This window comes from Staurois parvus, unplaced genomic scaffold (genome assembly GCF_062004578.1).
Source record: "Staurois parvus isolate SC_StPar_1 unplaced genomic scaffold, SC_StPar_1.0 ptg000299l, whole genome shotgun sequence".
NCBI classification, from domain to species: Eukaryota; Metazoa; Chordata; class Amphibia; order Anura; family Ranidae; genus Staurois; species Staurois parvus.
This window is the reverse complement of record NW_028318095.1, coordinates 245,238-389,416: the sequence shown is the minus strand read 5'-3', so window position 1 is coordinate 389,416 and position 144,179 is coordinate 245,238. Positions and strand designations below refer to the sequence as shown.

General features: G+C 43.0%; 2 protein-coding genes across 3 annotated transcripts; both read left to right on the top strand.

Moving 5' to 3' along the window:
* The first annotated feature begins 19,439 nt into the window (after positions 1-19,439).
* RBM11 (RNA binding motif protein 11) lies at positions 19,440-35,632 on the top strand. The gene is made up of 5 exons (XM_089682894.1): positions 19,440-19,594; positions 27,138-27,300; positions 29,916-29,994; positions 33,313-33,388; positions 34,639-35,632. The coding sequence occupies exons 1-5, from the start codon at positions 19,499-19,501 to the stop codon at positions 34,981-34,983; spliced, it is 759 nt and encodes a 252-aa protein (XP_089539020.1). The 5' UTR covers positions 19,440-19,498; the 3' UTR covers positions 34,984-35,632.
* A 16,408-nt stretch (positions 35,633-52,040) lies between these two features.
* Positions 52,041-143,885, top strand: LOC149457866 (ATP-binding cassette sub-family C member 1-like). 2 transcript variants are annotated; one of them, XM_089682893.1, is made up of 28 exons: positions 52,041-52,122; positions 70,736-70,797; positions 74,072-74,207; positions 77,650-77,777; positions 82,120-82,297; positions 90,830-91,084; positions 94,456-94,521; positions 95,892-96,029; positions 98,099-98,245; positions 104,365-104,449; positions 106,729-106,795; positions 109,003-109,129; positions 109,724-109,900; positions 110,737-110,904; positions 113,844-114,021; positions 116,360-116,435; positions 117,832-117,892; positions 120,227-120,446; positions 120,954-121,108; positions 123,951-124,106; positions 124,901-125,100; positions 129,351-129,477; positions 131,749-131,850; positions 131,941-132,084; positions 135,234-135,392; positions 137,409-137,575; positions 139,090-139,284; positions 141,657-143,885. In XM_089682893.1, the coding sequence occupies exons 1-28, from the start codon at positions 52,075-52,077 to the stop codon at positions 141,778-141,780; spliced, it is 3,846 nt and encodes a 1,281-aa protein (XP_089539019.1). In that variant the 5' UTR covers positions 52,041-52,074; the 3' UTR covers positions 141,781-143,885. The 2 variants fall into 2 exon arrangements, with proteins under 2 accessions (XP_089539019.1, XP_089539017.1); XM_089682891.1 differs by lacking the exon at positions 52,041-52,122 and adding an exon at positions 52,572-52,752.
* Positions 143,886-144,179: the final 294 nt, after the last annotated feature.

The following is a 144,179-nucleotide window of genomic DNA, read 5'->3' as shown; positions in this document are numbered from 1 at the left end:
CTTCACGTCAGGCTCTCTACCAGTGTATACCTCTGGCGGATCCCTCTACCACAGGCAGGTGTACTCAGGGGCCGTGACCTGGTCACGGTCTGCTCCAAGTCCATCCCCACCATCAGGGGCCCTGGTGGACAAGCAGACTGGGACATAGACTCCACGCTCTGGGGAATCCTGTCCTGTGGATTGCTAGAGGTACTGCCAGGCAGTGTCTGACACCCGAGATGGAGGTGATAATTATAAATACTTATTATGATTGTTAGCTCCATCTAGCACCCATAATGTTGTATTTTCCTGATTCAGTCTGTATGAATAAATAACATTAATTCTTATGATAAAACAGGCCAATACTATTTGCACAAAACCAAGTGATTTTTTGGCAGAACAGCTTATACAGAATGCGTTGGAAAAAGTTCCAACTGCTTTATGGGAGCACGGTGTATTTATAGTATGGAGAATAAAACAGGAGGCACTGAAACACACTCAGATTGGCAGGAAAATTCTAAACTCCCAGGTGAATAGGAACAGTTAAGAAATATAGCAGGAAGATGTTAAATAAAGGAACTACTGTATTGCTACGAATACCTTGTCAGCATTGTAAGGCCGTAATCTACTTCCTTCCCCCCAAAGTTTTCTGTGATCGTGTAGCTCCCCTCTAGTTAGCCAGGGGGAGCTAGATTGATTTTTAATTAGAAACTGGATAGCAGCCTGGGATAAGTCAGCCAGTTAACATAGGTCAGGACCTGAAGGCTCTGTAGGTCATTTCCCTGATACCTCCCCCTGCTCTAGAAGCTTGAGAAGTTTCTAGAAGGCAGCGGGTGGGGGTGAGAAGGGGCTGGACTGCATGTGTGAGGAATCTTGACCAATCCCCAAGCAGGAGTGATGTAGTCAGTGTCGGGTGGAAGATGGAGTGAGAGGCTGGAGTGTGGAGCTTGGGAGGCGGCCTAGTGAAGGTGCCTACCTACAGGCAGGTGCTTGAAAAGGGGACCTTCACTGTACCACCGTCTAACAAGAGGGACAATCTGAGCAGTAAGGAGGGAGCTAGCCCAGCAGAAGGCCTGAAGGCAGCCACCAACCCATGAAGCTATCACGAAGGACAGCGTGAGTAACCTTACACCCCCTGGGCCAGATAAGGGGAGAGGGAAGTCAGGCGGAGAACCCAACTAGCTTCACAGCTGAGACTGTTTGGCAGCTTCTGGATGCCCTTGGCAGGAGATACCCTCAGTGCAGCTGGGTGAAGAGGAGGTTTCACCTGGGGTCCAAGGAGGAACACCAGAGAGCTGGAATGCTCCCAGAGAAGAGACAAATTTTTCTTTCTTGTCCATAGACTTTACATAGTTGTTAAAAAGATTGTCCTTGCAGTTCACAGTTCCTTGGGCATCCCATGCATACCTCAAGCTCATCCAAGTTCAATACCCCTTAATAAAACTACAAAAACAAGTCTAAGGACTGGTTACTGTATCCAGTGTGCACGTGTGGGGGAAAATGTGAGTTGCCTGGCTGTGCAGAACTATAGGAGGACCCAAAACTCAGCGACTCCTAAAGGGGTAGTGCTACAATTGCACTCATGAAACCTGATTGTTTATCTTTTTCATGTTCATGTTACATAAACATCCTTAGATTATGGTGGAGTACAGATATTCTTGGAATTCCTTTTTATACTGTAAAGACATCATGGAATTGCCTTGATGAAGCTTTCTTTTCCTGATTGTATATTTATATTTGTAAAATGAATAAAGATTTATTCTTTAAAAAAAGCATAATGGAAGACAAAGACTGACTCAGACCATCATGCTCTAGCTCAGGGGTCCTCAAACTACGGCCCGCGGGCCACATGCGGCCCGCCGAGCACATTCATCCGGCCCGCTGGCAGGGGACACCAAGTACAGGGGCGGGCAGGGGGCTGCTGTCTCTTACCTGGCTCCGGTCTTGTCCCAGGACGATCCAGTCCAGGATGCGCTGCTCCTTCACTCCGGCAGCTCCCTCACTCGATGTCCGCGCTGCCACTCTGCTCTGCCTCCTCACCGGTGATTGGGCGCCAGTACTGTAGCTCAGGAAAGGCACACAGGCGGCCAATCACCGGTGAGGAGGCAGAGCCGAGTGGCCCCGCGAAAATCAAGGGAGGGAGAGGCCGGAGTGAATGAAGGAGGACAGCTGACCGCCTGGTAAGTGTGCCGTGCAGATGGTACTGCTGCAACCAGGTATGCTGGCTGCAGCAGCACCATGCTGGAACAGGGTTCGGCTAGTTAGGTGTCATTGCTGTCAGTGGGAGGAATAGTGCCCCATCATTGGTGGGGCACTATTCCTCCCCCCACTGACACTAACGATGGGGCACTATTCCCCCCCCCCACTGACACCAACAATGGGGCACTATTCCTCCCCTCACTGACACCAACGATGGGGCTCTATTCCCCCCCCCCACTGACACCAATGATGGGGCACTATTCCTCCCCCCACTGACACCAACGATGGGACACTATTCCTCCCCCACTGACACCAACGATGGGGCACTATTCCCCCCCCCCACTGGCACCAATGACGTACTATTCCTCCCACTGACACCAATGATGGGGCACTATTCCTCCCACTGACACCAATGATGGGACAGTATTCCTCCCACTGACACCAATGATGGGGCACTATTCCTCCCACTGATACCAATGATGGGGCACTATTCCTCCCACTGACACCAATGATGGGGCACTATTTCTCCCACTGATACCAATGATGGGGCACTATTCCTCCCACTGACACCAACAATGGGGCACTATTCCTCCCACTGACACCAATGATGGGGCATTATTCCTCCCCCACTGACCTCAATGATGGGGCACTATTTCTCCCACTGACACCAACAATGGGGCACTATTCCTCCCACTGACACCAACAATGGGGCACTATTCCTCCCACTGACACCAACGATGGGGCACTATTCCTCCCACTGACATCAATGATGGGGCACTATTTCTCCCACTGATGCCAATGATGAGGCACTATTCCTCCCACTGACACCAATGATGGGGCACTATTCCTCCCACTGACACCAATGATGGGACACTATTTCGCTCCATAAGACACACTTGGGGGGAAATGTCTGTGCGTCCTATAGAGTGGCCGGCCCAGTATTCCCGCCGCCGTTGTATGTCAGTCTCTGAACAAATGCGGACATAGTACAGTAGATGACCATAGTTTTTTTTTTTTAAACTATAGTCCTGCCCTCCAACGATCGGAGGGACATTGAACTGGCCCCCTGTTTAAAAAGTTTGAGGACCCCTGCTCTAGCTATTATTTCTTGGGGGTCTATTTATAAAACATTAGTTAGATGAATGTCATATTCGTGAAGACTGGACATATTTTCTCCATATTTTCTGTGATAGTCATCTATTTATTATTAGTGGTGTACCTAGGTTACACCTTTTGTATATTTTGGGTGTTTTTTTACAGTTATCCACCATTTTGGATGTTTCCTGTGTATTCTATTCAATACTTTATTCTTTGTGATTTGGTTTTTATATGTTTATGTAAGATTTATTCTGAGGAATATTTCTTTTTGACATTTATATATATTTAGAATTAGCGCAGCACCAATTACTCCTCATCTAGCAATTTCCCATTTGGTATCTGGTAAGGTGTTAGCAGCTATACATATAGATTAGAAACCTAGCGTGGGAGGACTACATAGATATATTTATGTCCTTTTACCACTACCCTCCTGCTGCCAATATGGAGGTCTTTGGCTTTCTAGAAAATAGAAACATTAACCTGGAAGGTGTTTTTAACAAACCTGGGCCTACACAGGCCAGCGATTTAGACACTCTTTTTAGGAAACTAGGACACCTAATGGATAAAAAAGTTGTCACTTGGTGGGATATGGTAACCCATGAAAAATATCTCAAGGATAAATTAGTACCAAGGAGATTAAGATGGGATGTACCTATATGTGACGAATTGATAGATCTAGAGTCCACCCTAGAATGGTTTGAATTTTTCAATGAAAAAGGACTAGAGGTAATTACATTTCTGCTTAAAAGAAAACAAAGAAAAATTAGAAATCTAGAACAACAACAAATAATGGAACTAAAAGACTAATTAGAAATGTCTAAAGATTCCCCAGAGTTTAGTAACCTCACAAAAAGTTTAAATAAGGATTTGGAAAAAATCGACCAAGAAGTGAAATATAGAAAAAGTAAAAAATACCAAAGGGACCTGAATGACTTTAAAAACGATCAAGTATTTAAATGGCAAACCTCTCAGAGTGATGTAAATATAGCATCGGCCAATACTATTCCGATTAAGGAAGTCAAAATGCAGCCAACAATGGTATCTAATCCACCACGATAATTTAAAAGGGGTCCCAAAAAAGGTAATGATGATAGGGGATATAATCCTACCTATTATTTCAATCATCCACCTAGCCACCAGACTCCATACAAAGGATGGAAACCCAAAAATGGTGGCTTCTACCATAAAAAACCACAAGGCAAAGGAAACGAACAATGGAGGACAGAATTATCAACCACCTAGACGTAATTTTTGGGGGCAAAATTATCGACCCCCAAGACCAAATTATCCGAGGCCAGAAAATAGGTATGATGAAAGAGGTCCCAGACCCATGTATGGATCTGGTTATCAACTGAGAAATGAAGGGAGAAGTCCAATACCCGTATATAATAGATATGAGCCATTGAGGAGTGAATATGGCTCTTATCATGACTATCCAGCAAGGGGTTTTTTAGAGAGAGACAGAGTGGAGAGGAGTCCAGGAAGGGAGGAATGGAAAAGCCCCCAAAGAGGAGGGGATGTAGAGCAGGGTGGAGGGCACAAAAGAAAAAGAAAGTAATTGGTGAAGGAGTTTTCAATTTAAGTGGGGCCACCTTGACTAAAAAAGAAATAATGGCAGTTGACAAAAGTCTAAAATATGCCCCACCTAAACTGCCACCTAAACTGCCACCTAAACTGGCAAATAAGTTTGAGATTAAACATACCACCCTACGGAATAAATTGCTCTTTAATCCACAAATCAGTGGGATTAGCCAAGTTGAGACCTTTAGAAAAATGGTCACTCAGGACCTGTAAAAATTGAAAATTCCAAAAATAATTATGAATGAAGGAATAGAAATAGGAATAAAAAGATTAGCCAAGAGGAATGGCATAGTCATCCGACTTGCAGACAAGGGGGGAAGGATAGTCCTATCTAAGGAATACTATATGAAAGAGCTAGAGGGACAATTAGAAGACACGGAGACCTATCAGAAACTTCCAAAAGATCCTACACTCAAATATAAGAAATAACTTGAAAAATTACCAACAAAGGGTACTGAGAAGAAAATAATAAGAAGGAGGCCAGATACTTAGTACCAGATAATTGCAAAATCCCTGTAATTTATACAGTACCTAAAATACTCAAGAATAATTTACATCCGCCAGGAAGACCCATTGTTCATGGAATTCAATCAGTGAGTGCTCGTCTGGGACAGTATATTGACTCGTTTCAAAAAATGTAGAAATACCTTATCATATCTCAGAGACCCGAAGCATTTAATTCAATTATTAGATAAACTCGAGTTTAATTCAACATCTATATTTTTAGCTAGCGCCGATGTGTTTTCTCTGTATACAATTATAGGACACCAAGACGCTATAGAAACTACCAGTTGGGGCCTAAGGGAACATAGTGATCTACCTTGATCACAAAGAAAATACCTGACAGACTGTCTTCATTTTTGCTTGCAGCACAACTACTTTTGGCACAATCACCAATTTTTTTGCCAAATAACAGGGGTAGCTATGGGGGCACGTTTTGCCCCCAGTGTTGCAAACCTTTTCATGTCTTTCTGGGAAAAAGAGGCCATATATGAACACCCCCCAGGAGGGCTTGAAATTATACAAGAGGTTTATAGAAGATGTGATCATAGTTTCGTAAGGGAAGGAGGGTGACCTTCTTGCCTTCCTGAATCAGCTTAGCAATAAAATTAAAAATATCAAATTATCCTGGGAACATAGTAATGTACAAATTAAATTTTTGGATCTAGTATTGATACTCAAAGGGGAGGAAATAGTGACCAAAACCTTTTTCAAGGGGGTGGATAGGAATGGTTTTATACCTATAGATAGTTGCCGCTATCCTCCTTGGTTACTGAATATCCCCAAGAAAAGTAAGAGCCTTGCTGCTGATGCCTCAAGCATCAGGCATCAACAGCAATGCTCTTACTTTCCATTCATCATACATCAGCATCAGAGGTTGGTCATCAGCTCTGAGGAAAGGGATTTGTCGCCGAAACGCGTCAGCCACTTGACCGCACTGACAGTGAGAACACCTTGCCTGCCGTTGTGGCCATTGTCATTTTTCTATGCTTTTTAGATACATGCTTCGTCTGTGTGTATGTTTTTATTATTCTTTCACTCCTACAATAAACCTTGGATAATGCACTAGGTGTGTGCGCCACCTGTTTTCTCTCTATCTAGGAATTACAACAGTTTGCATATGTGCCTCCCACTTGTTAAGGGACCAAAAGTAATGGGACAGAATAATAATCATAAATCAAACTTTCATTTTTTAATACTTGGTTGCAAATCCTTTGCAGTCAATTACAGCCTGAAGTCTGGAACGCATAGACATCACCAGACGCTGGGTTTCATCCCTGGTGATGCTCTGCCAGGCCTCTACTGCAACTGTCTTCAGTTCCTGCTTGTTCTTGGGGCATTTTCCCTTCAGTTTTGTCTTCAGCAAGTGAAATGCATGCTCAATTGGATTCAGGTCAGGTGATTGACTTGGCCATTGCATAACATTATTTTCCCTTAAAAAACTCTTTGGTAGCTCTTGCAGTATGCTTTGGGTCATTGTCCAGCTGCACTGTGAAGCGGCGTCCAATGAGTTCTGAAGCATTTGCCTGAATATGAGCAGATAATATTGCCCAAAACACTTCAGAATTCATCCTGCTGCTTTTGTCAGCAGTCACATCATCAATAAATACAAGAGAACCAGTTCCATTGGCAGCCATACATGCCCACGCCATGACACTACCACCAACATGCTTCACTGATGAGGTGGTATGCTTATGATCATGAGCAGTTCCTTTCCTTCTCCATACTCTTCTCTTCCCATCACTCTGGTACAAGTTGATCTCGGTCTCATCTGTCCATAGGATGTTGTTCCAGAACTGTGAAGGCTTTTTTAGATGTCGTTTGGCAAACTCTAATCTGACCTTCCTGTTTTTGAGGCTCACCAATGGTTTCCATCTTGTGGTGAACACTCTGTATTCACTCTGGTGAAGTCTTCTCTTGATTGTTGACTTTGACACACATACACCTACCTCCTGGAGAGTGTTCTTGATCTGGCCAACTGTTGTGAAGGGTGTTTTCTTCACATGGGAAAGAATTCTTCGGTCATCCACCACAGTTGTTTTCCGTGGTCTTCCGGGTCTTTTGGTGTTGCTGAGCTCACCGGTGCGTTCCTTCTTTTTAAGAATGTTCCAAACAGTTGTTTTGGCCACGCCTAATGTTTTTGCTATCTCTCTGATGGGTTTGTTTTGTTTTTTCAGCCTAATGATGGCTTGCTTCACTGATAGTGACAGCTCTTTGGATCTCATCTTGAGAGTTGACAGCAACAGATTCCAAATGCAAAAAGCACACTTGAAATTAACTCTGGACCTTTTATCTGCTCATTGTAATTGGGATAATGAGGGAATAACACACACCTGGCCATGGAACAGCTGAGAAGCCAATTGTCTCATTACTTTTGGTCCCTTAACAAATGGGAGGCAGATATGCAAACTGTTGTAATTCCTACACAGTTCACCTGATTTGGATGTAAATACCCTCAAATTAAAGCTGACAGTCTGCAGTTAAAGCACATCTTGTTAATTTCATTTCAAATCCATTGTGGTGGTGTATTGTCAAGGTCCTACCTTTTCCCAGAGGTTATGTTACTCCATGTGCTGGCATCCATCTTGGATTTCTGCTGAGCATGGTGGGAATCTTTTATGCCTTCAGGTCTCTGAGGTCCATCCCCCAGAGGGGTGTGGCTGAGTACATTTAAGCCTGTGATCCGCACATGCTCTTTTCACTTGTGTCTTGTGTCTTGGTCTTGCTACAGCTCTGTGTATACGCTCGTGACTCTTCTGGTATCTGACTCGGCTTGCGACTAAGACCATTCTCTGTGTTTTCCTTCAATCTGACCTTCCGTTGCTGAACCCGGCCCGTGACCTGTGATTCTCTGTCTACTGTTCTGTACCGTTTTGTTCCATTGTTGTCGACTCGGCTTGCCTGACTACGCTATTGTCATTCTCACCAGCTACACGCCATTGGCGGCGGCCATTACCGCAGCCGGGGTGTCTCGGGGGCTGCGACCTGGTTCCTGGCTGTGTCAAGTCCATCCCCACCATCAGGGGCCCTGGTGAAGGGCAGCCTGGGACTTAGACTCCGCGCCCTGAGGGACTTCGGTCTGTTGGTGGTGGTTGTCATCAGCCAGTGCGTTACCCTGCCACTAGGCCTACCTGTCCGTTCCACAGCCCTGCCCTGACATGTATAGAGCCAAAAATGTCAGAATTGTGTCGATGTCCCAATATTTATGGACCTGACTGTGTATATATATATATATATAAAAAACGTTTTTATACATATTCTATATTTTATTTTATTTTTTAACAAATTTTTTTTAGACCCTTTTTAATAAAGGTTGTTTAATTAGATTATGTTTTTGGAAATTATTTATAACTTAACATTACAATAAATTAATATAGAATGAGCCTCTATGATATTTATAGATTCATCATTCAGATCTTATCTATATAAATATCCCGTTTTTTTATGTCCCAGGATTGAGGGCATGATATTTATTAAGTATATTTAGTTCCTCTATACGATCAGAGGAATGGTGCCCTACATGTCCTTCAATGTGTACTCCAGTAAAATGGCCATCGGGAGTCCACCTTTTCCCCCTTTTGAGTGATCCATCCCTGTACCTTACACCTTACAGTGGGTCCTGGTTCCTGGATGATGTGATATTGTTTGAGAAAGGCATTTTTCACCCTGTAGGGTCACACCATGGAGGTGAAGGGGCATTTTGCCTAGTGTCAGATCTCCTCCTTTTATGTATACACCTTTATAACACCAGCACAACTTAAGGACTATAGAACACCTTCACTGATTTAGATGTTTTGGACTTTATGGTTTTAGTTGGATTGCATGGATTTTATGTGATTCATTATATGTTGGGTCATGTTTATATGTTTTTTTGGGACTTACCGGTAGTTTGGTCCATATTTTTTGTGTCACTTATTTGTATGTCCTGTCTGATCATTTTTTCTAGCAACAGAGATGCGTTCTATAAGCCTTGTGGCTTATTTTTCACCATATACAGTTTTATACTGGTGTCACTTATTTAATTATTTATCCACTTTATCCCCTATTTAGGGGTCACTGTTATATGGTTCACTTCTGTTTATTTATCAATATTCTTATTTTATTTGTATGTCCTGTCTGATCATTCTCTCTAGTAACTGTGTTGTGTTATACAAGTCGTGTGGCTTATTATCACCATATACATTTTTATACTGGTTTTGCTCTTCATTTTATTGATTTACACAATGTGTATATATTCTTTTATTTTCTATAGTAATGGTTCAGTTGCAAAACAGTAGCTTTTGCAGCATCTTTTCACATCACAGCACTATTTAGTGGTTATTGTTGGGATCCTATTTACGGATCATATCACTGTTTATGTTGGCACCATTTATGGCTATGAAGTAGTATTCTTTTCACCCATAGTCACCTATTTATTATTAGTGGTGTACCTAGGTTACACCTTTTGTATATTTTGGGTGTGTTTTACTGTTATCCACCATTTTGGATGTTTCATGTGTATTCTATTCAATACTTTATTCTTTGTGATTTGGTTTTTATATGTTTATGTAAGATTTATTGTGAGGAATATTTCTTTTTGACATTTATATATATTTAGAATTAGCGCAGCACCATTTACTCAGACATGTGTCCATATAAATCTGCCCATCAGAGTACCCCTTAACATAAAATGTGCCCATCAGCATGCCCCTTATTTTATGTTAAGGGACACTCTGATGGGCACATTTTATGTTAAGGGACACTCTGATGGGCACATTTTATGTTAAGGGACACTCTGATGGGCACATTTTATGTTAAGGGACACTCTGATGGGCACATTTTATGTTAAGGGACACTTTGATGGGCACATTTTATGTTAAGGGGCACTCTGATGGGTATCTTTTATGTTAAAGGGGCACTCTGATGGGTATCTTTTATGTTAAGGGGCACTCTGATAGGCCCATTTTATGTTAAGGGGCTCTCTGATGGGCACGTTTTATGTTAAGGGGCACTCTGATGGGTATCTTTTATGTTAAAGGGGCACTCTGATGGGCACATGTTATGTTAAGGGGCACTCTGATGGATATCTTTTATGTTAAGGGGCACTCTGATGGGTATCTTTTATGTTAAGGGGCACTCTGATAGGCCCATTTTATGTTAAGGGGCACTCTGATGGGCACATGTTATGTTAAGGGGCACTCTGATGGGTATCTTTTATGTTAAGGGGCACTCTGATAGGCCCATTTTACGTTAAGGGGCACTCTAATGGGTATCTTTTATGTTAAGGGGCACTCTGATAGGCCCATTTTATGTTAAGGGGCACTCTGATGGGCATCTTTTATGTTAAGGGGGCACTCTAGTGGGCACATGTTATGTTAAGGGGCACTCTGATGGGCCCATGTTATGTTAAGGGACACTCTGATGGGCCCATGTTATGTTAAGGGACACTCTCATGGGCCCATGTTATGTTAAGGGACACTCTGATGGGCACATTTTATGTTAAGGGGCACTCTGATGGTTTCTTTTATGTTAAAGGGGCACTCTGATGGGCACATGGTATGTTAAGGGGCACTCTGACTGGTACATTTTATGTTAAGGGGCACTCAGATGGGCCCATGTTATGTTAAGGGACACTCTGATGGGCCCATGTTATGTTAAGGGACACTGTGATGGGCACATTTTATGATAAGGGGCATTCTGACGGGTACATTTTATGTTATGGGGCACTCTGATGGGCTCATTTTATGTTAAGGGGCACTCTGATGGGCTCATTTTATGTTAATGGGCACTCTGATGGGTATCTTTTATGTTAAAGGGGCACGCTGATGGGCACATGTTATGTTAAGGGGCACTCTGATGGGTATCTTTTATGTTAAGGGGCACTCTGATAGGCCCATTTTACGTTAAGGGGCACTCTAATGGGTATCTTTTATGTTAAGGGACACTCTGATGGGCCCATGTTATGTTAAGGGCACTGTGATGGGCACATTTTATGTTAAGGGGCATTCTGACGGGCCCATTTTATGTTAAGGGGCACTCTGATGGGCATCTTTTATGTTAAGGGGGCACTCTGGTGGGCATATGTTATGTTAAGGGGGCCCTCTGGTGGGCATATGTTATGTTAAATGGCACTCTGATGGGTATCTTTTATGTCAAGGAGGCACTCTGACGGGCACATTTTATGTTAAGGGGCACTCTGATGGGTATCTTTTATGTTAAGGGACACTCTGATTGGCACATGTTATGTTAAGGGGGCACAAATGGGCCCATACTGTGGAAAGGCGCATTCTTATGGGCACATGTGATGGAAAGGGGCACTCTGATGGAGAAATATGATGGAAATAGGTACTTTGGGTGTAAGGGGGCACTCTGACGGGAATACCTGATGTAAAGGGGCACTCTGATGGGGAAATATGATGGAAAGAGTTACTTTGAGTGTAAGAGGGGACTCTGACAGGATTACCTGATGTAAGGGGACACTCTGATGGGAATACCTGATGTAAAGGGGCGTTCTGATGGGGACAACTGATGTAAAAGAGCACTCTGATGGGCACACCTGATGTGATGGGAATACATTATGTAAAGTTGCACTCTGATGGCGACACCTAATGTAAGGGGGCATGCTGATGGGCACGCCCTATTCGGACCTCGGCCAGAAGAAAATTTTAGTGACCGGACCTCCTTGAATTTTAATTCAATGCCCCTGGTTTACTGTAATGGGTTACTGATTCCTGTTACAAGGCTTACAGGAGTAATGAATTTGACAAGTGAGTGACTGCTGGGCGTAGGATCCCCTAAACTTGCACATCATGAGCGGGGGTCACAGTTTGGCACCTTTGCACCAGACGCTGAATGACCTTGTCCCAGCACTGGAGATATCTAGCTGTTACTGCTCACCTCCACAATCACAGCAGTGAGCTCCAAAAAGCTGAGCTCACAGCTACTGCATTAGGGCTGAGAAAACACATGTGAGGGGGTTTGAATTAGAGAAAGAGCTCCCTCCTGTAGTGGTGAAGGGGAACAGTAACAGCTAGGCATCTCTTAGCAATGCACTTAGCAACATCCTAAGAGTTTTCCAGTCAGGCTTCATGAAGTATGTAAATGGCCTACACCTATAGCAAGGGCAATATTCAACTTTAGTCCGAGCTGAACAGCTTGTTTTTATGTACAGACATCTATCTGTATAGGCAGTTTTGGTAAAGGTGAACTAACCCTTTAAGAATTAATTTTTTTAAAGAGGCAAAAACAGTATTCCATATTAAAATGTAATCTAATAATACACATGTCACACAGTGTTTAACCAACTTGAACGAGAAGCACGGCAGGTCTATGATTACGGTGGGTGCCTTGGCAGCGGTCTAATTACAGTGCAATGCACAGGAGAGAAGAGGCACTGCTACACCCAGACCCCTGAGGATCACCCCCTGCATCATGCTTGTGGTAAACAGATGTGCACAGCACACAATCCAACAACAAAGGATTTCTTTTTAATGCTGAAAATGGAAGTAAAAATGTAACTGTAATTAACTGATAAGTAATGTGCAATACTACAGAACCAGCAGAACATTAGATAATTCAATCGGACAAGCCGAACATACCCTTCATTCCTCACAATGAGATGTCCTCTTTAAGAAGAGGGCAATCATCTGGTTGTTATGTGTGGAGAATTGAAGCACTAGAGGTGAGTCTACATGTTACTTGCTGTCTGCAGTACAGGAGATGCCCCGTCATCTGTGCACACACAAGGATTCCCAGCACACAGCTGACAACTGTTGGACCTCCAATCCTTCCATTCTTTCATCCACCGCTGTCTCACTAAAGTGTAATTAACCACTTGACCTCCAGAGGATTTGCCCCCCTTCCTGACCAGGCCATTTTTTGCTCTGTGTAACTTTAACTGACAATTGCGCGGTCATGCAATGCTGCACCCAAATTAAATTACGTACTTTTTTCCTATAAATAGAGCTTTCTTTCGGTGGTATTTGATCTCCTGTGTGTTTTTTATGTTTTGCGCTAAAAAAAAAAGACAATTTTCAAAAAAACCCTATATTTTTTACTTTTTGCTATTAAATCTGTCCAGTAAAAAAATTTAAAAAATCAAATTTCATTATAAATTTAGGCCAAAATAAAGTCTGCTACATGGCTTTGCTAAAAAAAAATCCCAATACGTGTAAATTAATTGGTTTACATGAAATTTATAGTGTTTACAAATGGCAGTACGTATATTGGAATTTTTTTTTTTACTAGTAATGGCGACTTATAGCAGGACCGTGGTGGGCATTCTGACACTGGGTGGAACTGACTTGGTGTCACTGACATCCCCAGTGACACTAATACAGTGATCAGTGCTAATAAAAAGCACTGACACTGTACTAATGGCACTGGGCAGGAAGGGGGTTAACATGTAAGGTGATCAAAGGGTTAACTGTGTGCTGTGTGCTATTTCACATTATGTGCTGTGTGTGTGCTTTACACTGTGAGCACACTGCTTTGTATGGCTCTGCTATGCAGAGTCATACAAAGTAGTGTGCAGGAGCTGACACGGGAGAGATCTGTGTTGTTCATACACAGGTCTCTCCCTTGTTGGTGATACTCAGCGATCGCCGGGTGCCGGCTGGGAATCACTGACCAGGACCCGGTGATTGACAGACGAGGCCACGAATGGCGGTGTGCATGCCCCCTACCCAGAACTGCAAAATCAGGAATATATACCTGATTTTGTGCACCCGTGCCGCCCTGTAGCAGTATTTCTGCTATAGGGTGGCGTGGAAGCGGTTAAGGCATTTTTTCTTTTTTTAGTTTTGGATAGAATGAAGGGGAATTGGAACCTCTGTCAGGTTTTTATTGTTTTATTTGTCTCCATTAGGGAGATTCACCTTCTCTATTTGCCTTGTTTACCATTATCATTGAAAGTAAAAGAAAATCCCAAGTTTTGGGTTGTCCCGAGAACAGTAATAGAGGGGAATTCTTCCAGTAGGGACACTAGGTCTGATGACATCCTGGGATTCCTTCAATTTGGAGAGATTTTCTCTCACTTCCTGTTTTGGCTGTGGGACAGGAAATTAAAGGAAATACTCCATCCAAAATAATAATAAAAAAAATAAAGTTTTGCCTTTAGCTCTACTGTAAGCCCCCATTTACACCTAAATGTTTGGTTTTGTGTTCTCCTACACTCACCATCAAGAATTGTATTGGTTTAAAAGAGAATTCCAGCTTTCCTGCCACTTGGCCACCTTGGACCGAACAAATTATTTGCATCATGCCAGAATGGACCGGTCACTGTGCAGGCTGTGATATACAGTGGCTGCTTGTGCTGCGTACAGTAAGCGACGCTTTGTTCCAGGATTGTGCCAGACGCTTCCCTTCTACTCCCAGATGGAGGAAGAGACATCTGTACAGTATCCAAAGAAGCCTAGGAGAAATCAATGGTGGCTAGCTTCGGCCTTGTCTCAATTTGTTTCAGTGTAATGTGCTGGGAGATTTCTTTATAACAGCGTTTCCCAAACTATGACCTGCGGGCCACATCCAACCCACTACAAGATATTAGCTGATCCACAGATTGGTCTCCACTTCTCCCAGCTAACTGCCCCCGAAGTCTCTGGCACAGGTTCCTCTCCTATGCTGCACTGTGTAGCTGGTTGCTAGGACTGCCAACGTTGTAGCAACCAATGGCATGCTTGACTCAGCATTCACAGGAAACCTGCTCTGCTTCCTGGTTCTCACCCCGCTGCACACAGCTACAGCCATGCTTTAAGCTGAGAGCGGAACTACACAGCATCTGAGCACCACAAACCACAATGTTATTTCATTCATTTTTAATGTTCGAAGCAAACTCCCCCATCCATCTATATCTCCATGCTTTATTTTGAGAAATCACTTTGGAAAACCACCTCGTAGCTTTTCTGGATGTGGCCATCTTGAAGAAAGGCAGATGATTCATGTAGCATTTACTTCTTGGATTCCATCTGCCCTTAGCTCAGTCATGCAGGCAGGAGGGTGTGCTTAGCTGAGAAAACCCCTCCTCCCCTCCTGAACACTCCTGGGATGTATGACATCATTTGTCTTGCCCTGGAAACCAGGAATAAACCGAAGAAATGTAATAAAAAAGTTTTAAACAACTAAATATGATATACTTTTCTATCTGTTTACTAATGCTAGCAGCAGAAGGATTACAAATAGTCAATGATGAGTGAGAGAGTGAAGTTCTACTTTAATTACAGTGGTGAGGGGTGACTCTGGTGGGGACCCTGACGTATGGGGGGCTTTGATGGGGACACTAATGTAAGAGGGACTCTGATGGGGACATGGATATCAGGGGGCCTCTGATAGGGACCCAAATGTAAAGGGGACTCAAAATGGGACACTAATGTAAGGGGGACTCTGATGGGGACACAGATATAAGGGGAACTCTGATAGGGACCCACATGTAAAGGGGGCCTCTGATAGGAACCCACATGTAAAGGGGGCCTCTAATAGGGATCCACATGTAAAGGGGACTCAAATGGGGAAACTATAATGTAAAGGGGACTCTGCTGGGGACACAGATATAAGGGGAACTCTGATAGGGACCCACATGTAAATGGGACTCAAATGGGGACACTATTATTATTATTATTATACAGTATTTATAAAGCGCCAATAGTTCGCTCAGCGCTGTACATTACAGAGGGGGACAGAACATGTGACAGAACAATACCAATACAATGCAAAACATGAGGGGATTGAGGGCCCTGCTCTTTCGAGCTTACAATCTAGGAGGGAGGGGATGGTGGCACAGGAGGAGATAGCTGTGGGGGATAGAGTGGTAGGAAGAGTGGAGGAGGTCGGCAAGTTAGCAGGGGGCGGGGTAGGCTTCCCTGAAGAGATGGGTTGTCAGGGTGCGCCTAAAGGAGAGGAGAGTAGGTGATAATCTGATGGGTTGGGGCAGGGAGTTCCAGAGGATGGGTGACACCCTGGAGAAGTCCTGGAGGCGGGCATGGGAGGAGGAGACCAGGGAACTAGAGAGAAGGAGGTCTTGTGAGGAGCGGAGTGTGCGTGCTGGGCGGTACTTGGATATTAGGTCAGTGATGTAGTTCGGGGCAGTATGGTGGACCGCTTTGTACGTCAGTGTTAGGATTTTGAATTTGATCCGTTGCGCAATTGGAAGCCAGTGGAGGGATTGGCAGAGGGGGGTGGCGGAAACGGAGCGGTTGGAAAGGTGAATGAGTCTGGCAGCCGTATTCAGGATGGACTGAAGCAGGGATAGCCAGCGGCGAGGCAGGCCAGTGAGGAGGGAGTTGCAGTAGTCGAGTCGTGATATGATGAGGGAGTGGATGAGCTGTTTAGTGGTTTCTGGGGTTAGGAACGTGCGGATTTTGGCGATGTTGCAGAGGTGGAGTCTGCACGAGTTTGTTAAAGATTGGACTTGGGGCTGGAAGGATAGGTTGGAGTCCAAAATGACACCAAGTACTCTGGCCTGCGGGGCGGGTTTGATGGTGGCGTTGTTGGACATGATGGAGAAGTCAATGGGGGGTGGTGTCCGGGCTGGAGGGAAGACAAGAAACTCGGTTTTGGAGAGGTTCAGTTTAAGGAAGTGGAGCGACATCCAGTCTGATATGTCGCTCAACAGGTGTGTGATTCGGGCGGAGACCGAGGGGGTGAGGTGGGGGGGTTGAGAGATAGATTTGTGTGTCGTCAGCATAGAGGTGGTAGTTGAAGCCGTGAGAGTGTATGAGTTGACCAAGGGAGGAGGTTTAGATGGAGAAGAGAAGGGGCCCGAGGACAGAGCCTTGAGGGACCGCAACAGAGAGGGGGAGTGAGGGGGAGGTGGTAGCATTATAGGTAACACTGAAAGAGCGTTGTGACAGGTAGGATGAGAGCCAGGAGAGAGCAGAATCTCTGAGACCGAGCGAGTGTAGTTTTTTGAGGAGGAGGGGGTGGTCGACTGTGTCGAAGGCCGCAGAGAGGTCAAGGCGTAGGAGCACTGAATAGTGGCCATTAGCTTTGGCGGTTAGCAGGTCGTTGGAGAGTTTGAGTAAGGCGGTTTTGGTGGAATGTAGGGGACGGAAGCCGGACTGTAGGGGATCGAGGAGGTTGTTGTCGTTGAGGTGAGAGCATAGGCGGGCGTAGACTAGGCGCTCGAGGAGTTTAGATGTAAATGGGAGCAGGGAGATGGGTCTGAGGTTGTTCGGGTCATTGGGGTCCAGGGAGGGCTTTTTAAGTATGGGGGTGATGTGTGCATGTTTCAGAGGGGAAGGGAAAGTGCCGGAGGAGAGGGAGAGATTGAAGATGTGGGTGAGGGAGCGTAGGATGGAGGGGGGGGGAGGTCGTAGGAGTTGTGAGGGGATAGGGTCGAGGAGGCAGGTGGTGAGGCGAGCATCAGAGAGGATCTTGGAGACTTCCTCGATGGTAGTAAGGTCAAAGGTGCGGAGTGTTGGGGGAGCTTCAGTATGAGGAATGTAGGGTGGTGTGGGAAAGGAGGTCACAGCAGTGGTGAGGCCGTGGGAGAGGGGTGAAGAGGGGGTAGCTAAGTGAGGGGGAAGGGGGTTGGAGGGAGTTTGAGCAGCGACGAAGTCCCTGTGGGTTATGTCGAGGGGGAGGGGGGATGAGGGGGTAGCTGTGTGAGAGGGAACGGGTTGAGAAGGCGTGTGAATTGCGGCAATGTCCTTGCGAATTGTGTCAATCTTGTTTTTGAAGTGATTGGCAATCTGAAGGGCAGTGAGTGAGGTACTGGGTGGAGGTGGGGGTGGCGAGAGTAGAGAGTTGAAGGTGGAGAAGAGTCGGCGAGGATTGGAGGAAAGGGCCTTGATGAGGGTAAGGAAGTAGGCTTGTTTGGCAGTATGGAGGGAGGAGGTGTAGGTGTGGAAGGCAGATTTGTAGCGGGTGAAGGCTTGTTGGGATTTGGTTTTGCGCCATAGTCGCTCCAGGGCACGACTGTGTCGTTTGAGGGTTTTGGTGTGATCAGTCTGCCAGGGTTGGAGCGGTCGGGGTCTGATGTTGCGTGTGGTTAAAGGCGCTAGTGAGTCAAGGGCTGTTGAGAGCGCGTTGTTGTAGGCAGTCATAGCCAAGTCGGGGCAGGACAGGGGGAGGATGCGGTCATGGAGTTGATCAGCTGCAGAGTGGAGGGGGGCAGGGTTAAGGTTGCGGAGGTTACGGCTGGTAGTAGTGTGACATTTGGAGGGGTAGGCGTTGGAGGACGAGGAGATAGAGAAGGTAATCAGGTTGTGGTCAGAGAGAGGGAAGGGGGTGTTAGTGAGGTTGTGGGGAGCGCAGCGGTTGGAGAAGACAAGATCAAGGATATTTCCGTCGGAGTGGGTGGTGGATTGTATGCACTGTGGAAGTGCAAAGGAGGAGGTTAAGTGGAGGAGACGGGCTGTGTCCGGGTTGTCGAGGTTGACAGGGATGTTGAAATCCCCAAGGATGATAGTGGGTAGCTCAGAGGAGAGGAAGAAGGGTAGCCAGGAGGAAAAGTCATCCAGGAAGCGGGGTATGGATCCAAGAGGCCGGTATATCACAGCAATCTTCAGGGGGGTTGGGGAGAATAGTCGGACGCAGTGGGCCTCGAAGGAGGAGAAGGATAGGGAGGGGGGGTTTGGGAGGACTCGGAAGGTGCTCAGCGGTGACAGGAGCAGGCCAACCCCACCACCTTTACGACCGTTGGGCCTGGGTGAGTGGGTCCAGGTGAGACCTCCGTAGGAGAGTGCAGCAGGGAAGGTAGAGACACTAATGTAAGGGGGACTCTGATAAAGATATGGATATAAGAGGGACTGTGATAGGGATATTGATATAGGGAGAACTCTGAGGGGAATACTGATCGACAATCCTATGGCAGACTCTGATTTAAGGGGGAGCTCTGTTGGGAACTCTGATTTACGTTCTTTCTCTTTCTGTTCTGAATCATATCATGCTGAATTAAAAAAAGATCCAAGTAAAACATATTCATTAATTTATTATTCATTGGTTTATTAAACTGATTCTTTTTTCCCTATGAATATTTGGCCCTCCTACTGGAAAGTTGAAGAGTCCCCGAATCTACAGTGTCAGTTGGTCTCCGCCAAAATGGTTGCTGAGTTCTGTATAAGTGATGCTTCCTGTTGGTCCTCTAGTGACACTTGCTGTGTCTAAGTATGTGAGTGTATCTGCAGCTGGAGAGACAAGCAATGACAGTGTGCAGTCACTGATCATGCCGAGCAGACAGGATGAGGCTGACCGGACCCTCTGGGTGGGAAACTTGGATTACAAAGTGAAGGAGGAGATCCTGTATGAGCTCTTTCTGCAGGTGATGGCTGGACAATTGCAGAGTAATCAGGCTGGGGGAGGAGGTGGGTTACAGTAGATTTTTTTTGGGTGGGGAAGTTGTTCTACTGTATTGCATTCATTGTGAATGGAAATGTTTAGACATCTCAGAACAACATTTTGTATCTTTTTTTTTTTTAAATAAGGTGTTTGTTATTTTGTAACATGTTTATGTCATCTGCCAAATTGATGTTTAAGTAGCAACTGTTTTTTTACTTTATTGAACTGTATCACTTTATTAATGCTGCTGATTACCAGGTACCCCTTCCCCAACCACCATCACCACAGTGGGTTTTTGTATTACAGGTTTTTATATAGCATTGTCCATTTACGTAGTGCTTTACATTTCAGTTAACCAGTTTTTGTGTATTGCCTGGACTCTTTTTACCAAAAAACAATCCCTTGTTTTTAACCACTTGCCCTCCAAAAGATTTGCCCCCACTCCTGACCAGACCATTTTTTGCGATTACGGTGCTGTTACTTTAGCTGACAATTGTGTTTATCATCCAACGCTGTACAGTAATGAAATTTTGTCCCCCTTTTTTCTTTTTTTTTTTCTTCTCCGCGTTCAGTGGTATTTCATCGTCTCTCCTTCCCCTTTTTTTTTTTTTTTTTTTTTTTTTTTTTTACTCTATAAACAAAAAAGGCCGATAATTTAAAAAAAATATGCATTTTTGACTTTTTGTTATAAAACATATCCAGTAAAGAAGATTTAAATCGAATTTCATAAATAAAGGCCTACATTTATTCTGCTACATGTGTTGTGTGTGTTGGGTTTTTTTTTTTTTAATGGTGGTGATCAGTGACTTATAGTGGGACTGTGGCAGGCATTCTGACACTGGAATGGGGATCTTACTAAATGCCACTGACACCCCAATAACACTAATACAGTGATCAGTGGTAATAAAAAGCACTGACACTGGGCAGGAAGGGGTTAACATCTGGAGCGATCAAACTGTGATTAACTGTGTGCTGTTTAACATCATGTGGTGTTTGTGTTTTACACCCCGGTCACATCAAAGCCAATTTTGAAATCGTGCGACTTAGTGAAGTTGCATGATTTCAAAGTTGGGGGACATGCCGATTTCATTGTGATTTGCAAGACATCTGACTCCGATGTCTATGCAAATCGCAATGAAAGTAGTGCATGTTCTACTGTAGAAATCGGTGCGACTCGGACCAAGTCAGAACCATACCAAAATGACCGCTCTAATAGTGGACAAAAGGGTGCGACTTGGCATACGATTGACAAATCACATGCCAAGTTGCACCCAATGTGACAGAGGTCTTACTTGGGAAACAGGCTGCTGCGTATTTCTCTGCTGTGCAGAATGAATGAATGATGCAGCTGTGTGAGTAAAGCCCTTCACAGCCACACTGATTTAAAATCTGACACCTGCTACAGGGGAAAAGAACCCCTGATTGCTAGATATTCACAGGCAGACGCCATCTTTCACCCCCGGTTCACATATGTGCGGGCTGCATTTTGCGTAGGCATGAGAGGCCATTCATTTGCATGGACTCCCGTGCCCCTTGACATGCAGGGAAGAAGTCCCTGCACTTTTTCTGAAACCGAGCCTGCTCGAGAACCTGGGTTCCCAGTACGGTTGTGTTTTCCAGTGCAGACGGCGTGCCATTAGAACTAAAGGCTCCTGCCCGCAGGTCCGCATTCCTCTGTGCGGGTGGTGTGACTGTACAGACTTTTGTGCGGATCCGTAGCCACACCACCTGCACATATGTGAACCTAGCCTAAGACCATATTCCACCCATATTTAGGGTGTAACATGGTCTTAGAGGTTGAGTTAGCCTTTAAATATCTAAAAACCTTTGGGAACCTGTTCACATCAGATGTGTAGGGTCTGTACTGGGCGTGGTACTATGCAATCTACTGCTCTGCATCAAGCTGTGGCCAATAAGACTTAATGAAATGCCACTTGTGACAATCCACTAAAGCTCTAATGCCATACATGGGTCGAGTTCAGAACAACTTTTCTTTAGAAAATCGAATGTTTATAATTCAATGGTGCCACTATTGATTTTGAAATTTGACCAACCAAGTCCTTCACCTAAAAGAATTTTTGTGGCCAAGAATTTTATTTTTCTTTCCAGGTCACAGCTCATGTTCATTTCTTTTTTTCAATTGCACTACTCTCCCATCGTTTATTAGAAATTTGTTCATTTTTTTAAAACAAATTCCAACAGGTCGCTCAAAAATCGGCCATTGATGTGGCCCACTAATGGGGCGAAATTTGAACAAAAATTGTTAGAAAAGATTTTCGAAAGAAAATTATTTCGGAATTCGACCCGTGTATGGCTTGCTTAAAGAAACCATGTGATGTCCTGAAAGATTTCTCCCAGTGCACACCAGCAGCTGCTGATGTGAATGAGCTCTTAGCCTTTTGCTGATTCTAAGTTAGTGCATTGTGTTATAACACATCACATGGTTTAAAAGGCAGTGCTGCTGGTGTGTGGTGGGTTTTTTTTTTTTTTTTCCCTTCAGCGCAACACAACTGTATGTGAGCAGGGTGCAGAGTGATGAAGCTCAATAGACATTTTTGTGAATGAGCCCTTAAAGTGATTTAAAACTCTTCCACTTAACCAGTGCAGTGACTGGCCTCAGGTGATACAGATTCCTTTTTACTGTAAGGCAGTACCCCCGCCCACCCAGCTGGGAGAACTCAATAGGTCCGTGGAAGTAATCCCCCCCCCCCTTCCCCCCCATCAACCCATGATTGCAGGAAAGAAAATCACATAATCTATGGCCTGACTAAGAGAAAAAAGGTGGCAGTGGAGGGATCCCCAGCACACAACCTGTGATTGACGGCCTCAGCTCTGTTCTTGTGTGAAGGGGGATGTTTTCCTTCCTTCCGGTCAGCTCTTCTTACTGAATGTAATTTCAGCTCCCGCCCCCTGCTTTCTGAAAACTCAGACAAGCTGCATAAATTCTGCACTATGAGCAGCTTTAGAAGAGAGAAGACATCAGATAAACGGGTACAACTTATGTAGGAGGACTTGTTTCATCTGCGTATCACCTGAGGCCAGTCATTTCACCTTGTATATGGAAGGGTTTACAACCACTTTAACTAGGGGCTCATAACAAAGGTCTGTCGAGTCACATTACTTGAATAGGCCAATGCAAGAGCACATGGAAAACAAATGTTTTCTGTGTACTCTATGCACACCATACAGGTGTGTTGTGCTGCGTAAAAAGCAGCATATCTGCCTTTTAAACCATGCGATGTGTTATAACCAGTGTGCATGCTGTGTAGCCTGTGGGCTGGTGTGAATTAGCCCTAAAACGAGCAGCCCAACAAGGCTGTTCATGCAAAACCATAATAAGTTTTGGTTTGTATTAAATTGTAATTATCAGCAATAATAAGTAATAATCATCAGTCAACCATCTATGGCTGGCTTTAGTATGAGAAACTTGTCAGAAGTGATTCATGCTGATAGGAGAGGAACGAGGAAGCAGACAGACATGACATAGTCCTCTGGATTGAAACACGTACACACTATATAGAAGGATATGTTTTGTTCATATTTCATGACTGAAAACCCTTTAAAGCCCAACTCTAGGCATAATGAGGGGAAAAAAAACACCTTGCTGTTGGTTGTGCCCCTTCCCTCTACACTGCAGGGGTTAAAAGCTTATTAAACTTGGCTATAGATGGTTTCAGGCTGTAGACTGAAAGATTCCCCCATCAACGCAATTTTGCTTTGACAGGAGTTTGTCAGCATTGGTCTTCGCCAAAAGTTGAATAAATGATCGTCTTTTGTTAAGCAGGGGCCACCACACTGATCAAAATTTGCCTTGTTCCTTTTGCGTTGGCGCAACTTCAGCTTTAAGCTGCCCATAGCTGGTCAGACTTTCCAATGAAAATTCTCAGGAAAAGCAGGTGCTAAGAAAGCTTGTTTGTGTGTGTTGTGTGTGTGTTTTTGTTTTGTTTTGTGGTTTTTCTTTTTTTTTTTTTTTTTTTTTTTTTGGGGGGGGGGGGGGGGTTGATTTAGTGGGATCAGATTGACATTTTTGTTTTGAACCGCAGTGAAGAGAAAACTTGAGGGGCTGGATGGAACTTATTTTCTCGAATGAATTTCAAACCGTGTATGTGGTTTTCTTTCGGTAAAATTAATTTATTCCAAAATCAGATGTTAAAAGCAAACAATCTTTTGGAGGACATTCAGATGTTCTGAGAATGTTCATAGAAATTTTCCTAAGGCTTTTTGTTTGAAATTCTTTAAATCTATGGCCACCTTAAGGCCCCTTTCACACAAGTGCACCCATCGGGTCTGCGTGTCCATTTTTCAGGCGGACCCAATTGGACCCCCCAGTCTTCACTATGGAGCAGCGGGTGTAAACACTCATGTGTCCGTTTACCCGCCTTTATATCAACTGATCCTGTCCGCTAAAAGCAGACGGCTGGGGATCCGCTCCTCATCTGTCTGACGGAACAGATCAGATGTGTAAGGCCTGGTTCACACCAATGCAGTTTGCTTTTGATCCATTTTACAATGCTTTTGCATTTCACTTTGCGTTTACATGTTTTTGCCAAGGTTTTTATGCAGTTTGCTTTTTTCAGCTGTTATTTATTGTTAAAAGGGAAATTTTTTTGGTTATTGGGCAGAAAAAAAATGCAAAATTCGACAATAAGACACTACATGTATTTCAGCAGCGTCTACATTGAACGCCATTAAATTTGCTACTCCATTGTAGCAAATGCGCCGCTTTTTGCATTTAAAAGTCCTTGGCCCTACCCATAAGAAATCATGTTAAATGGACTGTAGTGCGTTTTTTGTAAAAAGCATTGATGTGAACCAGAAAATGGACAGGCAGTCTGTTGTGATCCAACCACCCATAGAGGAGCACTAGCTGTATCTGTATTCGCTCCGCATAAGTGGAGAGGACATGGACTAGCCATTTGCCTTCTCAGCGGGCATCCGTGAACAGATCCCCCTGCTAATCAAACGGACTGCAACGGTGCCTACCCCATCTGGAAGGGGCCTCAAGGATAAGTTAAAGATAAATATACATTTTTTACCTGCAGAAAAATTTGCATTTATCTTATCTATGGTACCTGCAGAGCACTGCACCCTTGATCAGCTGATGGCCAAGATAGCTGTTTGGCCGTACCTCTGATACAGGCAGTTACTTGAGAGCAGGAAGATCAATGAACTGCAAGAGTGCTCACCAGCGGCCTCATAGTTCATTGAGAACTATAAGCCATCAACTGCAATGACGCATGTAGTCTATGCATTCACAGGAAATTGAGCCCCACACAGCTATGCTGTGTCAAATTGTGACAGTGGTTGAGAGGAGAATATCCCCTGCCTGCTGTCACAGGGTGGGGGGGTGCATGTTGAACATGTTGCACCCTAAATATGGTTGTAACATGTTCAGAAGGGTGATCTTGGCCTTTTAAGTCTATGCTGTATTGCTTAACTGACTCTCTGCTCCACCAGGTTCCCTTGTTCAATGCATCTGTAGGCTGCTCCCTGTAGTGGTTGCACTCCTGCCTCCATTGCACACAATACAGGCTTAAAAACCACACATTGTACATTATGTCAAGGCTATGCCCATAAACCAGAGCTTCGGTGTGCAGCGTGGAGTTGGGGAAGTAATGCAGCCTCTCATTCTTCCCCTTGGACATATAGCCAGGTCCATAAATATTGGGACATCAACACAATTCTAACATTTTTGCCTCTATACACCACCACAATGGATTTGAAATGAAACGAACAAGATGTGCTTTAACTGCAGACCGTCCGCTTTAATTTTAGGGTATTTACATCCAAATCAGGTGAACGGTGTAGGAATTACAACAGTTTGCATATGTGCCTCCCACTTGTTAAGGGACCAAAAGTAATGGGACAATTGGCTTCTCAGCTGTTCCATGGCTAGGTGTGTGTTATTCCTTCATTATCTCAATTACAATGAGCAGATAAAAGGTCTAGAGTTCATTTCAAGTGTGCTATTTGCATTTGGAATCTGTTGCTGTCAACTCTCAAGATGAGATTCAAAGAGCTGTCACTATCAGTAAAGCAAGCCATCATTTGGCTGAAAAAAACAAAAAAAACCATCAGAGAGATAGCAAAAACATTAGGCGTGGCCAAACAACTGTTTGGAACATGCTTAAAAAGAAGGAACGCACCGGTGAGTTCAGCAACACCAAAAGACCCGGAAGACCACAGAAAACTGTGGTGGATGACTGAAGAATTCTTTCCCTGGTGAAGAAAACACCCTTCACAACAGTTGGCCAGATCAAGAACACTCTCCAGGAGGTAGGTGTATGTGTGTCAAAGTCAACAATCAAGAGAAGACTTCACCAGAGTGAATACAGAGGGTTCACCACAAGATGTAAATCATTGGTGAGCCTCAAAAACCGGAAGGCCAGATTAGAGTTTGCCAAACGACATCTAAAAAAGCCTTCACAGTTCTGGAACAACATCCTATGGACAGATGAGACCAAGATCAACTTGTACCAGATTGATGGGAACAGAAGAGTATGGAGAAGGAAAGGAACTGCTCATGATCCTAGGCATACCACCTCATCAGTGAAGCGTGGTGGTGGTAGTGTCATGGCGTGGGCATGTATGGCTGCCAATGGAACTGCTTCTCTTTTATTTATTGATGATGTGACTGCTGACAAAAGCAGCAAGATGAATTCTGAAGTGTTTTGGGCAATATTATCTGCTCATATTCAGCCAAATGCTTCAGAACTCATTGGACGCCGCTTCACAGTGCAGATGGACAATGACCCAAAGCATACTGCAAAAGCAACCAAAGAGTTTTTTTAAGGGAAAGAAGTGGAATGTTATGCAATGGCCAAGTCAATCACCAGACCTGAATCCGATTTGACCATGCATTTCACTTGCTGAAGACAAAACTGAAGGGAAAATGCCCCAAAAACAAGCAGGAACTGAAGACAGTTGCAGTAGAGGCCTGGCAGAGCATCACCAGAGATGAAACCCAGCGTCTGGTGATGTCTATGCGTTCCAGACTTCAGGCTGTAATTGACTGAAAAGGATTTGCAACCAAGTATTAAAAAGTGAAAGTTTGATTTATGATTATTATTCTGTCCCATTACTTTTGGTCCTTTAACAAGTGGGAGGCACATATGCAAACTGTTGTAATTCCTACACCGTTCACCTGATTTGGATGTAAATACCCTCAAATTAAAGCTGACAGTCTGCAGTTAAAGCACATCTTGTTAATTTCATTTCAAATCCATTGTGGTGGTGTATAGAGCAAAAAATGTTATTGTGTCAATGTCCCAATATTTATGGACCTGACTGTAAAAAGCATTTTGCGCTTGCAATTAATTATTAGGGTTAATGTGACTCTGTGCTTTTATTTTCAAAGTAATTTGTTCCAGGAGCTAATACCACAAGATGTATGCGGCTTATGTTTAAGCATCCTCTGTACCCCCCCCCCCCCCCCCCCGATATAGTTTTACATTGTTTTATAGATACACATGCTGAGTGTTAGTAGATCTATGTGAGGTTTACCTATAGTGTATTCTGTTTTGCAGGCAGGACCATTGAGCAAAGTGACCATTGCTAGAGATAAAGACGGCAACACCAAGTCTTTTGGGTTTGTCTGCTTCCAGCATACAGAATCTGTGCCATATGCTGTAGCATTACTGAATGGCATTCGCCTGTATGGCCGGCCCATTAAACTTCAGTATCGAATAGGTGAGTTTACCGAATAGCCTGTCAGTCTATGGTAGGCTGCGGCTGAATGCCGTAGCAAGTGGTACCCGTGTTTAGGGCCCTGTGCATGCATGGAAAGGCTGGAAAACAGATGGCCAAGAATAAAATAAGACTTTGCATTTACATTGCTTTGAACATACCCATTTTTTGACATGTCATTGTAGGATGGGTATCCGCTTCTATATTGACCGTTTCTTTCATATATGCTGACCCCCAAAAAAACGTAGTTTATTATTCAGTGCAGCAAATACATATTTTTTTCTTCGCATTGGTGCCTACAGCTGCACCCCATACAAGTTGGCTGGTGCCTCCATGGTTGACCAGTTTTTCCTGAACGTATGTGGAGAAGCTATATAATGATTTTGTTAGGAATATAAAACCTTAGAGGGTCTACAGATGTAGAACTGGGTAAAATTTTTATACACTGTTCAGCAGGCTGGGCAAAAATGTCAACAGATTTCTCCATCCACACAAATGAGATGAATGGAGGAATGACATCTGCTGCTGTCAGAATACATATCCCTTGGACAGAAGACTATTAAAAGATCAACTTCTGTCGAACACCACAGGGAGTGAGAAGAAATCAATTACAAAATGAGGGAAAGTCCAGGCCATACAGCTGTCACCAAAATGTGTCCCTATTGGAAGATTTCCCCTCTATTCATATTCTCTGCCAAAAATATTGGATTTCCTATCACTTATCTAGTGACAATCAATATAGCGGGGGACACAGACAGCAGCTAAATCTGACGAGTTCTAATCCTTTCCAAAATGAAAAGAGTTGAGATAGATATATACACACTGTATTGCCGACTTGGGACGACTGCCTTTAGACACATCGCAGTCTTTGTAGAGTTCAATATTGAGTTGGCTCACCCTTTGTAGCTATAACAGCTTCAACTCTTTTGTAAAAGCTGTCCACAAGGTTTAGGAGCGTCTATGGGAATGTTTGACCATCCTTCCAAAAGCGCATTTGTGAGGTCAGGTACTGATGTCGACCGAGAAGGCCTGGCTCATCGCCTCTGCGCTAATTCATCCCAAAGGTGTTCTGTTGGGTTGAGGTCAGAACTATGTGCAAGCCAGTCAAGTTCTTCTACCCCAAACTCACTCATCCATGTCTTTATGGACCTTGCTTTGTGCACTGGTTCGCAGTCATGATGTAACAGGAAGGGGCCATCCCCAAACTGTTCCCAGAAAGTTGGGAGCATGAAATTGTCCAAAAAGTCTTGGTATGCTGACTCCTCAAGAGTTCCCTTCACTGGAACTAAGGCGCCAAGCCTAACCCCTGAAAAACAACCCCACACCATCCTCCCACCAAACCCAGACATGTCCATCGTATTGCCAGACAGAATCGTGATCTGTCATTCCAGAGAACACTTCTCCACTGCTCTAGAGTCCAGTGGCGGCATGCTTTACACCACTGCATCTGATGCTTTGTATTGTACTCGGTGATGTAAGGCTTGTGTACAGCTGCTCTGCCATGGAAACCCATTCCATGAAGCTCTCTATGCACTGTTGTGCCAATCTGAAGGACACAGAAAAATTGGAGGTCTTTAGCTGTTGACTCTGCAGACAGTTGGCAACCTCTGCTCACTGTGCACTTCAGCATGCCCGGACCCTGCTCTATCATTTTTACATGGCTGAGTTGTTCCCAGTTGCTTCCACTTTGTTATAATACCACTAGCAGTTGACCATGGAACTTTAGTAGTAAGGAAATTTCACGGATGGACTTATTGCACAGGTGGCAACCTATCACGGTACCACATGTGAATTCACTGAGCTCCTGAGAGTGACCCATTATTTTACAAATGTTTGTAGAAGCGGTCTGCATGCCTAGGTGCTTGATTGTATACACCTGTGGCCAAGGATATGATTGGAACACCTGAGTCCAATGCTTTGGAGAGGTATCCCAATACCTTTGGCAATATAGTGTGCGTCTTCCTCTCTCGCTTGCTCTCATCTTGCATTTAAATAGAAACCACTGTGCTTGACAAGGATGCCCCTCAACATGAGCCCTAAAATATGCCTGCGTTGACTTATAATGCTGTAATCCAGTGTTTCTCAACTCCAGTCCTCATGGACCCCCAACAGGTCTTGTTTTCAGGATTTCCATTATTTTGCACAGGTGATTTGATCAGTTTCACTGCCTTAGTAATTACCACAGCTGTTTCATCTGAGGGAAATCCTGAAAACATGACCTGTTGGAGGTCCATGAGGACTGGAGTTGAGAAACACTGCTGTAATCCAACATTTTTTTCACAAGAGAAAAGAGCACCACAAAGTGCTAGGACACTTGCCAACTTCAGCTGTTTGATGCCTTTGCAAAGCATTAGACTGTCATGTGTAGGGCTTGACATCTGCTAATTTTAAAGGGCTATCAGAAAGATAAAAAATTTGTACAGGCATTCTGGGGTACGCTAAATGAATGGACCAGTATAGTGAAACTAAAGGGATTCCCTGACACCTTATGGCACTTTCTATAATTGTTGGTTGATGCCATTTTTGTGTCAGGACAGGTTCACTTTAAGATGACCTTGTACATATACATCTCCATCCTATAAATGGTTATAAATTCCCTTTATTTTCTTTAAACACAGGGAGTTCCCACTCTTCAGAATCGGACAGCGTTTTCCAGGGACCTGAAAACAGCTTTGTCAGAAGCCCTGTAGACTATGGGTGAGAATCTGTGTGGTTTTGTAAACTGCTTGGAGAAATTTTGGTATATTGGTTATGCATTGTAGTCCCTTTTTTTTTTTTTTTTTTTTTTTCTTTTTTGTAATTATGGTTGCTTTAGTACATGAGAGAAAAAAAAAGTTCTCCCACTCTAATTGTCAGTTAATCCACAATGGGGAAACGCTGGTGCTCAGAATAAGTTCCCGTAACTTCAGGCATTAACCAAACCGTACTTAAAGTCCTGCACACAGTGATGAGTTCCTATATTTTGTAATACAAAAAAAGGCACCATAACGGGTTGCGAATGTGTTTCAGCTGGATATGGCCTTAATCATAGGTGACTCCTATAGACGAACATGCACTTATATAATACATTGCTCAAAAAAATTAAAGGAACACTTTTAAAATACATCAGATCTCAATGGGGAAAAATATCATGCTGGATATCTATACTGATATGGACAGGGTAATGTGTTAGGAATTGTAAGGATGCCCCATCGTTTGAATTCAGTCCTCTGTAGGTTGATTTTTATTTCCATCAAAGACACCCCCCCAAAAGTCAAAGTGAAAAAATGATGCAGCAGGCTAGTCGTTTTTGCTGAAATTTCATTGCAGCAACTCAATATGGTACTCAATAGTTTGTGTGGGCCGCATGAGCTTGTATGCATGCCTGACAGCATCGGGGCATGCTCCTAATGAGGCGATGGACGATGTCCTGGAGCATTTCCTCCCAGATCTGGACCAGGGCAACACTGAGCTCCTGGACAGTCTGAGGTGCAACCTGCTGGTGTCGGATGGACCAAAACATGATACCAGAGGTGTTCTATTGGATTTAGGTCAGGCAAGCGTGGGGGCCATTCAATGGTATCAATTCCTTCATCCTCCAGGAACTGCCTGCATACTCTCACCACATGAGGCCGGGCATTGTCGTGCAGCAGGAGGAACCCATAACCCACTGCACGGTGTGACAATGGGTACAAGGCTTTCATCCTGATACCTAATGGCAGTCAGGGTGCCATTGTCTAGCCTGTAGAGGTCTGTGCGTCCCTCCATGGATATGCCTCCCCAGACCATCTCTGACCCACCACCAAAATGGTCATGCTGAACAATGTTACAGGCAGCATAACGTTCTCCACAGCTTCTCTAGACCCTTTCACGTCTGTCACATGTGCTCAGGGTGAACCTGTTCTCATCTGTGAAAAGAGCAGGGCGCCAGTGGTGGACTTGCCAATTTTGGTGTTCAACGGCAAAGGCCAATTGAGCTCTATGGTGCTGGGCAGTGAGCACGGGGCCCACTGGGGGATGTTGGGCCTTCAGGCCATCCTCATGAAGTCTGTTTCTGATTGTTTGGTCAGACGTTAACAACAGTGTCCTGCTGGAGGTAATTTTGTAGGGCTCTGGCAGTGCTCATCCTGTCCCTCCTTGCAAAAACGAGCAGATACTGGTCCTGCTGATGGGTTACAGCCCTGTCCAGCTCTCCTAGAGAAACTACATGTCTCCTGGAATCTCCTCCATGCTCTTGAGACTGTGCTGGGTGACAGAGCAAACCTTCTGGCAATGACATGTATGGATGTGCCATCCTGGAGGAGTTGGACTGCCTGTGCAACCTCTGTAGGGTCCAGGTATCCCCTCATGCTACCAGTAGTGACACTGACCCTATCACTAATGCAAAACTAGTGAAAAACTGTCAAAGAAGATGAGTAGGGGAAAACAATGTCAGTGGCCTCCATCTGTAAAACCATTCCTGTTTTGGGGGTCGTCTCATTGTTGCCCATCTAGTTCACTTGTGAATTTCATTAACACCAAAGCAGCTGAAACTGATTAACAATCCCCTCTGTTACTTAACTGACCACATCAATATCCTAGGAGTTTAATTGACTTCATGCTATACTCTGATTAAAAAATGTTTCTTGAATTTTTTTTGAGCAGTATATATCTGTTTAATTACAACAAGATTTTTTTTTTTGTTATTTATGCCCCCTCTCAGGAGGGCGGGAAGTAAAAGATACATAAGTAAAGTTTGTATATAGGGGTCATCTATAATTAAGGCCATACCCAGCTGAAACACGTTAGCACCCCTTATGATGTAACCTCTTTTTTGTATTCAGTAAATATTGGAGATCCGTTATGTGTGGGAGTTCATGTACTGTTTAGGTAGATTTAAAAAAAAAAATTTCTGGTTAAATACACTCCTAAAAGCTTTTTTTGTTGCGTTTGACACATTCCGAAAAAAAAAACTGTGCTGATCCTGACTGAAATCCAGTGAATTTCCCATGCTTTGTGCCTCTGCTGACTCTTATTAGATAGCATTGTTCCCCACTATATCTATGGACAGAAGACACGCCCCCCCCCTTCATATTTTGTAAAGATGAGGAGAGGGTGTTTTGTAGTCCATCTACAGCCTATTCTTGGAGTGTTCATTGATGGAAGATGCAGTACAAATTCTGTGAACGAGAAGGAGGGCAAGCTTAGTTGGCACTCTTGACGACTTCATATGACATGTCACTTGGCTCCTATTCACCCCTATAGCACCAGAAGATTACGGCTGTGGGGGTGGGAGGGGGATTGGTACAGATGATGTCAACTAAAACTGCTGCCAGCTGCACAAGGATACTTCCCATTGACTGTAAGCTCTGTCTGTGCAATTGCCTTAAATTTTTTTCAATAAACTTGGGTTTCAATTTTCTAAAGACTCCAAAAACAAGACGTTTCTCAAAGCAGGCTTATTGTAGTTGGACTGTATTACATGTTCTGTTTTAGAAATTAGTGGTTATAAACCCTTACATATACCCAGTGCATTAACTGGCCGCAGGTGATAAACAGATTAAACAAATTCTCCTACAGGAGTTGCACTTGTTTATATGCAGTTGCCTGTCCCCTACATCCATTCAAAGTGCAGAATTTACAAAGGATCTCACAGCTCTGAAAATCAGGGGGCGGGGAGCACACAGGAACAGAGCTGAGGATGTCAATCACAGGTTGTGTGCTGGAGTTCCCTCCCCTGTCCCCCTTTTTTTTTTTTTTTTTTCTCCGAGTCAGGTAGGCCAGTCAAAAGTGACTCATGCAGATAGCAGAGGAAAAAAAGCAGCAGACAGGAATGACACTTAGTGCTCTGAATTGAGACATGTACACACTGTAGAGGGATGTGCTTTTTCATATTTAATGTCTGAAGTCTACAACCACTTTAGTATACATGAGTTATAAGGTATAGGTGGATCAGAAGAAACATGTCTTCTATATTCAATTTTTTTTTTTTGTAAATTCGCTTCCATGCAAATTAGTTTCCAATGCTATTACATTCTCACTGTTTTTCCTGTGCAGAATGCCTGTATCTTATCCTGCACCTCCTGCTAGCAGCAGCTTCTTCTCTCAGGCATATGCCTATTTTCAAGGAATGGTAAGCTACTAATTGCATTTTTACTAAATGTTTTAGCCTATGAAACACCTGAATGTACCACATGCTGAATTATCCATCATAAAAATGTATCTAAGGAGAAAAAAAACTCTCAAATCAAGAAAAAGCAGCCAAAAAATACAATTTTTTTATATATTTTTTTTTTTTTGGGGGGGTCCTTCTGCACTACTGGCCAATACTGTACCCCCAAGACCCAAGGGTTAAGTGGTGGCTTGAACAACATTTTTTTTTTTTATTTTCTTGTATTGTAGCAAATGCTTTGATGAAATCCAGATAAGCTATGTCTACAGCACTGCCCTGGTTGAAAAAAAGTTTGCTTTAGTAAAAAAAAATATAATGAAATCAGATTAGAATGACCTTTTATCTGCTTTTAGTAAAGCCATTATGCTTGCAATTAGTATAGACCCCCCCTTTTAGTACATATCTCCGTTTCAGATGCAATGGACGCTCAGTTAGGGAAACCCTCCACTTAGCTGTGTCACGTGACCAAAGCAGAGTATCGGTACTTGGTGTGGACCACACCCCTCTAATGCAGGCCATAGATTATGTGATTTTCTGCTGGCGGAGAGCTGTCCCTGCTGGGAGAGCACAGTGATTACCACTAGCGGCTGTAGCCACTGGCAGTGATCACTTACTAAAAATCCGACATGCTGGTTGTACATAAGTGGATCCAGTCAGCCTGTCCATTGATGGATCAACTCTTGGACAGTCCCTGCTGAATCGGCCGTGATTCAATTTTAATCTCTGGCCAGCTTAGATATGCATACTGCTATTAGCTACTCCTGACTCTTAACTTCATATACTGTACATGAGATGTATAGCCCATAGAGAAAGGAGCCTACCCTTCTGCTTTCTGCTAGGCATCTATACTCTTTATGGTAGGGCTGATATCCCAGTGGTTTGCTGTGTCCCCCAGTAAGCTATCAAGAGGAGTCTGTGTTGTGGGGGTTTGGTTTTTTTTGTGTAGTGTTTTTTGTTTTGTTTGTTTTTTTTCCCTCAATACTTGTTTACTTTCAGCTTTTAAAAGATGATAGGTGATCTAAAAGCAGTAGTATTCATTCCTTGAACACCTAAAACCAATGGACATTTTTTGGGAGATGGACCATGTATGTGTATCTTTTGTCATAGGGTAAAATTAAACTTTTTAGAGCATGGAGCCATCAAACAGTTAAGCCTAGCATAATCTGGTTAATTTATTTATTTATTTATTTTTTGTTTCCCACCTCCTATAGATGAACCAGTTCTTCACTGTACAGAATCCTGCATGTGGATGGACAGCTCCAGAGCAGCAAGGCTATGAACAGTTCTTCCCGTGGAACGAACAGACTTCAATGAATCCATATCCTGGACCTCAGCCAAGCTGCAGTTTTGGACCAAGTTCTTCCAGCTGGGATTCAGAGATGGCTTGGGACTGTAGAACTGGCCCATGTGAAACAGGCCCTCAGAATCCTAAGAGAACTGTGGAGAACAGAGACAGCGATAGCTCTGAAACAAGTCTTCGGGAACTCAACCCTAGTAAAAGACAAAGAAAGCTCAGAGCGAAGAAAAAAAAGAACTTGGTGTATTGCACTAAATAGTTCATGGGTCACTGGGCATTAGTTAACATGACCCTGGTGAATCTATTATGCTTTGAGGGCAACAAAGTTGTGTGTACTTATTGTACACATGAACTTTCTGAACACCCAGCCCATCAACTAGATCTTCATTTTCTGCTGCTGTATACAATGTGTAAAGATAGATGAGTCTATCACACGCATCAAGGCTTTGACTGGGTAATGTTGGGCCATCTGCCTGAATTAAACAAATTATGAATTGCTATCATAACAAAACCTAACATTTATCAGAGTGTATTGGCCAAATGCTATTGTTACCTGTATAAATAACTTTATAGCCAGGCAGTGCTGGGGCCCCAGGTGCTTCCGTCCCCCCAGAGTATGCATTGCCTGCTATAGGTATAGTTAGATCTTTCACATATGTGTTGCTACTCTGCAATAAATGTAATTCTTCCAGCACTAAGCACAATATTGTGAGTACTGACATCCCTGGACACCAGTGAGAGCACTTTATTTATTTATTTATTTTTTTCTGTAGCTGATGTTTGAATACAGATGCTGCTAGTGGGCCTTGGCAGAAACTTGTGTATATGTATAGGCCTTCCTTGGATAACTATTATTGTGTTTACATTTCCAAAGATTCACTTAAGTTAATAAATTTAAATATGCTTAACTTTGGTGTTTTGACTAAAAGCAAAACTGCTAACTAAACAGCTGAAATGGGTATACCTGACCTGTTCTGTGAAAGCATGTCCTGTTCAGTCACTGTTGTGTCTTCAACAGCGCACAGCCAGGAAGGTGACATCACTATGTCCTGTTCCAGCTTTAAAATATCCAGTGTTAGTGGTTTGCTCGTTGAATGACTATGCAGCAGATTCAGTGTCCATTGAGTAGGCAGGTGACTCTCGGACTCCACCTTGCCTCAGATTAGTAAGGTTTGTTCTCGTGTAAACCTGCACTCCCCGGCCACTTTATTAGGTACACCTGTTCAATTGCTCGGTACCACAAATTGCTAATAAGCCATTCACATGGCAGCAACTCAATGCATTTAGATATGGTGAAGCTGACTTGCTGAAGTTGAAACCAAACCTCAGAATGGGGAAGAAGGGGGATTTCATTGACTTTGAACGTGGCAAAACTGCTGATCTACTGAGATTCACGCATAACCATCTCCTAGGGTTTACGGTTTGAAAAAGAGAAAATATCTAGTGAGCGGCAGTTGTATGACAAAAATGCCTTGTTGGGATCAGAGGAAAATGGGCAGACTGGTTGCTGCAACATTCAGATGGTAAGGTCAGAATTTGGCATAATATGAAAGCATGGATCCATCCTGCCTTGTATCCATGGTTCAGGCAGATGGTGTCGGGGTTATTTTCTTTGCACTAGCAAGGTAAAACCTAATAAAGTGGGCGGTGAGTGTAATATTACAAAGAATAGGTGGCAATGAGGACTACTGGTGTTTAGCACTTTGATTCCAAAGCCCTCAGTCATCTTTTTTTTTTTTCTTCTCCCTGCTTTTCTTTCTCCATTCTTCTTTTTTATTTTCTTTAATGATTTCTAGTTCTTCCTCGGTTAAGTTTAAACCAAAAAGAGTTCCAAAAAATTTTGCAAACCTAAATCCTATTTGTGCCATACATATTGGCATGCAATGCAGGCTAGAATAAGAGCAGTAATTCCAGGGCCATCATTCACTGCTCACTCTATTGATGGTTCAGGGAGCATCTGCTATATATAGCATCTATTTACTCAACAAAACCTGATCTTTTATATTTTACCAAAAAACTGAATATATAAATGCGATCGTCATGTGACATGAGAAATTGCAACTGCCACCATCTATTTTTTTTTTTTTTTTTTCTCTCTACATGGTCTCTGATAGTGTTTAAGCAATAATCAGGCGTAAAATGTACATCTGGTCATAGATGAGGTGTGTTGTGGATATATTTTTTTTTTTCTTGTTCAACCAGCGGGTGAATTCACCCATCCACACATACTCCCCACTATGACATTGTATTCCGACAGTGAGGAGACTCCCCACTGTAGCCTGCAGTGCTGATTAAGAGGACATTTTTTCAGCAGGGCGGTTGTACAGGAATTGATCTAATTGCCTTCTGTACAACTACTGGGGTGGATTTATTAAAACTGGTGCAGCTGCGCATGTTATAACATCAGCTTCTAACTTCAGCTTGTTTAAGCTTTGGCAATATATTGGGTTCTATGCTCAGTCGTCCTTTAATGCAAAGTCTGCAACATTTCACCTGTTCTTCTCCCAGTTGTCAAGCTGTGCCTGAATGGTGAAGGTGTTTTATGTGGTCACACAGCCATGTTACGAAGTATGCATGTAATCAATCGGGGACTATTCATGAATATTTAAAACATATTTATTAATGAAAATATTTACTAGCCCATTTTTTAAGATACAATTTTTAAAACTGCTTTTGCTGTAATCCTGTTACCTACATTAATTTTTTTTTCTAATGCTAGATGTCCTCAGCCTGATGTCCAGCATCCTTAAACGCTTTCTCTGGGGCGTAGCTTGGCTATGGCGACGTGAGGAAGCTCCAAGGCTGATCTCTGTGTTGATGTTGGGGGTATTTCAACAATCTGCCTAATCTGCTAGCCTCATTCATCCATACTGACCGGGGTAAACCCAAGGACACACCCGGCACCCCCAATTGCCACTATCAGGGGAGACTCTAATACTGCCACAAGTTCCATCATGGCTTCGTCCTGCCACCCTCAGGCCGTGGCCTCACTAGAAGCACTGTCTGCTCAAATTTCAACAATTGAGGATTCACAATCTCCTATTCATACCCCTGTGATGCCGCTGATGGACGAATCCACCAGACCCGGTAGTCCCACGAAGCTCTCTCCTGTGGATGACCAGGATATCAGCCAGGTCCTACAAGTTCTGCCCACAAAAGGGAGACCTTCAGCAGATGCTCAAACAGCTCACAGGACCTTATGAGGTGAGATTGCAGACCTCAGCATCTAAACAGAGGCTGACGACTTTGGAGGCCCAACAGGAGAGCACTGTCTCCCGTATCTCTACTTTGAAAAACCTATTACACTGCCAACACCAGCGCCTGCTTGCCCTGCAGCTGCAGCAGGAAGATACAGAGAACAGGAGTAGACAGAATGTCAGGCTCAGGGGCATTCCAGAGGCCACTGCTGGAGCAGACTTGAGAACTACGGTAACGAGCATCTTTAATATTCTCTTATGCAACCCCACTGATACTCATATCGAGCTAGATCGAGTGCACAGAGTTCCAGCATCCGTTCACCCCTTGCAGATGGAGCCTAGAGATGTGCTATGCAGGGTGCACTACTATAAAATTAAAGAGGACATTTTACGAGCAGCGTGGCGCAGAGGTCCTATAGATTTTGATGGAGCCACTGCAACTCTATCCAGACTTGTGCCCCAAAGCACTCTACCGCCAATGCCAGATGCGACCTCTGCTTGACCATCTGCAAGCTCAAGGAGCAACTCACAGATGGGGCTTTCTTCTATCCCTCATGGTCAAAAAAGACAATTGTGACTCAGTTCCAATGCCCTACTGAGCAGCAGCTATTTCAATTCCTGAATTGTGAAGCAGTGCCAGTCTCCGACTGGCTGGACTTCTCGGAGCTTCGTGAGGCCTTCTCAGGATTTTGCCCGGGGCCACAAAGACAAACGCCCATGCTGTTCTTCAGTTAATCAGGATCCAGCAGGAAGACTGACCTCTGAGACTATACCTAACATGCACATCGGACTTTGGACAAGTGAATGGTTTCATCTACTCTCTTCTCCCCTGCACTCCTACCACTATACTGTTCATACCAACAAAGCCAACAAGGTAATGGTCTTCCCTGTTAGCTGTTAAAAACTCTGGCATATGTTACTGTGTACCCCATGAGCTTTACGACTGTCGGCTCAACCACCTTGGCTACTCACCAGTAGTGCCAGAGCTGCAGCAGGGGCAGATATTTGCATACGAACTTTTTAGCATTCATTATCTGTTCTAGTTTTTCACTCTGGAGTTTATATTTCACACGTTAATTGGAGTGTACCCCCCCCCTCCTTTAGCTCAGTTGAAATAGCTAGCTGTGTGCTGCTTTGCACCCTTTGTGTGTGATGTTCTGGGGGCGTCAGATGGGGTTATTTCAGGAATTTTACTGTGCTCCTTGATGATTTATCTGACTGTTTATGACTTATAAGATAGGCAACCATATGGCTATTAGGCCCACTACATTTGGGTACTCTGGATCTATTCTATTTTGAACACTGAGGTACTGGTTTGTTAATGTACTAGAGTCCAAGTGGTGCAGGGGATGGCTGCGCAGGTTGCCGCCTATACCCGGTTCTCATTCACCTTGACCCTCCTTTTATTCATGAGAGGGATACTGGTCTCTGACACAAAACATATTCGCTTGTGCGATCATAGTCTGGGGACGGCGTCTGCTTGTGGCCTGAGAGTCTCTCGTTCTCTGCCTCTTTCAATCTTTCAACCCACCCCCCCAATCATCCTCCCTATCCTCTTCTTCTCCCCACCCTTTTTCCCTTCACCTTCTTGTCCCTTTCCTTCCTAGGTACTTCCCTCTACATTTCAATAAGGGGTGTTTCTTAACCCCAGGTTCTACTTTGCAGGTAAGGCCTGTGCGTTGTCCCTGGCCTGCTTCCCTTCCTCTCATCTGTGCCTTCTTAACTCCCTCTTCTACCCCCTACACGGTTTGGCTCCTTACATTCTACTCCTCTAACCACAAAACATATACCAGGATTGACTATATATTTATTGCTTTCCTCTTCCACCATTAGGTTCTTTTACAATATTGGACCACGTCCCTACCCACTGTTCTCTGGAACTGGGTGAGCGAGTCTACCGGATCTGGCGCTGTAAGCTAAATAAAGCTCTCCTGCAGGACCCATCTTATAAGGGGTGGATTACGTAGGAACTGGACTTTTTCTTTACGACCAACACCATTGATGAAGTCTTCCTGTGCTGGCTCTGGGAGGCTCACAAATGTGTTCTTCAAGGAGTCCTCATTAGCTTAGTAACTCAGAAAGAAATCCCTCGCCTCTCAGATAGAATCTCTGCTCACTAAAATACGAGCATACATAAGAAATCTCAAGCTTAGCGGGTTGAGGAGAACCTCCGGACCATGAGGGATAGTTTGAATTCCCTTCTTACTGATCAGGTTAAAGTGAAACTTGCTGATGTGTGAAGGCCCTTTTTATAAATATGGGAACAAACACAGTAGATGCCTAGCTAATGCCCTTAGATCTGCCAGAGCAAAAGCGTATATTTCAAAGATAAAATCCACTGAAAACACTATGCTCTCCTCATCACAGATTGCTCAGCCATTTCAGGAATACTATACCTCCTTATATAATCTGATGGAGGGCTCTTTACCGTTCTCCCAACAGGATAGACAGGAGGCAGCTTGAGCATACCTACGAGCTTCGAGGATGCCCACCCGGTTGGAGGAAGCCATCTCGTGTTTGGAAAGCCCAATATCTATCTGAATTTTTAGGGGAGCTAGGATCCATGAATCCTGGTAAGGCCCCTGGTCCTGATTTATTCAAGCAATATGCAGAGAAATTGGCCCCTAAATTCACATCAGCATTTAACTCCCTCAGGGAAGGTCAAGAGATCCCAGAAACCTCTCTATAGGCCCATATTATGTCACTACATAACGACCTGAACAACCTCAGACCCATCTCACTGCTGCCATTCACTTCCAAGCTCCTTGAGCGCTTAGTTTACAATCGCCTAAGCGCCCACCTCACCGACAACAACCTCCTCGATCCCCTACAATCCGGCTTCCGCCCCCAACATTCCACCAAAACCGCCCTACTCAAAATCACTAATGACCTGCTATCTGCCAAAGCTAATGGACACTACTCTGTCCTCTTACTCCTCGACCTCTCCGCGGCCTTTGACACAGTTGACCACCCCCTCCTCCTTAACAAATTACACTCCCTTGGCATCAGAGACTCCGCTTTCTCCTGGCTCTCCTCCTATCTCCCCAACGCTCCTTCAGTGTTAACTATAACGCTGCCACCTCCCCCTCTCTCCCCCTGTCTGTTGGGGTCCCCCAAGGCTCTGTCCTCGGGCCCCTTCTCTTCTCCATCTACACCTCCTCCCTCGGCAAACTGATACACTCCCATTGCTTCAACTATCACCTCTACGCCGATCAAACGCAAATTTACCTCTCCACCCCTCACCTCACCCCTTCATTTTCCGCCCGTATCACCCACCTACTGAACGACATATCGGACTGGATGTCTCTCCACTTCCTCAAACTGAACCTTTCCAAAACCGAGCTCCTATTTTTTCCCCCCAGCCCGTGCCCCACCCACCCTCTCCATCACGACCAACAACGCTACCATCAGTCCCACCACGCAAGCCAAGGTCCTAGGTGTCATCCTAGACTCTAACCCAGGGGTGGGCTTGAGGGCCGCAATGGGTTCATATATCGGACCCGGGGGCCGGACCAAGAGTAGATGAATGATGTGTATGTGTCATCCATAGTAAGTATAGTAATATTCCCCATATAGTAATTCATCCCCCATATAGTAATTCATCCCCCATATTAAGTCCCCAAGTCCCCCCTGTGTCAATTCACTTACCTTTGCTCCGCGCGTTCCTCTCGCCGTGTTCCCGCGCCGTTCCGGCGTAGCATGAAAATCTGTCTCCTATGAGGATCTGTCCCCCTCGACGTATCTGCGCATGTGCCAGTTTCAGGCATTAGCAGCCGATCGGCGATCTCCGGCACATGCGCAGATACGTCGAGGGGGACAGATCCTCATAGGAGACAGATTTTCATGCTACACCGGTCTTCAGGGCGGACTGTGAGAAGAGCCTAGCTCCGCGGGCCGGATTAAAAGGTCCGCGGGCCGTAGTTTGCCCATTGCTGCTCTAACCTGTCCTTCCAACCCCATGTCCAATCGCTGACTACCGCATGCAGGTTCCATTTCCACAACATCTCCAAACTACGCTCGTTCCTAACCCCAGACACTACTAAACAACTCGTTCACTCCCTTATTATCTCACGCCTGGACTACTGCAACTCCCTTCACACCGGCCTACCCCAAAACAAGCTATCCCCGCTCCAGTCTATCCTGAACTCAGCGGCCAGACTCATCCACCTTACCAGCCGATCCACTTCTGCCATCCCCCTCTGTCATTCCCTCCACTGGCTCCCGATTGCCCAACGCATCAACTTCAAACTACTAACACTGACATACAAGGCCATTCATGGCGCTGCCCCAGGCTACCTCACCGACCTGATACCCTACCCGTAATCTTCGCTCCTTGCAAGACCTCCTACTCTCTAGCTCCCTGGTCTCCACCTCCCACGCCCAACTGCAGGACTTCTCCAGAGCTTCCCCATCCTCTGGAACTCACTTCCCCAATCCATCAGATTGTCCCCTACCCTCCTCACCTTTAGGCGCACCCTGAAAACCCATCTCTTCAGGGAAGCCTACCCCACCCTCACCTAACAGCCGATCCCCTCCACTCCTCACTCCATTCCATCCCCCACAGCCATCTCTTCCTGTACCACCATCCCTTCTCTCCTAGACTGTAAGCTCGAAAGGGCAGGGCCCTCTAACCCTTGTGTATTGTTTTGCTACTGTATTGTCTCATGTCTTGTCCCCCATTCTAATGTACTGAGCAAACCCTTTGGCGCTATATAAATACTCCTATAATAATAATGTTTCTTCCCCAGTGAGTCAAAAAAAAAAAAAGACTACCAAGCAAAGAGACTAACTCACTTTGGGCTCTCAGCGGCTGAGGGCTGAGTCTGAGGAAAAGAAAAGCTCTTCAATTTATTAGGCCAATGTCTCTTTAACTGCAGTGTCAGATCTTCAATGGGCCCTAGTTGGTGCACATAAGGATTCAAATCTCCCTTGAGGTAAAGGTAGAAATTCTTTAATACAGGGTAAACACAAAGGAAAGGAGCTGTCCCTTTAAAATGATGTTGAATTTGGATGGTGTCTCCTTTACTCCCCAGTCACATCGGGTGCGACTTGGCATGCAATTTGCATGTCATGCGACTTGTAAATCATATGCCAAGTCGCACTCTATTGTCTGCTATTAGAGCGGTCATAACGGTGCGGTTCCGACTTGGTCGGAGCCACACAGATTTCTAAAGTAGCGCATGCACTACTTTTGTTGGGATTTGCATAGACATCTGTGTCAGATGTCTTGCAAATCGCAACTGAAATCAGCAGGTCACCCAATTTTGAAATCGTGCCACTTCACTGTAAATCGCAGGATTTCAAAACCGGCTTTGAAGTGAGCGGGGACTTAACACACAAGGTGGAAAACTTGGCAGTAAGTAGAAATGGGCAAAACACACTTCTTTGGAGTTGGTTTCAGCCTTAGGCCACAGTGGCACACTGCAGTAGTGCAGGAGCTTCTTGGCAAATGGGCAGACTGTAATAGGAGCAATAATACAGCTGGGCCTGCAGATGGCTGATCGTGTAGTAGGCCCCTTTGATTGGATATGCTGGGACTGTAACAGCTAGTAGGCTGAACAACTTAAGCCTTAACACATGTAACTTGAGGAACGATAGTAATCAAGATGAGTAGCAAAGGACCTAACTTGGCAATGTCATATACGTCTGAGATGGCCTGAATATGGAGTTCTCTCTCTCTGATCCATGGCCTCGGTCAGGTGGTGGAAAGTCTCTCTAAAGGAATAACAAGGAAACGGGGGACCCCATCTACAGAGATCACTCAGGATAGCGGCACTCCAGCTCACCTGCTCTCAGGGCTGTCTGTCCGACTTGTCATCAGTGTCAGTGATCAGCAACTCTTCTTCTCTCATCCACTCTCTGCGGTCTTGCCCAGTTGGGACCTCTGGCATCCCACACACCTCCTCCTGTCTCCTCACACCTGCTCTCCAGCTCTCTCTCCGTCCATTTCCAGTAACCTGGTTCCTGGGCTACTGTATTTATCTTCCCCCGCCCTTTAGCTAGTTCTTCTGGGAAATGTTTATTAGCTCCCTGTCAAACAGTGAAATCCTGCAATTCAACCAACCTATCCCACAAAGCTTTTTAACAGAGTCTGTGCAACTAGCCTGCAGGTCACTGCCATCTTGTGTCCATTTAACATCCTGCAGTATTTCTGCAGGGTGTTACAAATGAAATTATTTTCAAAGTGAACAAGTCCCAACTAAGATAATTGTGCAGGGTCTTCATAACTCCAAATAACAGTTAATGACAAGCTTCTGCATAGAAGGTAGTGATACCACAACTCAGGAGCTGCACTTCAAAAACTTCATACAAAATGTGCTCCACTTCAGTGCAAAGCTGTGCCCTCACCTTAGATCAGGGGTCTCCAAACTTTTCAAACTATAGGCCAGTTTATTGTCCTTCAGACTTTAGGAGGGCCAGATTGTGGCCAGCTGGGGTAGAAAATGTCCAGCATCAGTGAGAATACAGATGGCCTCAGGGTTGGTGATCAGTAGGAGGAAGAGTAATGCCCCATCAATGGTGTCAGTGGGAGGAATAGTGTCCCATTATTAGTATCAGTGGGAGGTATAGTGCCCCATCATTGGTATCAGTGGGAGTTATAGTGCCCCATTGTTGGTGTCAGTGGGAGCAATAGTGTCACATAATTGGTTTCAGTGGGAGGAATAGTGCCCCATCATTGGCATCAGTGGGAGTTATAGTGCCCCATTGTTGGTGTCAGTGGAAGGAATAGTGACCCATCATTGGTTTCAGTGGGAGGAATGGTGCCCCATCATTGGTATCAGTGGGAGGAATAGTGCCCCTTCGTTGGTGTCAGTGGGAGGTATAGTACATCATCATTGGTCTCAGTGGGAGGAATAGTGCCCCATTGTTGTTAGTGAGTGGAATCATGCCTCAAATCATTGACAGTAATAGTGCCCCAAGGGCCAAATAAAGGCTATCAAGAGGCCACATCTGGCCCTCGGGCCGCAGTTTGGAGACCCCTGCCTTAGACCTCATAGACCTATAAGTAGATATACTGCAGGTCAAATGCTCCTTCCCTTGATCCCAGGGATTGAATAAGGGGCTCAAGATATCTTCCCTTTAAGGGATCTGTCTGCTCGCTCAGTCACTGGAGGAGCTCAAATTAGAAGAAGGCCACCATAGTATAGTCATTCCAAATAAAACTGATTTATTAAAAGGAATTGCAAACATGTATACAGGGCAAACGGGGACACCACAGATCACAAGACATCACCTGGCTGTGCCCAAGACGATGTCTTGTTCATCACATGACTTCATCAGGGAATAGGCTGGGTGACGTGTGCTGGGTCTAAATACTGCCAATATGTTTAAACATTGCCATATTTACCAAACGTGATCCTAAAAATTGCCACAAACATTTAAATCAAGTCAGTATTTGCACCAATCCACAATGCCTCCCACGATCACAGAGAGCTCACGTTACAAACACCAAAATATAAGATATGCAGGTTGCACTTGGATGCTCCCACATAAGGCTGGCAATATATCATACAATTTTCTTGAGAATTTTGCTTTACAATTACCAAAAACCATACAATATGAGATCAAAACTAAACAACACTTTCAATTGAATCCAATTAGTTGAAGGTAAATCTAAAGGTAATTGGGCAGAAATTGAACAGAAAATTGTATAGTGTATGGGCAGTCTAAGTCTGTGTCTAAGAAAACCACAGAGACCATACACTCCAAAATGTCAAATAACACAGAAATTAGACACATATACAGTATATGCAAAAGGTTAAAAGAGCAGCCACTAAAGATGATGCATACTCCATCTAGTGGTAAATGGTATAACTTCAGAGCCCGTTATACAGAATGAATAAAAGCAAAGGATCCATAAAAAGGAAAAACACAATAAAAGCCAAATACAATTGGGTTCTTTTTTTTTTGCATGACCCTAAATATAAGGATGGGATACCATCCATTATGTATATATATTTTATTTTGTTTCTCCTTTTTGCTTTTATTAATTTGGCATAATGGGTTCCGCAGTTATACTATTTAACACTAGATGGAGTAGGCAACACTTGTAGTGGGGTTTATACTTATTTGTTTACTTTTTTATTTATTTATTCTATTTACTTATTATATTTATAGCTGTACTTCACTGTCTCAATCAACATAGACTATTCAGAATGGCAACCCAATGTGGCTGGGAAAGCGCTTATTTGAGTGTGGGTCAAACTGTGAGGACTTGCCACTGGGACAAGCAATTCTTTTCATCTCTCATCAGAACTGGAGGAGGTGGTTTGCATTGCAAGGAAGGGAGTAGACAGAGCTCATTATTCTGCTTGCAATAAAACTGTGTAGAGGGCACAGGACATCTCTGCATTCCCGACAGGTTCAACAGGCTCAATGTTTTTTCTTCTTTTCTGATACTTATGTGGAGTACTGGAGGGGACATAAGGAGGAATTAGACCCCTGGAGGTGAGGAGGAATCCATCCATCCATAACCAATACAGGGATCAGAGCACTGGAGAGACACCAGGTGGAAATATAAGAATATTACAAGGCTATATCATCTGAGAAGGATTTCTGGCGCAGGAGCATTTCATCTGTCCATATAGGACAAAAAGCTATTTTACTAAAAATCAATTAGGCTAAAAGGAAGGTGAGCGCATAGAAAGATTATAACTGATCCATTCATTGAAGCAGGCCCTTTTGAACCAAAGTTCAAAGAGGACTCCATATATATATATATATATATATATATATATTTATGGACACATTTTTATGTGAATTTCCTATAATAATGATTTTTCACTTTTGATGATTATTCATATATGTTAATTAGTATTTGAACCTTATTTTGATTTATCATGCACATAAGGATATATTATATTTTTAATCATATATATATATATATATATATATATATTTAATTTAAAGATTCAGGAATATATGGGTAATATGTAAATATTAATCACAGGAGCGCAACACTATTTTTTATTATTTTTAAACATGTTGCTGCTTTCAATTTCAAAATAACTTTTTTTTCTTAAAATGTGTACATTGTTTATTTTATTTATTTGTTACATGTAATTATGTAGCATCATCAATGTATGCAACGCTTTACATAGATATTATACATTCAAATCCTTCCCTGCCCTCAAGGAGCTTACAATCTATGGTCCTAACTTACATTCATACATACAGATACTAGGCCCAATTTACCTACCAGCATGTCTTTAGAGTGTGGAAGGAAACCAAAGTACCCAGAGGAAACCAATATAGTCACATGGAGAACAAGCAAGCTACCATTGTGAATCAAATATGGGTTTATGAGATATGCAAATCATTGAATTCTATTTTTATGTAGATTTTACACAGCGTTGCAACTTTTTTGGAATTTGGCTTGTAGGAATGGCCTGCATAGGAATAGGAAATAGTGTACTGTGAACCAGATTATCATAATGAGCAGTGCTGTGATTTGACTATGATGCAGCCATCCGAGGCTCTAAATAAAAACTGACACATCTTTATCATTTTAATTTGATCGTTTATGTCACACCCTCCTAGTGTAGTATAGACTGGTAGGTAGATTTACCTAGTTCCTCTATAATCAGAGGCTCCAGGGGTTGATTATTTAGAGCTGCTCAGTGTCTCACAGAACGAGTAAAATCAAGGGCAGCAAAGAATCGCAAACAGTCCAGGTCCTCAATCCTGATGAGCGTGTGACTATAGTGACAGACTTCTACATTCTGGGTTCCCTCTGTGATATCTAAACAAATGTACCCTGTATCATTGTATGGACTGTGCTTTGTCCACTTACTGTACTGATTCACTGAGCAGTTACTGGATGCGGACTACGGAATCAAGTGGATTTTCACCTTGACTTATTAAAGGGCAAGAGTGGGATTCTTTTGTCCTGGGGTCCTGTTCCTAGCTGTCTTTTCCCATTGGGCCTGTGCTGGTTGTTGTGCAAACATGTTATCACTTCTGTTCCATCCCAAGGAAGAAGAATCAGTCTTCTTTGCAAAGCTGCACCAGATTTTGCATTCTCCAGTCTTAGTAAATCAACCACCATATCTCTATTCATTTCCTACAACGTCTGTAGTCTCTGACAGAGGCGGACTGACAACTCATGGGGCCCCCGGGCAATAGGGGATCTTACTCAGGCAGTGAAGACACTTTAAGAGGGGTACAGGCACCTGAAGGGGCGAATCCAGACTCTAACCACACCAGCAGCCACGCCATCTGCCACGGCAGGTGCACCTGTGCCCCAGGACCCCGCAGAATCCTCCGCCAGCAGTATTCACCATCCCTCCACCTGAACCTCGAGTACCTACGCCCAAGCGTTTTAATGGGGATCGGAAGAAATTCGGGGCTTTCCAGAACTCCTGCCTGCTTTACTTTGACCTCCAACCCCGAACCTTTGCCTCCGAATCAGTCAAGGTGGGGTTTGTTATATCGCTGTTGCAGGGGGAACCTCAAGGCTGGGCCCATCGGCTGATGGAGGATCGGCACTCACACTTAGATTCGGTGTCATCATTTTTTAAGGCAATGTCACAACTGTATGATGAGCTGCTTCGGCCGAGGCGACTCTACATACAAAGCAACAAGGCCACCGAGCGCTGGAAGATTATGCAGCTGAATTCAGGCACTGGAGTGGGGACACACAGTGGAACAACGCAGCTTTGCATCACCAATTTTGGCTGGGCTTGTCTGAACCACTTAAGGACGAATTGGCCGGAGTTGGTATACCCGACACGCTGGAGGATTTAAGTCGAGTGGCCATTCAAATTGACTGCAGGCCGCGGGAACGCCGGCAAGAAAGGGCCACTTCACATCCCAGGCCAACATGGGTGTTACCCTGGGTTCCGCTCCAACTTGCTTCCCCAAGCAGGAATCGAGGTCAGGAAATGGCTGAAGAAGCTGGACCAATGCAGATTCTGAGTAATGCGGCCCTCGCTTACATTTGAAGAGCGCCAGAGACTCCGGCTGAACAATTTATGTTTATATTGCGGAGCAGCTGGCCATATAGTCCGTTCTTGTCCCGAGAACATGCGTAAGTGTGCTTCAGTTGCTTCTACGGTGTCTTCTCCCTGCCTCAACAACGCCACTCACTTAGCTGTACCCATCTCTTTCCAGCTTCCCGGAAGGCTTGTACCGGTGATGGCTATTATCGATTCAGGAGCCTGTAGCTGCTTCGTCGACCTTGGCTTTGCAGCTCACCATCAGATTCCGTTGCAGACCAAAGACCAAAGAGCAGGGTCTGCACATTTTTCTGGCAGACGGGTACCAGATAAAGTCCGGAGTAGTAGATTGAGAGACCCCGCCACTCCACACTATGATAGCCGGACGCCATCAGGCGTTCCTCCGATTGGACGCCATCGCGTCCCCTCTGTTTCCAGTAATCCTGGGACTTCCTTGGCTACAAGCCCATGACCCTCACATTGACTGGAAAACGGGTACAATACAGTTTATGTCCCATTATTGCCAGGAACACTGTTGCCTCGAGACACCTAGAGCCACGCCGCCTCTGTGCTGTGTAACCACAGAGGAAGAATTAACCCAGGCTATTCCTTCGGCCTACCACTCCTATCTGGATGTGTTCAGCCCATGGGGAGCAGACATCCTTCCCCCACATCGGGCATATGATTGCCCCATCGACCTCTTACCGGGTTCTGAAATTCCTTTTGGCTGAATCTTCCCTCTCTTTGAATGGGAGTTAGGAGCCTTGAAGGAGTACATCGAGGAGAGCCTCAAAAAGGGATTTATCCATCTGTCCACATCTCCCGCGGGTGCAGGAATTTTCCTTGTTGAAAAGAAAGATCAGTCGCTGAGACCCTGTGTGGACTACCAGGAATTAAATAAAATCACAGTTAAAAACTGCTCCCCGCTCCCCGAATTATTCCAGAGACTGAAGGCGGCCTCCGTCTTTACGAAGCTAGATCTCAGGGGCGCCGACAACTTGGTCCGTATCCAGGAAGGGGACGAGTGGAAGACAGCTTTCCGCACCCGATTTGGGCACTATGAGTACCTAGTGATGCCATTTGGGTTGTGCAATGCCCCAGCCACCTTTCAACATTTTGTCAATGACATCTTCAAGGATTATCTGGACATCTTCGTGATCGTCTACCTTGACGACATCCTAATCTTTTCATCATCCCTGGAAGCACATCGTGGTCACGTTAAGAATGTATTGGAGCGACTTCGCCAGCACGGACTGTTTGCCAAAGCGGAGAAATGTTGTTTCGAGCAAGACAGTATTCAATTCTTGGGATTAATCATCTCCACCTCAGGAATTGCAATGGATCCCCAGAACGTCTCAGCAGATAAGCCAGTCCCAGCAGATAAGAAAGGTGTGCAGTGCTTTATCGGCTTTGCAAATTTTATAGAAAATTCATTAAGAATTTTTCAGGCCTGGTGGCACCTACACTTGCAAGAAAAAGTATGTGAACCCCTTGGGATTACGTGGAGTTTTGCATGAATTGGGCATAAAATGTGCTCTGAACATCATCTAAGTCACAACAATAAAAGAACACAGTCTGCTGAACATAATACTACACAAACATTAGATGTTGCCATGGTTTAATTGCACATAACATGTAAACATTCACAGTGCAGGGAGGAAAAAGTATGTGAACCTTTGGACTTAATAACTGGTTGACCCACCTTTGGCAGCAATAACCTCAACCAAACGTTTCCTGTAGTTGCAGATCAGACCTGCACAACGATCCGGAGTAATTTTGGACCACTCCTCTACACATAACGCAAACCACTCCGCCACCAAACAATCACCATTTTATGCCAACTATGGGTTCCACCCCACTTTCCTTCCAGATTTGATTCCAGAAAACCCAGTGCCAGCAGCTCAGGATGCCGTAAGTTTCTAATAACAAATTACTGCAAGAGGCAATAACAAATTCCTGTTTCTAAAGAGCGCTACTGTGTGTGTTTTTATCCCTCTGTATAACCTGCCTGTGGTGACAGTGGTATACAGACGATTATCCAACCATCATAGTGTTATTGCTGATATTGCCGAGTTTCCTCTTTCCCTGTACAAAAAGGAGGTGGTGGCAGTGTGAAGAGGGTTATTAGCTTAATTAACCTGACCCAGTAACAATCTCTACCAGGCTGCTGGCACATCGATTGTGGTCCAGTGAGCTGGAAAATTTTTGTGCAGGGTGCAGCTGGGCACGGCATTGTTACGCATGTGACAGCGCAGTTTTATATTGGCTAGTCCTTCGGTCACGAGTTTGGTGAGAAGGGCTGGGGTCTGACACTGTGATCGTCTCAGTCTGCAGTCTCTGATCATCTCCTACACCATGTCTGCAGTCTCTGATCATCTTCTACACCATCACTGCAGTCTTTGATGGTCTCCTACACCATGTCTGCAGTCTCTCCTACAGAATATCTGCAGTCTCTGATCACCTCCTACACCATGACTGCAGTCTCTGATCATCTTCTACCCAATGTCTGCAGTCTCTGATCATCTCCTACACCATGACTGCAGTCTTTGATCATCTTCTATACACCATGTCTGCAGTCTTTGATTATCTCCTACACTGTGTCTTCAGTCTCTGATCATCTCCCACATCAGGTCTGCAGTCTCTGATCATCTACACCATGACTGCAGTATCTGATCATCTCCCACATCTTGTCTACAGTCTCTGATCATGTTCCCCATCGTGTCTGCAGTCTCTGGTCATCTCCTACACCGTGTCTGCGGTCTCTGGTCATCTCCTACACCATGTCTGTGGTCTCTGGTCATCTCCTACACCATGTCTGCGGTCTCTGGTCATCTCCTACACCATGTCTGCGGTCTCTGAACATCTCCTACACGCCTGCGGTCTCTGGTCATCTCCTACACCATGTCTGCACTATCTGGTCATCTCCTACACCATGTCTGCGGTCTCTGGTCATCTCCTACACCATGTCTGCAGTCTCTGATCATCTCCTACACCATGTCTGCAGTATCTGACAGATTTCTGTTCACTGAACATTATGTGTGGCCCTTTGGTGATGTCAGGGACCACACATTAGGCTCCATACATCAGGAAAACTGACCCTCAGGTGTCCAAGTGCTGATTTTGAGAGAATCCGGCACAGTGAGGGGGGAGGGGGAACGGTGACATCACTGATCGGGGCTGGTTGGTGGGCACACAGCAGAGAGCTTAGTCACATCCATGGTTTGCTCTGATGCCCGGCTTCTCCTGGACCCACCAGCCGACAAGGTGAGTACTGCCATATGATGGGTGAATGCCTGCAAGCAGACTAACACCCAGGGCCCTGGGCAGGGTAGGGGCCCCACATGTTCCTGAAGAATGTCCCCAATAGACTACACTGCACATCATCCAAGGACATAGTAGAGCAGCTGGGAGGGAGTCAAAGAGTTAATCCTGTGCAGCCTGCAATCACCGCCCCTCCCATACTTCTATCTCAGGCTCCGCTGTCTTCCCAGCTCCGCCCACATACGTCATTACCCCCACCTACAGCGGCGTGGCCAGTGTCTCCAATGTCACCTCTTTAGGAAGGCCATTGGCTGTCAGTCCGTGCCTGTGCACATGGTTGGCTGGCTGTCATTAGCGCAGTCCGTGATTGGCCGCCAGTTTGTTATTGTAGTGTAGAGAGAGCCGCTCTCAGCCTGTGAATGAATAAATCCGGAAGAGGGGTGCGGAGACAGTAGAGGGCGCTGTGCAGGAGAGCTGTGTGCAGTGTGAGTGCTCGGAGATGTAGATCTGTGTGGTGTCACGACTTGGGGATGGTGTCACCGAACACTGGATCTCCTCTGTACTCATACTACAATGCTGAGAGCGTTCATTGGGAACAGTGCTGCCTACCAGAGGATCACCACCAGTGGGAAGGTAATGTAACCAGGAGGATCTCTGATCATTACAATGTAACAAGTTGTGTGACTCTGTCCTGTGATCCCTCCACCTGTCATTGTCCCGGAGGGACACACCCACTGCATGGGGGGCACACAGGGGGCCCTGATATCAACATGTAAAACAAATATTTTACTGACACAGGACAATACTATCATCTGTATACAGCAAACCTCACTGCATACAGAATATACTAATGACAGAATCTTACATGTCTACAGAGGGAAAGGACAGCGTTCTATTCCCTAATATATTATGTGGTTGATGGATAGTACAGTATATGTCTGTACAGCAATTTATATTATATTTGTTAATGTATAGTCCCAAGGGTAGCCACCACACTCTATGGGTTCTTACACACATACTGGTCAGAGATACAAGAGATGGTCAGAGATCACATACGTGATACAAGAGATGGTCAGAGATCACATACGTGATACAAGAGATGGTCAGAGATCACATACGTGATACAAGAGATGGTCAGAGATCACATACGTGATACAAGAGATGGTCAGAGATCACATACGTGATACAAGAGATGGTCAGAGATCACATACATGATACAAGAGATGGTCAGAGATCACATACATGATATAAGAGATGGTCAGAAATCACATACATGATACAAGAGATGGTCAGAGACTGCAGACACGATACAAGAGATGGTCAGAGACTGCAGACACGATACAAGAGATGGTCAGAGACTGCAGACACGATACAAGAGATGGTCAGAGACTGCAGACACGATACAAGAGATGGTCAGAGACTGCAGACACGATACAAGAGATGGTCAGAGACTGCAGACACGATACAAGAGATGGTCAGAGACTGCAGACACGATACAAGAGATGGTCAGAGACTGCAGACGTGATACAAGAGATGGTTAGAGACTGCAGACACGATACAAGAGATGGTTAGAGACTGCAGACACGATACAAGAGATGGTCAGAGACTGCAGACGTGATACAAGAGATGGTCAGAGACTGCAGACGCTATACAAGAGATGGTCAGAGACTGCAGACGCTATACAAGAGATGGTCAGAGACTGCAGATGCGATACAAGAGATGGTCAGAGACTGCAGATGCGATACAAGAGATGGTCAGAGACTGCAGATGCGATACAAGAGATGGTCAGAGACTGCAGATGCGATACAAGAGATGGTCAGAGACTGCAGACATGATACAAGAGATGGTCAGAGACTGCAGATGCTATACAAGAGATGGTCAGAGACTGCAGACATGATACAAGAGATGGTCAGAGACTGCAGATGCGATACAAGAGATGGTCAGAGACTGCAGATGCTATACAAGAGATGGTCAGAGACTGCAGACATGATACAAGAGATGGTCAGAGACTGCAGACGTGATACAAGAGATGGTCAGAGACTGCAGACGTGATACAAGAGATGGTCAGAGACTGAAGACATGCTGCAGGAGACTGACAGAGTCTGACTATGTTATAGATAGTGTTGGAGACTGGGGACATGCTTCAGGAGACAGTCATGGACTGGAGCCATACTACATGAAGTTGCTAGAAATCACTACAATCACGCTGAGAGGTGGAACCAGCTGTCAATGAGGTAGCTGAGTAGATACCGACAATATTGTCAGGAACCTTCCAGAGCCTGGCAATAACCCACTATAAGCTGACTCTGGGTGAACAGGAGAGCAAACGTAAGTGCACAAGATAAGTCTGGCCAAAGAAAACTTTGGCCATACTTCTCTTTTTAATATACTTACCTTTTTCTGATGTCTTCGGCTGATCACATAGCACTTTAGGTTCTCTTCCTCTCACAATCTCCTCCAGTTGAAGGCAGTTCTTGTAGATGCAGAGACATGATGAAGTCAGTGCTGCTCTCTGCATCAATGCTCTTTGAATGAAGAGTGCAGAGGTGATGCCCCCCCTGTGGGCAGAGCCACAATGCCCTGTATTCTTCGTATGTTATTAGTCCTCTGGGTTGCACAACTCTTGGGGGGTTATTTTACTAAAACTGAATGGTGCGAAATCTGGTGCAGCTGTGCATAGAAACCAATCAGCTTTCAGGTTTTATTGTCCAAGCTTCACTGACCAAGTTGAAAGCTGACTGGCTGCCCTGCACAGCTGCACCAGATTCTCAGTGTTCAGGTTTTAGTAAATCTACTCCTGGGTGTCACTCAACCTGGAAGTCTGAGGACATTCTGTGAAGACAAAGAAATACTGTGGGGGTCAGCCCCAGTATTGCTGTCTGAGCTGCTTTTTATTTTAATTACTGCCTGGGGGGAGAGTCATTTTAATATTTAAAAAATGCCCAGATTTTGGCTTTCATTTCCACTATTCACATAACAATCTCCTGCAGTGAGCATGCACACAGTGCATGAGATTGTAGTTGTAGAGTCGTCTGGTAAAAGGCGTTCCTGTGTAATTGTGTCCCAAGTGTCTTATTTTATGCAAGGAAGAGTAACTACAAGTATTGTACTGACATCGGTTTCAAATGATTCTGTCTTCCAAGTTTCTATCTGATTTCACAACAATGACTCAGTGCAGTGTGACACCATGTGCTTGTCTGAGTTCTCAACCAATGGAGTTCTGTATTTGTTTACATTATATAATATACCGATCTTTACAGTATACAATGTATACTATACACATCCAATCACATTTGGTGGTGTTTAGAGATGTTCTCACCAAATTCTTTAGAAGCAAAGTACTATGTTTGTTGTGATCCGTGGTTGTTATAAATATAAAACATTATTATTTACATATCTAATTCCCATGACCTACCTCAAGGGAGTCACTTTACAAGTCTCCGGTGACACCTTCTAGTATCCATTGACTTGTGACATCTGCTGCCCCATCCACTGCAATGTGTTAATAATACAAGCTTCATTAACCAAAGCTGGCTTTCTGATTTCTGGAGAGATACAGTGGGGGCAGTTACAGTATATGTGATCCCCCACCTTGTTAAAAAACCCATTCAGTTTAAGCCCCCCCCCGTCACATCAAAGCTGATTTTGAAATTGTGCGACTTACTGTGAAGTTGCACAGTTTCAAAATCAGGTGACCTGCCGATTTCATTGCGATTTGCAAAACATCTGACACAGATGTCTATGCAAATCGCAACAAAAGTAGTGCATGCAGTACTTTAGAAATCTATGTGGCTCAGACCAAGTCAGAACTGCACCGATATGACTGCTCTAATAGCAGATAATAGGGTGCGACTTGGCATACAATTTGCAAATCACATTGCATGCAAATCGCATGCCAAGTCGCACCCAATGTGACCGGGGTGTAAAACAGAAATGATAGTCAAAACATTTGTGTGTGTGTATATGTATGTACAGTGGGGCAAAAAAGTATTTAGTCAGCCACCAATTGTGCAAGTCCTCCCATTTAAAAAGATGAGAGAGGCCTGTAAGTGGCATCATAGGTAGACCTCAACTATGAGAGACAAAATGAGAAACAAAATCCAGACAATCACATTGGCTGATTTGGAAAGAATTTATTTGCAAATTATGGTGGAAAATAAGTATTTGGTCACCTACAAACAAGCAAGATTTCTGGCTCTCACAGACCTGTACCTTCTTCTTTAAAAGGCTCCTCTGTCCTGCACTCATTACCTGTATCAATGGCACCTGTTTGAACTTGTTATCAGTATAAAAGACACCTGTCCACAACCTCAAACAGTCACACTCCAAACTCCACTATGGTGAAGATCCAAGAGCTGTCGAAGGACACCAGAAACAAAATTGTAGACCTGCACCAGGCTGGGAAGACTGAATCTGCAATAGGGAAGCAGCTTGGTGTGAACAAATCAACTGTGGGAGCAATAATTAGAAAATGGAAGACATACAAGACCACTGATAATCTCCCTCGATCTGGGGCTCCACGCAAGATCTCACCCCATGGGGTCAAAATGATCACAAGAACGGTGAGCAAAAATCCCAGGACCACACGGGGGGACCTAGTGAATGACCTGCAGAGAGCAAAGGCTACCATCAGTAACACACTACGCCGCCAGGGACTCAGATCCTGCAGGGCCAGACGTGTCCCCCTGCTTAAGCCAGTACATGTCCGGGCCCGTCTGAAGTTTGCTAGAGAGCATTTGGATGATCCAGAAGAGGATTGGGAGAATGTCATATGGTCAGATGAAACCAAAATAGAACTGTTTGGTAGAAACACAACTCGTTGTGTTTGGAGGAGAGAGAATGCTGAGTTGCATCCAAAGAACACCATACCTACTGTGAAGCATGGGGGTGGCACATCATGCTTTAGGGCTGTTTCTCCGCAAAGGGACCAGGACGTCTGATCCATGTACAGGACAGAATGAATGGGGCCATGTATCGTGAAATTTTGAGTGCAAACCTCCTTCCATCAGCAAGGGCATTGAAGATGAATCGTGGCTGGGTCTTCCAACATGACAATGATCCCAAACATACCACCCGGGCAATGAAGGAGTGGCTTCGTAAGAAGCATTTCAAGGTCCTGGAGTAGCCAGTCTCCAGATCTCAACCCCATAAAAAAACCTTTGGAGGGAGTTTAAAGTCCGTGTTGCCCAGCGACAGCCCCAAAACATCACTGCTCTAGAGGAGATCTGCATGGAGGAATGGGCCAACATACCAGCAACAGTGTGTGCCAACCTTGTGAAGACTTTCAGGAAACGTTTGACCTCTGTCATTGCCAACAAAGGATATATAACAAAGTATTGAGATGAACTTTTGATATTGACCAAATACTTTTTTTCCACCATAATTTGCAAATAAATTCTTTCCAAATTAGCCAATGTGATTGTCTGGATTTTTTTTCTAATTTTGTCTCTCATAGTTGAGGTCTACCTATGATGCCAATTACAGGCCTCTCTCATCTTTTTAAGTGGGAGAACTTGCACAATTGGTGACTGACTAAATACTTTTTTGCCCCACTGTATGTATACATTGCTCAAAAAAAAGGAACACTTTGAAAACGCATCAGATTTCAATGGGAAAAATATCATGCTGGATATCTATACGGATATGGACTGGGTAATGTGTTAGGAACATAACGATTCACCGTCTGAGGTGCAACCTGGCGGCATTGGAGGGGTCGAAACATGATATCCCAGAGGTGTACTATTGGATTTAGGTCAGGTGAGGTTGGGGGCCATTCAATGGTATCAATTCCTTCATCCTCCAGGAACTGCCTGCATACTCTTGCCACATTGTCGTGTACCAGGAGGAACCCAGGACCTACTGCACCAGTGTAGGGTCTGATAATGGATCCAAGGATTTCATCCTGATACCTAATGGCAGTCAGAGTGCCATTGTCTAGCCTGTAGAGGTCTGTGCGTCCCTCCATGGATATGCCTCCTCAGACCATCACTGACCCTCCACCAAATTGGTCATGCTGAACTATGTTACAGGCAGTCTAATGTTCTCCACGGCTTCTCCAGACCCTTTCATGTCTGTCACATGTGCTCAGGGTGAACCTGCTCTCATCTGTGAAAAGAACAGGGCACCAGTGGTGGACCTGCCAATTCTGGTGTTCAAAGGCAAATGCCAATTGAGCTCTGTGGTGCTGGGCAGTAAGCACAGGGCCCACTAGAGGACGTTGGGCCCTCAGGCCACCCTCATGAAGTCTGTTTCTGATTGTTTGGTCAGAGACATTCACACCAGTGGCCTGTTGGAGGTCATTTTGTAGGACTCTAGCAGTGCTAATCCTATTCTCCTTGTACAAAGGAGCAGATACCAGTCCTGTTGATGAGTTAAGGACCTTCTACGGCTCTGTCCAGCTCTCCTAGAGTAACTGCCTGTCTCCTGAAATCTCCTCCATGCTCTTGAGACCTTCTGGCAATGACACATATTGATGTACCATCTTGGAGGAGTTGGACTGCCTGCATGTGTCCTAGGCACATTGAACAGGAAAACCAGAATCAGGCCCATGGCTGCTGTACACAGAAGTTCTGTATCTTTCTCCTTGATCTGGGGAGCAGTGTAGCTGTTCCACTGGGGCAGCAGGTTTCAACCCACTCCCTCCCAGGCTCCGGTGGTTCTTGCCCAGCTCTTATAATGAGGATCCCTGGGATCATAGATACAGCGGTGGCCACGAATGAGAGCAATGAATGTCTCTGCTCCAAAAGCAGACTCTCCTCCATTGTAATGACAAGATGTGTGTTTAGAAGGTGTGGAGTGATGCTAGAAAAGAGGAGATGCTGTATGAGCTGAAACGCTTGAAAAAACACTCAAATACGCTAATTTCTTGCTGTTCAGGCATTTTCCATTCAAGTGTATGGGGACAAAAACACTCAAATCTGCTTGAAAAGTAGCACGTTTTTTAAGTGACAGGCTTTTTGCTACAGTCAACAAAACACTTGGATGTGAACAGAGCCATTAAAATGAATGGGATTTTCCTTGTTGAGCATTTCTAAGCATCATGAATGGGGCCTTCAAACGCAGCAGCAAAAGTTGCAAATTGCATGGCAAGTCACACCTTATTGTCCTCAATTAAAGCAATCATATCAGTCCGATTCCAACCTAGTCGGAGCTGCACCAATTTCCAAAGTAGCGCATGCATAGATATCTGTATCTTGCAAGTCGCACCTCAAGTCAGAATGACGTCTCCATCTACACCTCCTCCCTTGGCCAACTGATACACTCCTATGGCTTCAACTACCACCTCTATGCCGATGACACGCAAATCTACCTCTTTACCCCTCGCCTCACCCCCTCAGTCTCTGCCCGAATCACCTGCCTACTGAACGACATCAGACTGGATGTCACTCCACTTCCTCAAATTAAACCTTTCCAAAACTGAGCTCTTAGTTTTCCCCCCAGCCCGTGCCCCCCCCCCCAACCCAACCTCTCCATCACGACCAATAACACCACCATCACCATCAGTCCCAGCCCGCAAGCCAAAGTTCTAGGTGTCACTCTAGACTCCAATCTGTCCTTCCAGCCCCATGTCCAATTGCTGGAAAACTCTTGCAGGCTCCACCTCCGCAACATCTCCAGAATACGTTCGTTCCTAACCCCAGACACTACTAAACAACTCATACACTCCCTTATTATCTCACGATTCGACTACTGCAACTCCCTCCTCACCGGCCAACCTCATCACAGACTATCCCCACTTCAGTCTATCCTGAACTCAGCAGCCAGATTTCTCCACCTTACCAACCGCTCCGTATTTGCCACCCCCCTCTGTCATTCCCTCCACTGGCTTCCGATTGCCCAACGCATTAAATTCAAATTACTAACATTGACGTACAAGCTGTCCATAATACTGCTCCAAACTACATCAGCGACCTGATATCCAAATACCACCCAACACGTACTCTTTGCTCCTCACAGGACCTCCTACTCTCTAGTTCCCTGGTCTCCTCCTCCCATGCCCGACTCCAGGACTTCTCCAGGTCTTCCCCCATCCTCTGGAACTCACTACCCCAATTCATCAGACTGTCACCTACTCTCCTCACATTTAGGCGCACCCTGAAAACCCATCTCTTCAGGGAAGCCTACCCCACCCTCACCTAACTGCCGATCTCCTCCACTCCTCCTACCACTCCATCCCCCACAGCCATTTCCTCCTGTACCACTATCCCCTCCCTCCTAGATTGTAAGCTCCAAGGAGCAGGGCCCTCGAACCCCTTGTGTATTGTATGGTTACTGTATTGTCTCATGTACTGTCTCCCACTATAATGTTCAGCCCTGAGCAAACTTTTTGGTGCTATATAAATACTGTATAATAATAATCTGACTTTGAAATCATACGACTTCACTGGAAGTTGCATGACTTCCAAGTCGGATCAGTGTGACCAGGGTGTAAAATACAGGGGCATCAAATGGCTACTACAATATTATAATAATAATAATACCATAAAAATAACTGACAATAACTTGTGCCCCAGTCATTGGGTCAAAACTACAGTCAATTGAAATAATGAAAATAATGTTCCTTACGTTGGGGGTCAGTGAAAATAGCCTGACAGAGGTCTGAGGAACATCCCTACAGCTGAATAGATTTAGATCTACCCCGAACTATATAGTACAAGAGTCTGCCTGATTTGGATACACAGTGATTGAGCAGGGGTGGGCAACTGTAGCCCTCCAGCTGTTGTAGAACTACAAGTCCCATGAGGCATTGCAAAAATGACAGTTACAAGCATGACTCCCAAAGGCAGAGGCATGATGGGACTTGTAGTTCACCAACAGCTAGAGGGCCACAGTTGCCCACCCCTGGATTAGGGAATTGCTTGTATTACATAGTTTTGATAAATCCAAAGTTGATTGTACAAAGATTTTATGGGCATATTGTAATATGTATGATGAGCCTGCCCCCCACCACCACCATTTTTCACTTTTCTTTTTCCTTTGAGCCTAAGTTATCAAGCTACCATAAAGCAGGCTAAAGTGACCTCCCAGTGAGTATAATCGCGTGATAATATTGCTTTAGCATGCGGTAAGTTTTGCCACAGCCTGTTTTTTTTTAAACTGTCTGCACTGTCTTCAAAGGTGTAACTTTTTGTGTTCTGGGTCCTGCATTTTTATACCCCCTGTTCCATGTTACTACTTCCTCTTTAGTCATACTTAAAGTGATACTAAACCCACAGTGCAGTAAAGCATGCTTGTTATACTCACTGTGGAACATAAGGGGTTAATCCTCTGCATTGTGTAAAAAGGCTATTTGATCCTGTCTTGTCTGATCCTCCCCTTCTTCTACTGTCCCCAATACATCTGCCGATAGTACAGAGCTCTAGGAGTCACTCTGCACATGCTCAGTTTAATGTGTATGGCTGGAGAGTTTTTCTTTCTTTGGGAGGGTGCATGTGGTCAGCACGGGGCTAATCAGCGCTGTCCAGACAGAGGGTCAGGAGTCCTACAGCCTCAAAGAACAATCAGGGGAGAATGAAAAGTCCTCCTACAAGCTTTGACCAGTGCTCTGCTGGACACTGATAGAAGTCACAAGACTGCTATACACTGCTGATGAGAAAAGGTATTTAGCTGTTTTGGTGCCTGTTTCAGTAAACATCTGGTTTTCAACAGTATTTGCACATCTGAAAGGTTTAAGCTGTTGTTTAGAAAATCTAATGCCACACTGGGTGGGCATGCAGGATGTCAATGGCCATTTGAGGGAATTTGTGCTTTTAGCCCCAATCCAGCAGTGTTATGTGACCCATAGGCTCCTCTCATTGTGTCCCACCACTATACAGCTGTATAGACATGTTAGTGTCACTTTAAATCAATGGTGTGCTTTGCATTGTCTTGTAATCCAAGCATGGTGTACATGTGGATACATTTTGGAAAAAGCCCAGAAGCATAGCTGTGAGGCCAATCCTGTCCTCTGAATGAGACAGACTGTCAGGGAGTGATATAACCTGTTTGCAGTACCCACCTTAGCTACCTGGATCTGGTTCTTGGCTTGAGATGTACTAGTGAGACAGGTCTGGTGACCGGGTGGACATTGCTGACCTTATGACCACCTCACTAACTTTACCCCGATTACTAATAATTGAGGGATTTTTGCATCTAGATGAGTTGAGGCTATGCAGGCAGCTATTTCCAGGACCGTGCCAATGTATAGAAAAGGCAAAATGCCTCGTTTCCCGAGGTCAGTTCATGCCACGGCATTGTCATTGCCAAATACGGCATGCACTACGGTTTTTTCAGTGCAGCAGGTTGCAACGCGAACTATCTCAACAGACCGTCACTCAAGATATTTTACTAAAGTTCTGTAAAAACAAAAAGGAAAACTCTAAAACTACCAATTAAACACCCATGTGCCAATGAACCTCAGACCCCATGTACACGAGCAGCTCCTAAACTCGAGTTTAGGAGCTTTTGGCATTTTTTTTTGCCAAAGCTCCTAAACTCAACTCCATAAAAACCTATGTGTCCATGTACACATAGGCGTTTCAGAGTGTAGAAGCTGCCACGTTTTACGTGAGGTTAAACCTCTCTCTCCTGAGCGCAAGGATAGGAATATTTTGATCGCCAACTACGGGAAACGCAAATGCGGCAAAATTGTGGTACCACAGTTGCTGTGATTTGCGTTTTTCCACGGTCGGCAGTCAGGGTAGGCTCGTGTACATGGAGCCTTAAAGCTTCTTTCACACTGATCTGCTTTTGGTGTGTTCTTCAGTTAAAAAGAGCGAAAGAAAAGAAGAAGAAAACTGCATCTCTTTTAAATCCTAAGGTGCTCTTCACATTGATCCGTTGCTCTTGAGTTGCAGTGAAAAAAAATCCTTGCTGCATTTTTTGGTGCATGTTTCTTAAAAAAAAAAGCACCAAAAAAACATCCCTCTATTGAAATGAATGGAAAGATGGAAAAACACAACACATCTGTGGGAAGTGCTTTGTTCAGTGGCGAAAACGCAATGCAAATGCATCAAAAATGCAAGACACCGCAGAAACATGCGTCAAAAACGCATGTGTGTTTTTTCAGAGGAGCAGTGTGAAAGTAGCCTAAACCTGGGGGTAATTCATAGTAACAATTTGTACTTATGGCTCATGTCCTGATGGCTACAAACCCAGAAAAGCCTGGCAGTTAGGTAAAACGGGTCATGCTACATTGGTCTTTGCTTAATGTGACACCAATCAATATCCTTATTCTCCAAAAATAATCCATACACATCCACTACCCGATGGCCCAATAATCTATTTTTCATTTAAAAAAAAATTTTTATTGTGTTTTTCTCTCTCTGTGAGCTCCCGAACCTCTGCTTCTATTTCTTTACAATGAGCCATGCACATTCATTGTGATCATGCATGCTGCTCTATGCAAGATAGAAATCCCATAGTCCATCTCAGGAGTGATCAAGAGAGGGTGGCTACTTTTCTGCTAACTTTGTGACCATTGGATTCAGGTGTTCCAATCACCTCCACGAACACATGTGTATAAAATCAAGCACCTAGGCATGCAGAATGCTTCTACAAACATTTGTGAAAGAATGGGTCGCTCTAAGGAGCTCAGTGAATTCAAGCATGGTACTGTGATAGGTTTTTTACTTTCCAAATGGGTATTCAAAGTGAACTCGGGTTTACTTTAATCTCTTCTCGACGACCCCCCCCCCCCCCCCCGCGTCCCTTTTAATAGTGTCTTAGGGAAGGACCAGTAGATCATGTGACCACTGTGATTGGTTGTCACAGTGATCACATGATCAGGAACCAGTCCCACCAGCTTCCAATCACTAGTAGAGACTAAGAGCCATCTTTGACAGCTGGGTCACTGTGTTGGGAGCGTGCAGTGAACATACTCTCAGCACAGAAAGCTCTGCCACCCATGGTTTCATATATGCGGCTATTAAAACCCACACTCTCTGCTGCGGCCACCACAAATACACTATATTGCCAAAAGTATTGGGACACCCCTTCAAATCATTGGGTTCAAGTGTTCCAATCACATCCATGGCCACAGGTGTATAAAATCAAGCACCTAGGCATGCAGACTGCTTCTACAAACATTTGTGAAAGAATGGGTCGCTCTCAGGAGCTCAGTGAATTCAAGCGTGGTACTGTGATAGGTTGCCACCTGTGCAATAAGTCCATCCGTGAATGTTCCTTGCTTCTAAATATTCCACAGTCAACTGTTGGTGATGTGATAATAAAGTGGAAGCAACTGGGAACAACAGCAACTCAGCCACAAAGTGGTAGGCCACATAAAATGACAGAGTGGAAGCACACAGTGCGCAGAAGTCACCAACTGTCTGCAGAGTCAATAGCTAAAGACCTCCAAACTTGGTGTGGCCTTCAGATTAGCACAATGACAGTGTGTAGAGAGCTTTATGGAATGGGTTTCCATGGCTGAGCAGCTGCATCCAAGCCTTACATCACCAAGTGCAATGCAAAGCGTTGGATGCAGAGGTGTAAAGCACGCCGCCACTGGACTCTAGAGCAGTGGAGACGTGTCCTCTGGATTGGCGAATCACGCTTCTCTATCTGGCAATCCAATGGACGTGTCTGGGTTTGGCATTTGCCAGGAGAACGGTACTTGCCTCACTGCATTGTGCCAAGTGTAAAGTTTGGTGGAGGGGAGATTATGGTGTGGGGTTGTTTTTCAGGGGTTGGGCTTGGCCCTTTAGTTCCAGTGAAAGGAACTCTTAAGGTGTCAGCATACCAAGACGTTTTGGACAATTTCATGATCCCAACTTTGTGGGAACATTTTCGGGCTGGCCCCTTCCTGTTCCAACATGACTGCACACCAGTGCACAAAGCAAGGTCCATAAAGACATGGATAAGCGAGTTTGGGGTGGAGGAACTTGACTGGCCCGCCAGTCCTGACCTCAACCCGAAAGAACCCCTTTGGGATGAATTAGAGCCAAGACTGCGAGCCAGTCGTTCTTGTCCGACATCAGTGCCTGACCTCACAAATTAGCTTCTGGAAGAATGGTCAAACATTCCCATAGACACCCTCCTAAACCTTGTGGACAGCCTTCCCAGAAGAGTTGAAGCTGTTAGAGCTGCAAAAGTAGGGACAACTCAATACTGAACCCTACAGACTAAGACTGGGATGCCATTAAAGTTTATGTGCGTGTAAAGGCAGGCGTCCCAATACTTTTTTGGTATATAGTGTATGAAGAAAACATATCCCTCTGTAATGTGTACTTGTCTCAATTAAGAGCACTAAGTGCCATTTCTGTCTGCTGCTTCATTCATCTGCTATCTATATGAGTCACTTATGACAAATTATCCTGACACCAAGAAAAAAATGGTGACAGGGAGGGACCTCCAGCTGATTGACAGTCTCAATTCTGTTCCTCTGTGCTGTGTGAAGTGGGGAGGGAGGTGTTTGCCTCCAATCAGCTATTAGATCTTTCCTCACTGAGCTCTGTGGTGTGTAAATTCAGCTCTCTACCCCCCTACATTTGACAACTCAAACATGCTGTACTAATTCTGCACTTTAAACGAATGTAGAGAAGATTGCAGAAAAACAGGTACAACTTATGTAGGAGGACTTGGTTCATCATTTTGTATCACCTGAGGCCAGTCACATCACTGGGTATATGTGAGGGTTTACAACCACTTTAAGGATAGAACATGATGATGACAATAATAATAGTAATAATAATAGAATAATAGCACCATTTTAATGAAAAGCTCAAATGATTTTAAAGTACAATAATCAAATTCTAAATAGTCTGGGAACCGTGGATCTCGTATTTTGCTGTGGATCAAGCACCTGGCTGACTCTGACCAACACTTGAACTTTTATATAGTGTTCATACCTCATACTCCATAGTCATGGCTAGTAGGTGCACTTGAACATTCTTCCCGCTTCTTGACTCTACCTACACTCCCTTCTCTTTCCCCCTCCCCATACTTTTCTACTTGTGTCCATTTAAACCTCCAGGTCCAATGTGGTCTGCTAAAAAAAAGGAAGAGGATCCGTCCACTTCTGTTTAGGCAGATTGGAGCAGAGGGTAGTTGGGTGTATACAGGCAGCAGAGTCTGTTTAGGCTCCATTCACACTTGTGCGACTTGTCATGTGACCTTCGACACATAAAGTTGCATGACAAGTAGCAGCCTATTGTTTTAATTGGTGCCTGTTTTGATCTATGTAAGTTAAAGTCATAGCTACTTTCAAAAGGTTCCTGCACTACTTTGATGTGACTTGAGTGCCAGAGATTGTAAAGTTGCATCAAAGTCGACTTGTGGAGTCGCACTAATGTAAAACTGAGCCTCTCAGCTGCCCATAAAGCAGAGCAGACTAAGTCCGTGTCCGGTCTGCAAAAATTGACGTGGACACGGTTCCGTAATCTGCCCGCTCTGCTCCGATTAGCAGGGGATCTGTGAGCTGATCAGAACAGAGTGCACTCCATGTGAAGGAGCTTTTTTGTTTAAACCAGATGGTAAAATCCCTAACTTGTTTATGTTACCTTTAGTAAAATGTTGCAAACATGTTCATCTGCATCACATGAAACAGGCTATGTTCACACATGTGCAGGTGGTTGCAGCTGCAGAACCCCACTTGTTCCCGCAGCTGCAGCCTCCCACACAGAGGTGTGTAGAGATACCATTAATCCTAATTCTCCTTGATCAAGCTGCATCTTGATCATGGTTTCCCCTCACTGGGAACCACACTGCACTATGCGGTTTCCCTGTGGCTGCGTTTTCTGAAAACGCACAGGGACCTTTTCCCTACATTGTCAGTGTATGCAGCAACCCAATCAAATGCAGCCAAAGGGAAACCGCATAAGTGTGAGCGTACCCATAGGGGCTGTTCACATCAGGATGTTTCCATGCAATTCCCGTGTGGTGAATTTTGACAGCACATTCATTTAAATGGGTTACAAAATGCACTGGACCGCAGAAAAAGTTGTGCTTACACTACTTTTAAAAGCGCACTGCACCAAACCACATTTTACTGCAGTTCCATGCAAATCTGGTGCCGAAAACACACAACGTTTGGGATCTGAGATTGGGGTGCCATTAACAATACACTGGCGCCTGCATTCAAATTGAAAGTGCAGCTCGTTCACCTGCGGTGTGGGAAACTTGCACGGAATGCGCCTTTCTCACACCACGTTCTGGTGTAAGTCACCAGTCACACTGCGATTTAAAATTGTGCGATTTGTGTGCAATTTTAGCGTGATTTCAGGTGCGGTTTTTGAAGACTTTATTGCTACTTGTGAAGATTTTCAACAATTTCTTGCGATTTGCTGTGCGATTTCCATTATATTCTGTATATGTGAAATCGCAACAAAACTGCAGAAAAAGTCATGCAAGAACTACTTTAGAAATCGCGCTGCAGCAAATCACACGTTAAAGACACCAACATTTACATTCATGATGCAATTTGAGGCCTTAGGGCCTGTTTAGTGCCTGGTCACACCAGTGCAATTTATGAATTGAAATCACACCTGAAATCGCACCAGTGCGACCATACATGAAACATATTTCAAATGGATACTGCTAGGAGAACCCTTAAAACTTTATGAGCACTAACCTTCACACCTCTGAAAAATTGAAAATAAAACACTGTAAGGGCTCATTCACACTTGATTGTTTTTCCAACTCATGTCAAACGCCCCTATAGTGTTTGACAAGAGTTGGTCCGGCGTTTGCGGAGCGTTTTTTAACGCTCCGCAAACGCCGCATGCGCGGTTTAGCGGCGGTTGCTAGGTGTTGCAAAGCATTAAAAATGCCCCACAAACGCCTATAATGAAGTTGGAATGGTGTTACCGCTCTGCAAATGCCCCGCAACCACAAACGCCAGCCGAGCGTTTGCGGAACGGCATCATACGCTTGAATAGGAGGCTTCAAGTCCTCCTGATTCGACCAGAGGCGTCCATTTTGCCGCGACGCAATGCGACGCTAACGCTCCCATGTGAACAGCACCATGTGCTGCAATGTGCAGAATTTTCCCAGGTGTTTGGGAAGCGGTAAAAACGCTTCCCAAACGCCTGTCTGCCGCTTGCAAACAAGGCTAGTTGTGAACGTAGCCTAATAGTTAAACAAAATAAGTGCATACATGTGCCCTATGAAGACCCTTACCCCTCGGAAGGGTGATCAAAATAAAAAAAAATGATTTTATAAACTGAGTGAGTACAGTAATCACAAATACATGTAAGAAACCGTTAGATGTGGTCAAACTAACCTAAAATATCATGCATTATCTATGAGCCTGATGAAGACCCTCACACCTCTGAAGAGTGATCGAGGTTGAGGATAGGTCAAATTTCAATGTGAAAAAAATTCACCTCAAATATACATAAAGGTTAGTAGAAAATTTTCAAAAACAATAACAAAAAGTCTATATAGACATAAACCATAGTCTATAAGTATGAGAAGAAAATTCCACAATCGATGGTATTATAGTAGACAATGCTGCAAGTGCACACCACCACCAAAGTAATGAATGGAGGCTTACCAGACATGGAGACCCCTTAATTACAGGGGGTCCCAACCAGCTTTATAATGTAGAGCACTGACTGGCTTCCCGTGTCACGCCCAAAAACATGGAATTTCCCGACTCCAACTTGAATGAAAACTCAAAGTGTAGTGGCAGACAAGGTCATGAAAGAAAAAACATGCCTCTCATAGTGCAATATGTATCTATTTGTGCAAACAGGACCCTACTTACAAGCTGTAGAACACTTAAAAGCATTCACATGACCTGCACACAAAATGGCCGACAGCGCAATAACGTCAGAGGGAGGCTCTGCCCAGGGTCTGTGAGAGGCATGTGTTTTCTTTCATCGGGTGTTTTTTATTCCAAAACGCTGTTGCCAGGAGAGAAGGCTTCTGGGAGAATTTTCAGAATGTCCAGTGCCCATGAGGCCTAAACCATGATCAAGCCAGAGCTTGACTATGAAGGTTCTGGTTGCTGTGTGATGGATAGATGCGTGGACTACTGAGATTCTCAAGAAAGAAACTAAGGCTCCATTAACACTCGTGCAACTTCAAAAACGTGTGATTTTCATTGCAACGTCATAGTGCTACTTGATGGATGAGTGTGACTTTGGCTTTGACCAAGGATAATTGTTTGTGTTCTACAACCTTAGGTAAAGTTGATGCAGGGAATATCCGATTGCCTCTCGGGGGATCAGGAAGGACTTTTTTTTTCCCAGCAGGAGCAAATTGGATTATGATTTGCTGGGGGTGTTTTTTGCCTTCCTCTGGATCAACTGTGGGTATAGGATTATAACTTCTTTTTTGAATGGTTGAACTGGATGGATTGTTGTCTTTTTTCAGCCAGACTAACTATGTAACTACAAAGCCGCACACAATTTGCATGTATATCAATCAAGTGTGACTTTCATGCGATTTGTGGGGGGGGGTTTACATTGCAGTCTATGACCCTCAAGTCGCATGAAAGTCAGACCAAATTAGTGCAGGAACTACTTTCAAGTTGCTGCAAACTCAGGTCGCACAGATATGAATGGTACTCATGGGGTGCGACTTGTCATGGAACTGTGTCATGTGAATGGGCTCTAAGTGGCAGGTTAGTGGTTGTAAAGGCTTTGGGTTTTTTACCGTCCTGCATTGTATGCAGTACAGTAAAAAACCTTCTGTGTGCAGCAGCTTCCTCAGCCCCATCACGATCTTGCAATGTGAATGAGAGCCTCGGCTGTGTCCCAGGTCTCTGCCTCCTTATTGGCTGGGACAGCAAGCGGGTGCTATTGGCTCCTGCTGCTGTCAATCACAGCCAATCAGCCAATGAGGATAGAGAGGGGGTGGGGCCAAGCCACAGCTCTGTGAGTGAATGGACACACAGAGCAGCAGGTGCCCCCATAGCAAGCTGCTTCCTGTGGGGGGTACCCGACAGGAGTGAGGAGCCGGGAAAGCTTGCGGGGGACCCGGGAAGAGAAGGATCCAGGCTGCTCTGTGCAAAACCACCACACACAGCAGGTAAGTATAGACAGGTTTGTTATTTTCCAAAAAAAGAACCTTAAGGGCTTCTTCACACTTGACTAAGTTTCTAACTCTTACCAAACGCTCCTATAGCTTTAGACAGGAATTAATGAGCTTTAGACCGGCTTGTTAAAAACACTCCCCAAAGCCTTATGTGCAGTTTTGATGCATTTTATAAGCATCTGACAAGTGTTAAAACCGCACCACAAACCAAAAAAAACTGTAATGTTATTAACGCTCCGTGACCGCACCGCAAATGCCTCGCAAATGCCTGCCGGTGTGTGTGAGGAGCGTCACCATAGACTTAAATAGGAGGCTTCAAACTACTCTTGACTCAACATGACGCTTCAGTTTTGAAGCATTGCGACACTACCGCTTCATGTTTTGATAATGTGAAAAGCAGAGTGTGTTGCCCATAGTATCATTTGCATAGGCGTTTGAGGAGCATTAACAACGCCCCTCAAAGCCTGCTTTCAAAGCCAGTGTGAACTAGGTCTTAGAATCGCTTTAAAGGTTGGCTTTCACAAACCGCATTATCTAGTTTTATTCTTTCTTCAGTGTTAGGTTTACTTTTTGTATGCAATGTGGAAACATCAGCAATTATAAAAAAAACTGTATTTATCGTTTATATTGACTTGAATCTTTCTATTTTTCTGTACAGAATGATAATCCGGAAAACAAAGTTTCCTTTCTCAGCAGGGTGACCTATTCCTGGTATAGCAGGTATGGATAATCTTCATCATGAAAATAATACCTTGGCCTACATTGATCAACATTTTTGGAACAATGAGTATTCATCATTCACAGTGCAGTACCTCATGCTAGTAGTACAGCAAAAAAAACCCCAAAAAGTTACGTTATTAAAGAAAGGTACAAGGTGCTCAGATGTAAAAGATCACTGATAGTGGCAGTATGCAGTTGCTCAGCAAGTTCCTGCAATGTGTCTGCCTGTTGGGGGCACCATGGTGACATCTGGCAGTTTTCTTCTCTAGGATTACTAAAATGGGATTTGATGTCAGGTCTGGTTCACACCTATGCCTTTTTCCAGTGCATTTTCAGTTTTGCAGAAATGCACTACAGTCCATTTAACATGGTTTCCTATGGGTCACGTTCACATATCTGCGATTTATACCGTGCCTTTTTGGAAAAGGGTCAGGGAATTTTTTTTCCGCAGCAGGTTGCGTTATTAGTTCCATAGACTTCAATGGATATGCAGCGTAAATGCATCAAAAACACAGTGCTTGTTTGTTTGATGTGTTTATGCTGTGTTTTTTCTGGTTTCTCCCACAAGACAACAGAAACCTACCAAAACACAAAACGCATAAAAACACGCACTTAAGACACATCAAAAAAAATCTAGACAAAAAATCTTTACTTAAGATAAATAAAATCTACAATAACCCTCCTCCTCATTTAGCCTCGGGTCCCAACTAATACCTTGTATGTTCTGAATGACATCTGTTCTCTTATTGTGTGAGCTCTTAACACTAATTCCTAATGCCATACAACTAACATCCTAATGTTAATTTAATGATTTACACGAACAATCCTATTGTTCCTGCATCTGTGGTCATGTAACATTGAACAAAAACAAAACTTCTAAACAGAAACAGATATTTGCTTTTGGGCTTAACAAGCCACTACATTACAGTAAACATCATCTTTTTGCAAAAAGTTGGGTCTGTGCCATTTATATGTAGCTGCAATGGGAGAAATTACAGAATTTTAAAAAATTATAATTTTCCCTGTTTTTTATTGCATGCATGAAAAATCATACTGAACTTAAAGTGAATCAGTAGTGGATTTTTTTTGTAGTCTGCAACGTGTAAGTTGACATTTTATATTTCCTTTTATGAATGTGTATGACATGATATTTTACAAGTCAATACTGCCAATGTGTTTGCAATAGAAAAGTAGAAAGCCCAGCAATACATTTAGGCCCTTAGACAGACTGTTAATCCACCAGATAAAATATTGTCCCACTTTGAGACATATGAAGGGATTTACTAAAACTGGTGAACTCAGACTCGGAATGTTCAGTAATAATTTTTTTTGCATCTTTTTTTAATCCTGAAACATTGCAAATGCTTATTTACCACTTGCAGTCAGCAGGTGGCATGCAAGACTCAGTGAGCAGCAGTTGTGGTAGACAGAGGACTCCATGGGGGGAGGGGATTTACTAAAACTGGAAAACACAAAAGCTGGTTCAGTTGTGTAGAGTAACCAATCAGCTTCTAGGTTTAAATTGACAAAGTTTAATTGAACAAGTTGAAGTTAGTTTAATTGAACAAGTTGAAGTTAGAAGCTGATTGGTTACTCTGCACAGCTGATCCAGATTCTGTGTGTTCGGGTTTTAGTAAATCCCCTCACCCCCATCGAGTCCTCTGTCTACCTCAACTTCTGCTCACTAAGTCATGTATGCCACCTGCTGACTTCAAGTGGTAAATATGCATTTGCAAAGTTTCAGGATTGAAAAAAGATGCAAAAAAAAAATTATTACTGAACATTCTGAGTCTGTGTTCACCAGTTTTAGTAAATCCCTTCATATGTCTGAAAGGGGGGACAGTATTTTATTTGATGGATTAACACAGTCTGTCTAAGGGCCTAAATGCATTGCTGGGCTTTCTAACTAGAAAGCCCAGAATATTTTGCGAACACATTGGCAGTATTGACTTGTAAAATATCACATCATACACATTCATAAAAGGAAATCTAAAATGTCAGCTTATACATTGTAGACTTAAAAAGAAATATGAAAACTATTAGATTTCTCTTTATTTGTCCTGCTAACTGACAAAATGACCCTTTCATTCAAATATAATAGCTGATGACACCCAAATGTATCTCTCAACCTCTCAGCTCACTCCTTCAGTTTCCTCATGTGTCACTAATTTATTACAGACTTATCAGTCTGGATGTCACACCACTTTCACAAACCCAGTCTATCCAAAACTGAGCCCATCATTTTTCCTCCCGCATGTGCCTCTTCCTCTGATTCCTCTGTCAAGATCAATGGCACAACCGTTTGCCCGTCCCTGCATGCCAGGGTGCTAGGGGTAACCCTGGATTCTGAACTATCCTTTCGGCCCCACATCCAATCACTGTCCAAATCATGCCGCCTCAATCTCCAACACATCTCCAAAATACACCCCGTTCTAACCAATGACACCCCAAAGCTCCTAGCTTACTCTCTGGTCATCTCTCGACTACTGCAGCTCTCTCCTCATTGGCTTACCTTTACTTAGGCTATTCCCCCTTCAGTCCATCATAAATACTGCTGTCAGGCTCATCCACTTTACCAAATGTTCAGGGTCTGCTACTCCTCTCTGCCAATTCCTCCATTTGTTACCGCTCACCCTATGAATTAAGTTCAAAATACTAACAACAACTTACAAAACTATTCACAACCCCAGCTACATCATTAGCCTAGTCTCTCAATCCCAACCAAATCATTCTCCTTGTTCCTCCCAAGACCTCCTGCTCTCTAGCTCCCTCGTCACCTCCTGGCAGGAAGTGCCATGCTTGCCTCCTAAACCTTTTCTGAGCCTCCGCTATCCTGCGGAACTCCCTACCCCAATCTGTTCGACTATCTCCTACTCTGTTTGCTCTTTAATGATCCCTGAAAACCCTTCTCTTCAGAGAAGCCTATCCTGTCCCCACCTAACAACTGGAGTTTTATTTCCTCTATCAGCTCATCCCCCACAGCTAATACCTTTTGTATCACTTGACCCTCCCTCCTAGATTGTAAGTTCCAATGAGCAGGGCCCTCTGGTTCCTTATGTATTAAATTGTATTGTAACTGTACTGTGTGCTCTCTTGTTATGAAGTGCTGTGCAAACAGTTGGCGCTATATAATTCCCGTATGATAATAATAATTAATTGATTTATGTTACCGCACTATGCACATCAGCATTGCTGTTTTATCAGCATTATTACATGTGTTTTTGGTTCCCTAAATAATATCAATTTATTAATTCTTTTTTTTCTATTTTAATAGGATCATAGCACTTGGTTATAGGAAACCACTGGAAAGAGAAGATCTGATTGAGCTAAATGAAGCTGATTCGTCATATGTGATTTATCCCTCGTTTGAAAAAAACTGGAGGAAAGAAATAGTGTCACAAGACAAAAAGGTAAAAAAAAAAAGGAATTCTGCATATCTGAAGTTAACATATACTCACCATATACATGACATGATGACTACACTGCCACTCTGTCCTTCTAGTACAGTTAGTTACTGGTTATTGAAGAACAAGTCCACTGTCCTCCTAGTTCATCAGGTTGGGAACTAGTTGTGAAATGTGTATAGCTGATACTGATAATAAAGTTATATATTGGTAGAGTGCAAACCTTTTGTTTTGTAAATCACAGTAGGCACAGTTTATATTGCACTCCATTCTAAATTCTGCACGATAGTACAGTTTTTCAGGTTGCAGAGGAAGTGAAGAGTCATTCATTTGAATAGTGGTGTTTATTAAAAATACACTATATTGCCAAAACTATTGGGACGCCTGCCTTTACACGCACATGAACTTTAATGGCATCCCAGTCTTAGTCCGTAAGGTTCAATATTGAGTTGGCCCACCCTTTGCAGCTATAACAGCTTCAACTCTTCTGAGAAGACTGTTCACAAGGTTTAAAAGTGTGTCTGTGGGAATGTTTGACCATTCTTTCAGAAGCGCATTTGTGAGGTCAGACACTGATGTCGGATGAGAAGGCCTGGCTCACAGTCTCCGCTCTTATTAATTACCTATATTCATTTGGTCCAGGTTGATTTGAAAAATGTTGCAGTTTTTCCAGGAAGATTAATATATATTATATATATTTTTGAATCGGAAAGATTCGAATCAGAAGGATTTGAGTCCTGAGTATCAAAGTTCTGACCTCAACCCAATAGAACACCTTTGGGATGAATTAGAGCTGAGACCGCAGGAAAGGCCTTCTTGTCTGATATCAGTGCCTGACCCCATCAATGCACTTCTGGAAGAATGGTCAAACATTCCCATAGACACACTCCTAAACCTTGTCGACAGCCTTCCCAGAAGAATTGAAGCTGTTATAGCTGCAAATGGTGGTCCAACTCAATAGTGAACCCTACGGACTAAGACTGGGATGGCATTAAAGTTCATGTGTGTGTAAAGGCATCACAATACTTTTGGCAATATAGTGTATGTGTCTAAAGTGTTTAACTGCATTATAGTGATATCATGTGATTGGGGGTGGGGATTTCACATTGAGCAGGTTTTTTAATATTTGTTTTTACATAAAATAACTGAACAAATTGCACAATAATTCAGGAATCCTATGTCTTTAATAGGCGCATGCTTCCCTTAGATGGCTGTAACCAGGGTTGTCTTAATACATGGCCAACCCTGGGCACTGCCCAGGAGTCCCAGGTGCCTGGGGGCCCCATGATAATCTTGCATTACATCATACTGGTTTTGCTGGGACAGTTGTGCTTTTTATTAAGCTGCCTAGCCAAGGCAGCTTCCGAAAACCTGTACTGTATCCTCCTGATCCCAGTTATTGTACCGTTCTGCTTCCCTCCATACTTTGCTCTTCGTGTTGATTCGTCTTTGATATATGGCATTTTCTTTATTGTTTAAATCGATTTTACTGAAAGTACAATTAAAAATATGTTTAATTCTATTAGCTATTTATATTTTAATTCTTGAGAGTAGGTGTGCAAATGGGGCAAGCTATTAGGGGCCCCAGTACATGTTAGGGGCCCATGATGCTATCAATACAGCCCTGGCCGTAACACCTCCTTCCATAACACTGCTACACAACACATGTACATTTATTATAGCTTGTTGGTTTGGGGACAGGTTCACAGTTCACAAAGGCACTGAGGTCTGTACGCCTTGAACTGGGTGTTGGTGTTCCTAGTGGGCAGGTGCTAAATACAGGTGTAATAAGTAACATGTTGCCAAAGGTGAACTTAGCCTTAGTTGAGCTTTAAAAAGGGTAAATGTACTAAAAGTACACTGGTCCTTTAAAGGATACGTTCACCTTTAATGAGAAAAGTAATAAATGCACCTCTTTTTTGCAGGTAAAAAATTGTGCATATATTATTTTTTTTACAGTGGAGCCTGTAAAGCATTGCACCTTTTGATCAGCAGATTGAGGATACAATTCCAGGCTCCTTCAGATTCTCAGTACAGGCAAGAAGAATCAATGAACTACAAGAGCATTCACCAGCACCCTTGTAGTTCATTGAGAACTACAAGCCATCGGCCACAATATATGACAGTACTTGTAGTTCATTCATTCTGAAATTTGTGACTGAATGACGCAGCTTTGTGGATGAAACCCTGAACAGCCGTGGTGCAGGGGCGGACTGACAACTCATGAGGCCCCCGGGCAATAGGGGATCATGGGGCCCCTCGGTCCTTGCCTGAACTCAAACCACACCCAAAAAAGCCTATGACAGGTACCAGGGGCATCTCATGGGGCCCCCTTCTGACCCCGGGCCCTCGGGCAGTGCTCAAGTTCCCAAATGGTCAGTCCGCCGCTGCCGTGGTGTTTTTAAATAGTGACTGCCGGTGCGGGGAGAAGATCCCCCTGCCTGCTGTCACAGGGAGAGGGATCTGGGGAGAGTAGCTGGAACATGTTACATATTCCACCCTAAATACAGATGGACCATGTAACATGTTAGAAAGGTGATCTTAGTCTTTAACTATGGTTGAATTATCAGTAGACTAAAAGTGGTTGATTCACTAAAGGCAAATAGACTGTGCACTTTGCAAGTCAAGTTGCTCCAGAGCTTAGTAAATGAGGGGAAGCTCATCATCTAATCATGTGCAAACAAAAATGCATTTCTTTTTTTAACTTTCCTTGCATGTTATTGGGTATTCTTTACAACGGGAATCTTCACCACATTTACTAAGCTCTGGAGCAACTGTACTTGCAGAGTGCAACGTCTATTTGCCTTTAGTAAATCAACCCCATTGCATCTTGAAAGTAAATAGGGGTGGAGTTAAATACTTATTTAACTCAGAGCTTCATTTCTATTATTGTAAATGACATAATAATTTGTAAAACTAACATTCCATTCATACGATTTAGTAAAGAACTGTGTTTACAGGCAGTTCTTTACTCTTTTCTCTTTTTTTTACTTCTTGCCTTTTATTTGATATATTTATTTTAATTATCACATCAAAATAAAATGCATGGGCAACAAAATATTGCCAAATAAGGAAAACTATTGTGTATGTTTATGAAGTATAAAATTTGCTAAAATATATATATATATGTGTATATATATATATATGTGTATATATATATATATATATATACATATATATATATATATATATATATATATATATATATGTGTGTGTGTGTGTGTATATATATATATATATATATATATATATATATATATGTGTGTGTGTGTGTGTGTGTGTGTGTATATATATATATATATATATATATATATATATATATATATATATATATATATATATATATATAAAAATATTTATTTATTTTTTAAGATGTTTCTTCTCACTTTATTCAGATATTTAATTTTGTTGTAACTGAATTAGTGTCTACATTGTCCCATTTTTCTAGGGTTCCAGTTCCAGAAAGCCATCATTGCTGAGAGCATTATGGAGCACCTTCAAATATTCTCTGATCTATGTGGCTCTGATGAAAGTTGTGGCAGATCTCTTGGCCTTCACCAGCCCCCAGATTTTAAAGTGAGTGAGATTTTCATAAAACCAAAATGATTTTTTTTTTCAATTAACCATTAATTCAATTCTTGGCGTGTCTTGAAGTGCAGCTAAAATTACAGAAATGTTAAACTTGTTATAGTAGATGCACTGGGTGGCTAAATACAGCTATGCATCTCTACAGGCACACTGTTCACTGCAAAAAAAAAAAAAAGTATTCTAAAAGATAAGTTCACCTTTCAAAACATGTTACATGTTACACTCATATTTAGGGTGTAACATGTAATGTGAATACACCGGCCCCCGCTCCCCTGCTTTAACAGCTAGTGGGGGATCGTCTCCCTCCCTCTCTAGCTGTCAAATAAAAAAAAAAAAAGTGGCTGTGTGGGGCTCCGCCCACCTGGCTGTGTCACTCATTCACAGTCCTCTGTGAATGAGAAACTACAAGTCCCAACAGCCTTATCATCTGGCGGCTTCTAGTTCTCAATGAATTACGATGGCGCTGTGCAGCACTGTGGTAGTTCATTGATTCTTCCTGTCAGTATATCTGCTTGCTTGTATGGGCATCTGCAGATCTGCAGGAGACCTGCATGGCAACAGCGATCTGCTGATCTCTGGTGCAATGGTTTCCAGGCTCCTGCGACCAAAAATAATAAATGCACATGAAATAAAAATGTACTTTTATTGTTTTCAGTTAAAAGGTGAACTTATCCTTTAAAGTATATGGAAACTCAGTCAGTAATTTCTAGTATAATCTTTAACATGTCATTCTAAAGGTCATTTTCAAGGAGCTTATGTACACGGATATTTGCAAGTGCAAATGTTCTCTAGTGGAAAATTATGGCATTTTCCCACACCCAGGAAACCACAAGTGGCATGTAGAGCCAGCCACAGAAGTACATGGCAGTATGCACTTGTACTAGTGTAAACACTCTACTCTTTTGCATCAGCATTTACCCATGCAGGTCACAAGAAAGACAAGCTTATGCCTCGTCAAAACGAATTAAAATCTTCACTACTTGTTCACCTCTTAAGACCCATGAGTGCCACTCTCTTTTGGACTAGCTGTGCATGTGGGTATGATGTATTTCCTGAACAAGGAAGTTTTGCATGTGCATGAGCATGAGTAGAGTGTTTAACTCTACAGTTTTTACTTCAAGCCGAATTCCTGGCCTGTGTTGGGCTATGCCTGTACTGCACAGGTTAACTGCTTGTTTTGATCAATGGGAGAGAACAGCGGAGATATACTCACCTCACCCGCCAATCCTCCCCACACCTCCCCCTGTCCCTTCAGCTCCTTCCCCGAACCCCCCCCCCCCCCCCCGTGGTCCATCAGTCTGGCAAAATGGACTGTTCCTGACGTCAGCATGTTCCATAGACAGGAACAGTCCACCGCTAAAATGTGGGTGAGCGCGGTTTTCTGGAGGATCAGAGGGGCAGGTAAATTATGAGCTTTTGCTCACCCCTAGAAAAAACGAGCAGCTGAATCATGCAGTGGGGGCACGGCCCCACTGCATAGTAAAAAAAAAAATGTTGAGTGGAGTTCTCCAATTAGCTGCGAGTTATAGCCCCAGGCAGATTGCCAGCATTCAGGGCTGATCACTCTCATATAATTGCTGCATGAGAGATTCCATGCAAGTGGGTGCAATTACATGCAGGAGCCAGCAGCCTCCCATTGCATTCAATGGGGCTGCCTCTCACAGCTAATCGCAGGAACCCCTGCTGGGGTTCTCACATACAATGCCAGGCAAGGTGCCTTTGCAGGTGTGAATGCCCCTTATAAATAAGCCCCCGATATAAATAATTTATACACACATCATCATTGTAGAAGTAAGTAGCCCATCTTTATTCTATAAATATTTTAGGATAATTGTAGAAGTCTTTTGCTGAAATGTTTTTTTTCTAGCATATCTGTGCTTAAGGGAATAGTCTCTAGACAGCTTTCTTGAATTGGTCAATAAGCATAATAAGCCATACAGTCAGCATATCTTCCCCCAGGGTGACTTGCAGTTCACATACAGTATAGGATTTTAATGAATATAATGAGTCAGCATTTCTTCCCCTCTGGGCCACAAGTTACAGTTCAAATAATAGAATTTTAATGAATAAAAAATGGAGCAATAAAAAAATACAAAAACCGGGACCCAACAGTCATTAAATGAGCTATCTGCTCAAAGCCAAAATTAGATTTTCACCTCAATTTTGTAATAGACAGGAATGCCAAGTAGCAAAACTTTAGATTTACAGAAAATCCGTCCTTGTTAAGGACTTTGCATGAAGACTACATATTTCAGACAAAAGGAACTGATTTAAAAATATGCTGTTTTGTGTTCTACATTATTCATTAATAGATTTTTATTTTTAAAATTAACTAGTGTAAGTAACTGAATTTTTCCCAATATTAGACCTTTGCAATCCCTTGCACAGCAGCACCCAGACTGGGAGAGGAATACAGAAGCACTAAGGCCTGGCCATACATTATACAATTTTCTTGTACAATTTTCCTTTAGATTTACCAAAACCATTTAAACACTTTAAATTTTTATGCACTCAGGCAGGCCTTTGCACTACATAGTTGAAGGTAAATCTAAAGGAAATTGAATAGGAAAATTGTATACTGTATGGCCATCCTAAACGCTACTAAGGCTCAGGAGCCCCACTCTTCCATGCATTGCCCAGGAGCCCCACTCTTTCTTGCATTGCCCAGGAGCCCCACTCTTCCTTGCATTGCCCAGGAGCCCCACTATTCCTTGCATTGCCCAGGAGCCCCACTCTTTCTTGCATTGCCCAGGAGCCCCACTCTTCCTTGCATTGCCCAGGAGCCCCACTATTCCTTGCATTGCCCAGGAGCCCCACTCTTCCTTGCATTGCCCAGGAGCCCCACTCTTCCTTGCATTGCCCAGGAGCCCCACTCTTCCTTGCATTGCCCAGGAGCCCCACTCTTCCTTGCATTGCCCAGGAGCCCCACTCTTCCTTGCATTGCCCAGGAGCCCCACTCTTCCTTGCATTGCCCAGGAGCCCCACTCTTCCTTGCATTGCCCAGGAGCCCCACTCTTCCTTGCATTGCCCAAGAGCCGCACTCTTTCTTGCATTGTCCAAGAGCCGCACTCTTTCTTGCATTGTCCAAGAGCCGCACTCTTTCTTGCATTGTCCAAGAGCCGCACTCTTTCTTGCATTGTCCAAGAGCCGCACTCTTTCTTGCATTGCCCAAGAGCCGCACTCTTTCTTGCATTGCCCAAGAGCCGCACTCTTTCTTGCATTGCCCAAGAGCCGCACTCTTTCTTGCATTGCCCAAGAGCCGCACTCTTTCTTGCATTGCCCAAGAGCCGCACTCTTTCTTGCATTGCCCAAGAGCCGCACTCTTTCTTGCATTGCCCAAGAGCCGCACTCTTTCTTGCATTGCCCAAGAGCCGCACTCTTTCTTGCATTGCCCAAGAGCCGCACTCTTTCTTGCATTGCCCAAGAGCCGCACTCTTTCTTGCATTGCCCAAGAGCCGCACTCTTTCTTGCATTGTCCAAGAGCCCCACTCTTTCTTGCATTGTCCAAGAGCCGCACTCTTTCTTGCATTGTCCAAGAGCCGCACTCTTTCTTGCATTGTCCAAGAGCCGCACTCTTTCTTGCATTGTCCAAGAGCCGCACTCTTTCTTGCATTGTCCAAGAGCCGCACTCTTTCTTGCATTGTCCAAGAGCCGCACTCTTTCTTGCATTGTCCAAGAGCCGCACTCTTTCTTGCATTGTCCAAGAGCCCCACTCTTTCTTGCATTGTCCAAGAGCCCCACTCTTTCTTGCATTGTCCAAGAGCCCCACTCTTTCTTGCATTGTCCAAGAGCCCCACTCTTTCTTGCATTGTCCAAGTGCCCCACTCTTTCTTGCATTGTCCAAGAGCCCCACTCTTTCTTGCATTGTCCAAGAGCCCCACTCTTTCTTGCATTGTCCAAGAGCCCCACTCTTTCTTGCATTGTCCAAGAGCCCCACTCTTTCTTGCATTGTCCAAGAGCCCCACTCTTTCTTGCATTGTCCAAGAGCCCCACTCTTTCTTGCATTGTCCAAGAGCCCCACTCTTTCTTGCATTGTCCAAGAGCCCCACTCTTTCTTGTATTGTCCAAGAGCCCCACTCTTTCTTTCATTGTCCAAGAGCCCCACTCTTTCTTTCATTGTCCAAGAGCCCCACTCTTTCTTTCATTGTCCAAGAGTCCCACTCTTTCTTTCATTGTCCAGGAGCTCTCTTCTTTATTGCATTGCCCAGGTGCCCCACTCTTCCTTGCATTGCCCAGGAGTCCCACTCTCCTTTGCGTTTTCCAGGCTCCCCCATCACCTTCTGTCTGGAGTCCTCAAGCTGCTAAATATTTATTGTCTTTTCTTTTACAGGCAGATGATAACTTTCTTCGAGCAGCAGTCAGGAGATCCCAGGACTGGCTATATGTTTGCCGTTTCTCTTCTCATTGTTACAATTCTGCAAACTTTAATCTTACAACTTTATCAACGTTACAACATGCTGACTGCAGTGAAATGTAAAACGTGTCTTATTGGAATGATCTATAAAAAGGTAAAAATGCAAACACATGGAAATGCCTACAGATACAGGAGTACTGAACAAAACGTTTGTGGAAAATTTTCCATTCCTCATTTTCACCCTCCTGTATAAACCTACAGACCCTTCAATACAAGAGGTATCTTCAGCCATAGACAAGCAGATGAATTGGCTTATGATACATCCAGTGGGCTTGTTAAAATGCTCCCTGGCAACCAGTGGGAGCTTCAACTTCCACAAAGAGTTCTTGCACCTAAAGGCCTCATGCACACTGACATACAGCAACACCTGTATGCTGGTGTGTAGGCAGCCAGGCAGGCAGCAGTGCTTTGGTAAATGCTGATTTCTTCTGTATTGGCTTTTAGGCACATATGCACATACAGAAAAACTGTACGTGCATGTAAAAGTAAACACCATTTCAGGAGCAACTGGCGGTTACCCAAGTGAGCCTGCGCACAGCTATTCATTTGCATTCTTGTCATAGGTGCAGTATTTCCAGTATGGCCGATAGCAGGTACTAAATACTCTTCATCCAATATTCTCTCTGCTGATTGCAAACACATAAACTTGGTCAGTGAACAATTGGAAAAGGTTTGCTTGAAGTATATCCAAAGGCAAAACCTTTTTATTTTAGATGAATGAGGAGTGACAACCTCTGTCAGGTTTTTTTTTGTTGTTGTTGTCTGTGTACCCAAAAAGTAGATTCATCCTCTTATTTTTCTTTTTTCTTGTTTAATCTTTTATGGTAATTTTTTAAGAACATGTAACATAGAATTAAACTTTAAGTATACATAATATATATATATATATATATATATATATATATATATATATATATATATAAGAGGACAAACTGAGTACGTACAAAGTAGTCCAAACACTTGAGGTATAAGACTATAGGGTAACAAAGTTGGTAATAGTCAAAAGACATACAATCCAGGGTGACCTATGTCAAAAGGGTTAACCATATCTGGATCAACAGGATAGGCTGAGTTGATGGTAGATATTAAAGCGGTAGTAAACACTGCATGCTCACTTACCTACAAGTAGGCTTATAATAACACTTATCTGTAGGTACAAGGAATGTCTCCTAAATGTGCACCGTTTAGGAGTTATTCACTACTGCAGCCAGCGATGTCACAGATGCATGGACGCTGCACTCTGAAGGAAGGCTGTTCAGAGCTCTGTGCCGCGGCCCTGGTTCCCGTGCACATGAGCGGGAATTACATCATTGCGGTTCAGCCACTGAAACAGCCAGAGCCCGCAAACCCGGAAGGAAGACCTGGTAAGGATGGCAGTCCTGTCAGCAGTGATGGCACACCACTGGACAGCTTTGTTTAAGGTAAGTCTCTCATATTATACTAGTATGTGATGCATACTAGCACATTATGACATTACCTTGTAAAGGGAAGGTTTTTTCTTCTTATTATTATTATTATCTTTTTATTTTTTTTTTACTAAAAGTTTACTTTTGCTTTAAGAAGTGAACAGCTGGATTACCATTGATTTAATTTTAGAGGGTGTTGAAGAGGTACCAGTTGTCAGGTTCAGACTACTATGGGTAGTAGTGGGGGATTATGTGTGGGGAGGAGAGGAAGGGAAGAATGGGGTTGGGGGGATAGATTCATCCTCTTTATTTGTTTGGGTGACCATTGCCACTAAGAATGAAAGTTTCACATCATGTGTTGTCACTACAACAGCAATAGAGGAGAAATTTTCCAGTGGGGACATGTGTTCTAATGAAAACTGTTTATTTCCTTTTGTTCCCTGTTCCATCTACAGGACAGGATGTTAAGGGAAATCTCTTGAATGGGACACTGATGGTAAAATAGACAATGGCTTTAAATTTACCCAAGATTTAAGAAAAAGGTCGAGGCTTTATATCATAAATTTTGGGTGGGTGTAATGAGAAAGACAGAGAAAAGACCAGGACCAGAGTGTTCAGTATCATGTGGAGGGGTCTGAAGGTGCCTCCTTCCTCCAAGGGTTTTATACCTGGAACCAGTTTCAACCGATGTACAGGTGGGTTCATTTCAAGCTGAACTGCTGTAGTCCATGCTGTATACAGTGAGAGTAGTGATCTTCTGGGTCGCTTGCTCAGCACCTCCGTAAGTCATATAATGTTTTTTGTTTTTTTTTTTTTTTCAATTAATGCAAGGAGTTCTCTGATTTGATGAATTGGAGCTTGTGATAGCACTCTTTCTCTTTTCCACTTCAATCAGAAAAGTCTTTGTATTGTATTTGACCACAAGGCCTAGAGGGCTCTGAACCTTTGTAATTCACAGAACGCCGTGTGTGTGTGTTTTAAGGTAAAAAAATACAAAGGCTTCTCTGGTCGAGGTAGAGATGAGAAAGGGTAACATCATGAGCTCCACTTCATCTGAAAACTGCTTATATTAATTTAAAAAAACTTTCTAAGAATGGTGGAGGTGCCTAGCAATCATGGTCAGTGTGCAAAGTGAACCCACTCACATAGAACCCAAAAGACCATAACTATCACTGTATGTAGCTCAGACTACAGTGACTTGCAGCCCTCCAGATATCTGATATGGACTTACACTCACCGGCCACTTTATTTGGTACACCTTGCTAGTTCCAAGAAAACATCCCCCACACCATTACACTACCACCAGCCTGAACCATTGATACAAGGCAGGATGGATCCATGCTTTCATGTTTATGCCAAATTCTGACCCTACCATCTGAATAATGCAACAACCAGTCTGCCCATTGTCCTCTGACATCAACAAGGCATTTTCGTCCACACAATTAGATATTTTCTTTTTTACCGACCATTCTCTGTAAACCCTAGAGATGGTTGTGCGTGAAAATCCCAGTAGATCAGCAGTTTTTGAAATACTCAGACCAGCTTGTCTGGCACTAACAACCATGCCATGTTCAAAGTCACTTAAATCCCCTTTCTTCCCCATTCTAATGCTTGGTTTGAACTTCAGTAAGTTGTCTTCACCACGTCTACATGCCTAAATACATTGAATTGTTGCCATGTGATTGGCTGATTAGCTATTTGTGTTAGCAAGCAATTGAACAGGTGTACCTAATAAAGTGGCCAGTGAGTGTATATCGAGCCAAGCTAGAGCAATGTAAGTATGCCAAAAATAATCATTCTTGGAGTTCAGCTTTATTAAAAACAGTTCAAAATATAGCAACCTGTAACAACTAAATTGAATTGACTGCATTCAGATTAGTAAAAAAATAATAAAAATGATTCCTGATCTGGTCTTCAATGATATATTGTACTTGGTGCATGGCCATTTCTTTTTGCCCAGCTGTATTGAGTAATCCTGTAAATACCGACCATCTCATTAAAAAGGTTCAGTGAGTTCAATGAAGAGTGACACACCCATGTAGGTTACCATGTGAGTCATTGTGAAGTCCTGACTTCTGCAGCTAATAGTTAACACGGAAATCAATCATTAATGTTGTGTATTTGTTTTTCATCGCAATACAGTCACATAACATGCTGGGGAAGACCAATAATTTGCCAGACTAAGGGTTGAGCAAACTTGGGATTGCCAACTGCTGAACAACTAAAAGTGCTACTATGCTTTTCTTATTACATTCGGACTGGAACTAAAAGTTACCCTGACCTCTGATAAATGTGTACCAACAAACCTGAAATATAGATAATAAGCTAAATATGTATTTTCTTGCCTATTTGTATATCCATGTATTCTAGATTCATCTGCTCACTTTAAAATAAAGTGCTACTAAAGGCAAAATCAAAAATGATTAATGATGCAGTCTGTCACTAACATTAACAAATCAGTCTTTGTTTTTCTTAGTTCCCCTGTAGCTTTTTTTTTTTACCTGGTGATCCTGCTGTTATTTTTCACTTTCTGTCCAGTAAACGTGGCAGTTAGAGCGTTGAGACAAACCATATAACACTGATAGGGATGCATACAATGATTTTATTCATTTATTTAAAACCTTCATCCCAAATAAACGTGTTGCTGTAACTGCCTAAACTGTGTTAGCCAGAGCTTGGCTTTAATTTGTTAGTCGCTTATATAAAGTCCATCTAAACCTACCAGACCATCTAATCCTACCCTGTCCATCAGGGATGAGTACAGGACAGGAGTACACAACCAGCCTGAGCTTTACTGCCAGGAAGCTGTCAAAGCCAATAGCCAGTCATAGGCAGTGGAGACATTCCCTGCAGCTGTGGGGAGGGAATGCCTCAACCACCAATGACTGGCTTTCAGCTCTTACAGCTTCATGGCTGGGTAGCACTGGCAGGTTTGAACACCCATCTGAACATGCATGAGCTCATCCCTACTCTCCAGACAATACCGCTGTTCAACAGTGTCTCCATTGCTCCCCCATACATATAGAGGAGCCACCCCAAAGCAAGCTATAGACTATATAATTTTCTTGATCGCTCAATTCCCCCATTAACACAGTCAGTGTTGATGGGGGAATCCCTATTGTGTTCTGTCAGTGGAGAGCCTTCCCTGCTGGGATAACACAATGATCATTGCTGGCTACTATAGCCACCAGCAGTGATCGTGTACAAAAAATCCGACAGGCTGGTTGTACTAAAGTCGATTGATGGATCAACTTCAGTACAACCAGCCTACCCATATATGCATTGAATCTTGGCTGGTTCGTGCGGAACTGGTCGTGATTCGATCCATCTATGTCCAGACAAAGAGGAAGTGTGTTACTGCCCAGATCACAAGGTGAAAGTAAAGGAAAATCTCTGAAAAAAACAAACCAAATGCAGCCACCACATTGGTAAGCTGCAGTATGTTAAATTTTTGTTTTTGCGTTTACATATACTTTGAACTTGTCACAGACCTAGATTGTATGTCCATTGTATTCAGATTAATTTGCTCACTTTATATAAACTTGTAACAGACCGAGGCAATAGGTTAACTTTTGCAAAATCTATATGACAAAACAATCATTGGTCCAGGTATATCAGAATCTGGAAATGTATTGAAAACTGGGTTTGGCCCTGCAATTCAAGACATCTTATTGGTCCTTCAAGATGACGGAAGTCTTACTGACCAAATTGGAGGTTTGGAAAAAGTTGAATTTTGCATATACCCAACTTCTTATGGTTGGGTCTTGGTATCATTTTCACTAAAGATAACATCTGCCCATTTTCATCATATGCTCAGATAAATTCAGATTGCTCAGATTTATGATTGGTTCACTGTAAAGCAACACCATAATCCCAAAAAGTGGCTGCTTTCTACATCATGTTTTCTCTTCCAGCCCAATCCACCACAGGATCAGTATGGCCATCATGATTTTGGTGGTGGTTTTTTTGCTTAGCAGTATTGTTGGCCATATACATGGTTATTTTGCTTCCACTCTCAACAATGGGAATCATTGATGCAGTAACACTGTACTGATGATAGCTAAATGGCCTGAAACAACTGTAAGCACTTTGTAATAAATGACTAATATTGGGTTATATTTTCACTATACACCTACCGTTCTGGATGTCCAACTGTCCACAGGGGCATAAAGCAATGATTTGCATGGCCCTGCTCACTGTCCCAAAAGATGGGAGAACCTTCTTATTTTTGGGATGTATCATGGAACAAAATTACACAAAATTTTGATCACCATAACCTGTATGGTTACACTAGGACAAGGGGGCACCCTTTACGTCTGGAGGAAAAGAAATTAATCTCCAAATACTGAAAGGTTTCTTCACAGTGAGAGCTGTGAAAATGTGCAATAGACTCCCTCAAGAGTTGGTTCTGGCCAGTTCAGTGGATTGCTTCAAAAAAGGCCTGGATTATTTCCCAGATACATAGAATATAACTGGATACTAACATTTATAGGTAAAGTTGATCCAGGGAATATCTGATTGCCTCTTGGGGGATCAGGAAGGATTTTTTTTTCCCTGCAGGAGCAAATTGGATCATGCTTTGTTGGGATTTTTTTGCCTTCCTCTGGATCATCTGTGCATATAGGATTATATCTTTTTTTTTTTTTAATGGTTGAACTGGATGGACTTTTGTCTTTTTTTCAGCCAGATTAACTATGTAACTATAACAACTGTATTATGACACCCATGCTATTGAATTTAGCATTGAAGTTCCTGTAAACTTTTCTTACCAATCACTAGACAATGCCATGGGGGATTCAGTTTGTTTGCTGGATAGCACCATCTAGTGAAAAAAAAATACATTCACTTATAAAAAAAATTTTCATATCTGCTCCGGAGAAAATAATGTGTCTTTCTTTTGTTTGTACACTCCTTTTCATTTTTTTCATTGTAAAACCTTCTGCATGCAGGACATTTTTAAAAACGCTCCTCCTCTTGGTAGCAAAAGCGCCCAACAAAGACACCTGTTAAAGTATCTAACGCTTTTACAAACGTTTAGCTGCATTTACAGGCTGCAAGCATTTGGGAATTAATTTCATTTTAATGGCCAGAATAATAATTTAATCTAGCCATTGCAATGAATTAACGCTCAAGCGCTAAACGCATCAAGCGTTTTTTTCTGCCAAAACACTGCTGCTCCTGGATGCACTGGCCCTGGGTTTTTTTTTTCTTCTGGTAAATGCTACTGCTACTAAAAGCTTCTAAAAGTCTAATGTATGCATGGACACATAGGATAACATGGAGGGCCATTTGGAAGCCCTAAAAAAAAAAACGCTTGACACCCCTACAAGTGGCTGCAAAGACGCCCTGTGTGTATGAGGCCTAAAGATGAACTCAAGAAAAATGTAAATTATGGTGTTTATTTAAATGACAAGCTATTTAATGTCTAAATACAAGGACTTAATATTTTTAGTCACTTTCCCTGCAAAGTGCAAAAAGCTAATATGCAGTGTAAGACCTGACACCCTGCCAGATTATGTGTATGCAAAGAAAAAGGGTGTATGTGTGATTCATAGTATAGCACAATGGAAACTCTTTTTTTAGTCATGGGAACAGATCTTTTCTTTTCCTGGTTAAGACTGGCCTAGATACAGTATGTAAATCTCTGCATAAACTGACGGCTCTATATAAGTACCTAGAATAAATAAATAAATATTCAGAGGAGAAGGAGCAGTGGTCAGACATAGGTCTTCCCTGTGTGATTTAGTGTTGGAGGCATGGGATCTCATGTAACAGAAATGTGTAGTCTTTTCAATTACACTTCTTAGACATACATGTAAGGAGATCAACTTGATTTAAATAATAGTTTCAAAGTGTGTTAGTCAGTCCACACCAAAACGTGGTGCAGGAAACCCACGTTCTGTCACGGTTCAAAACACACTGCACTTGCGATCTGCAGCAGGTGTCATTGTCTAGATTGTAAGCTCGAAAGAGCAGGGCCCTTGATCCCCTCATGTTTTGCATTGTATTGGTATTGTTCTGTCACATGTTCTGTCCCCCTTTGTAATGTACAGCGCTGAGCGAACTATTGGCGCTTTATAAATACTGTATAATAATAATAATAATTGTTAGCTTAACAACACCCCAAACGTTAAAACGGTGCGTTTTCCTGCACCGGATCACATGGTACAGTAGTATCATGTAATCTGTCTGCTGCACATTTTAGTAAGTAGTGCATGCACTACTTTTGGTGCAGTCCAGAGTGATTTCAACCCATTCAAATGAATGGTCTGAAATCGCACTGCATCCAAATTGCATATGAATTCATGGAGTGAACCGGCCCTTAAAGCGGTTGTAAAGTCTTGCGTTGAAAAAAAACAACTTTTCCCTGCAAGGTAATGTCATAATGTGCAAGTACTGTATGCATCACATACTAGCACATTATGAGAGACTTCCGGTACTGTAAAACAAAGCCCTCCAGCGGCACGCTGTCACCATTGACAGGGCTTCCATCTTCACCCGGTCTTCTGGGCTTGACTGTTTGAATGGCTGAGCCGCGGTGGCGTCACTCTCGCACATGCACATGATTGTCACAATCCCTGCACAACACTCTGAATGGATGGCACCTAGTAACATCGCTGGCTGCTACAACTGGGAGTATCTCCTAAACGGTGCACGTTTTAGGAGATATTCCTTGTACCTACATGGAAGCTTTAATACAAGTTTACCTGTATGTACTTGTGATCAAGCAGTGTTGACTACGGCTTCAATCTACTTTTGGTAATTGTTTCTATGTATAGCTTGTGATTGAAGTGGGAGCAGACATATTTGCTCATTATACTACTGTATATACAATGCCTTTATGGTTTGCAGTGATACACAGTGGTAGTACTATACTGTAACTTCTCAAAATGCAACTTATGCATTGCCTAAATAAGGCTTCATTCAACAGTTCAACCAGGGAGCATTAAAACCAGGCAGTTGAGCTGCCGTTTTAATGCCGCTCGATTGCCTACCTGAACACTATCATACAGCCAGTCATGGCTGTATACATGCTGTGGCTGCAATGCTGGGCTTTGCATGCTCAACAAAAATGAAACCGCATGTTGGTTTGGTAGACGTGCATGTGGTTGGTATAAGTATGTTCATCTTCAAAATATTTTATATACCAGTTTTTGTTGTCACATTTTAAACTCCTTTATTAAAATACATTTTGTAACTTTAGTCTTTTGTCTTTCCAGTCATTAAACTTGGCCAACTCTACTCGGAAGAAATTTACAACGGGTGAGTTGGTGAATTTGATGTCTTCAGATGCTCAGCAGCTCATGGACCTGACAGTGAACATTAATCTGCTGTGGTCGGCCCCATTCCAGATCCTCCTGGCCATCGTCTTCCTGTGGCAGGAGCTTGGGCCATCTGTACTGGCTGGTGTGGCTGTGCTCATCCTGGTCATACCTTTGAACGCTTACATTGCCGGGAAAGTGAAACAGCTGAAGGTACTGTGAAAATATATTTATTCAGAGTGTTGGTTTTAAAGAGGGTCAACATAGCATACATAATTTAGAGCTGAGCTCTGGGGTAAAAGAAAATGCCCTTGCAGTGGAACCCCCCCCCGCATTAAGGTAAAAGATGCCAGTGGCTGGTCCTCTTCATCTTGCTTTATACTTACCTGAGACCACTTTCAATCCAGCACTGCGCCCGTCTGCAGCGGCACTGGCCTCTCTCTCTTCCTTCTCTCTCTCTTCCTTCTCTCTCTCTCTCTTGCTCTTCCTTCTCTCTCTCTTCCTTCTCTCTCTCTCTCTTCCTTCTCTCTCTCTCTCTTCCTTCTCTCTCTCTCTCTTCCTTCGCTCTCGCTCTCTTCCTTCGCTCTCGCCCCCCCTCTGTCTCTTCCGTCTCTCTCTCTTCCTTCTCTCTCTCTTCCTTCTCTCTCTCTTCCTTCTCTCTCTCTTCCTTCTCTCTCTCTCTTCCTTCTCTCTCTCTTCCTTCTCTCTCTCTCTTCCTTCTCTCTCTCTCTCTTCCTTCTCTCTCTCTCTTCCTTCTCTCTCTCTCTTCCTTCTCTCTCTCTCTTCCTTCTCTCTCTCTCTTCCTTTTCCCTCTCTCTTCCTTCTCCCTCTCTCTTCCTTCTCCCTCTCTCTTCCTTCTCCCTCTCTCTTCCTTCTCCCTCTCTCTTCCTTCTCCCTCTCTCTTCCTTCTCCCTCTCTCTTCCTTCTCCCTCTCTCTTCTCTCTTCCTTCTCCCTCTCTCTCCTCTCTTCCTTCTCCCTCTCTCTCCTCTCTTCCTTCTCCCTCTCTCTCCTCTCTTCCTTCTCCCTCTCTCTCCTCTCTTCCTTCTCCCTCTCTCTCCTCTCTTCCTTCTCCCTCTCTCTCCTCTCTTCCTTCTCCCTCTCTCTCCTCTCTTCCTTCTCCCTCTCTCTCCTCTCTTCCTTCTCCCTCTCTCCCTTCTCCCTTCTCCCCCTCTCTCCCCTCTTCCTTCTCCCCCTCTCTCCACTCTCCCTTCTCCCCCTCTCTCCCCTCTCCCTTCTCCCCCTCTCTCCCCTCTCTTCCTTCTCCCCCTCTCTCCCCTCTCTTCCTTCTCCCTCTCTCCCCTCTCTTCCTTCTCCCTCCCCCTCCCCCCCTCTCCCTCCCTTCTCTCTCTCTCCCTGCTGCTGTCAATCCAATCCTGTGAAGAGGAGGTGGGCCAAGCCGCAGCGTGTGTGTCAATGGACGCACAACCTGTCTCTGGAGAGAGCCTGCAAGTGTACCACCATAGGAAGTGCTGGCAGGGGACCCCAGAAGAGGAAGTTCTGGGATTCCCTGTGCAAAACCATGCAACAGAGCAGGTAAGTATACCATTTTTATTATTTTAATTAAAAAATTCCCTTTACCACTGCTTTCCTTTTTTTCACTTGATGATCCTGCCAGTAACACACTTCCTGTCCTAGGGTTAAAACACTCTCTTTAATTTTTTGATCGAGCCTGCGGTGCGCTTAAACAAAACACCAAAGTAAACAAAAAAAGTGTATATAAATATACTCAAAAAAGTGCACTTGGGCTGCATCATATGGTTCTCTCCTGAAGGGGAATGACCCTTCCCTGCCCCCCCAGGACTCAAGACTCCTGACAGGGGCAAGGCACACTTAGGACCACCTAGCCAAAATTCCCGGAAGACCCCGCCCCTCAAGGTCAGCAGAAGCTGTCCTATGAGTACTAGATGAGTGGCTCTCCCGAACAGATGCCCCCCTCAATGCAGGGGAGGAATTAATCTAAGCATCACACATCCTCCTACTAGACTTCAGTGTAGGTCCCAAACCAAAGACCCATACCCAATAATCAAAGTGAAAAAAGACATATACAATATATACACTGCTCAAAAAATTAAAGGAACATTTTTTAATCAGAGTATAGCATCAAGTCAATTAAACTCCTGGGATATTGATCTGGTCAGTTAAGTAACAGAGGGGGTTGTTAATCAGTTTCAGCTGCTTTGGTGTTAATGAAATTAACAACAGGTGCACTAGATGGGCAACAATGAGACAACCCCCAAAACAGGAATGGTTGTACAGGTGGAGACCACTGACATTTTGTTCCCTACCCATCTTTTCTGAGTTTTTCACTAATTCTGCATTTGGCTAGAGTCAGTGTCACTACTTGTTGCATGGGGCGATACCTGGACACAGAGGTTGCACAGGCTGTCCACTCCTCCAGGATGGCACATCAATATGTGCCATTGCCAGAAGGTTTGCTGTGTCTCCCAGCACAATCTCAAGAGCATGGAGAAGATTCCTGGAGACAGGCAGTTATTGTAGGAGATCTGGACAGGGCCGTGGAGGGTCCTTAACCGACCAACAGGACCGTTGTCCACTCCTTTATGCAAGGACGAACCGGATGAGCACTGCCAGAGCCCTACAAAATGACCTCCAACAGGCCACTGGTGTGAATGTCTCTGACCAAACAATCAGAAACAGACTTCATGAGGGTGGCCTGAGGGCCCGACATCCTCTAGTAGGCCATGTGCCCAATGCCTCGCACCATAAAGCTCAATTGGCATTTGCCATTGAACACCAGACATGGCAGATCCATCACTGGCGCCCTGTGCTTTTCACAGATGAGAGCAGGTTCACCCTGAGCACGTGACAGACATGAAAGGGTCTGGAGAAGCCGTGGAGAATGTTATGCTGCCTGTAACATCGTTCAACATGGCCGTTTTGGTGGTGGGTCAGTGATGGTCTGGGGAGGCATATCCATGGAGGGACGTACAGACCTCTACAGGCTAGACAATGGCACTCTGACTGCCATTAGGTATTGGGATGAAATCCTTGGACCCATTTTCAGACCCTATGCTGGTGCAGTGGGTCCTGGGTTCCTCCTGGTACATGACAATGCCCTGCCTCATGTGGTGAGAGTATGCAGGCAGCTCCTGGAGGATGAAGGAATTGATATCATTGAATGGCCCCCACGCTCGCCTGACCAAAATCCAATAGAACACCTCTGAGATATCATGTTTTGGTCTATCCAATGCCACACCCCCACCCCCCTTCATAATACGGAGGATCAACAGGTATTTTATGTACCCATCCAACAGATACTGCAAAACAAAACACTTTCTAATGGTATATTTAACAGAGCAAAAGAGAACAAAGAGTTCATCATTCAGGTTTAGATACACTTTAATGATTGTCCAGTGCTACTAGTTCCACATTTTATCTTTTAGATTGTAAGCTCCATGAGCAGAGCCCTCCAATTCGTTCTGTATCAAACTGTATTGTAATTGTACTGTCCCCCTTATATTGTAAAGCGCTGCGTAAACTGTTGGTGCTATATAAATCCTGTATTATTAGAACTATAATAATAATAATATCTAGCAGTTTAACATATTTTCTCCTCTTACAGAAAAGCCATTTGATGAGTAAAGATCTGCGTATTAAGTTACTGAATGAAATCCTGCATGGAATAAAGGTAAGTGTATAAGTTAGGAAAACTGGCATCACAGGCCAAAGTTTTGGCTCTTTGTGGGATCCCTTTTCCAATCACTTTATCTTGAGAAAGGGATCCTGTGAGGTCCCAAAATGCTGGCATGTGATGTCTGTTGCTTTATGTGAATAAAGGACCAGATTAGCACTATACTAAGGTGTGGTGGTAAAAATAATAATTTTCCTATGATTGTTTTGTGGTGCCATTCTCCTAATTTGGGCAAGCCTGTAAGGTGTGCAGCGTATATAATACAACTTTTCTCTGCATATAAATTATCAGGTTCACCTTTCATCACTTGGGTCTTGGGTTCACTTTCCATAAAGAAACTATATGCTTGGAGTTTCTATATCCCCCCTTTGTTTATATAGGTATGCTCTGGGTACTCATGTTCACTCCAAAAATATATAAGTATGGTAATGAATACGAAACCTGTGCTTAGAGCAACATGTTGGCTGCCTGATCCAATGCCTTTAAAATTTCATAATCGAAGTCACTGGCCCAGTACATTCATCCAGATCAGTTCAGACTTGCCCCATGCTAGTTCCAGGTCAGTAACTCACAAGGTATTTTAGTTAGAGGATTAGATGGACAGCCAAATAGCTAGCATTTCTGGTAGGAGGTTTAGAAATGGCAGCCCCTATTAGCTAACTTGCCTTAGAGGTCCTCAGGGGCACCAAGTAATACGAATGGTTCAACGTCCTAACAAAGGATGAAATAAAATGATTCTGTTTTTTTCGTTTTTCAAAAAAACACCCCGTTCACATTGGGTGCAACTTGGCATGCGATTCGCATGCCATGTGACTTGTAAATCGTATGCCAAGCTGCACCCTATTGTCTGCAGTTAGAGCGGTCAAATCAGTTCGGTTCCGACTTGGTTGGAGCTGCACCAATTTCTAAAGTAGTACATGTACTACTTTTGGTGCGATTTGCATAGACATCTGTGTCAGATGTCTTGCAAATTGCACCTGAAATCGGCATCTCACCTGACTTTGAAATCGTGTGACTTCACTGTAAGTCGCACGATTTCAAAGTCGGGCTTGATGTGTCCGGGGTGTAAAGGTCCTGGTTTCCACATCAGAACTACACGTCTTTATATATGAATTATAATCTGTTACAGGAATAGTTTACTTAGATGATTTAAAAAAATGTATATGCAGTACTGTGCAACAGTTGTAGGCAGGTGTGAAGAAATGCTGTAAAGTAAGAATGCTTTCAAAAATATATATTTTAATTGTTTAGTTTTATAAAAAAAACAATAACAAGGCAGAGGTTAATACTACTTCCCACCATGGTTTCTTGTACTGTCTTCTATTATGTATTCTGGTGTCCATATGAATTCTGTACAATGTTTGCAGATTCTAAAGCTGTATGCCTGGGAACCATCTTATCAGAAGAAAGTCAGTGAAATTAGAGAGAAGGAAATGGATGTTTTAAAATCTTCTGGATATCTGACCACATTTTCTATGCTGACACTCACCTGCATCCCTTTCCTGGTAAGCCGTACATTTGCGTTGTCACTGTGTTATAACTGTAAGGATGTCTATTTAATTATGACTGATAAAAAATATGTATATTTCATGTGGTATGGCTGAAAGAACTGCAGTTCAGTAACTAATGGCTACCAGCCAGATCTTAGGTGACTCTGTCACCACAGGGTCACCTTGATGTAATAGGCTTCCTGTAAAGGAAGAACTAACATACTTACCTTTCTGGTGATCTGAATGTCAGAAAACTTGCTGCATCTCTGCTCCCCAGCCACTGCATGCATTTTACACTTCTGGGTATGTAGAATACTTTCTCCCCACAAGCCTTTGTGGCACTAGACAGAAATCAGAAGATGACTATTGAATTTTAATCATGGACTATTGCACCTAGAACATGAATAAAGGCATTGGCTACTTAAGTGGGTTTAAAGAGTGTTCTCTTTTTATTGTATATAGTTGATAAACTTAATGCAGAACCAAAAACAGTAACACTTCTGCTTCAAGGTCCGATGCTCCAAAGGTCCCTCCCGGCACTAGCATCTTCTACCTGGCTTCTTTTGGGTGTCGGTGTTCGGCTTACTTGATTGGCTGGTGCTGGATAACATCACTCCTATACATGCGCGGGAGTCATTCTTTCCGGCACACTGGCATTGTGCCAGAAATGGAAATGGAACTGAGCATGCACACCTTCATTTACATTCTGCAGAGGATTGCAAACAGGCAGGAAAGTTTCTTTTATAGCAGAAGAGACATTGCATGTCTCATCTGCAATAAAGAGCCTGCCTGTTGGCAAAAAATAACAAATTGCATTTATTTCCACTTTAAACCAAAGAAAAATTCCTTGTGTGTTTTGTATATACCTGGCCAATAAAATTTGTAATTCTAAGCTTAACAAGAAGCCCAACTGTTATACTCCTAATTGCATTATATATAGTTTTAGATGAAATCACATAAACCATACTTTTATAAATGGGGCCCATACAATACAATCCAGCCATACTTGTTGGTGGGCTATCAGCTACTTCACGTCTTTAAGTAAAGCAAAAACATTTTTGTTTGAGTACAGCAGGGAAAGGTTAAAACCCCTTGCCAGTTATTTCTCGCTCTCTGTTGCGGAAATTTCCATTCATCCCCTATCCCAGAGGAAATGAGACAGGAACTTAGAAGTAATCTCCCAAAGTAAAGGGATTGGGAAAATGGCTGAAAAGCGCTCAGTCCAACTCCATTTTGTTCCAGCAGCAGACAAGAAGTCCTCATACCACTCCCAGAACACAGAGCTGCATACTGTATATGTAGCTGATGCTGCAGCTCTCTTGCTGCTCTGGCACCCCCAATTCCCCCCCCCCCCCATCACTACCCCCACCTTGTTTCAGCAGTCGTCAGCAGACAGTAGAAAACAACTCCTCCACCAGATTCTGTGCTGTTCTGTGCAGCTGCGGAGAGGCTTGTCTATGCCCCAACTTCTGCAGTCAGTAAGACAGAGGAGGACATAACTCCTCCTACAGATCCTGCACCTCTCTGTGCAGCCGCAGCACCCCCTTGTTTCTGCCTCCCCTGGTTTCAGCATTCAGCAGACTCTGGCAAAAGACTCCAGCCCTCTTCTGGTCCTCCTCCAAACCCTGCACTTTCTGCTTCCCAGCTCTGTCCCCAGCTTCTTCCAGGCAGCAGCACAAGATAAGGGGGTGCACTGTGATGTAAGGGGAGGGTGGGCGTCTCTTGACATCTGAAGTAGGGGGGTCTTACAGATACAACCGGCCCTTTGAGGGCAACCATTCTGCTGATGCATCCCACAATGAAATTGAGTTTGACACCCCTGATCTAGAGGGTGAATTTAGAGTCCTGAATTTAGAGTGTTCCCTGCGCCAATGAGTCCTGCCCACTTAATACAGAACTAAGCACAAAACATTTATTTTTTTATTGAATGTACAAAGAAATTCCTCTCTTCTTCAATTCTGCAATTATCACGTTATGTTTTAATGTGTTTTACAGTCTGACTTTACACATTTCTACTTAAATCTTTTCACAGGGTGATGTACAATCTATATAACGCACACTGTTTGCCTTCTTTTATTGTCAAGGTCTCCATTGCTACATTTGGAGTATATTTCCTGATGTATGAAGATAACATTCTGACTGCATCAAAGGTTTTTACTACAATATCTCTCTTTAACATTCTGCGACTTCCACTGTTCGATCTTCCTACAGTCATCTCATCAGTAGTGCAGGTCAGTGTATTCCTGTTGGTTTGCATTAAACACGTTCTTCAGGGGTGTTCAGCGCTTTCCAGCCCTAAGCTCTATAAAAGTAATAATAGGTATACTGTGTGTGTGGTGCTGTATAGTAGTAAAATCATTCTTGTCACAAACCGGCTTCACTGGATTTCCAGGTGCACATTAGAGCAGCAATTAATGGCAGTAAAGGACTTCGGTTGCTTCATGTCCCCTCCTTAACCCATGCCCATTCACAAAAAGCCTTGTTTTTTTTTCTCAGAATACAAGGCAATCTGTGATTGGAAGATGAGAAATTATGCGCTTCCCAAATTCTTCATTCTCCTCCTCCAATCACAGAATACCTTGTATTGTTTTGAAATAGTTCTTTGAAAATTATCATGCTTAACGATAAACAAAAAAATTATCTGCCAGGTGATTGCCTGAATGAAACGATATGGGACCCATGGATACAGTATATTTCAGGTGGAACATAAAGAAATCGTGACCCCACGGGACAACCTAATGTAGGAGCCAATAAATTACTTGACTTGAACTCAGATTTTTCTTCTCTTTCTTAGATGATTATGACCCATCTTAACTTTTCATTTGCCTCCTATGTTAACATATAGTTTTTTTTGTTAACTTCTGAGTATGAGAGCGTTTCATTAATGTTATAAAATGGGTCAGCACCTACACTAAAATTAGAAGTGTTTTATTATTGTATATGAATTACTTATAATTTATATGGAAAATGAAGCTTAAACTATGTTTAACATTGTGCATGTCTGTCTACACTCACCGGTCACTTTATTAGGTGCACCTTGTTAGTGCCAAGAAAATCTCCCCCACATCATTACACCACCACCACAGCTTGAACTGTTGATACAAGGCAGGATGGATCCATGCTTTCATGTGGTTTATGCTAAATTCTGACCTTGCCATCTGAATGTCGGAGAAACCAGTCTGCCCATTCCCCTCTGACCTCTGACATCAACAAGGTATTTTTGTCCACACAACTGCCACTCACTGGATATTTTCTCTTTTTCAGACCATTCTCTGTAAACCCTAGAGATGGTTGTTTGTGAAAATCCCAGTGCATCAGCTGTTTTTGAAATACCCAGACCAGCCCGTGTGGCACCAACAACCATGCCATGTTCAGTCACTTAAATCCCCTTTCTTCCCCATTCTGATGCTCAATTTGAACTTCAGCAAGTCGTATTCATCAGGTCTCCATGCCTAAATGCATTGAGTTGCTGCCATGTGATTAGCTGATTAGCAATTTGTGTTACAAAACAATTGAATAGGTGTACCTAATAAAGTGGCCAGTGAGTGTATATTGCTCTGAAGGTTTTATATGTAAACTGTGAAATTTGTTTTGACCCAGAGAAAATGTGTTTGTACTATTTGTCTAAAATTCATAAAAATGGAACTCTTTCGATACAATCAGCTTATATCCTTGTTAAAGGTAAATTTAAAAAGACCACTTGTCCATCCTCCTTAACCTGTTTTGACAGTTCCTATGGAACTAGGGACCCGGGGAAGGACCGCATTTCCATATTATATGATCTCTTATCGATGTCAGACAAAAAGCTCTCCTATATGGAATATTGAGAAAGAGATCTTAATGTCCAGTGGAACCTGACTGACTGGCAGGATGTTGTGAATAACTCGTCGACAATAGTAATAAACACAGTCCCAACCAGAATAGCTAAGATGAATATGCAGGCCTCCTCTCAGTGTTTTCAGAAATGTGGCCAAGTAGGCTCAATGATTCATATATGGTGGCACTGCCCCAAAGTGACACAGTTTTCGATTAGGACTTTAAACCTAATTTGTTCGGTCACAGGCCAAAATATCTCTAGTAAGTTCAAGAATGCCCTCTTTCAAAAATTAGGTGATGATATCCCTATAATGAAGAAAAGATTGATTTCTTATATGATCGTAGTCAGAATAGCCATTGCTCGGTGTTGGAGCCAACAGATTGTCAAACTTGACTATCTCAAAGAAAAATTTAAATTGGACCATGATCACTGATAAGTTAACATGCACCCTCCATAATAATCAAACTAAGTTTGATAAAACGTGGAAGCAATGGGTACAATATTTCTCGGTGGAGAACTGAGATGGGGGCAGGGATTCCGCAGCCACTTTCACTCTTCTCCCTTCTCTTCCCTTCTTCATTCTGCCTTCTTTTTTTTACAACATGCTCAGGTTTGGAGCTAACTGCTCCTTGGTTTTCTACCTTTTATAATGGTTCATTGTACGAGGTTGTGCAAGGTTGTTGACCATTACTTTATGTACTTTATTACACAAATTTTTATTTTTATTTTATATTTCTATATAAACAAGGCAGAGCTGTGTCCTGTAAGCGGCGATCTGCTCGATTTTTTTTCACTGCAAAGCAGGGAATAAAAACCTAGCAGATTGCTTAGCAAATAAACAGCGCACTGTGTACATAAAATACATAGCTAGGCACAGAGTTAACCCTTTGATGGCCCTAGTTGTTTAACCCCTTCCCAGCCAGTGTCATTAATACAGTGACCGTGTATTTGTGTCACTGGTTTCCACAAAGTGTCAGTTATTGTCAGACTGTCTGCCGCAATATCGCAGTCCCGCTGATCGCCACCATTATAGTTAAATAAAAAATTGCAGTATATATACCATAGTTTGTACCATTTTTTTTTTTTTGCCAAAGAAACGTAGAAGAATACATTTTGTACAAAATTTATGAAGAATTTTTTTGCTGGGGAGGTTTTGTTTTATAGCAGAATGTAATGTCTTGTAATGTAATGTCTTTTTTCATTCATATTGCAAAAAATAAAAAACCCAGTGGTGATCAAATACCACCGAAAGAAAGCTGTATTTGTGTGAAAAAATAATATAAATTTCCTTTATGTACAGCGTTGCAGAACCATGCAATTACCAGTCAAAGTAGCTCAGTGTTCATTACAAAAAAATGGCCTGGGCATAAAGGAGCTCAAGTGGTTGAAAACCATAAAAGCAAGCAATGCATACACATCACAATGTGATTATTGTCTAGAAATTTGAACTGCATCAAATCTATATGTACCATAAGACTGCTAATTTCATCTCCGGTGATTGTAATATTCAGCCTTCACAGTTTGTTGATGTAAAGCCAGCCATACATGGATTGAAATTTGTCCAAACGAAAAAACTGACTTGCCTATGGGCTGCTTAAGAATTCATGCAGCAAACAAACTTGAGCAGACACAACATTGGCAGCATAAATATTTACATATGGGGTACACCTAAAGTGAACCCCCAATGTTTTAAGCACTTTCAGAAGCTGATCTTATCACTAACTGAGTATGCAGCTTCTTTATCTTTTTATTTCTTGCTTGTGTTGTAGTTTAAGTTTGTGACATGACCACTGCCCCAAATTTTCCTGTTTCAGGCTAGCTCTTTTCTCTTACACTTCCCTATGGAGTCACCTTTGCATACAGGGACTAGAGTTGTGTCTCCCTACATTGTGTGCATCAAGGCAAACACACAGCCCTGTAGCCAAGGGTGGCATAGCACTCCCCTGCTCTTCCCTTCCTTGTCCAAGGTAACAGACTGGCTAGGGATTGCACTACTCACAGTTAACTCTTTCCTGTGAAGACCAGAAGTTCAGGGAAGCAGCACTGAGATAGCAGGAGCCAGCAGCTTTGAAAGTTGTAAACTGCAAGTGCTGGGGTAGGAATTGAAGTAATAATTTAGTGGGGAATGTTTATTTTATTGTGCTTAATGTGTTAAACTAAAAACACTGAAGTTTTCATATTACTTTAAATCATCTGCAAAGCTCTAGAGCAGGGGTGTCCAACCTTTTGACTTTCCTGGGCCACACTGGAAGAGGTGGAATTGTCTTGGGCTGCACATAAAAAAACACTAACAATAAGGCCCAATTCACGCATTGCGTTTTTGAATTGTTGGCAGAATCCCAAAATGGCACTGCAATTGTGGTAAAACACACCACATATGTTTGGGTGCCATTCATTGTTAATGGCACCTCAAGCGAGCTGCAATTTTGCCTTGATTATTGCGCATCATAATCAAGCAGCAAAATGCATTGCGCAAAGCTGTTGCCCAAAAAAAGCACCTGCTCCTTTTTTGGCAACAAGCTTTGCATAATGCACTTTGGAATGATTGCAGTGTGATTTGGAATTGCAGACATAATCTCAGTGATTCTGCCATCAATTCAAAATTGTGCAGTGTGCATGGTGCCTACAGGTGGATTGTTAGATAGATCCAGAGGTGTACAATGCTTCCCTGCCCCTCAGGAACCGCTAGTTTGTGTCCATGCAAAGTAGCCACGGCCAGGGGCATATTTTTCCGTGAGGCAAACAGGGCGGCATGGCATTTGCCCACTTTTCATCCCACAGATGTGACACTTAGAACCACGGTCCATGGCGGCACTGGAGGAGAAGATGTAGAGAGGGTATATGGTGCCCTCATTTCCCGGGTGGATGATCATGGATCACAGATGCCGGTGCAAAGTTTGCGTAAATTTTCCTTCTGATTGACATGCCAACCCGCCCCTCTCTTATCTGCCTATGGCAGCCTGTACCTCCATCTGCAAGCTCCACCTCCTTTCCTGTGATTGGCCACTGGATCTGTAGCCCAGGGAAAGCACACAGGCAGAGAGGAGGAGCCGAGCGGCAGCATGAGGAGGCTGATCGGAGTTAGGGAGTGGCTGGAGGCGGTGAAGAGGAGGATAGCAGTGGGACAAGAAAGACAGCTGATCCATAAGGTAAGTGTCTGTGCCGTGCAGCTGGGATCTGGGCAGAGCAGATGGTGCTGCTACAGCCAGGTATGCTGGCTGTGGATGGGAGAGGGAGTGAGCCCGGGCTGGAGGAGGGGTCCGTAATGTAAGCATCATTGGTGTCAGTGGGAGTAATAGTGCCCCATCAATAGTGTCAGTGTGGGAAGAACAGTGCCCCATATTTGGTGTCACTGACACAAATGATGGGGCACTATTCCTCCCACTGACACCAATAATGGGACACTATTCATCCCACTGACACCAATAATGGGACACTATTCCTCCCACTGATACCAATGATGGGACACTATTCCTCCCATTGACACCAGTGATTGGGCACTATTCCTCCCACTGACACCAGTGATGGGGCACTATTCCTCCCACTGACACCAGTGATGGGGCACTATTCCTCCCACTGACACCAGTGATGGGGCAATATTCCTCCCACTGACACCAGTGATGGGGCACTATTCCTCCCACTGACACCAGTGATGGGGCACTATTCCTCCCACTGACACCAGTGATGGGGCACTATTCCTCCCACTGACACCAGTGATGGGGCACTATTCCTCCCACTGACACCAGTGATGGGGCACTGTTCCTCTAAATGACACCGATAATGGAATAAAAAAGAGGTGGAGCTCTAATAGGAAGAGGTGGAGCCTAAAGAGGAAGGGTGGAGTTTACAGATGAAGGGGTGGATCTTAAACAAATTCAGATGCAAGGGGGTGCCTGATTTTAGCTTTGCCTAGGGTAGTACAAAACCAAAATACACCACTGGTCAGGGCCCCAAGGCCCAGCGCTGTCCTTTTCCTACCTATAGAGTTTCTTCAGAGTCCTGGGAATATTTTTAGTTAAAATGACTGAAAGCAACATAATTTCAGAGGATATAAAGCTGGCCATATACACAGCAATTTCTAGACCAATTTGACCACTTGCAAAGAAAGAGCAAACAGTTCAAAGCAATCCGCCTCCAACAGCGTCAATCAATTCACAGTTTTAGTATAAACTCTTGGGGATCTTATTAATTCAATTGGTTGGTTTGTGCAATCAAAGGAAATTGCTGGAAAATTGCCTAAGTGTATAGCTAGTGTTTAGATGTATGGAGTATATTTTCTTAAAGCAGACCACGAAGATAACTACAAACGTTTTTGCACATCTGGTTATGACTGATTTACAGAGGGGAGAAAGGACAACCAATGAGGTTTGGGTTGCTAATTTTATGAACCACTCCAGAAAATAGAAGTAAACAGCTGATTGGTTGATATTGGCTATGATTTCCTTGAATTGGCCCCAGTGAGTTGTATTGTGTGATCTATATGTGGCACATTTGTAGCCGTATCATGAATGAATCCCTGCTTATATTTTCTAGACTAAAGTCTCTCTGGCGAGATTGGAAAATTTCCTTTGTGGTGAAGAACTTGTCCCAGAAAATATTGAGACAGAATATAAAGGAAGTAAGTAAATGTTTTCATGTTGCAAATATTTTAATGTGAAGCAGAACAGCTTAAAGGATAAGTACAATTTAAGACGGTGTATTTATCCTGTTTGCCCTCTTCCCTTAACCTGACCCAACCCACCCTCCACCTTCACAGATGCACACTTACATTTTTCCAAGGGCTCTGGCCTCCGGTGTTTTTTTTACACGCAGTGGAGCAAGTCTCACGGTCCTGGTCGCACCTACACATTACAACCCCATCAACTTTGTCTCCAGCCTTGGGACACAGCACCATAGAAGTCTAAGCAGGCCCGGCCTAGACAGCGAGACTTGCAGCACTGGATGTAATCAAACAGCAGAGGTTGCAGTAGTCATCTGTGGATTGGGGGTGGGTTAGGTCAGAGTAAGGTGGCAGAAAGGAAAAGTTTACTATTTTTTTAAAACTGCATTTATCATTTAACTTCTTCCCATCCCCTCCCGGAGGTCCTTTTAAGTGGGTCTTAACCATGGGAGGTGGGATGGACTTCCAAATCATGTGATCACTGAGATTGGCCTTCCCAGTGGCCTTCCCAGTGGTCGCATGATCAGGAGCCCGTCCCACCAGTTTCCGATCAGAGAACGGGAGCTGTCTGAAACCTCATCCCACATGGACGCATATGTGCAGCAATAAGACCCACCATCCTTGTTGCTGCATATGAATTACATAGTCATCAAGAGGTTAAAGTGTACCTAAAGCCAAAACTTTTTTGCAGCTTTGGATAGAGTGGTGAGAAGTGGTTAGAACTTTAGCTTTAGGTTTGGCATTAAAAACACTTTATTGTAAGTATTAAAGCTAAACTCCAGGCAGATATGTATTTAAAAGTAAAGGGGATACACTATTCTTTCACCGGTATTTTTTTACTCGTAAAAATGCTCTTGATACCCAAAACTGATACTTTGCGGTGCGATTTGCGTCCATATAAAATTAATTGGTGCAAATCACACTGCCAAGAATGGCATGCGATATGAACAGGAATGCGGTGCCATTCCTGTCCAAATCGCATGCAGTTTCCCCACTGCTGCTGTGTGAACCCAGGCTTGTATAGTCTGAGTTCACACAGGAGCAGTGTGGGAACAGTGTGGGAAACCTTTCTGCTCCAGTCTCATGCTGTTACACAACCAAAAGCCGTTTCATAGGTCTGGGGATTTGAAATCCCCATAGCTTTCTCTCCTTGTAGGAATAACCGTACGGGCTAGATGGCTTCTGATTGGTCAGCTGCTTTTAGTTGTGTGACTTCATGGGATCGGTGCAGGTAGGTTTCCTGCACTACTCCTGTGTGAACTCAGGCTATGAGAAGCTTGGGTTTACAAAGGAGTGGTGGGAAAACCACATATGATTCGGACAGGAATGCACCGCATTCCTGTTCAAGTCGCATGCCATTCTTTGCAGTGCAATTTGCCTCATTCATTTTGTATGGACACAAATCACATTGCAAAGTATCGGTACTCGGTATTGGCGATTACTTGACCAAAAGCATCAGTACTCGTACTTGATGATTTAAAGAAAAAAAAAGGTATCGATGCATCCCTAGTTTTTGTTTTTAAAGCAGAATTCCGCTCACGCTGTAAAAAAATAAGTCAGCAGCTACAAAAACTGTAGCTGCTGATTTTTAAAAAACAGCCACTTACCTGTCCCACAATCCCGTGGTGTCCTCCCCGCAGCCCGTTTCACCAGCTGTCTGGTGTTCCAGGCGCATCTTCAGTGTGGGCACCCGGCTGTGACAGCTTGCGGGTTTACAGCTGAGTGCCTACTGCGCATGCGCGAGTAGCGCTGCGCCTCCTGAATGGCTCTTTAGTCTTCTGGGACCTATCACGTGTCCCATAAGGCTACGGGGAGGGAGGGTGTGAGGACAGCTTCCGATCGCCTAGGCGATCGCAGCAGAAGTGGGAGCGGGTGCCTGTCAATTTTGGGTACCCGCTCCCCAAAGGTGCCAATCCTTAATGGGGAACGGGGAACCAATCTTTAAAGTGGAACTTCCTCTTTTGGGTGGAGCTCCACTTTAAGATATGCTTGTAAACATCTTCAGCTTGATGTAAATAATAGTAGCAGTCTTTAAAAAACTTGCTTTTTGGTTTCAATGATATATGTACATGCCTAGGCTTGGAGCTGGTGGACAAGGTTGTTTTATTCAAATAAATGATGTGATTTGGTGATATTGGCATAAACTCTAATGATTTATGAGAAGTGAGAATTTTGCATATGTTCTTTTTCAGTCTCGTTAAAATAAAGTATGTTATTTCCATCTTTGATAAATACAGATCATGCGGTTGGATTTAGTGCTGCTTCCTTCCAGTGGGAAACTAATGGTCCCTCCATCTTGAAAGAGTAAGAAAATTGTTGTCATACATTGTGACAGATTGTTGAAGGAAAATTCTTCCTTTCCCAAAAAGTGGATATATTTTATAATTGTTACTCAAACCTTTTTGTCAATTACTGTAATTCAAAATTACCTTTGTATTTTAGTGATTGCCAGCCATGATTTTTTAAAAATGACAACAAATTCACTTGCTGTTTATGACAGCTATAAACATATATGCAGTCGTGGGTGGGCCTTAATGCCCATCTTCCTCATCTATGCGTTTATGTCATGTATTGGGGCATGCTCCATCAGCGGTTCCGGAACTGTGACTGAGCAGGGCTTCACTGCTATCTGGGATCTTGGTGGGCAGAACTCCCCCCAGTACAGCGGTGACTGGCAGAGAGCTTGGCTTATTAGTTTAAGCATATATCAAGGCAAAGTAAACATACAACATTTTCTTGGACTAAAGCAGGCCATACATGATTCATTTTCTTCCATTCGACTAGTTGTTTGGACAAAAGAAAATGAACCAATTCCTCCATCCACACATTCAAGATAGATGGGGGAATCCCTCCCGTGGAACTATTTTGTTCTGACAGCAGGCAGACTTCCCTGCTGTCAGAATACACTCATCAGCACTGCCGGCTATAGCCGGTGACACTGATTGAGTGAACATTTTCCAACAAGCTGGTTGTACAGAAGTCGTTGGAAAGATTGACTTCTGTGAAACCTTTCTGCCTATAGATGGATCAAAATTTGTCCGGTCGCTGCTGAACTGGACGAATTTTGTTCCATCTATAGCCAGCTTAAAGGATAAGTTCACCTTTCGTAACATTTTTACATCCTGAATATGGGTGTAACATGTTACAAACGGACCCGCTCCTGCATCTCCCCTATCCACATTATGACAGCTAGCGGGGGATCTCTCCCTGCTGGCTGCCACAATTTAAAAAAAATGTAAAAGTGTCCTCTCATTCTCAGTATTCCGTGAATGAGAACACTACAAGTTCCGACAGCCTTTGCTGTGGAACACTGTGGTAGTTCATTGAATCTTCTTGTCAGTAAGTATCTGTTTGCTTATATGATGTATAAACACACAGATACATTGACAGGTCTGCAGGGGACGTGCATGTGCAATGCTTTAGAGGCTCCAGAAACAAAATATAATAAATGCACATTTTTGTACCTGCAAAAAATATATGCATTTATTATTTTTATGTTAAAAGGTGAACTCATCCTTTGATTCAGCCCTGCCTATTGTCTTATGATAAACTACTTACCCACCCCCCCTGTTTTCTTGTCCACATCAAAGGCATTCATTGACCTGTAGTCCAAGATAAGAACAGGGATGGCTAAATAGTCTCTTTGAGAAAACAAAGGCAAGGAGCACAAGACTCCTCTACATTCTTGACAATATCAACAGGTATATTTTCACATTACAAAAAAAAAATTAACAATTCCTTTTTAATGTTATATTTAAACGACCAAAAGGGAGCAAATGTGAGAAGTTCATTGTTAGGGTCTCCATATACTTTAGGCTGTTTTCCTGCATATAGTCTTATAGGTAATTCATTGGGGGCAACAACGGCGACTAAAGGTAGGTTAGGCTAATATCTGAGCTATTATTCAATGATCCCTATACTCAGGAGGATCTACTAGCCAGGGTACCATACAACAATAAAGTTCTGGTGGTGAATCAATTATGGCAAAACTGAAGTACATTTGGAAGACAGAAGATGACTATAATGACTTAGAGGGGGGATTTACTAAAATTTGAGCACTCAGAATCTGATGCATCTGTGCATGGTAGCCAATCAGCTTCTAACCTCAGTATGTTCAGTTAAGCTTTCACAGTAAAACCTGGAAGGTGATTGGTCTCTATGATTAGTTGCACCAGATTTTGCACGCTCCAGTTTTAGTAAATCAACCCCAGAGAGTTCCTGACTCCTGCAGGTCCCTTGTTTCTCTAAAGTCAGTAGCGTGACCCGACCTAAAAAATATAGAATCAAGCTGGCTAAAGTACCAACTGAGTCAAAGTGGAGAACTGTGCTCAAAAGTACAGTTTTGAACTATTTCCTCTAAATTGCACTAAATCCAGGATACAATGGCAGACACTGTATCTATTAACTCATAATAGTGAACGATGCCAAGTCCAGGGTATAACTGCATGTATAGTACTTACTGAGTCCTAATGGTGATTCTTATACATTGTACCCTTTATTTGTTTGTCTAGTCTCCACATAAAGATCCCAGAAGGCACGTTGGTTGCTGTTGTTGGCCAAGTTGGATCCGGGAAGTCATCCCTGCTCTCTGCAATTCTTGGAGAGATGAACAAATTGGAGGGGACTATTCAGAGAAAAGTAAGACTATTAATACAACACTTCTGTGGTTTGGAAAGCTGGGTGGACAGGCAGGGTGGTAGTGTTAGGCACTTCACCTCATCCAATCAGAGAAAGCTTTGCATTCATTCAGAAGATGCAAAGCAGAGCTTTTTCTGAACGGTGCCCGTGCTAAACAGCCTACCTTCTTTGTTCACAATGCATCAGGACGGCCCCTCAGCACGTGGCCCAAAAGCTAGTGGAGATCATTGGAGTAGTAGTGTCTACGTCAGTGATTTCCAGCTTCTAGGGGCATCAGCGACGTATGGTATGTACATAGTTACAATGGTCCAAGCTGCAAGCTTGTATGCTCCAAGGAGCAGGGCCCTCCTAACCCTCTTGTATTGAACTGTATCATTGCTGTATTGTCTCCCTTTATAATGTAAAGTGCTGAGCACACTGTTGGCGCCATGTAAATCCTATATAATTATAATGTAAAAATTAACCATACCTGGAATCCTTCTTTAAGGTGTACATATTGCAGCCAGTTCTGTTATGGGGAAAGTTGGACACCTGACATATAAACTTAGTGGTGATGTTGCAGTTGAATATCTCTTTTGGTTTCTCCACAAACAGGGCTCTGTGGCCTATGTATCACAGCAAGCATGGATACAGAATGCTTTGTTTCGGGAGAACATTCTCTTTGGACAGGCCTTCAATAAATCGTATTATGAGAGAGTCTTAGAAACCTGTGCCCTTGTTCCTGATCTGGAGCTCTTACCACATGGAGACCAAACCGAAATTGGAGAGAGGGTGAGACTATACTCATTACAATACAAGTGTATTACCTTTAAATACTATCCAAATCAGATGGCAATTGAACATACAGGTGTAATCTGGCTGCTGACAAAGTTCATTCCATACATGTACATCTACTTCTAATCTAACCCTGGAGGAAAAACAGCAGTTTGTAAAAAAAAGAATCCCCAATGACCAAAGACTTGTTCCACCATCAGCAGAAGAATTCTGCCATTGTCAGGGGAGTCAGTGTCTGCTGGTGTCATTGGGGAATGACTGCTGCTCTTGCCTTATATTCTCTGCACGCTGTGAGCTGCTCACACTGTGCATTAGAAGTTGCAGCAAGTCTGCAAAAATGCCCTTTCTTTGTCTATAGGCTCAGCATCACATCTGGGCAGGGCAGTCTGCATGCAAAATAAAGCTTGCCTAGGAATGCTCATTCCTCCAGATTGACATCTATCCATCAAGTCATTTTGGTATTTGCATAACTTCTCCCAAGAGCCAGCCAACTGTTTGCTCTAGGGCTGAGGACTCTAGAAAGGAGTGCTGGGTGCTGTGATAATTTAAGGAGGCTATGTATAGCACCCCAGCAGGTTCCTCTTGCCAGCTGTGATCTGCCTGCATTGCATACAGAAGTGCAGAGACCCAGTGATGTCATCACTGGGTCTAAAACAAGGTATATTATGAAAGTGGTAGTGTTTTATTTAAACATTCAATTAGCTTGGTGATGAGTGGAAAGGATGAACCAGAGAAGACAAAAAATAAGGATAATAAACTTCAATTTTAAGAGAATGAATATTATGTATGATCATGGACAATGCAGTAACTATTTATCTTTTGTATGTATGCAGGGTGTAAACCTAAGTGGCGGTCAGAAGCAGCGAGTCAGTCTGGCGAGAGCTGTGTACAGCAATGCAGACATCTATCTGTTAGATGACCCCTTGTCTGCTGTTGATGTTCATGTTGGGAAGCATCTGTTTGATAAAGTAATTGGACAGAATGGGCTGTTGAAAAATAAGGTAGGTTATAGAATAAAATTTGGTTCATTAAATTATAAGTGCTGTTTCAGTGCTGAGCTGTGGATGCAGATTTGAAAAACAAATTTGGTCCATTTTGATAAATTTACAAACTGGGTGCAGAAGTGCCCTATACCACTTCTGGTGCAGAATAATTTAAAGGAAATCTACTAGAAAAAAATGGGGACTTCCACTGCTGACCTCCTAAGAATACCAATTGCCTGCCCCTGGACAACTCTACTGATCAGTAAAGTCAACGTGCAGCCAAACCTCCAGAACTGCAGACTTCTTTCAGGACCAAAGAGATTCGATCAGAATGGCAGACAGGCAGCTAACCTTTGAGATAGAAAAATCAGCAATGGCAGCCTATTCTCTCAGCGCAACCAGTTTCCTGTAGCACAAGAGTGCTCTACCTTTTGTAGGGCCACTTAAGTGACTTGGTAACTGGTCGCAGGCCACAATAAAATGAAATGGTTCAGAATTTTAACTTTTTTCTTTTCAATAGCATAATGAACATTTTCCTTCTACAGCCACTGAATGCGGAATGGGAGGGAGAGGAGAAGAAGCTGGCTTTCAGCGGTTGCAGCAGGAAAATGGAGCTGATTGGTTCTTGTATATGCCGCCCCTCCTGTTTATGTTTAAAATAGAATGTGTCAAGTAGGCCACATGGGCCCCCTGGAGCATGGGGCGGGGTCACCATTGTGACCGCTGACATTACTCCAGTGGTTGGGAGCGTGTGGTAAAAACACTTCTCAACTATGGGGTTTTACTGCCTCCCAAACTGCAAATCTAAACAAGCCCTTACTGTCTTGAGGCCCTATAAGTTTTCACACTGATGCTCTGCGCTGCGGTCGTTGCCTTAGACTTCTATTATATTTTGTGGGTGTGGTGTACTGTCTGAAAGTGCACCAAACCCACAGGATATTGTAGAAGTCTATGGCTCAGTGCAGCTAACCCACAGCAGAGCCACAGGTGCAGCTCTGGATCAGTGTGAAAGTAGCCTAATAGTTGTTAAAGCGGAGTTCCACTCACTCTGGAAAAAGATAAAAGTCAGCAGCTACAAAAACTGTAGCTGCTGACTTTTAAAAAAACAGCCACTCACCTGTCCCACAATCCCGCTTCGCCCCCGCCGCAGACTGTTTCACCGGCTGTCCTGTATTCCAGGAGGCCGGCATCTTCAGTGTGGGCACTCGGCTGTGACAGCTTGCGGCTTTACAGCCGGGTGCCCACTGCGCATGTGCGAGTAGCGCTGCGCTTCCTGAATGGCCCTGTCCTCTTCTGGGACCTGTCACATGTCGACGTTGGGGAGGGAGGGTAGGAGGACAACTTCCGTTTCCAATTGCCTAAACGATCGCAGTGTAAGTGGGTGCAGGTACCTGTCAAATTCGGGCACCCGTTCCCCCCGCTCCCCATAGGTGCCAATCCTTAATGGGGGGCGGGGGACCAAACCTTAAAGTGGAACTTCCCCTTTTGGGTGGAACTCATCTTTAACTCTTTTATAGGTACGAATATGCCCTTTGCAAAAGTTCAGTGTATGTTTAATAAACTGACCTTTGTTTCCTCTTCCAGTTTCTGCTTGAATCGCTGTCCATCTCCAGGCTGCGAGAGAGGTCCCAGGCAAAGTGCACTTGGTATTGCTCTGCCTGGGACAGGAGCCAGTGCTACAAAGGAAGCATGAGCTTGTGCGGCTCCAGCTCTCTCTGCTGCCACCTGCTTCCTCCGCTGCCAGCATTGGCTCAATGCACTCTGATGCTCGGGGATGGCAAGTTGGCACACCCAGATCTCAATCAACGGGTTGCCGACCACAGGCATGCGCTTCCCTGGTTTCAGGTCAAGAGCCACATCACATGTGGCCCACGTGACACAGGTTGAGCACCCCTGCTTCAGTGTGTACGAACACCTCTCATCACTTGGAATATCCCAATGCTGGCTATAAGGTTGACCATTTTCCAGTAGATTCAACCACTTTTCCGTTGTAAACACAATTGAACAAATCTCATCATTATTATGTTCTACAGGATTTATACCGTATAGTGCCAACAGTTTGTTACAGACAGTACAGTTACAATACAATTCAATACAAAGGAATCCGAAGGCCCTGCTTGTTACAGCTTACAACCTAAACTCTCATCAACTGTTTATATCTTTAAATGTATATGACAGGGATGTTGGGGGGGGGGTGTTATGTTGAATCATTTATAGATCAAAGGCTGATGGAATGTGGATGCAATTGCTAGAATACTGCCCACATGGCCCACATAAAGGGTTGATTTACTAAAGGGAAATAGACTGTGCACTTTGCATGGTGCAGTTGCACTTTGCAAGAGCAGTTGCTCCAGAGCTGAGTAAATGAGCAGAAGCTCTGCTGACTTTCATCATCCAATCATGTGCAAGTAAAAATGCTGTTTTTTAATTTTCCTTGTATGTGATTGGGTATTCTTTGCAAAGTGAATCTTTACCTCATTTACTAAGCTGCGGAGCAGCTGCACTTGCAGACTGCAACTGCATTTTGCAAAGTGCACAGTCTATTTGCCTTTAGTAAATCAACCCCTAAGTGCTTAAAATACAACACAATATATGGACAGGACACAAACTTTATCAGGGTATCAGCCATGAGATGCATGTTAGCTTCTCACCCATTGCACAGAATAAAGATAAAAGTGTCAGTCTGCCATTTCTATCAGCTTCTTTCTTAATACACAAACTTTTCTTCTGTTCAATTAGAGTTCTAGGTCTCTCCTAAGTTTAGGAGTATTACTCCTTACTCAGTGGATCCGGGGCAGCTGCTTTTTCCACCTTTTATTAAAAGGCAGCAGGGGAAGTGATTCTGCCCTTCAAATGTATATTCTATCTATACAGTATGTATAAAATGATGTCATTATTTATTTGTTGTAGTTTTCCTTTATATTAAAAGTTAACTGGAAACTGATGTTTTTGTGTAGACAAGGATCCTGGTGACACACAGTCTCATCGTTCTTCCTCTAGTAGACCTCATTATTGTGATGGAAGATGGCAGAATAACTCAGGCTGGCAATTATACAGACCTGACCTCAAAGCGGCAGGACTTTGCAGACTTGATCCAAACTTCTGGGGCAAAGGAGAATCTAAATGAAAAGCCTTGTAAGTACATATAAATACTGTGTATATACCAGGGACGGACTGACCATTTGGAAACTCAGGCACTGCCCGGGGTCAGTAGGGGGCCCCATGAGATGCCCCTGGTACCTTTTTCATAGGCTTTATTGAGTTTGGGCAACGACACAGGGGCCCCATGATCCCCTATTGCCCGGGGGCCCCATGAGTTGTCAGTCCGCCCCTGGTATATACTGTATAAACACTATATGCCAGGCATCCAACTATGCAATTATGACCGGTTTGAACGATAATGGGGCTTTCTGGAGGCCAAAAAATAAAGCAGATTTTCACAGAACATTTCTTCATTACTATCTCAAGGAACATAGGCTGTAAAATTCCTGGCCAGTGTTCTGCTGTTGTAGGTGTGGCAAGTCTAAGGTTGGCTCAGTTGTAATCTAATGCTGGTTTAATGAGTAGAGATTATTCACTCAAAAAAAGTGTGAATATTTGTTTTAATTACTCAATCATGTGAAAAGCATATTCTTGTTCACTCTGAATACCGAATTATGTACAAATGCATCTCGCAAGATTGCATAATCAAATTAAATATTCAAATGATTTAACCGCTTTCCCGGTGTTCTATAGCTGATATACCGCTACAGGGTGGAAGGGGTACGTAAAATCACGTGTATATACGTGATTTTGCATTTCTGGGTAGGGGGCCTGCGCCCTACCCACGCCGCTATTCGCAGCCTCGGCTATCAATCTCTGGGTCCTTGCCAGTGATTACTCGCCAACACATGGTGATCACCGAGCATTACCAACTGGGGGGGGGGGGAGAACTGTATGTAAATAATACAGTTCTCTCCTGTCAGCTCCTGCACACTGTTTTGTATGGCTCTGTATAGCAGAGCCATACAAAGCAGTGTGCTTACAGTTTAAAGGACACACACAGCTTACAGTAAAACAGCACGCAGTTAACCCTTTGATCGCCCCACATGTTAACCCCTTCCTGCCCAGTGCCATTAGTACAGTGTAAGTGCTTTTCATTAGCACTGATCACTGTACTGGTGTCATTGGGGATGTCAGTGACACCAAGTCAGTTCCCCCCAGTGTCAGAATGCCCACTGCATTCCCTCCGTCTTGCTACAAGTCGCTGACCGCCGCCATTACTGGTTATAAAAAAGAAAAATCCCAGTGTATACATATCGCCCTTTATAAGTGCTATAACCTTTAAATAAACCAATTAATTTACAGGTATTGGGATTTTCTGTTAGCAGAGACACGTAGCAGAATATGTTTTGGCCTAAATTTTATGATGAAATTTTATTTGTTTTCATTTTTTACTGGACATGTTTAATAGCAAAAAGTCAAAAATATTGTTTTTGTTTTCAAAATTGTCTGTCTTTTTTTGTTTATAGCAAAGGCGATCAAATACCACCAAAAGAAAGCTCTATTTGTGGGGAAAAAAAGACGTACATTTCATTTGGGTGCAGCGTTGCATGATCGCGCAATTGTCAGTTAAAGTAACGCAGTGCCATATCACAAAAAATGGCCTGGTCAGGAAGGGGGGTAAATGCTCTGGAGGGCAATTGGTTAAAGAATTATCACTTTTTATTTTTCATTATTGAATTTCTGATGGACCAAAGTATATGTAGTACTTTTCCTTATCTTATTGTATCTTATTAGGTGCCACCTACCTCTAGCTGTAATGTCAGACAGGGCACCCTCACTTGGCACATGGTGGCCCGACTCCGCAGCTAGCAAGGAGACATCTGCTTTGCTGGAGAGCACGTGTCTCTGGCTCCCAGTATTTGCTCCAGGCCTGGTTAGCACTCTTTCTGCATAGCATTGTGTTTGTGTGATTTCCTCCCACACTCCATTGACATGCTGGTAGGCTAATTGGTCTCTGTCTAAAACTGGATCTAGTATGATATTCTACTCTGAGTTCCAGGGAAAAAGTGCTACAGATATATAAATAATCACAATAAATAATCTTACCTGGTATCAGCCTCTTGCAGTCCCTGTACAGCAGAGTTCACAGTGTGAAAGGAAGAAGCAGCACAAAAAGCCAATCAGTTCATGTACTGACAAGAAGCATGCTGAAAGGAGGACAGAGCAGAGTAACAGAGATGAGCTTGTTGCTGTGCTGCTTCTCTTTTCACGGTCCAGTCACAGGTAGAGGCGTGTCTAGTATGACCTGGGCTCATGGGAAGTGGGTTGAAAATTATGCTGGCCATCAGACTGAAGACGGTAAGCAGCAGAAAAAATACTGTGAGTTAAAACATTATTTTACTTTTAATGGGCTATTTATTATTATTGTGATGTTTTTAGCTGGAGCTTTTTTTATTACAAAAATTACTTCTTTACTATTTTCTATTAGCAAGTCTCCTAAAAGAAGCCCAAACTCTGAAGACCGATCGGAGACGAGCCCGAGATAATCTGGCTCAAAAAGAGAGGTAAGACTTTTGGCTGGGAGACAATACAGTATATCTAGAAGATAAATAGATACACAATTAATAGGTAGCAAGACAGTTTGTCGTAAAGAATCGTTCAGGATATTAATATTGGAATAGAACATATTAAATTATAGATTGCAAAGAATGTCAGTGGCCTATACGTCCCATGATTCTTTGCTCTGCTACAGCAGAGCAGAGGTGTGACTAGGATGATGATGTTTCTGCTGGTCTCTCCCCAGCTACTTACGACTATGGAGGACCAGCAGAATGGATGATGGAGGAACTTGTCATCTGGAAGTTCTTATTGGGAATTTGCTTTATGGGTGTCAGGTCTGCTCCCTGTAGTAGTATCCTGTGGTGTCACCCTAAGTTCAAGGGATAGGCTGCTTTTCGCAGGATCACTGGCTAATAATGCAGACATAAAAGCAGAACTCCAGGAAAAGGAAAATACTACCTTGCACTGGGTCTGCCCCTGCTTTGCAAGAGTTAAATACTTGTTTAGGCCTGGGGGCCATAAAAATGAGTTTTGCATACCTGATCCTCCTCTACTGCAGGCTCCTTCCAGGCTTTAAGACTGGCCTCCACAGCCTGTTCTCCTCTATGCTGTTGTAGTCGCACATCCTCTGATGTCATCAAGTCCAATACAGAGGCTATAGCTCTGCATCGGACATAAGGATGCTGAGGGACAATCCACTGCTGGAATGTAGGGGAGTAGAGGGGAGCACTGACTGCCTGTGGAGTGGAGGATCAGGTAAGTAAAACTGTTTTTATTTTCTGTCCCCTGGATCTAAACGAGCACTTAATGATTGCAGTGCCAGGGCAGCCCCCCTGCATTGGGAGCATTTTTTGTTTACCTGGAGATGGGCTGTAAAGCATATCAAAACACACAAATATACCTTAGATGAAGTGGGTGCATTTGTTTTCTTTTTTCAGGCATCTTTTTTCACTTTATTTTCACTTGGAATCCTGCAAAAAACTATTTTCTGGGGTCCTTTCATGTCTACACTCATTTCTGCATTGTATCTATGGAACTAGCCATGCTGGCCACACAGACTGGATTTCAAACATGCCTGCCTTTGTGCATCTTCATTACATGGCAGATTGATGGGGCTAGTAGTTTACTCAAAAACGATAAGACTATTTGTGCTTTCTTTTAAGCTCACAGGAATTGACAAGCAAATGGCATTTCTGGCAAGATCAACAGCTATTTTCTGTACTTGCTGAAAATGTTCTTAGTCTGAAAAATGAAAACTAATGCAGCCACCAGATCTAAGGACTGGTAAGCTGCAATCTATTACAATTTTTGTTTTGGGGTTTAAATGGTGAATCAAGTGGTTGAATCAGGTTTTCTCATAAATTGGATAAAACATATCTAAAAGGTCCATGTTTTCTTCAGGTCAGTGATCGAGATGCCAAATGCTTCAAGAATGAATAAAGAAAAGGTTGCCACAGGAAGTGTAAGTGCTGAATTTTCAGAGGTTATGTTTCTACATTTCATATACTATATACACAGACCTCATATTCTCTATTGAGCCTCATCTGAGAGTAGAGGCTGTTAATCAGAGAATGCAGAAGGAAGTTATTGGACAACTCCTATGAGTTTACATCATAGAGGTTATTTAATAAAACTGCATGGTGCAAAATCTGGTGCCAATTATCTTCCAGGTTTAATTTATTATCTTTTTTTTGCACTGCCTGGCACTGGGAAATCTGGTAATCTACAAATAATCAGCTATATGATGTTCTTTTAAACACTTAGTGAATACTCTGTAAAGCAGAGCTGTTCGTACTCTGGTTCAGTAACTGTTTAATCATTCTTGAATTCTCTCTAAAGTTGGCCATACAGGGGGTGACTGATAAAAAAACAGATTCCTTCATCCACACAAACGAGATGGATGGAGGAGTCCCCCCATCCCTGCTGGGACATTGTATTCTGACAATCTGACAGCAGCGCCCTCTGCTGTCAGAATACCCTGATCAGTGGCTGTGACTGATTTGCTGAAAAATCTTCCAACGGGTCTCTTTGAGGGAAGTCAATAAAGTAATCGACTTCTGTTGAGCAGAGATGGCCACACACTGATTGAAATTTGTCCATTCCCTGCTGAACTGGCTAAATTTCAATCTGTGTATGGCTAGCTTTACGGTTGGCTTTCAGTAGCGGTGCAATGAATAGTCAGGCTTCCTGCTGTATAGCAAGCCTAGCTGACAAGATTAGGGGAATTTAGTAAAGCACTACCAACAGTTCTCTGCCCCTGTGGCTCTTTAAAGTGGCCTCCACCAGACTGAAAAATCACCCTTTACCGACACGCGTGGCAGAGTTCGTAAGAGCACCTTTTTTACAAAGTGGCAATGTTAATGCAACAGACTTAAAAATATTTACCTCCAGTTCATAGATAACAAAACTGGGGGTAATTAAAGTGTTACTAAACCCACAACAGTAAAATCAGTCTGTATATGCAGTAAGGCATGCTTGTTAAACGGGTTAATCCTTTGCATTGTGTAAAAGGGCCGTTTGATCCTGAATTCTTTGCTCTTCCTCTTGTTCAAATGTCTTCCTCTTATCTCCTGATAAGACAGACTGAACCATAGCCATTCTGCACATGCTCAGTTTAGTGTGTATTGCTAGAGAGGTTTTTTTTTTTTCCCTTGGGAGACTGTAATAAGCACTGTCCAGACAGAGGTCAGGGGTTTTGCATCCTCCTAAGAGCAGAAAGAAAACTCCTACAAGCTGTGACCAGTGCTCTGCTGAAAACTGATAGAAGTCACAAGACTGCTCTAACTGCTGATAAGAAAAGGTATTTAGTAGTTTATATTTACTAAAATACAGGTGTACCTCAGTTTACTAATTTAATTTTTCATTCGTAAACCAAAAATTACATTACCCGAGGTATGCCTGTAATTGCATTTCCATGTTCTGTGTACTGTGGTAGACCAGATATAGAGAATGCAGGGTCCTGGGTTTAGTGACACTTTAAGGCCAACTCTAGCTTGACATATAGAGATAGGCAGAGTGCCTGTCCCAGTCCACAGTGTAGCAGATTGGCATATTTTCTGCTGCTTCTCTCCACCTGTCACTGGTTGTTAAGGACACTGTTGGCTTCACAGCCAACAGCCTCCTAGCAACCAGTGATGCTCCAGGGAGCAGAGCCTGATGGGGAAGCTGAGACACTAGTTCCCCATCAGGTCCACTCTTTCCTTACATTGTCATCAGGCAGCGGGTATATTCCATAGCCAACAGCAGGCTGTCTATTGGATAAGATTCCACCCTGCCTGTTGTCAAGGGGAGAAGACCTGATGGGGAACTGTGAATCCCCATCAGGCTCCGCCCCTGTCCTTCCCCCATCCTTTCCGGTACAAAACGTCCCTCTGCATACTGTCTGACATGTGCAATGGCGGGGAGGAAGTACAGTTGCACTCTGACCTCAGTGTGCCTTTATACTCAGTGTGTGCCCTGGATTCATGGATCTGTCTACAACTGGTACATGAGTCTTTTGCCCACACTGACATTTGCTGTGTGGAAGCAAATTGGAATTCTAAAGAGTGTCTTAGATACTCTTTTTATGAATTTGGGACTTTTACAGACTGCAGCAAAGGAGTACTGTGGGGACCTAAAACCTGAGAAGTTTCCATATTCTCCTAACACTTACAGATATGAGGGCCCCATTTTTTTTTTTACAGAAGGCTATGTAGGTTTTGTACAAGGGCTGTCATGCTTCCATTTTGATACAGATATATCTTTTCTTAGCTCTTCTATAACTAGTTCAGTTGTTAACAGATGTTTGGATTTCTAGATGAAAATGTCAGTGGTGATGAAATACCTTCATACTTTTGGATGGTTCTGGGTGACCTTCACAATAGTAGCCTATATAGGACAGAACGCTATGGCTATAGGACAAAACGTATGGCTGAGTAGATGGACAACAGAGGCCAAGCAAATAAAAGATACAGCAGAATGGGCTGACCTGAAGAACAATCGTCTGGGGATCTATGGACTTCTGGGATTTGTGCAAGGTGAAAACAACCTTTTATACCACTGACAAAGTATCATAGTAATATTGTCAACTGTGTACAGTGTTTTGTTGGCTTTAAATTTACTTTTTTTTTATTAAAAGAAAATACATTTAAGCAAGTCATAATTATATTTGGTAACGCAGCCATGCACACTGGAATATTCATTACTGAGAAACGTGGTTTATGCCATTGTGTCACCTGGTCAGATCAGCAAAGCAACCTTTATACTGCACAGAAAGATAAGTACGATCATAAATATTGAAGAAATCAGTTGTGCAGAATACAGGTGGTCCTGTGCCAAATCACAGTTGAGTGAGTGTTAAAAAGCAATTCAGATGCTTCTGACATGATTATGGGCCAGGAAATCCATTTGGAAATGTGTTTTTCTACTTTCCTAGAAAAGCCCTTTAGGGTGATAGACTGTTTTAGGCAATAAAAATGGAAATGTTTTTCTCTTCTGGCATTGTAATGTACCATAACCTTTTCCATTTTTTGTGATTGCTTTAGGCCTTTTTGTGTGCTATGGTGCCTATGTGATCACAAGAGGAACAATCTGCGCCTCTCGCTCACTGCACAACCAGATGTTGGACAATATCTTACACCTTCCACTCCAGTTTTTTGAAACAACACCCATGGGTCAAGTACTGAACCGGTTTACTAAGGTAAGACCAGGGCAGAGTCATATGCCACCTAATGCATTTATTCTCATGTGATTCAGGTATGTGCACACCATGAAATACATATATGTCCTATAGGGAACACAATATATATTAAAGAAGATTATTATTATTATTATACAGCATTTATATAGCGCCAACAGTTTTCGCAGCGCTTTACAAAATGAAGGTAGACATTACAGTTACAATACAATTTGGTACAGGAGGAAACAGAGGGTCCTGCTCGGTAGAGCTCACAATCTAGGAGATAAGATCTCTTATTAGAAATGTTATTTCACAGTTCTGTTCCCTATGAGATAGAGTACATTGTCCAATGTTTCTAAATGCTTTCTAACCCAGTTATGAGGTCTGATATTCCCCCCAACCCTACTGCTGCAGCCTCTCTGAGAACAGCTATGAAGAAGAAGGTTGATTCATAGCTGCAGTTCTTCTTGACTGTAAACACTTTCCACAGGCAAGCAATGGCAAGAGAAATGCAGAGGGAGGGGGAGTCATGCAGTCATGAACCTTTGCCTTGTAGGGGACAGAAGTGTATAATAGACATTCTAATGTATTGGTGGAGTTGTCAGAACCTGAACAGGTTCATGGCTACCCGGTTGCAATCGACAAATGCATATTTGTATTAGTCAGTGTGTACATATGGATGCTGTGCAACTGAAGAACTATATCAAAAAAGCCAACAAGGTGATTTTAATAAATTTTATAAAAAGTCTTCCCAATAAAAAGAGAAGTGCTTCTGTATTGGGAATCTAGGCCCACTGGTCATACTCTGTAGATCTTTATGGGGAGCCTTGACTCTCATAGGTTGCTTTGTACAGATGCAGCATTGAATTATTGAATCTATGGAGCTTCCTGTAACAAAGACCAGTCACTGCAGCAATCTCTCCTTGTGCAGGATGACTGGTCTTGTATCCGTGTCCCCCTGTAATTTTCTGGCAGTCATGGGGATGTCTGGAAAGCAAGTGTAGGTGCTTAGACTTGTATCTGTGTATGATGGTTTTGCAAGCATAATAAAGTAGGCCTAGGAAATCTTTGGAAAAAGAGAATAGAAAGTCCAATTTATCACATGCCAAGGGGATCTCATAAACAAAAGTTTATGAGATCCCCTTGGCATGTGATAAACTGGACTTTCTAGGTTTTTCTAATTACCAAAGACATAATGAGGCAGTCCCACTCTTGCTGTTGTGTTTTGTAAAATTTATTCTCCAGTTAGGAGAACACAGCCGGGCAAGTTAGGCTTTGGGGAAATAGGGAACACATAAGTAGGAATTTTTCTTACTTGACATTCAAAACTGAACTCAGGACATAAAATCTTTCCCACTAAGGTTAGAAATTCACTTTGTGTGCACCAAACACATTTCCAAATCCAGGTATTACCTTGTAAAAATGGCAGTGGCATCATCACTGTACTGTACATTACCTGTGCAGATAGCAGAGCAGTGGGAGGGACCCAAAAGTCTCCACCCAACCACAAGCTTCCTGCGGAAAATTACAGGAGGAGGCGGATACAAGATCAGTCATTCTGCAGAAGGAGAGAGAGCTGCAGTGACTGGTCTTTTTACAGGAAGCTCCATAGAGGGAAAGTTTCACGCTATGTTACTGCACAGATCTGGAAGAAATACACAAAGCATACTAAGACTTAACTTAGAATAAAACATGACTCTTGTATTTATTTTAGTATTTGCTTTATTCAGAGTTCAGCTTTATTAACCAGTAGATGGTTCAGTTCACTAGTAACCTAAAATCAATTTAGTCACTGTTCACTGGTCACTGTTTTTGCCAAAGAGCACATTGACTGGCCTAAAGAGAAATGGCGCAACATTTTGTGGACTGATGAAAGTAAGATTGCTCTTTTTGGGTCTAGTGGTCGGAGACAGTTTGTCAGACGACCCCCAAACACTGAATTCAAGCCACAGTACACTGTGAAGACAGTGAAGCATGGTTGCGCAAGCATCATGATATGGGGATGTTTCTCATACTACGGTGTTGGGCCTATTTATCGCATACCAGGGATTATGGATTAGTCTGAATACATCAGAATACTTGAAGAGGTCATGCTGAGGAGGAAATGCCCTTGAAATGGGTGTTCCAACAAGACAACGACCCCAAACACACTAGTAAACGTGCAACATCTTGGTTCCAGACCAACAAGACTGACGTTATGGAGTGGCCAGCCCAATCCCCGGATCTTAATCCAATAGAAAACTTGTGGGGTGACATCAAAAATGCAGTTTCTGAGGCAAAACCAAGAAATAGAGAAGAACTGTGGAATGTAGTCCAATCATCCTGGGCTGGAATACCTGTTCACAGGTGCCAGAAGTTGGTTGACTCCATGCAACACAGATGTACAGCAGTTCTCAGAAACAGTGCTTATACAACTAAATATTCATTAAGTGATTCAAAGGAAAGCAAAATCTTCAAACATTTTTCAGTTTATATAGTGAATGTTTGAGTTTGTAAAGAAGAATACAAACACTGCTATTTTTTTGAACAGTCTAATATTCACTTTTCTTCAATTTTTTTAGAGAAACAACACAAAGTTGATATATTTTTCTTCATGTTTTGATTTGGAATAGAATGCGTAGTGTTCCCAATGCATTTGTGTGTATGGAAATAAAAGCTATTAGAAGGATTTTGAGCTTTATTCACTTTTTTCAACACACTGCTATTATTTTGAATATGTGTGTGTGTGTGTGTGTGTGTGTGTGTGTGTGTGTGTGTGTGTGTGTGTGTGTGTGTGTATTTTTATTTATTTTTTAATAATACTGGGGCTTATTTCTAACACTGCCTGTAACTATAGCTATAACTGCTGTTTTTTTTTTTTTAGGACATATATGTGATAGACGAGCGCTTTCATTACTATTTACGGACCTGGCTAAACTGTATGCTGGATGTGCTGGGGACTATACTGGTCATTGTGTGTGCCACTCCCCTGTTCTTAGTGGCCATTGTTCCCCTGGGATTTTTATACCTGCTCATCCAGGTAAGTATTTATTTGTCATTGTGTAAAAATGAGGTGAGCTGGAGTATTGTGTTTTTTTTTTTTTTTTTTTAATTAAAGATAACTTGCATTGTAGCAACAAACCCAATGTGATCCACAAGCTAATGGACCTCTTTAACAAGAAGTCCCCCTTTACTTTGCCCAACCTCTATAACTCTAAAAGGGATTTAGTTCTCTAATATCAAAGACAGAGAGAAATGGGGGCATGGGTCATAATTCATTATTAACTGGCAGATCACAGACCACACACAACAGATTCTAAAATTTTCTTCAAGAATCTCTGCCTCCTCCCAGATGACCATATTGAACCACCAGTTTTTTGTTCTACATTATGAATATCCATTTGATTTTGTAAAGACTGCAGGAGGTTCTGTTCTAAAGTCATTCAGAGATATATGAAACCAGCTTTCCAGTAGCCATAACATACAGGTTTTGTTTGATGTTTTCCTTTAAAGCTAGTTTAGTTACATTTTTAACAGACAGACAGTACTTATATCCAATGAAAAGTTTTCCTTGTGCTGCTGGCTTCTCTTAGTTGAAATCCTAAGTCCTTTGCCCTCACCCCCATACCCTCGTAGTCGTAATTTTCCAGTGCTTCAGAGGACTTCAGATTTTATCTAGTAGAGCAGTCAGTAGTACAAGGTACACTTCTCATTAAATGTGAGTACCATTCAGTTCCTTGTGCTGAATTAAAAAAAAAAAATTAGGCTTTAATATTTTTTTTAATTTACAGATTGGATAGTTCACTGCTGATATTTGCTCTCTCTTGTGAACAGAGGTATTACATTGCCAGCTCACGACAAATCCGCAGACTTGATGGGGCTTCTCGTTCTCCGGTCATCTCACACTTCAGCGAGACGTTGTCTGGGGCCTCAACAATCAGAGCCTATGGACATCAGGATAGGTTCACTGGACAGAATAAGGATGTGGTGAATGAAAATTTGGTCTGCTACTACAATAATGTGATTTCTAACAGGTACTAGTGTACAGAGCAGCATGATATACATTAATTTTCACTTTCATGACTACTTAGACCTTTTTGCCTGGCATAGCGTATACCAGAAACACACCTAAGAGGCTTTAGAAGTGTTCAATCCAAGTATATGTCTAGCCAAGACCTTCTCTTTTTTATTTTTTTTTTTCATTTTGGATAGATTTGGAGGATTAGTACCCCTGTCACTGTTGTCAGGAAGATGTGAAGTAATGGAAAATCACTCAAATGATGCTGACAGGAGTTCTTCAATTTCCTTACTAGTTTTTGGCTTGGTATACATTTTATAGGAGATTAAGCATGAGAAAAATATCGGGCTGCCTTCATTGATTTCTTCTGAAAATGCTAGTTGCTGGGCTGGCATTCTAATCAGTTAGCTTTATCACTGATTTATTGACCCAGATTATGTGTACAGATTCCAGGGCAGTTATGCAGAAAGGTTTGTTTGCCATTCACAGCTCCCATATTTGTTCTTCAGCTTTTTTGTAAGGCCGCCCAAAATCCAAAGACCAACACTTAACATATTGCAGCTTACCAATCCTTTGTTTTCACATGGTGATCCAGCCAGTTACATACTTTCTGTCTTAGGATGTCTCCACTTTGGATGGTGGAGCATTGTAGCCACCCTTGGACAGCAGCATTGCTAACCTGGGGAGGGGGTAGTGTTAGATATACTAGCAGATTTGTATGGACTTGGCTAACAAATTCACTGCTTCGCTTCCTTGGCCCATATATGTTGGATTTGAAGTGGGGAAATAAGCTCATACAAGTGCCCAATTACTTTTACAGTAATGAGAAGAGCTGGCCCCTTCCCCGATCTCCTCTGTTACTAACAAACCTGGAAGCAATAAGGATTTCCAGCTGGGGAAGCGGGTAATCAAACACGATCTGTTCTTGATTACCTGTAGTTTAATGCAGAGGAAACACTGGGAGTCTAATAGACCCCTGATGTCTCCATAAAGAGTATCTGTCACCTGCCCATGCTATCACATAGTGGGCTTATTAGCCCCTTTGTGATAATAATAAAGTTAAAATGAAAAAAATTGTAAAACAAATTGAATTTTAATTTAAAAATGTTTTAAAAACATCCCTGCCCCTCCCTCCCATATATATGCGAATGAAAATGCGTGTAGGTCCCACACATTTATGTAAACAGCGATTGCACCACACATGTGAAGTATTACCGCGAGGTTGAGATCTACCTGGACATGTACATGGAAATCAAAGTTGGTGACTTCTGCCCGGCTTCAGATTACCCCCCCCCCCCCTTCTCCACAGTGGTGTCCTCGGCCCTTTTTTTACATCATCCCCCCCTGTAATGTACTCTGCCCCTCCTCCCCATAGTGTTCTCTGCCCCCCCCCACACTGTCATTATTGTCCTCTGCCCCCCCCCACACACACACAGTAGTGTCCTTGCCCCCCCCCATAGCAATATCCTTTGCCTCCCCATAGTAGTGTCCCATGCCCCCTCCCCACACTGTAGTGCCTTTGGGGCCCCCCATAGCAGTGCTCTCTGCACCCCCCCAAAGAAGTGTTCTCTGTCTCCCACAAGTAGTGACATTTGCCCCCTTTACAACACACAGCTGTATGTAGGTACATCTCCTCTACTATACACCAGCTGTACATCAGAGTGGAACGAGAGGCAACACAGTGCTGGTTGGAGGGCAGCAGTGGGAGCTGCCAGAGTAAACATTTCATGTTCACAAGCTGGTGATTGGTTACTAAGACCACCTAGCAACCAATCACCTGCTTGTTAACTTGCAAAGTTAACTAAAGCAGCTTCCCTGCCCTCCATCCAGCACTATTTTGCCTCTCACTCCGCTCTGCTACTAAAGGAAGAGCGGCAGAGACTGGGGGGAAGCATTGGCACGGCCCTGATTATGGTCTACCTGTTGGCCTCCCGTGATCGACAGGTAGATCTCAATCAACAGGTTGATGACCCCAGCTCTAAACTATTGTCTATGAAAAATTTCAGGTTCCATAGTTTGTTGCCATTTCACAGGCCTGCACAATTATGCATCCCAACATGTTTGGTTTCTGTTTATGCTACGCAACCCCAGCTTTTATATCTTCCAAAAAAATGGGTATTATATTGTTTACAGTGTTTATTATCTGTGTAAACTAAAATTAATTTTAGTGTATTGAAAAATATCTTTTTGATAAACAGCTGCGCAAATAACATGCAAAGTATTAAAAATACGATGGCCGCCATTTTATTTACCAGGGCTCCTGCTTTTAGAAACTATACAAAGTTTGGAGGTTCTAAGTAATTTTGTTGCAAAAAATTTTTTTTTTTTTTTTTTTTTTTTTTTAAGTGGTTAAAGCCAAACTCCAAGTGTATAATTTATAAGCAGTTTCAGAAACCGTTTCTTTTCCTTTTAGGACAAAGGTTTAAAAGCTGACCATTTTCAGCACCCTTGTCAGGGTTAAATGGTTTGCCTCAACCCTCTAACTGCTACTTTTGTTGTTGAAAAAATACCAGAGCTACTAGATAGATCACCAGATAAGAGTAAAAAAAAATTAAATCAGCCATCATATCTAAGGATTTGTATGTTTCAATATAACAAATTATTGTTTTTCTCTTTAGTATCACTTTAAGGTTTCCCACAGACTCCGTACACAATAATCTTTTTGTACATTTAGTTATGTTGACAGTCACACTTTTCTCTGCTAAAAATATGTTTCCTTTAAAAAAAAAAAAAACAAAAACATTTGACATCGTCAGTTAATTTCACAGTGATGCTTCCAAGCAAGCATTCATTTATTATAAGATGGAAAAAAGATCAGCTGACAGAACCTTTTTAGGTCTAAAGATCTATTTTTTCTGGTGACTCTTTTGTTTTTTTATTATTAAACAGGACTTCTATAGCGCCAACAGTTTGCGCTGTGCTTTACAAAATGAAGGTAGACATTACAGTTACAATACAATTGTTACAAGAGGAAACAGAGGGCCCTGCTTGTTAGAGTTTACAATCTAGGAGTTTTCTTGGATAAACTAACATTTGAATCAAAATCACTCCTCTCCTGAAATCTGCCATCTGCAGCTGGCCATAGACACTAGAGGATGGTCAAACATGCAGGCATGATTTGATCAGCCTAAATGGGCAAGTGTATACAAAAACAAAAATGATTGTACTGGGCGAAAAGCTATGAGCTGCATGCTGCACAAACCATCAGTACCAGCTTATAGGGGGAACACAATAACAACCAGACAAGATTTCTTAAAGTAGAAGTTCAGTCAAATGCTAACTATATTCAAACCTGCTCCCACCCTCACGTCTAAGCCTATTCTAGCTATCCTGTAAAGGAAAGATGTCTATACATACCTATTTTAACGTTGCTCTGGTCCGGTCACATGATCTCCCCAGCAGCCGACTTCCATGAAGAGGAGAGATTGCCAATAATGGCTGCAGAGTCTGGGCGGTGACGTCACCCATAGGCTTACTGTGGGACACCTGCTGTCAGCTGTCCCACCTCTACACTGAAGCCAGTGCTCGGGTTCAGTTCTGTGACCGGACCAGTGCACCATCAGCATAGGTAACTATAGACATCTGTCCTTTATAGGGTAGTTAGGATAGGTTTAGAATGGGGGTGGCAGCAGGTTTAGGTTTAGTTATGATTTGGCTGGGCTTCCACTTTAAACTTTCCAATGATTTTTGCACCAATTAACCATGACAGCCGGTGTCTTTATGTAACCTATAGACATCAAGTGATCTGATGTCTTTGGACACCATTAGGCTCATTTGTAATGACCTGCTCTTCTCCTGCTCTGATGGGCCAGTGATCTCCAGAAGCTTTCCTGAGGGGGGAAAAAAGGTGATAACCAACTATAGTCCATGGAAGCTCAGCAAATGAACACTGTCAAGTCCTGGCATTATAAATGTCAGGCCAATGTGCTCCCTACAATGCTTCTCAGTGAGACCTCTCTCTATCTATAGGTAACCTTTGTTTCTTTACATTGATGTTAACAACATTTAGTTTGTTTCATCTGTCAAACCAACAAAGTATAGTGTGTGGTCAACATTGATCAGGGTTTATTTTAAATGTATTTCTACCTTTAAGTGGAAGTTCAGCCAAAACCTTCAGAATAGGTAAGTATAGCAATCTTTTCTTTACAGGGTTAGATAGATTAGGCTTAGAATGGGTTTATTGTTAGGTTTTGGCTGAACATCCACTTTAACAATGCCATGAATGGATCTCTTACCTGAGACTGTGGTCTTTTCGTTGATCAATAGATGGCTTGCGGTGAGATTGGAATTTCTGGGAAACCTGATGGTTTTCTTTGCTGCAGTGTTTGCCATTCAAGCTGGTGATAAAATGACTTCTGGCATAGTGGGACTGTCAATCACCTATGCCCTAAATGTAAGTATATACAGTACATGTGTGAAATATATTATAGCCTGGAAACTGAGGGTTGGCTCACACCTATGCAGTTTTCTTTTCATCCATTTTTTCAATGCTTTTTGCATTTCGCTTTGCATTTTTACACACGTTTTTATCACGTTTTGCTTTTTTCAAAATTTTTTGCTTGTTCTTTTGTTAAAGGGGAAACATTTTTGTTGCTGGGTAGAATAACAATGCAAAACGCTACAAAAACACGGCAAAAATGTACTGCGTGCATTTCATCAGCATCTCTGTTGAACTCTATTGTTGCAAAAATACTGCTTTTTGCGTTTAAAAAAGTCTCTGACCCTTTCCAAAAATGCAGATGCTCAAAAAAGCGTAGATGTGAATGTGTCCCCTAGAAAGTCATGTTAAATGGACTGTAGTGCATTTCTGCAAAAAGTGCTAAAAAATGCAGGTGCCAATCAACTCTAAAAGAGCAAGATCCAACCAATCTCCAGAATTTCTGTCATCCATACTGAACTTTCAGTGAAGGTGAACTTTCAGTGTGGCCTCATTACTGCACCCCTATACTACTTCCCTCACTCTATTTCCCTATATGATGATAGGGAATCATCCTCCGCTTTGAAGCTATGCTCCCGTTGTAGTGCTGGAATTAGAAGGAGCTATAATGGCTCTGGATCCATCATGGAAGACACACAGCCGCTCTCTGATAACAATCTGAACATCAACAACTTTTTTTCCACAAAGCCAAAATGACCAGCCTCTGGACCACCCACTCTGATGCGTTCCACCCACACAGGCTTAGTTGTAGAGGAGAATATGATGTCTGAGACAGACTGGTTTAGGAATACTAAGCAAACGTGTTACACATAGGAGAGGTTTCTGAGAGCAGCAACATCCTGATATCATAGGTAAAAAATAGAAAAGGAGCAAGGTGGACTTTTAAGGTGCCATATTACAACAATCGAAATTAAAGCTACATTTTTTACTGACCTATATGAAACAATTGAAAAACATTATTAAAGGCCAGACCATGTACTCTCAATGTTTAATGCAAAGCCTTAATATGGGCACCAATTTGAGGGAGGCTTTGTATTTGTAGTGTATACTGTCTGGCTTTTAATAATGTTTTTTAATTGTTTCATATAGGTCAGTAAAAAATGTAGCTTTAATTACGATTGTTGTAATATGGCACCTTAAAGGTCCACCAAGTTGCTGTTTCACTTAACAATGAGTTAGTTTCCATTTTTATTTTCTCAAGGACATGGTTGGTTGATGGGGATGGCTGCATTTTTGTTTTTCTTATCATCTTGTTTAAAGCGGAATTACACTGTATGTATCTGAGCACCACAAACCAAAAGCGTTCTATAATTCATTTATAGCAAACTCCCCCATCCATCCAAGTCTCTATGCTTTATTTTGCTGAGAGATAACTTACAAAAACACCACCTTGCATTTCTGGCTGTGGCCTTTTTGAGTAAGGGGAGATGATTCATGTAGCACTTACTTTCTGGAATCCATCTGTCCTTAACTCAGGCATGCAGGCAGGAATGTGTGCTTAGCTAAAAAAGCCCCTCCCCAACCCCCCCTTCCGAAGACTCGTGGGATATATGACATCATTTGCCTAGGCATGGAAACAAGGAAGTAACTGAAGAAATGTAAAAAAACTGTTTAAAACAAGTAAATATAATATATTTACCTATCTATTTACTTCAAAAGGATTCAATATAGGCAATGTTGATTGAGAGAGTGAAATTCTGCTTTGATGCTAAAATGCTCATCTACCTCAGAAAGCATTGTACTCATTTCCAGTGAAAATTCTCCAAATACAACCTTAATGGCAATGTATACTCTTGTCATTCATTTTGTTTTAGATATACATTTTTTAATGCATGTTAATGTTTTCAAAAATCTTGTTTCCACATATAGTTTGTCATTTGTTTATACAAATAAGGCTCAGCTTCCTCATTTGCACAGTTGCAGATTGGTGCATCTTTGTGGTTCACAAATCCATTTCTTGGCCAACTCATTGAAAACAATGCATTCCCTATGTGAATAATATCTTATATCAATCGATAGATAGTAAATAGAAGGAAGACAGAGTAGTGTTAATCTGCAAAATGGTATATTAAATTTAATAACTAATATGATAGAGCAAAGATGCAAAAATCACACAAAGAATCACTTTAAGATAAATGCTGTAGTAATGACTAATAATATGTACTCACTGATAATACATTATATTTTCTTTTTACCGTATGCCTTAATTTTCCTCCTTCTCTGCAGATCACACAGACATTAAACTTTTGGGTACGTAAAGCCTGTGAGATTGAGACAAATGGAGTAGCCATAGAACGAGTTTGTGAATATGAAGAAATGGAGAAAGAGGTACAGTGTTCTCTCCTCTGCTGCAAAGTAGAAGAGATAGGAATTCATGCAAATTTACTGAGTTCATTAGATATTTATGTTTGGTTCTAGGCCCCCTGGGTTATGGCTAAAAGACCACCCTTGGAATGGCCAGACAAAGGTGTGATTGAATTCACCAACTACCAGGCCAGATATCGGGAAGACTATGACTTGGCCCTCCGTGATGTCACCTTCCACCTGCGTACGACAGAGAAGGTGAGTAGAAGACCTTTTGTCAGGAATTGGTTTATTACTGGGGACATCTGCGCAGCAAAATGATACTATACCAGCTTTTGTCCACCTTTTCAACAGAAAGGAACCCTTGAAATAATTTTCTAGTCTCCGAGAACCCCTGCTAATATTTTCTATATCTACAGCTCGTGATACATTAGTGTGACGGTCAGTGGCAAGAATGCTCCTTACACTTGTGGTCATGGGGAAGAATTCCCACCTTACATATGGCTAAAAAGATCAGTGGTGTCAGTGGGAACTTATCTGAGAGGCAGAAATTGCTCGAGGAACCCCTATCAACCTATGGAGGAACCCTAAGGTTCCATGGAACCCTGGTTGAGAATCCTTGTGCTAGAATATAAGGTGAATATACGATTAGTGGTTAGTTAGTCATGCTTAGAGATAAGCAAAACTGTACTGGACACCACGGCGGTAGGTTCAGGCCTCAAAATGGTCCTGTCTTTAGCAAGCAACACTCACAAGAAGGAATAGTGCTAGCCAACTATGAATCTTTTAGGGCAATTTTGAGTTGTAATCCTGAGCCCCTTCCATTTCTATTAAGTTTCATTTCAGTGGCATAATCTGACACACTCTGGTGAAGTATATGAGCCTAGACTTCAACCCCATAGCTCCTTCTTAGGTCCTAACATCTTTAAACCCTATGCCCCCCAACCCCCTGCAACTACCATTCTTACTCTATTATTATTAATATTATACAGGATTTATATAGCGCCAACAGTTTGCGCAGCGCTTTCCAATATAAGGGAGACAGTACAATTACAATACATTTCAGTACAGAAGGAATAGGAGGGCCCTGCTCATGGAGCTTACAATCTAAGGGAAGGGGGAGGTGATACAAAAGGTGATAGCTGCGGGGAATGATCTGGCGGAGGTGATTCAAGTACAGTTCTTAGGTGGAGGTGGGGTAGGCTTCCCTGAATAAGTGAGTTTTCAAAGATCGCCTAAAGGCAGACAGGGTGGGGGCTGACCGGACATGCTGTGGTAGGGAGTTCCAGAGGATGGGAGAGGCTCTGGAGAAGTCCTGGAGGCGAGCATGGGAGGAGGTGATGAGGGAGCTAGAGAGGAGGATATCATGGGAGAAGAGGAGTGGGCGATTTGGGCGGTATCTGTGGATGAGGTTGGTGATGTAGCTAGGGGCAGATAGCTTTGTAAGCTGTGGTTAGTATTTTGAATTTTATACGTTGGGTTAGTGGAAGCCAGTGGAGGGATTGGCAGAGAGGGGCAGCAGTCGCTGATCATTTGGTAAGGTGTATGAGTCTAGCAGCAGCATTCATAATAGACTGAAGGGGGGATATACTGTGTAAAGGTAGACCAGTTAGGAGGGAGTTGCAGTAAACAAGGCGGGATATAACCAAGGCGTGGATAAGTTGTTTTGTGGTGTCATTGGTCAGGAAGGGACGGATTTTGGAAATGTTCCAGAGGTTGAGGCAGCAGGATTTAGCCAGTAAGTAGATGTGGGGCCCAAAGGAGAGGTCAGAGTCTAGGATTACGCCTAGCACCCTGGCATGAGGGGAAGGACCAATGGTTGTGCTGTTGATCTTAATGGTAAAGTCATGAGTGGAGGATCGGGGAGGAGGAAATATTACAAGCTCAGTTTTTGAAAGATTGAGTTTAAGGTAGTGATGTCTACTAAGTGACATGCTGATATGTCACTTAGTAGATTTGTGATACGTATGTAACCACAGTACCTAATGCCTCCATGCAATTCTTATGGACCTTCCACATTGCACAGTATGTCTCCTTTCTGCTAAAGCTCACCATAGACATTACAATCTCTTTAAGATCTACCAACAACGATGTAGTTTAAAGGCCTGCCTGACTGGATACAAATTGATTGGATAGTTTAGGTAGGTACTTTTATTACATAATTTTGATAAACATCCACTCAGCTCCAGTGATGTACCGATATGTCGCTGGACTTCAGGTGGTTATACCAGGATGATGCCCGCAGCTGCAGGCATCATCCTGGTAGCGTTTTTTTAGAGCCGATGGTTGGCTCTCTTGTAAAAGCAATTCTTTACAAACAGCGGCTTCATCAGGCTGTCCTGTCCTACTGGGACACCTAATCAACCAGCCAGCAGAAGCGCAAACAAAGACTGGAACTGCTTTGTTCATCTCTATGATATAGGGAATTAGAAGTGATGACCTTACATCACTTCTGGTTCCGCTGGATGTAAGCGACGCTTTTTTTAAAAATGAAAAGCATTTGATCACACCTATGTTTACATTCCTTGTGACAGCAACAAAAGTGATGACATTTTTTTTAAAGCAACAGTGTAAAAATGATTAAAAATAAATATATAAAACCATGTAAAGTGTCCCCATCCCCCATGCTCACACACAAGAGTGAATGCACGCATCGGTCACGCACACATGTGAGGTACTACTCATGATCTGACGTTCATGGTGATAATTCTAGCACCAGACCCCCTCTGTAAATCTAAAGTGGTAACCCGTAAAGGCTTTTAAAGCATCACCTATGGATAGTAAAATGTACATTGTTTGTCATCATTGCAGAGGCATGCGCAATTTTAAAGTATGACATGTTTGGAATCTATTTACTAGACATAACATTGTATTTTATATTTTACCAAAAATTGGGTTATGTGTTGTGTTTTTTGCATTAAAATTTTAAAAAGTGTATTTTTTCCAAAAAAACTCTGTTTGAATAACCACTGCGCAAATACCGCGTGACATAAACAATTGCAACACCCACCAATTTATTCTCGAAGTCCCCTGCTTTAAAAAAAATATAATGTGTGGGGTTCTAAGAAATTTTCTAGCAAAAAATACTGATTGGTAATTAAAAAAGTGCCCAAAAAGACTTGGTCTTCAAGTGGATACAAAGGAGAATGCACAGAGATTGTACAGTTAGGTTGTAATGTCTATAGTGAGTTTAACAGGGGCAATGTAGCCACACACCTGATGAAGGTAACGAGAGGGCTTTTGGATATGACTAGGTGCTGTCTATGGGCTCTCCAGTTTCATATGGAGTCATATGGAATGCTCTTGCTATTGCATCCTTTATGAATGTGCAAGTTCATCTACCTTACTGTCGGGATTTTCAATGCCATTGTAACATTAGAGATTGTTAAACGTATTTTCTTTTTCAGCTTGGCATTGTTGGGAGAACAGGAGCTGGGAAATCTACACTCACAAACTGCTTATTCCGTGTTGTGGAGAGGGCAGGAGGCAAGATTGTGGTGGATGGGATTGACATAGCTACCATCGGTCTCCATGATTTACGGAGCAAACTTAATATCATCCCACAGGTGAGTCAATGATAAAGAGATGGATGTGATCATGTATTCAACAGACAATTGCCACAAGAAAAGAAAAGAATAATAAACCGTATAGAGACCAATTGGATTTTGGTTTTCCATTTGAACCCGTTCACACCACATGCAGTGCAATGCTTTTTTTTCTGCAACAAAAAAGCATGGAAAGTAGGTTATATTGGTTCCAATGGCATAGTTCACACCAGCGTAGTGCGTTCCAGTGCTTTTCAGTTTTAGAAAAAATATACAAGTTTCTTTTTTCCTGCACAGGACTGTACTAGAACGCAGTAAAAATCATCAAAAAAGTATCAAAATAGCCCCGGTCCCTAGTGCAGTAAAAAAGAAAAGCATTGTCTTGATGAAAATAAAGATTTTTCAATTGAAATGACCAAAAAGGGAGCACAAAAAAGCATCTGGAGTGCATATTGAAATGCATAAAAAAACCGCTCGGAATGCATAAATAAAGCGTTAAAAAAGCGCATGCAGAAACGGATCGGGAACGGATGAGGAGGACGATTTTGTGGTGTGAACTGGCTCTCGCTGACATAAAAACAATTTGGATTGCTGTTAGTTGCTGTTTAACATTTTTCTACATTGGTTTGTAAAAATTATCCCTTTACTTAAATCCTGCCTTTTATCCCCATGATTCTAGAATATAGGGAATAGTAATCTCTGGGAGAGAGGGGGGATCATGACTGCTTTTTACTACAGATCAGTGGACCATTCTTCTCAAAACTTTTATTTTCAGTTTTGCATGGTGTTAGAAGTGTTTGAATCTTTGTCAGGTTTTTTCTTTTTTTGTCCCCTGCTGGTGAGATTATTTGTCCAGAAAGTGAAAGGTCGAACATTTGATATTTGTCACTAGTACAAGAAGTGAGGGGAAACAAAACTGACAGGGATAGATTTTAGCCATTTCTTATTCTTTCTTGAACTAAAAAGAAAAGTTTGGGCTTTAAGTAGACTTTGGAAGACATGCCTTTCCATCGTAACACTTTCTTTGTTTTCATTACATAGTTTATTTTAGACCCACTGATGTCAGCAGTGGGTCCTTGTGCCTCTATATGTAATGCAGGCAGATCATGGATGGGTCCTTGTGCTTCTCTATGTAAGGCAGGCAGATCATGGCTGGTGGGAGGGGCCCTGATAGTGCTGTATATTACTTCCTAAAAACATTAAAGCGCCCTGCCTCGATAATCTCTTCAGGAGTCCTCAGCATTGATGTAAGCAGTGAGCAGGCTTGTATGCAATCTCAAAATCTCTTGATGGGTGGACATCAGTCTGGATGAGCGGGGGTGTTCCTAGACAGATTGCATTTGCATGCACACTGTCCTAAATGCAAATGAGGCAGCCTCTAGCTGACTTACTGCTGCTTCTAATGCACATTGTGGGAAGCTCACAGTATGCAGTGAAATCAGAGTTAGTCATTTCAGTACAGGAGAGGAGTCCATGCAACTGTGAAATAATATAGTTAAGGCTGGAGTTAAACTTTTTAAAAGATAGTAACCAACCTATAAACACACTGTGACCCCCTTCTGTCAAAACACTGGCCATGTGCACATACTAACATTTCAGAAAAAAAAAAAAACACATTGAGAAATCCTGTTAGTGGCTTTGATTTCATGACCCAGGACAAGAGTACATTACCAGGAGATCTCACACCATTGACCTGCTTGTTCTGGTTAGAAAGTATTGAAGGCTGGGACAGCCAGGCAGCAGGCATTTTCAGGAGTTCAGCAGCATGGCAGCACCCATACTTCTTTCAATACAAGTTTCTTGTAAACAGGACTGTGGGATCAGATCTGGTGAACTGCCTGTGCAGCAAATGTCCCCATAGCATTTATTGAATAATTCAACAATAATCTTTTCTTGGAACAAGTTCAAACGTCCCCTTTAGGCCACACCTACTCCTTTTTAATATGCAGAGTGTGGTTTAGGATTCTGTCTGTACTTTTCTGTCTTATTATGATTTTGATTATGGGATATAATTGTATGAGTGATGTTTGCTTCCAGGATCCAGTTTTATTCTCAGGAACGCTTCGGATGAACCTGGATCCCTTAGACAAACATTCGGATGTGGAGCTCTGGAATGCTCTGGACATGTGTCATCTGAAGGACTTTGTGCAATCACTTCCCATGAAACTCTACCATGACATTTCTGAGGGGGGAGAGAACCTCAGGTAAGCATTGTGATCTGCATGGGGCAGTATAGGGTACCCAGAGCATTGCTGCATTGGCTTTCTTTGCTAGTATGAAAAAAAAACCCTGAAATAAAACCCCACTGAGCACTGGGCCCTTGTGCCTCTATATGTAATGCAGGCAGATCATGGATGGGTCCTTGTGCTTCTCTATGTAAGGCAGGCAGATCATGGATGGTGGGAGGGGCCCTGATAGTGCTGTATATTACTTCCTAAAAACATTATAGCGCCCTGCCTCGATAATCTCTTTAGGAGTCCTCAGCATTGATGTAAGCAGTGAGGGATTTTTTTTCAGCAGGAACGTGGGGGAACACAATTCTGGCACCTCCAGCGCTGAATGTATGCAGTGGCAAGGGATGATGGGTTGTGCTGGATGGTCTATTGATGCTGGCTGCTGAGAGATCTACTGTCGCTGGAGGGGATCTATTTTTGCACGGGGGGGTCTATTGTTACTGGAAGGGGGTCTTATGTTGCTGGGAGGAATCTACTGTTGAAGGAGAGATCTATTGATGCTGGCCACTGATAAATCTATTGTTGCTGCTGGCGGTCTATTGTTGCTGGGGAGGTATTTTGTTGCGGGGGTAAGGGGTCCATTGTTTCTGGTTGGGTCTATTGTTGTGGAGGGTAACTATTGATCAATGGATTTATTTAGCACCACAGAATACTTGGTTCTGTTTTCCATAAAAGGGGCGTTAGGGGGTGGAACCAAGGGATGGTGCTCGGAGGTGGGTAGGGGGTGGAGACAAGGGGTGAGTCAGAAGGGGAGAGTTCCCCACCTATTCTCCGAGAACAAAAGCCCTGGTATGAGCCCTTCGCCAGTTCAAATTTCTGAATAACTACTGCACATGAGTGCTTTCCTTCAGAGAACTTCCTACTCTAATGAAATGGAAGATCATAATGAAATAATGTGTTGAACAATTTCACCTACTGTAAGCACTGTGTGGCAAAGAACTTTTTATGCTTATGGAATATGAACATCCATTGTGAACTGTTTCCTCATTAAAGTGAAAAATCTCCCCATTGAGTAGAAGGCAATGAAGGATAAAACCGCTCCAAGCGACCATATCCTCTGCCTTGTCTCTGGTATCTCAGGCACTTGCCTACAAGTGCACCCTCACTCCATGCACTATGTACCAAGAGACCAATGGGCCACACACCAATGTCACTGAATTAGCATCAACTTTTTAGTGGTCAAACAGACATGCTGCTAAACATCCCAACTTGAGGGCAGTCTCAATGCGAGATGTTGGCAGCATGTCTGTTTGACCTCAAAAAAAGTGTTACCATTTTATAGTCGTAATAGCAAGCTGAGGTGTGGTTTGGCCCAGTGGCCTTGACCAAGTTGTGCAGCTAAAGTGGAGGTCAAGGTGTCTGGCAAGGGGGCTTAGTTTATTAAGTCCTATTGGAAGGTCAAACAGTTCCTGTAAATGTGGTTTGAATGTGTATGTATTCTCATGCTTGGAGATTAGCTGAAAATTATAATGTTTGTATTGCAGCGTTGGACAGAGACAGCTGATCTGTCTTGCTCGAGCCTTACTCAGGAAAACAAAGATTCTGGTTCTAGATGAAGCAACAGCCTCTATTGACATGGAAACAGATAATCTGGTTCAGAGCACCATTCGCAGTGCGTTCATTGATTGCACTGTACTGACCATAGCGCACAGATTGCACACCGTGTTGGACAGTGAAAGGTAAAAGTCTTTTATTGGATGGGAACTCCACAACACAGCTCTTGTCTGTGCAGCCTCTGCTGGAATGTGTTGCCAATAAGTTGATTAAAGTCTGTGTGGCCCACCGCAACCAGTTATATTCCAGCTATCAATATCTACTCCAGTTTGGAAAACAAAGCCACACATCTGATAATTATGATGTATAATAAAGGATAGTGAGCGCTCCTAGAACAGCTGCTAAAACACCAAAAAGGTACCAATAAAAAACCTTCAATATAAATAACAAGATAGAGGTGTAGCGCTAAAAGATAAATAATGATATAAAATATATAGTAATCAATAAAACTCATGTGCAAATGATACAAAGAATGTCCACATGTGAAGTTCACATATAAATAATTAAATGCTTATAAATCTCAGGATAAACTCCGCAGCAGATTGACTTGTGACTCCAACCAATAGTTAAAGTGCGCACTCACCAGAAGCGCATGGATATTGCGCATATAATATAAACACTCAAGGTAAGCAGGATATTCAGGTGAACTTTTCCTCTATGGTGCAGTCATCAAGTCGTTGGGAATAGTAAAAAAATCTGCTGGATCCAGAGGTCCCCTTATGGATGGATTAGGTGCTCAGCCTGAGTACAGGGATCCTTTTTCTCTGGTCATACTTGTATCTCTGGGGTAACCTGTAGGCTTAATAGCTCCATGAAGGAGCCACAAAACAGGTGCCCATAGTGTAGTATGTTCAATTAACTTTTATTAAAGTATCAGTAAATACAGCAGGGTATATTAACATGCATATATAGATTACTAACCCTCAGTTAAAACGGCCGCCGGGCTTCCTCCTAGCTCCAGGCGGCGGTGATGTCACGTGCCGTCTGGTTCCTATTGAGGCCTTTCGTGCAATGGCACTTCATCAGAGGGAGAACCTCAGAGATACAAGTATGACCAGAGGAAAAGGAGCCCTGTACTCAGGCTGAGCACCTAATCCATCCTTATGGGGACCTCTGGATCCAGCAGATTTCTTTACTATTCCCAACAACTTGATGACTGCCCCATAGAGGAAAAGTTCACCTGAATATCCTGCTTACCTTGAGTGTTTATATTATATGCGCAATATCCATGCGCTTCCGGTGAGTGCGCACTTTAACTATTGGTTGGAGTCACAAGTCAATCTGCTGCGGAGTTTATCCTGAGATTTATAAGCATTTAATTATTTATATGTGAACTTCACATGTGGACATTCTTTGTATCATTTGCACATGAGTTTTATTGATTACTATATATGTTATGTCATTATTTATCTTTTAGCGCTACACCTCTATCTTGTTATCTGATAATTATGGTCAGCCTTAGCTTATTTCTTTGCTGTATTGTTTATAGATGAGCCCAAATGTTGCCAATAGAAAAGGCAGAAGTAGACCTCTGTCAAATAACAACATTTAGGATTTAAGAGATAAGTTCACCTTTAAAACATCTTACACCAGTATTTAGGGTGTAACATGTTCCAGGACTGTCCAACCCTCTTTTTTCCATTAAAGTTGAACTTAGCCTTTAGAGTAAAAATACTTTTCTGGGTCAAGTTCATTGTATATGCTATAGAACAGTTTTATATGGTTTTACTATATTTATCAGGTATATTGTTTTGCTGATTTGTAAAGCATTTTACACAAGAGAAAGGATTCCCAGAGCACTATGGGCTACCTAAAGAGACAGCACTGCAGTGACTGCCTGCTTTTCTAACTGAAATTTTGGATTGCGTCCTCAGATAAGGAATGCGTCTCTTATGACCGCAATGTCTTTAAACAACAGTTTAGAAATTATAGCCATTGTCTACATTTTTAGTGCATGAAAACCAAAAAGGACTGGGCAGAGAAGCTGAATCTGCACTGGCTGGCTGTCTTCTGCACTCTGCAGGACTTGGCTGTCAAACTGACAGTAAAGCCCTTCAAGTTACTTTTTGGAGACTTAACACACCTCTTGTAATCAATAGGGCTTCACTGCCAAATTGACAGCGGCCTGCTGAGCTCTATATATTTGGAATAGCTGTCAGTGTTTCTAATACATGGCTTCTGTCCTAGGGCAAACTGAGGGGCTGGGCTGCCTGTATCTCCCATTAGGTTCTGAGGTAGGATCCTCTCCTGCCTTACCATGGCCCCGGACAAGAGGCTCCAATTTGTTTTACTTCCATGTACATATCAGACTTTACAGCAAAGTGAGAGCCTGGAAACCATTTAGAGGAGCATAAAGCTTAACATGCTGACTTAAAATATTACTATTAATATATTGCATTCTTCTTTTATGTGTAATAGACTAAAAATAGAAACATATTTTTTTTAAGCTATTTTGTTTGTCTTGATAGTATCTTTAATAGTATCTAATTTCCTGCAGGGTGCTTGTTCTGGAAACAGGCAGAGTTGTGGAGTTTGATGAGCCCCAACGACTGATACAGAAGAAAGGGGTCTTCTTCAATATGGTAGCAGAGGCTGGGATACTCCAGAACACAGAGCAGTAAATGAGTTGTGGAAGATTGCTGTTACAGAGTACATCATAAGAGATCTGAATGTTCCATGTCTTTTCCATCTGCTTCTTTTTCTGGTAAACAATGTAAGTGCCAGAACAATTAATTCCCTACCGGGCAAACTCGGTGCCTTCCTCCTATATGCATATCATTTTTATCACTCCTTTACATGTTTTATGTTGGTCTGCTTCCATGTCATTGTATAGTGTCATTAGGGCAGCTTTTAAAGGTAAAGTGCAGCCTAGGTGATGGAGGACTTTAGTGGATTGAATATGTCTTCCAAAATGGATCATTTGAACTACAGCTCATCAGAAAGCCAAGTGAGAGATCCCAATGAAACGTCAAGAAGGCAGAGCTAACATCTTGATGGGACGTCTCTCCTCTGTGCTTCTGAAGGTTTCTAACAGCCCAAAAGAATCCGTCTTAAGAGGAGCAAAACACAAAACTAACCTATCAGCATGGTGTTTCAATCCCTAATTCCCACCCAACGATTCTGCTGCATCCTAGTTACCACATTTTTAAAAAACGTTACTTATAGAAACACAGGATCTGCCTTTAACAGCGTCTCCTTTTGAAAATGTCTTCTGAAAAGATTTAAAGCTAAACTCAACCCTTCAATACTTCTCTCCTCTCCAGCAATGCAACATTTATGAGCCCCCTTGCCAGCACCAACATTGTCTCTCTGGCCTCTTCCAGTTTTGGGGCCTTCGCCCATCTTGATTGGCTGGGTCAGGATGACATATCTCCTGTCATTGAGGTGTGCCAAGAATTTAAGAATGTAAGAACGCTAAGTGTATATTCTAAAGAAGGGGGTCTCAAAACTTTTCAAAGGGCCAGTTTACTATCCTTCAGACTTCTGGTAGGCTGGATGGTGGCCAGTGGGGGTAGAAACTGTCCTAGGCCCAGCATCAGTGAGAATAAACATGGCCTCAGGATTGGTGGTCAGTAGCAGGAGTAGTGCCCCATCATTGTTATTAGTGAGAGGAATAATACCCCATCATTGGTGTCAGGGCAGGAATTATGCCCCACTGTTTGTGTCAGTGGGAAGAATCGTGCCTCAAGTGCCAGATAAAGGCTAGAAAAGGGCCGCATCTAACCTTCGGGTGCAGTTAGGAGACAATTGTTCTAAAGCATCCTATAAGGAGGAAGGTAAGAAGCCTTTATTGCAGAAGAGGCTAAAGCTGGTCATACACTGGTAGAATTTTTTGTTTGAAAACTTTTACTCTATTCTCTTATTATTACTGGGGTCAAATCGCTGGTCATTTTCAACTATAGTGGCAAGAGATTTTAAAGAGCAGGATGGAAAACTTTTCTTGACTGGACTAGTTTCTAACTGTGAATGTGGTTTCATTCAGGAAAGTCCATTCACTCCAAAATTGAATGTGAAAAGGAAACTTTTTTTAAGTACTTGCAAATGATATTCATCATGTCATCAAATTCACTGAGTTGGAAAAAGGATCACCCCCCCCCCCCCCCCCCCTTTCTAAAAATTACTGTCAGGTGTAGCTAATCACCTCAATGACACAAAAAGCCATCTGACTTTCATTTGTGATCAGCTGTGGTCTTTTTGATTAGGTCTGCATGAAAGAGCTTTCCTTGAGCATTTCAGTCCCTGATAGTGCAAGTGAAGCAAACAATCAACTATGTGTGGCAAGTCACTTTAAAAAGATCACAGGGATAAACTTGTGGACAGGCACAAGTCAGGAGATGGGCACAAAAAAGCATTCTTCTCACTGACCACCGATGTAAGGAGAGCATTCTTCTCACTGACCACCAATGTAAGGGGGGCATTCTTCTCACTTACTGCCAATGTAAAAATAGCATTCTTCTCACTGACCACCAATGTAAGAGGAGCATTATTCTCACTGACCACCAATGTAAGAAAAGCATTCTTCTCACTGACCACCAATGTAAGAAAAGCATTCTCCTCACTGACCACCAATGTAAGGGGCATTGTTCTCACTGTCCACCAATGTAAGGTGAGCATTCTTCTCACTGGCAACCATTGTAAGGGGGCATTCTTCTTACTGAGAGTGATTTTTCCCTGCTGACCTCCAATAAATTGGTTTTAGAAGGGAAGGAAGAGGTGGCTGGGTGGAAGGAAGGGAGGGGTGGGTGGAAAGAAGGAAGGGAGGGGTGGATGGAAGGGAGGGGTGGAAGGAAAGAAAGGAGGGGTGGGTGGAAGGTAGGTTGGACTCGCGTGACTCATTCAGATGCATCAGAGCTGTCGGCTGCTGTGTTCAGTTTCCCCCCCACACCTCCTCTAAAGCTCCACTGACTGGAGTGTAGGCGGGCACAGGGGGAGGCAGAGCAGATCCAGACACTCTCCCCTCTTTTCCTATTGGTGCAAAGGATGGAGGGAGGGGCTTGGAATTGAGAAGAACACAGCGGAG

Excerpts from the sequence above, each read along its gene's own strand:
- RBM11 (XM_089682894.1), top strand. The coding sequence starts at position 19,499 with ATGCCGAGCAGACAGGATGAGGCTGACCGGACCCTCTGGGTGGGAAAC. Across the intron at positions 19,595-27,137 it reads TGTATGAGCTCTTTCTGCAG|GCAGGACCATTGAGCAAAGT; the intron begins GTGATGGCTGGA and ends TCTGTTTTGCAG. Across the intron at positions 29,995-33,312 it reads AGAAGCCCTGTAGACTATGG|AATGCCTGTATCTTATCCTG; the intron begins GTGAGAATCTGT and ends TTTCCTGTGCAG.
- LOC149457866 (XM_089682891.1), top strand. The coding sequence starts at position 52,693 with ATGCTGAGAGCGTTCATTGGGAACAGTGCTGCCTACCAGAGGATCACC. Across the intron at positions 106,796-109,002 it reads GGTCCCTCCATCTTGAAAGA|TCTCCACATAAAGATCCCAG; the intron begins GTAAGAAAATTG and ends TTGTTTGTCTAG. Across the intron at positions 110,905-113,843 it reads ATGGGCTGTTGAAAAATAAG|ACAAGGATCCTGGTGACACA; the intron begins GTAGGTTATAGA and ends GTTTTTGTGTAG.